Source organism: Scyliorhinus torazame, chromosome 8 (genome assembly GCF_047496885.1).
Source record: "Scyliorhinus torazame isolate Kashiwa2021f chromosome 8, sScyTor2.1, whole genome shotgun sequence".
In the NCBI taxonomy this organism is placed as follows: domain Eukaryota; kingdom Metazoa; phylum Chordata; class Chondrichthyes; order Carcharhiniformes; family Scyliorhinidae; genus Scyliorhinus; species Scyliorhinus torazame.
In genome coordinates this window covers 118,429,574-118,573,752 of record NC_092714.1, presented here as the reverse complement: position 1 = coordinate 118,573,752, position 144,179 = coordinate 118,429,574, and the positions used below count along the sequence as shown (strand labels likewise).

Below are 144,179 nucleotides of genomic sequence, written 5' to 3'. Positions count from 1 at the left end.
CGTGGACACTGCCATCTTGTTCCTCCCAGGACCAACGGTCGCCGCCATCGTGCTTTCCCCATGACATGTGCGGCCCGTGGGCTCCACCATCTTACCCATGCCCGTTGTCACCTCATCCGGCCGCTCATCGCCTGCAACGGCCAACGACCAGCCGTGTCTCGCCTCGGTCACGATTGACCAGTCTCGACCACTCAACCTTGCGACTGCTTCAGCTAAAGTGAAGGTCAACGGGCACGGGATCTCCTGCCTGCTGGACTCCGGGAGCACTGAGAGCTTCATTCATCCCGATACGGTAAGGCGCTGCTCCCTCGCGGTACACCCCGCTAACCAGAGAATATCCCTGGCCTCTGGGTCCCACTCCGTGGAAATCCGGGGGTACTGCATCGCCACTCTCACTGTCCAGGGCATGGAGTTCAGCGGCTTCCACCTCTACGTCCTCCCCAACCTCTGCGCTGTCTTGCTACTCGGCCTGGACTTCCAGTGCAACCTTCAGAGCCTAACCCTGAAATTCGGTGGGCCCCTGCCACCCCTGACTGTGTGCGGCCTCACAGCCCTTAAGGTCGACCCACCTTCCCTTTTTGCAAACCTAACCCCGGATTGCAAACCCGTCGCCACCAGGAGCAGACGGTACAGCGCCCAGGACAGGATCTTCATCAGGTCTGAAGTCCAGCGGCTGCTTCGGGAAGGCATCATCAAGGTCAGCAACAGCCCGTGGCGAGTCCACGTGGTAGTGGTCAAAACTGCGGAGAAAAACAGGATGGTCGTTGACTACAGTCAGACCATCAATCGGCACACGCAGCTCGACGCGTCCCCCTCCCAAGCTTATCTGATATGGTCAATCAGATTGCACAGTACCTGGTCTTCGCGACAGTAGACCTGAAATCTGCCAACCACCAGTTTCCCATCCGCAAGGCGGACCGCCCATACACTGCCTTCGAGGCAGACAGCCGTCTTTACCACTTTCTTAGGGTTCCCTTCGGCATCACCAACGGGGTCTCGGTCTTCCAACGGGAGATGGACCGAATGGTTGACCGGTACGGGCTGCGGGCCACTTTCCCGTACCTGGACAATGTCACCATCTGCGGCCTCAATCAGCAGGACCATGACGCCAACCTTGCCAAATTTCTCCACACCGCCACTCTCCTCAACCTCACGTATAACAAGGAGAAGTGCGTGTTCAGCACAAACCGCTTAGCCATCCTCGGCTATGTGGTCCTGAACGGAGTTCTGGGGCCTGACCCCGATGGCATGCGCCCCCTCATGGAACTCCCCCTCCCCCACTGCCCCAAGGCCCTCAAACGTTGCCTGGGATTCTTTTCGTATTACGTCCAGTGGGTCCCAAACTATGCGGACAAGGCCCGCCCACTCATTCAATCCACTGTTTTTCCTCTGATGGCCGAGGCTCACCAGGCCTTTAACCATATCAAGGCCGACATTGCCAAGGCCGCGATGCACGCGGTCATCGAGACGCTCCCCTTCCAAGTCGAGAGCAATGCATCAGCCGTCGCTCTGGCCGCCACCCTCAACCAGGCAGGCAGGCCCATGGCATTCTTTTCCCGCACCCTCCATGCCTCCGAAATTCGGCACTCCTCCTCCCAAAAAGAGGCCCATGCCATTGTTGAAGCTGTGCGGCATTGGAGGCATTACCTGGCCGGCAGGAGATTCACTCTCCTCACTGACCAACGGTCAGTTGCCTTCATGTTCAATAACACACAGCGGGGCAAGATCAAAAACGATAAATCTTGAGGTGGAGGATCGAGCTCTCCACCTACAATTACGAGATTTTGTATCGCCCCGGTAAGCTCAATGAGCCCCTCGATGCCCTATCCCGAGGTACATGCGCCACCGCACAAGTGGACCGACTCCGGACTCTGCACGATGACCTCTGTCACCCAGGGGTCACACGTTTTTACCATTTCGTCAAGGCCCGCAACCTGCCCTACTCCATCGAGGAAGTCAGGGAGATCACCAGAGACTGCCAGGTCTGCGCAGAGTGTAAACCGCACTTCTACCGGCCAGACTGTGCGCGACTGGTGAAGGCCTCCCGCCCCTTTCAGCGCCTCAGTGTGGACTTCAAAGGGCCTCTCCCCTCCACCGACGCAACACGTACTTTCTCAGTGCGGTCGATGAATATTCCCGATTCCCCTTTGCCGTCCCATGCCCCGACATGACGTCTGCCACCGTCATCAAAGCCCTCAACACCATCTTCGCTCTGTTCGGCTTCCCTGCTTACGTCCACAGCGACCGGGGATCCTCATTTATGAGCGATGAGCTGCGCCAGTACCTGCTCAACAGGGGCATTGCCTCGAGCAGGATGACCAGCTCCAACCCCAGGGGAAACGCGCAGGTGAAGAGGGAAGATGGGACGGTCTGGAGGGCCGTCCAGCTGGCCCTATGGTCCGGAAATTTCCCGGCCTCCCGCTGGCAGTAGGTCCTCCCCGACGCACTTCACTCCATTTGGTCGCTCCTGTGCACCGCGACTAATGAAACCCCCATGAACGTCTCTTTGCCTTCCCCAGGAAGTCCACCTCTGGGGTTTCGCATCCGACATGGCTGGCAGCTCCAGGACCCGTTCTACTCCGTAGACACGTTTGACTCCACAAGGCGGACCCGTTGGTTGAGAGTTTACAGCTACTTCACGCTAACCTGCAGTACGCCTACGTAGCACCCCCGACGGCCGCCAAGACACAGTCTCCCTCAGGGACCTGGCACTAGCTGGTTCCCCCTCCAACCCGCACCCCCCCCCCTCCAACCCGCCCCCCCCCCCCCCCCCCACCCCCGGCGCACCCCGCCACAGCCCCCGCTCCGGGACAATCCGTCCTCTCCTTGGTCACACCCGGGGATGAAGAGGATTTCGACACGCTCCCGGAGTCACCGAAGACCAAGCCGCCGCCGGAGTCGCCACCAGCACTGCGGCGCTCTCAACGGCAGATCAAGGCACCGGACCGCCTGAATTTGTAATATTATCTGTACTTTTAAAACACAATTTTCTGTATATAGTTCTCCACCATCCCCGCCGGACTCATTTTTTTTAAAGGGGGTGAATGTGGTAGTCACTACTGATGTATATTTTGTCTATATAGGATGTTGATATAGGTGCTTTACGGTAAAGCCCCTGTACTACAGGTACGGGGGTAGATCCCTGCCTGCTGGCTCCGCCCAGTAGACGGAGTATAAATATGTGTGCTCCCAGTACAGCAGCCATTTTGTCAGCTGCTGTAGGAGGCCACACATCTCAGTGTAATAAAGCCTCGATTACATCCGACTCTTGTCTTTGTGTGATTGATCGTGCATCATGGTGCAGATCCAATGGTTCGATTGGCCTCCTCCTGCACTGTAGGGATATGATGGACTCCATTTTGTGCCCCATTTTGCAGCCTTCTAGGAGACGGCTTATTAACTAATAAACAGACACCTGGGCGGAATTCTCCCCTACCCAGCGGGGCGGGGGGTTCCGGCGTAGTGGAGTGGCGGGAACCACTCCGGCGTCGGGCTGCCCCAAAGGTACGGAAGTCTCCGCACCTTTCGGGGCCAAGCCCTCACCTTGAGGGGCTAGACCCACGCCGGAGTGGTTTGCGCTCCACCGGCTGGCGGGAAAGGCCTTTGGCGCCATGCCAGCTGGGCCCGAAAGGTCTTCGCCGGGCGACGCGGATCGGCGCATGCGCGGGAGCGTCAGCGGCTGCTGGTGTCATCCCCGCGCATGCGCAGTGGAGGGGGTCTCCTCCGCCTCTGACATAGTGAAGACCATGGCGAAGGCGGAAGAAAAAGAGTGCCCCCACGGCACAGGCCCGCCCGCGGATCGGTGGGCCCCGATTGCGGGCCAGGCCACCGTGGGGGCACCCCCCCCCCGGGGCCAGATCGCCCCGCGACCCCCCCCAGGACCCCGGAGTCTGCCCGCGCCGCCTTGTCCCGCCGTTCAAAAGGTGGTTTAATCCACGCTGGCGGGTCAGGCATTCCAGCAGCGGGACTTCGGCCCATCGCGGACCGGAGAATCGGGGGGGGGGGGGGGCGCCGACCGGCACGGTGCGATTCCCGCCCCCAGCCGACCGGCGCGGCGCGATTCCCGCCCCCGCTGAATCTCTGGTGGCGGAAACTTCGGGACACGGTGGGGGTGGGATTCACGCCAGCCCCCGGCGATTCTCCGACCCGGCGTGAGGCCGGAGAATCCCGCCCCTGGTACTCCGATTTAAACCCCTCAACTCTCCAACAGAAGGAATATTTCCTGTTAGCAGACAGCTCAAATAATAACTTATCATTTGTGTTTCTCAAGGAACAAAATTTTATGGAAGCAAGTACAAATCACTCTGCCTCACAACTGTTCCAAAATGTCCAGGTTGCAAAATTTGGATGAGTAGGTCTGCGCGGGAGAGAGGAAAGATTGTCAGTGATTGTGTACCACTGTGTTTGGATGTACCTGCCATTGTTGAACTGCTGCAGATATGTGGAGGCAGGGAGAGTTGGGTGGGAGGCTGGCAACAGTGGTAGGTGCATAAGGGTGAGTTGGATTATCTAGATGTTATGTACAAGTCCTGCATTCCAGGGTCTGACGCTGGCTGACTGATGTGTGGTGCATTGCGCAGTGTAAGATGTTGGCCGTATAGTGGATAGGAGATTTTGAAGATGCATTCATTTACATTGACCACTCGTGTGAGGCCATTAGACATCTTGTAGCATTGCTGCTATATCCTCGGTTACAGATTCTGGCAGTTGCCCTCCCTAGATACCTGTCCGCAGTTCCTTATGAAGATGGTACTTATGGGTCTTCTGGCCCCCGTGGAGCTATGTCTCTCTTTCTGCCCATCTCACAACTAATGCCTCCAGCACCAAATCTGTGACTCAGGAGCAAAAACACAAGATACTGAACACGCTCAGCAGGTCTGACAGCATCTGTGGAGGGAGAAGGGAGCTAATGTTTCAAACCAAAGAGAAAATGACGGATAATCTCAGTAGAGATTGTCAATCTGGGTCATCTGGACTCGAAACATTAGCTCTGTTCTCTCCCTACAGATGCTGCCAGACCTGCTGAGATTATCCTGCATTTTCTCTTTGGTTCCAGATTCCAGCATCCGCAGTAATTTGCTTTTAGCTAAAGTTTCGAGTCTGGATGACTCTTTGTCAAAGCTGGAGAGAACTGGAAATAGGGTCAGATTTATACTGTTGTGGGGGGGGGGGGGGGGGGTGTGTGGAACAATGGGACTGATAGAGGGGCAGGGATAGGTGGAGACTGACAAATATGTCATGGACGGAAAGACAAAGGGAATATAAATGGGAATGATGAAGGCTAAGAAGGGTGCTGATCGTGGCACATAAAGAGATTAGAATGTGTAAATGGCATAACAAAGGTAAGCAGTGTGTCAAAGGACAACTAGGAACAGGCACCAGGTGGCCCACATATGGTGGGGAGGGGGCACAATGGTGAGGCAAAAACAGTTTGATGGAAGAAATGAAAATAAATTGATAGAAATAAAAATGGGGTGAAGGTGGAGGAGAGAGTTCACAGTCTGAAGTTGTAGAACTCAATGTTAAGTCTAGAAGGCTATAACGTGCCTAATTGGAAGATGAGGTGCTGATCCTTCAGTTTGCACTGGACTTCACTGGAACATTGCAGCAGGCCAAGATTGGAGAGCTGGACATGAGAGCACAGCGAGTTGAAATGGCAAACAACAGGCAGGTCTGGGCCTGCTGACGGATGGACCGAAGATGTTCTGCAAAGTGGTCACCCAGTCTCCAATGCAGTCTCTCCAATGTCGAGGACTATGGAGCCCTTCCTCTGTCTTGGTGCTTCATCTTCCTTCTTTAGAATTGCAAAAATAGTATTAACAGCAACATGCTGTATCTTAGTGCAGTTTCCCCTTAAGAAGGACGGATTGTTTTAAAGAACAGAAGGCTGACTGCATCATAGGCTGCCAGCACATTGCTGCTCAGATCCATGCTGAGCATTCCTGCAATCAGCAATGGGTAGAGACCATCCAACAGTGCAGGAGATTGACCCAAAGTTACGATCAAGTAAATTACATGTCAGCACCAAAATTGTCTGCTGCCTACCTCCATGGGAACTAGTGTGGACAGACCATGAATTGTATCATCTGCGCTTGAAAGATAGGCCAAACCCAATGTATAGCCTTTAATATTTTACTGTTTTCTTCTGTAATTTTGGACAATGCGCCAGTGATGAAAGGCTTTTTCGGATCAATAAACTCTGCGGAGTGTGCACGTTCTCCTCGTGTCTGCGTGTGTTTCCTCCGGGTGCTCCGATTTCCTCCCACAGTCCAAAGATGTGCAGGTTAGGTGGATTGGCCGTGCTAAATTTCCCTTTGTGTCCAAAAATGTTGGGTGGGGTTACTGGGTTACGGGGTTAGGGTGGAGGTGTAGGCTGAGGTAGGGTGCACACTCAATGGGCTGAATGGCCTACTTCTGCACTGTAAATTCTATGAAACATCTATGAAACTCCACAGAATATAGGTGTGGCACAGTGGCACAGTGGTTAGCACTGCTTTCTCACAGTGTCAGGGACCCGGGTTCATATTTCGGCCTTGGGTCACTGTCTGTGTGGAGTTTATACATTCTCCAGTGTCTGTGTTAGTTTCCTCCGGGTGCTCCGGCTCCCTCCCACAGTCCAAAGATGTGCAGGTTAGGTGGATTGGCCATGATCAATTGCTCCATAGTGTCCAGGGATGTGTAGGATAGGTTATGGGGTTACGGGGATAGGGTGGGGTGGACGGGGGAGTGAACATTGGGTGGAGTGCTCAGGCACAGAGTCGGCGCAGACTCGATGAGCTGAATAGGCTCCTTCTGCACTGTAAGGATTCCATGAATATGTAGCCCTGCAGCAAAATAAGAAAGCTTATGTTTCTTCTTTTTCTTGTCCCATGCCAACTAATAAAAGAAAATAAATTTCCTGTCAGATTAATCAAATCTATTTCAGTTTAAATTATTTCAGAGACATCTCTTTTCATCAAGTGGGGAATTTTCAAAAGCCTCAATGTCTGACTCTTAAACTTTCTGTTCACATTTTCATCCCATTGAGAACAAAACAAACTTGCCTCGACAGTTGAAAATCTTTACCTGGTGGGACAGATAGTACATTTTCAAAGATTATCCATTAAAAGGAAAGAGTACAATTCTTAAGGGCTCTCAACATGAATGTGCTTGATGAAAAATTCTTATTAATTCTATGCTTAGAAACTGCAAACTCCAACTTTCTAAAGTTAGAAACTTTCGCTTCCTGATTGCCTACGTCACCTCAATAGAAAATGAAGTTTAACACATGATGCAATTCAATTTTCCTCATACAAAACAATGTTTAAAAGATAGAATAGTTTTTAATTATATTCAAAGCAATCACAAGCTTCTTTACAATTAGCCTTGCAATATTTCATGTGTAATAGCCGATAAGTGAAGGCAATATTAATTAACAGAAAAAGAGGGCAGTCATCTTCCTTTTAAATGTTCATATCATCGTATAGCCCAATTGAAAATCCACTACTTCAGATTGACTAATAAGTTATTGCAGTCCCTATTGCACCCAATTGCTCCCTACAGCCCCTATTTCTCCCAATGTGGATCAAAATACATATTTTCATTATGCTTACTTACAGAAATGATCGAAGAAAAGAAAATGTTTTGCTCACCAAAAGGCTTCCACTGTGTCATTCAGGAGCAATCCTTTTGAGCAGATGACTGTTAGCGTGGGATTGGAGAAGTGTACTCAAGCCACAGAGGAACAAGGCAAATGAGATCAGCACACTGCGGCAATAAAATATCTTATCTGTGAATTTTACTAAAGAAGCAGGATGTTGTGAAATATGTTGGCACACCTAAAATTAGCCAAAATGCGACTGCAGGCACATGTGGCAAGCAGTGTCATAAGAAGTGATCTTAATAAAAACACAAAGTCATCAGCATTACTGGGAAGCAGAAGTAAAAAAAATCAAATTTGGACCAAGGTGTTCAACACAGCGACAACATTGACAACTGACAATGTGGAAAATTACCAAGGGATGTCGGCATGGGGCAGCATGGTGCACAGTGGTTAGCACTTCTGTCTGACAGCGCCAGGGACCCAGGTCCAAATCCGGCCTTGGGTGACTGTCTGTATGGAGTTTCCACTTTCTCCCTGCGTCTCGGTGGATTGTGCAGGCTAGGTGGATTGGCCATAATAAAATTGCCTCATAGTGTATAGGGATGTGATTAGGTGGGGTTACGGGGATAGGGTGGGGGAGTGGGCCAAGCTAGGGTACTCTTTCAGAGGGTCAGTGCAGACTCGATGGGCCAAATGGCCTCCCTCTGCACTGTAGGCATTCTGTGGTTCTATGGTTCTATATCGTGTCCCGAAATTGCAGGGAAAATAAAATCTGGTCAGTTACTGACCTTTCAGTCCACTCTTAGTCATCAACAGAGTAATGGTAGGTGTCATTAATATTGTATCAAGGTGCACCTATTCACCAATAAACTGCCCAGTTTAGATTTTGCCACGAACACTCAGTTCCATACCTCAGTGGAGCTTAATCCAACATCTCAGAAAGCAAGAAGAGTATTTTGCCCATGAAGTCGAGCCTACCAACTTTTCTAATAGGAATTCTTTCAAAGTAATAACTGCTCTTTTCACAGTCACTTTTATCTGGTATGACCATAAAATCATCTTATTCAGTAAATCAAAAAGATTAATCTTACAAGTGAGTTAAGAGTGACTGCCCTTGAAATGCAAGCAGTATTTGGCTGAATTTGGCCTCGAGGATCCCCAGTAATATTGAAATCCATTGAAGTAGGGAGGGTAAGTTCCCCATTGGCTGGAGTCATCCGGCCTAGAACAAAGGATGTGGTGTTGGAGACCGATCACTTCTGTCCAAGTACATTGCTGCAGAAGCTCCTCAGAGTAATGTCCTAGGTTCAACTTTCTTCAGCTGCTTCAATGACCCACCTCCATCATAAGGTCAGAACTGGGATCTTCACCGATGATTCCACATTGTTCTGTTTCATTCACAACTAGCAGGTACTCAAGTTGTCCATGCCTGCATGCAACAAGACCTGGACAATACAGGCTTTGGCTGGTAAGCAGCAGGTTACATTCACTTCACACACTACCATGCAATGGTCAACTGCAATAGAAGAGAACCCAATCAGCTCGACTTGACATTCAATGGCATTACCATCACTGAATTCCCCATCATCAATATTCTGGGGATCACGATTGACCAGAAACTTAATTGAACCAGCCATATAAATAAGAAGCAGGTCAGAGGCTGGGAATTCTGCGAAGAGTAACTTACTTCCTACACCCCAATGCTCATCCACATCTACTAGCACAAGTCAAGAGTGTGATGGAATATCCTCCACTTGCCTGAATCAGTACAACTCCAACAACATCCAAGAAGTTTGATATTATCCAGGACAAATCTTCCCCTTAGATTAACATCCCATCTGTTGTATTATGCTGCTTTGGACAACACAGGCTGCTACTTGATGCAGTCTTAACTAAAGGATGCTCCAGATTCTGAAATGAGTTCAACGTGTTTACTGAACTATTAACACAGTTCTCAAATGAGTTCGACTCTCTGCTAATCTAACTGTAGTAACTCAGTCTAACTGTACCAGCTTGCTCTAAGCCACGTGCTGGGATGTGATGCTGCTGATCAACCCTGTCTAACTCTCTAGATGTCTGTCTGTGAAAATAGGTAGGGTGTGAGTGCCTCATCCCTTTTATAGTGTTTATGTCATGCCCCCTTGTGGTGATGCCACCTCTGAGTGTCCTGACTGCCCATTGGTTGTGTCCTATTCTGAATGTTCATTGGTTGCATGTTTGCATATCATGACATCTCCCCCCCTTTTTTTTAGATGTATATACATGTAGGCCCTATATACATATAGGGCTGGTTTAGCACAGTGGGCTAAACAGCTGGCTTGTAATGCAGAACAAGGCAGCTGCGCGGGTTCAATTCCCGTACCGGCCTCCCCGAACAGGTGCCGGAATGTGGCGACTAGGCACTTTTCACAGTAACTTCATTGAAGCCTACTTGTGACAATAAGCGATTATTATTATTACATGTGAATGTTTCTGTCTAATGTGACTGACTGAGGAATACAGAACAGAGCAAACAAAACAAATGCTCATAAGTCCAGTCTCTGAGGCTTGCGTCTGATCCTCGTCGACTGCCGGAGAGGTGGTGGAGGGGATGACGGTGTCTTGACAGGCGAGTGGGAGACACGACTGGTGGCCTCATGGTTCGAGGTGTCTGGAGGTGGCAATTCGACATGTGGAAATGGAGAAGAAAGTGGTTGTGGGCAAGCCAAGCAACCTTTCGCAGTACCCTTCGATTCCTTTGCACAGTGGAGCCATCAGCCATACGTATGACATAGGATCTGGGTGTGGCCTGTCGAACAACGACAGCCGGAGCAGACCATCCACCATCCGGATCTTGATCCTGACCGTGTCTGCCGGGGATAGCACGTCCAGATCTGTGGCATGTGCCTCATAGCCCTGCTTCTGGCTGTCGCAAAGCTGCTGCATCTTCTGCAGCACCGGGAGGTGATCAAGGTTGGGCAAGTGTATGGCTGGAAGCATCGTCCGCAGGTCCCTGTTCGTCAGCAGTTGAGCTGACGACATGACAGTGGACAAGGGAGTCGCTCGGTACGCAAGTAGTGCAAGGTGTATGTCGGAAGCCGAGTCCGAGGCCTTGCGGATGAGCTGCTTAACGATGTGCACCCCTTTTTTCGACTTTGCCATTGGGCTGTGGATAGTGCGGACTGGAGGTGACATGGCAGAAATTGTAGCTCTTGGCAAACGTGGATCATTCTCGACTGTGGAAGCACGGGCCATTGTCGCTCATGACGGTGTACGGGATGCCATGCCGTGAGAATGTCTCTTTACATGCTTTGATGACGGTCTGTGAGGTGAGGTCTGGCAGCTTCAGCACCCCAGAATGGTTCGAAAAGTAATCAATGATTAAGATATAGTCGCGACCATTGGCGTGGAATAGGTCAATGCCAACCTTGGACCACGGAGAGGTCTCTAGGTCATGTGGTTGGAGCGTCTCCTTGCTCTGCGCTGGTTGGAACCTCTGACAGGTTTCGCAGTTCAGGACCATGTCGGTGATGTCCTGGTTGATGCCTGGCCAGTAGACAGCTTGCCGGGCCCTGCGTCTGCACCTTTCTACGCCCAGGTGTCCCTCATGAATCTGCCTCAGCACCATGCTCTGGAGACGAAGCGGGATGACTATCCTGTCCAGCTTGAGCAGGATGCCATCGATCCGCGTCAGGTCGTCCTTGATGTTGTAGAATTGAGGGCTTTGCCCTTTCTGCCAGCCATTGCTGAGGTTGTGGATGACTCGCTGCAACAGGGGGTCTTTGGCCATCTCTTCTTGGATGAGAACAATCTTCTCATCTGTTGCCGGGAGAGTGCTTGCACACAATTGTACCTGCAATTCAATGTGCTGGATGATCTCCAGTGGTTCACTGGGTGAGTTTATTGAGCGGGACAATGCATCGGTGATGATGAGCTCCTTGCCAGGTGTGTACACCAAATTGAAATCATACCTCCGGAGTTTGAACAGAATTCTCTGCAAACGAGGCGTCGTGTCGTTCCGGTCCTTTTGGATGATGTGGACCAGAGGCCTATGATCCGTCTCAACAGTAAATGTTGGCAAGCCATAGACATAATCATGAAATTTGAGGATGCCGGTGAGAAGATCCAGGATGACGTGTCGTCTCTTTAAAGCAACACCGCCCCAATGCCATCCTGACTCGCATCTGTGGATATCTTGGTCTCTCGGTCTGGGTCAAAGAATGCAAGAACGGGTGCAGTGGTGAGCTTGGCTTTCAGCTCCAGCCACTCTGTTCGGTGCTCCGCCTTCCATTCAAAGGCGGTTGGGTTTTTCACCAGGTTGCGTAGGGCCGTGGTGTGTGTGGCCAAATTTGGGATGAACTTTCCAAGGAAATTGACCATTCCCAGGAAGCGCAGTACTGCCTTCTTGTCCTTGGGGACTTTCATTGTCTCGATGGCTTTAATTTTGTCTGTGTCCGGGCGCACACCGTGTTGCAAAATCTGATCACCCAGGAACTTCAGCGTGGATGTCCCAAAACAGCACTTGGACCTGTTTAGCTTGAGGCCATGTTCAGGTGTGCATCGGAATACTTTCTTGAGTCACGACACATGTTCCTCTGGGGTTGTGAACCAGATTATGATATCGTCAACGTAGCCACGAACCTCTTCTATTCCCTCCATCATCTGTTCCATGATGCAATGGAAAATCTCTGATGCCGAGATGATGCCAAATGGCATTCGGTTGTAGCAGAATCTTCCAAAAGGCATGTTGAAGGTGCAGAGCCTTCTGCTGGATTCTTCAAGTTGGATTTGGCAAAATCCTTGGGATGTGTCCAATTTTGTGAAGAAGCGCGCGTGTGCCATCTCACTCATGATTTTTTCCCTCTTCGGGATGGGGTAATGTTCCTGCATAATGTTTTGGTTTAGATCCTTGGGGTCAATGCGGATGTGTAGGTGCCCCGAAGGCTTCTTTACGCACACCATCAAGCTGACCCAGTCGGTTGGTTCAGTGACCTTGGAGATGATGCCTTTTTGTTGTAGACTCGTGAGCTCTGCCTTCAGGCACTCTCTCAGTGGAGCAGGGACACGTCGTGGTGCGTGGACCACTGGCTTGGCATCAGGCCGCAGAAGAATCTTGTACTCATACGGCAGCGTGCCCATCCCGCTAAATACATCTGGGTGCTGCGTTAGGATGTCCTCGATGCTGGCCTGAAGATCCGAATGGGACAGCGTGGTGGTGTAGACCCTTTGAATGAGGTTCAGTTGCTTGCAGGCGTGCGCAGCTAGCAGGGACGCCCTGTCTGGTTTAACAATCTCGGAGCGTAAGCTTGCTTGTGTGTGTTGGCTCGACACCTGCAGATGGCAGGACCCCAGTGCTTCAATTGCGTTTCCATTGTAGTCCAGGAGTTTGCAGGCAGCTGGAAGGATTGTGGGGGGGCGTCTTGATTCTCTTGAAGTCCACCGACGAAATCAGGTTGGCGGAGGCACCTGTGTCCAGTTTGAACTGGATGGGGCAGTGGTTGACCTTCATCACTGCATGCCATTCATCCTCGGAATCCATGGCCAGAATTGATTGGACTCGTGATGTGTCCGGTGTGGCGTATTTGCACTTTGTAATAATGCCCACTCGGTAAGTGTTGACCAGGTATTCATCATCTAGATCCGTCGCACTGCCTGGATCAGAGTCATGCATTCGGTGTTGCAACTTCTGATGCGCCGCTGTCGGAATTGGGAGCGCTTGATCCTGACTGGTGGTGCAGATCTGCACAGGGCTGCATAGTGGTTTGGTTTCCCACAGTTTAAACAGTGTTTGCCTCTTGCAGGGCAGTTTTGTTTAAAATGGGAGGTGCCGCAGTTCGCACACATCATGACGTCGGCGCCATGACGCTCAGTGCGTCATTGCGCATGCGCGGTGCGGTTCTCAGACATCTGCACCTGCGCTGTGCGGTTTTCGGACACTTCATGTTCCCGACCACATTGCGCATGCATCGGGCCCTGGGAAGAGTGAACGAAATGGCTGCTTTCATCAATGTGGAGGCATGCATCCGGGAGATGGCCTGACCACTCTCCACCTCATGGGAGGCTTGTTTTTCACTTTCTGCCATTTTGTACTGTGAATAGCAATTTTTAGAGTGTTCATGCACAGTACACGTTTCAATCGCAACTGGCAGGGTCATGTGCTTGATTTTCACAAGTTGCTCTCGCAGAGGATCAGAGTGGACTCCACAAACGATTTGGTCTCTGATCATGCAGTCAGTGATATCACCGAAGTTGCAGGATTGCGCTAGCTAGATTAGTTAGATAGGAGTTGAAGGATTCGTCTTTACCTTGCATCCTCTGCTTGAAGATGCAGTGCTCGAAGATTTTGTTGGTGTCCACCTCGCAGCGGCTGTCAAATTTGTCCAGGATGGTTTGGTACTTTGTTTTGTCCTGTCCTTCAGAAAAGTGAAAGGAGCTGAAGATCTCTATCGCATGGTCACCCGCAGTGGTGAGTAGAAGAGCTATCTTCCGAGCATCGGTCGCGCCATTGAGGTTGGATGCTTCCACGTATAGGTGAAATTTCTGCTTGAATGATAGCCAGTTGGCACTAAGATTGCTGGTGGTCCTGAGCTGAGGAGGAGCCTGAATCTTGTCCATTGTGCCTGTATTCAGTAACTGGTTGTCACGGATCTTGCTGAGTTGAACTAAATAGATTGAACAGTCACTCCTGGTATCATGCTGTGTTGTGCTGCTTTGGATAACACAGGCTGCTACTTGATGCAGTCTTAACTAAAGTATGCTCCAGAGTCTGAAATGAGTTCAACGTGTTTATTGAACTATTAACACAGTTCTCAAATGAGTTTGACTCTCTGCTAATCTAATTGTAGTAACTCAGTCTAACTGTACCAGCTTGCTCTAAGTCACGTGCTGGGGTGTGATGCTGCTGATCAACTCTCTAGATGTCTGTCTGTGGAAAGAGGCAGGGTGAGAGTGCCTCATCCCTTTTATAGTGTTTATGTCATGCCCCCTTGTGGTGATGCCACCTCTGAGTGTCCTGACTGCCCATTGGTTGGGTCCTATTCTGAGTGTTCATTGGTTGCATGTTTGCATATCATGACACCATCCACCACCTTAAATCTTTACTTCCTCCACGACCTGGCACACTGTGGCAGCAGTGTACCATCTACAAAATGAATTGCAAGAACTCCCCAAGGTTCCTTCGACAACACCTTCTAAATTCAATTGGCCCCTACTACAGGACAGCATGGGAACACCATCATCTGCAAGTTCCTGTCCAGGCCACACACCATTCTGACTTGGAAATATATTGCCATTCCTTCACTGCTGCTGGGTCAATATCTGGAGCATCACCCCTCTCAACACTGTGGGTGTACCTACACCGTATGGACTGCAGTGGTTCTCACAGCAATTAGGGCTTGCCAGCAACAACCAAATCTCATGAATGATGAAAAGCAAATGACAGAATATAAGTAATGACTGATAATGTGAAGTCCTCGAACAGGTCATCATGCTAAAAGTTTTAAATAATGAAGGAAAATGGCTACGAAAACTTTACAAGAGAAATAATTCAAAATAATTCAAACTAATTTCTCAAGTAGGCCACCTGGCCCTTCAAGCCTACTCCGCCATTCAATGAGATCATGGCTGATCTTTTGTGGACTCGGCTCAACTTTCCCGCCTGAACAACATATTGCAAGAGGGCAAATTCTTTGCACAATGCTTCAAATAGTCAGACTCAGAGGGCATCAACATCCTGATTTTAGGCTTGTGCTGCAGTTAATGGCCCCACAAGAAAGTGAGGAACACACTTAACTTCACCTTCCTCCTAAAACCAGCAAATCTCTTCCTCATTTGCAGCCAGCCATGAAGGAGCTACATGAATGTGTGACAGTCAGTGCCCTCCCTCCATGCAATTTGTAGCTGTGTTAATTCTGAGAAGTGGCATTCAGCCCCCAGCAGCTTATGATGAGTGGCATGGTAGCACAGTGGTTAGCACTGTTGCTTCACAGCTCCAGGGTCCCAGTTTCGATTCCTGGCTTGGGTCACTGTCTGTGCGGAGTCTGCACGTTCTCCGCGCGTCTGCGTGGGTTTCCTCCAGGTTTCTCCGGTTTCCACCCACAAGTCCCAAAAGACGTACTGTTAGGTGAATTGGACATTCTGAATTCTCCTTCAGTGTACCCGAACAGGCGACGTAATGTGGCAACTAGGGGATTTTCACAGTAATTTCATTGCAGTGTTAATGTAAGCCTACTTGTGATGCTAATAAAGGTTATTATTATTGTAATTGAAAGCAAAAATCAGCATATTTTCCTTGCATCTTCAGCATACAATGATCTCATAGAATACCTTGCCTTAAAAATTCTCACTGGAACTGAAATCCAGTCTGTCCTTTTCTAATTAATAAACACGTGCCCAAAGAAGTGTTTGGAAGAGAAATGTTAAATAGCAAATGCCTCTCAAGAAAAAAAAAATTGTAAGCAGCGATCAATAAAATGGGCACGCAGAAAATAGTTTCTTCTGTAAACTCCAAAGAAAAATTTAGATATGAATAACATTAGAGATAAATAAAGTATTATTATCATAGTTTTGATTTAAAAGCATAAAATGATTAGGGAACCTAGAATGAATTTATTTACCTCGCCTATTACTTCTTTTATTTATGGTACTTATAAACTGAAGGGTAATTCTTGAGTATAGCGTTTTTGTTCTCCCTTTCTCTGTATTCCTCTTTCTCCCTCTGTGATGAATAGCACTTTTGCCGCAGAATTTGGTTTAAAATAAGGCATTAATACAAACAGCTTTTTAATTCAATGTGGAATAAAATGACTTCAGCTAAAGGTCAGGTAGAGGTTACCACCTGATGGAAGAAACTTGAAGCTGGTTTCAAAGGCTCATTAATGCAAACAAATACAAAGGCTGTTCTATGACAGACCATAAAATTCTTTGGATCACTCCCTGCACCTAATCGTATTCAAAACATAAGGACAGGGAATTCTCCAGATAAATAAATACACAAATCTTTCCCGAACTATACCTCTTGATACTTAGAATAACACCCTCACAAAATGTGTCTGTTTTGGTATCTAAAGAATATGACAACACTGAAAAAAGACAGGCCTCTATACGAGTCCCCTTTGCCAATATATCTTAAGACACCTGACATTTACACAGACACTTCGATCGTTAAAAGATGTATTAATGATAATACATCCAATTAGCCATTTGGCTGTAGGTAATTAACCAACAATAAGTGACAAGATAACAGATGCCATCCTTGACCGATAAGAGAATTTTATGTACATAAAAAGAGGAGCATTTTAGCAGAGAATTTCCTCTTCTCACTCCCCTGCAGGAGTTTTGGTCAAAGCTCTGTTCTTCAAGCTTGCCTCATCAGACAAAACCTCAGGTTTTGTAAGTATGTTTTTGTTTAACTTCTTAGAAATGTATTAAGAAATTGATAGGAGATACTTCAGGATTTTCCATGTTTCAGATATTCCATTCTATTGAGGGAGGTTAGTGTGTTAGCAGATAACATAGGACTGTTAACGATTTTATATTATTAACAGATAACTAAAGACTGTTAATCAATTTATATTTTTAATTCTGCAATTCTGTATGTATCTATTGGGAGTATTTTTACAATAAAAATACTTTGATTAAAATTATACTGTGTAAGAATTACTCTCAAAGTTTAAACTCCTAGACACTCTCTTAGGAAGCCTTAAATGGCGAGGACCCACGACGATAGAGGTAGCGATTTAGTTATGAGTGACGCACCTGAACTTTCCCCATAAAAAGTAACTGAAATCCTGTTTAACTGCCTGAGATCTGGAAAAGCATTCTCCCTTCGTGAGATCTCTTCTGAGTCTTGGCAGGAAAACAGGTTTCCCTCTTTTGGTGGGTTAACCTAGAGCCTAGGTTATTAATAAAGTATTATCAGGTCCGGAATAACCTAAATCCTTCACACCTCTCCACTCTGGTGAAGGTTGTAAATTCATTGTGTTTTGTATGATTATGGATAACATGATCCATTTCATCATATCATGAAAAATAAAACTGTGTCTATTTGTGGCTGACAGGGATTGTTAGGGTCCATTTGGGTCTGGCAGGTTTGTTGGAGTTTGTTAAATTCTGTTGGGTTTTGAATGGGTCTATTAGGGTCTGTTTCAGTCTGCCCTGATTTTCAGGGTCTGATGGCATCTAATAGGGTCTGTCAGTGGCAGTTCAGAGCACTGAAGGATTATTTGGGTCTGTTAGGATCTATCAGGGTCTGTTTTGGTCTGTTTGACCCTGTTAGAATCTGTTAATGTCTGTTGGGGTCTGTTTAGGTCTGCTACATTCTGCTTGGTCCTATTTTAGTATATGAGGCCGGGATTTTCATGCCCCCATCAGTGTTGGAACAGAGGTGGAAAGGCTTTGAAAATAGAGGGTGGATCCAACTCCAGGATTCCCACTCTCCCACTCTCGTCTCCGGCAATTTGTGGGATAAGGGTGTGGGTAGTTTTATTTATTCTTCTAACAGAATTCAGGTCATACTACTGGCTAGGCCAACATTTTCAGTGCCCATCCCTAATTAACCTTGCGAAGGTGGTGGCGAGCCACTTTCTTAAACCGCTGCAGTCCATGTGGTGTGGGTACACTTCCAGTGCTGTTTGGGAGGGTGGTCCAGGAATTTGACCCAGCGACAGTTTACAAACTGGTAGTGGGTGCCTCCAGGCTTGCTGGCTCCAATGCATGGTTGAGTATTTCCAACCACTGCAATTTTAATGGCGGAGAGCCAGCTTTTGCAGGAGATGTGGCTCACAGTTCCTCAGAGGAGCCAGAACCTTATGATAGATAAGTTTGAAATGTTTTTAGTTGTTGTTTGATAATGTGCTATTTCGGTAACAGTGACCACAATTCAGTAAGTTTTAAAGTACTGGTGGACAAGGATAAGAGTGGTCCTAGGATGAATGTGCTAAATTGGGGGAAGGCTAATTATAACAATATTAGGCGGGAACTGAAGAACCGAGATTGGGGGCGGATGTTTGAGGGTAAATCAACATCTGACATGTGGGAGGCTTTCAAGTGGCAGTTGAAAGGAATTCAGGACCGGCATGTTCCTGTGAGGAAGAAGGATAAATACGGCAATTTTCGGGAACCTTGGATGACGAGAGATATTGTAGGCCTTGTCAAAAAGAAAAAGGAGGCATTTGTCAGGGCTAAAAGGCTGGGAACAGACGAAGCCTGCGTGGAATATAAGGAAAGTAGGAAGGAACTTAAGCAGGAAGTCAGGAGGGCTAGAAGGGGTCACCAAAAGTCATTGGCAAATAGGGTTAAGGAACATCCCAAGGCTTTTTACACGTACATAAAAAGCAAGAGGGTAGCCAGGGAAAGGGTTGGCCCACTGAAGGATAGGCAAGGGAATCTATGTGTGGAGCCAGAGGAAATGGGCGAGGTACTAAATGAATACTTTGCATCAGTATTCACCAAAGAGAAGGAATTGGTAGATGTTGAGTCTGGAGAAGGGGGTGTAGATAGCCTGGGTCACATTGAGATCCAAAAAGACGAGGTGTTGGGTGTCTTAAAAAATATTAAGGTAGATAAGTCCCCAGGGCCTGATGGGATCTACCCCAGAATACTGAAGGAGGCTGGAGAGGAAATTGCTGAGGCCTTGACAGAAATCTTTGGATCCTCGGTGTCTTCAGGGGATGTCCCGGAGGACTGGAGAATAGCCAATGTTGTTCCTCTGTTTAAGAAGGGTAGCAAGGATAATCCCGGGAACTACAGGCCGGTGAGCCTTACTTCAGTGGTAGGGAAATTACTGGAGAGAATTCCTTGAGACAGGATCTACTCCCATTTGGAAGAAAATGGACGTATTAGTGAGAGGCAGCACGGTTTTGTGAAGGGAAGGTCGTGTCTCACTAACTTGATAGAGTTTTTCGAGGAGGTCACTAAGATGATTGATGCAGGTAGGGCAGTGGATGTTGTCTATATGGACTTCAGTAAGGCCTTTGACAAGGTCCCTCATGGTAGACTAGTACAAAAGGTGAAGTCACACGGGATCAGGGGTGAGCTGGCAAGGTGGATACAGAACTGGCTAGGTCATAGAAGGCAGAGAGTAGCAATGGAAGGATGCTTTTCTAATTGGAGGACTGTGACCAGTGGTGTTCCACTGGGATCAGTGCTGGGACCTTTGCTCTTTGTAGTATATATAAATGATTTGGAGGAAAATGTAACTGGTCTGATTAGTAAGTTTGCAGACGACACAAAGGTTGGTGGAATTGCGGATAGCGATGAGGACTGTCGGAGGATACAGCAGGATTTAGATTGTTTGGAGACTTGGGCGGAGAGATGGCAGATGGAGTTTAATCCGGACAAATGTGAGGTAATGCATTTTGGAAGGTCTAATGCAGGTAGGGAATATACAGTAGAACCCTCAAGAGTATTGAAAGTCAAAGAGATCTAGGAGTACAGGTCCACAGGTCATTGAAAGGGGCAACACAGGTGGAGAAGGTAGTCAAGAAGGCATATGGCATGCTTGCCTTCATTGGCCGGGGCATTGAGTATAAGAATTGGCAAGTCATGTTGCAGCTGTATAGAATCTTAGTTAGGCCACACTTGGAGTATAGTGTTCAATTCTGGTCGCCACACTACCAGAAGAATGTGGAGGCTTTAGAGAGGGTGCAGAAGAGATTTACCAGAATGTTGCCTGGTATGGAGGGCATTAGCTATGAGGAGCGGTTGAATAAACTCGGTTTGTTCTCACTGGAACGAAGGAGGTTGAGGGGAGACCTGATAGAGGTATACAAAATTATGAGGGGCATAGACAGAGTGGATAGTCAGAGGCTTTTCCCCAGGGTAGAGGGGTCAATTACTAGGGGGCATAGGTTTAAGGTGAGAGGGGCAAGGTTTAGAGTAGATGTACGAGGCAAGTTTTTTACGCAGAGGGTAGTGGGTGCCTGGAACTCGCTACCGGAGGAGGTGGTGGAAGCAGGGACAATAGTGACATTTAAGGGGCATCTTGACAAATACATGAATAGGATGGGAATAGAGGGATACGGACCCAGGAAGTGTAGAAGATTGTAGTTTAGTCGGGCAGCATGGTTGGCACGGGCTTGGAGGACCAAAGGGCCTGTTCCTGTGCTGTACATTTCTTTGTTCTTTGTTCTTTATTTGTTTTTAGTTGTTGTTTGATAATATGCTATTTATGAAAGAATTTAAGTATGTCCTTAAGCATTTATATGGCTCAAAGTATGCTTTCAATGCATTGATTGATCATGGGCTCTGCCTTTAAGAGGTAAAAACAATTAAGTTGCTGCTGTGTTAGGGTTCAGATTTAGTAGAATCCAATGAATAAAGTCCTCTTCTGCATTCTACAGCACTGAAAATCAGATGTGAAGGTATATAGAAGACACTTTAGCTTTATTTTCAAATTGATTCAATGACCTGACATCTGCTGAGTCTTTGGAGCATTCTTCCAGTATCCACCAGGTGCAGCCTCAATGAACTGTATCATAACACTGGCAAGTATTTGAAAGGCCGATGAAACAAAAAAAAACAGGCATTCAACATTTCCTTTGAAGAAATACCCCTTTACAGTCTCAATAAACTGCTAATCAAACAGGGCCATTGAAAGTCCCATTTAATCCACTTCACACTTCTTTATCCAGTTTAAATAAACATGTAAACATTGGAAAACCACTTCAAGGAAAGATAATTACAATCTCATAAAACTGTCAATCAAACAAAGCTAGCAATTCTTGTTTCGATTATGTAAGCAACCACTGACAAATGGCAACCTGTTCCGCCTGCTTCTGTGGACACAATTTTTAAATTGTCTCATTCCTGTTGTGGGTGCATATTGCAATGCTTTGTTTAATCAACAGTTTTATGACATTATAATAACTTTAATCTGTCTCCGGCACTTAAAAGCATTTCTCACATTAAAAGTTTACAAATTCTGACAGGTGGGGCTGACAGTATACATATTCCCGTGTTTCGAATAAAAAATAATTAGTGATAAATATTAAGTAAAAATAACGGGTTAAGACTCCAATTAACTACTGCTGCAGTCCACATAAGTACACCCAAAGTGCTGTTTGGAAGGGAGCTCTACAATTTTAACCCAGTGGCAGTTAAGGAATAGTGATATCGGGTGGAATCTTACCAAAAAGCGTCAGTTCCAGTGAGAAAAATGGTGCAAACCGGCAGGATATCTCACAGAATTTTAAAAAAAAACTTTTCATTGGATTCATGATTATTTACAATAATATATGTTGTGTATAATGCACAGTAGTGCTAATATAGATATACAGCTAAACAGAAAAGAGAAAAGATGGATGAAAAAAACGGCCTACAAACTTAGTGGATGGGATTCTCCGTTGGCCGACACCAAAATCAGGAAACACGATTCGGCAGAAAATCGGTCTTGACGCTGCAATCGTGGTCGGCGCCTGGTTCAGCCAAATCACAATTTCCCGGTGCCTCGACAGCAGCGTCAATGCGCTTCAGTCCGCACGCACAGTAAATGCCGTTTGCATATCATTAGCGGGCCTGACAGGTATTCTCCAGGGCCTCCATGGTTCTCCGCCTCTGTCGGGGGGAATTTCCGACAGCGAGGTTAACTTGTACTTTTAAAAATCAGGAAGCAGGCGCTGTGGCTAATGAGGTAGAGAGAGGAGGTGGAACATGCAGAGGCGTGAATGTGGACTGCCGGTCCTGGCTGTGGAGGGGGAGGGGGGCCTGTAAGGATCGGGGGTAGCAGAGGGTGACAGGACGGGTCGTGAAGCCAGGGTAACCCCCCATGGAACCGAGGTGTCCAGGCACGAATTGTACTGCCACGGCCTGCAAGGCAGCCACCTTTCCGCACAATCCACTGATCACCCACCTTGGCTCTGCAGAGTGAAACCAGCCGTAGGAGTACCCCACCCCCCACCCCGTACCCCATCCCCATCCTCACCCCAGCCCTCACTATCCACCCCACCACCCCCGCATTCCACCCACCACCCTGCACCACACCCTCCGCTATACCACCTCCCCTAAATGGCCGGCACCCACCCCAGCGCATCACGTGACCCACCCAAGGGCAACAACCACAGTAGCCCCTAATGGTGTGCGCGGACGGGAACCGCGGAGCGTGCCACTGGCAAGGACAGCGACAGCCGATGGTACACCTGGCAGCAGGGATGGGCATTCAAGTTCAGAGGCCCCCGCGGTGCCGGGCACGGACACAGACACAGCCAGGGGTGCAGAAATGGGGGAGGGAGACATTCAGGGGCAGGGTTCGCAGTGCCAACTGGGGCCACCCTGTAGCCTGTTGGACCTGGTTGGGCATGGGGGTACGCACCATGCTAACATGTCAGCCTTGGCCTTCCTCCTAATTGCTGCAGCCCTGGGGGATGCACTGAGGCTATACGAGCTAGAGCTGTTTGAGGAAGATGCATTTGTGGTTCTTGCAGGTGGGGGGGCGTGATGGACATTGCATTCAGTTCAGTGTGGCAGTTGTTTCCACCTTCTCAATGTGGCCACCACCACTGGGCGTCTTGAGTATCTGGCTGGGAGAGTGGGAGTGGGGTCACGGCCAGTGCTCAGAGAGATGTTTCTGTGCAGGAATTCTCCTTCATTTTGACCCACTCTGCTCCCGGCTCCTTTACCCATCCCGTACTCTATTTGCGATAGCTGCCCAGTGGTAGAGTAGGAGGTTCAGGAGGGTCAGACCCCCGATATTCCTCCTTCTTTGCAGCACATTATTTCTGCTCCTCAGGTTCTTGCACCCCCGCCCCCACCCCCATCCGTCCTCAGACAAACGGCACGATTGATTTCTCAACTTTGGTGAAGAAGGCCTTGGGAATGAAGATTGGGAGGGACCTGAACAGGAAAAGAAACTTGGGCAGCACATTCATCTTGGTCACCTGCACTCCCCCTGCCAGGGAGAGCTGGAGAGACCCCCATCTCTGTAGGTTCCTTTTGACCTCCTATACCAGACTCGTCAATTTCCATTTGTGGATCTGTGTCCAGTCGTGGGCTAATAGGTTCCCAAGGTATCGGAATTGAGTTTGGGCCAACTTGAATGGCAACTTCCCCAAGTCCCTCCTCCCCCGCCCCCCCCAAAACCATTCAGCACTTCTATGAGGTACCTCCACTCAACCATTTCGAAGGCCTTCTCTACATCCAGGGAGATGATAATTTCTGGTGTCTCTTCCTCGGGTGGGTCATGATAACATTCAGTAGGCGTCTGATGTTCGCTGTTAGTTGTCTGCCCTTGACAAAGCCTGTCTGATCCTTCGTGACTACCTCCAGCACACAACTCTTCAGTTACCTCACTAGGGCCTTCCATAGGACTTTAGCGTCCATGTTTAGCAATGAGATGGGTCTGTATGACCCGCACTCTGTCGGGTCTTTCTCTTTTTTAGGGATCAGTAACATCGAGGCCTGTGGCAACATTGGCGGTAGATTCCTTCCAGACAACAAATGATTGAACATCCCCCGCAGATGTGGGGCCAGTGCTGACGCAAATATTTTACAGATGTCCACCAGGAATCTGTCTGGACCCGACACCTTCCCCGACTGCATGAAGTTAATACTCTCCATGACAACCTCAGTTTTAATGGTGCTTCCGGCCTTTGCCTCTTTTCCTCCTCCATGACTGGTATGTCCAGCCTCTCGAGGGACTGTTCCATCTTCCAGTCCTTCTCTGGGGACTTGGAGTTGTACAGCTCTTGGTAGAGAGTCACGAATGCCTCATTAATCTTATCTGACACTGTGGCTAGCTTGCCGTTCCTCTCTTTCGTCTGCGGCATTTCCCTCGTAGTTGCCTGCTTTCTCAGCTGGTGTGCCACCAGGCGGCTGACCTTGTCTCCATGTTCTTAAACCCGTGTCTGGCAGAGTTGATTCACTGCTTTCCCGGTAGAGAGCAGGTCAAATTCCATTGGTATTACTTTCCTCTCCACCACTAATTCCATGGTCGGGCCATGGAGTAGCGCTGATCCACCTCCAGTATGGAGTTGACCAACTGCTGCCTAGCCGCCCTCTCCTTCCTGGCTCTGCATGCTATTATTTCCGCCCTTCTATCCGTCTTCAGTGCCTCCCAGAATATTGAGGGCGAGACCTCCCCATTCTGGTTCCAGGATACGTACCCATCGATGGCTTGTGACATTTTCTCATAGAACATCTTGTCGGAGAGGGGGTTGGGTCTGGCCCATCTCCAACTTCACATCCACATAGTGTGGAGCGTGGTCAGAGGTTACTATCATGTAGTACTCTGCTCCGACCACCCCTGGAAGCAGCGATTTCCCCATTACAATGCAGTCACATCTGGTGTAGACCTTGTGGACCTGGGAGAAGGTCCACATTCCTTCTCCTCAGGTGTGTGAACTTCCATGAGTCCACCGCCCCCCCCAATCTGCTCCATAAAGGTGCTCAGTTCTCTTGCCATGGTCGATTGTTTCCCCAATTTGGGGCTGGATTTGGCTGTCCATGAGTCTTGTACGCAGTTGAAGTGGGTCGGTGAGAGTCTAGGTCGGGGATTTCTGCAAAGGTCTGTTTTATAAAGTCTGCGGCGTCCCAGTTGGGGGTGTACACATTTACAAGCACCACTGATGCCCCTACCAGGACACCGCTTACCATGGCATACTGTCCCCCCAGTGTCAGTCACCATCTTTGATGCTGTGAATGTCGTCCTTTTGCTGAATAGTATGGCCACCCCTTATCCTGTAGCATATTTGTTAGGTCTGTCCTATCCAATTCTTTCTCACCCTCAGTCGGTCTTTATCCCTCAGGTATGTCTCTTGGAGAAACATTATGTCGACCCTCAGGCTTTTCAGATGGGAGAAGACTTTCGATCTTTTCACTGGGCCGTTCCAGGTGATTATCCTGACGGGGGGTTTCTGTCCCCTCACTCCTGCGTGGTCAACCATACTTACCAGATGCCTGTGCCCTTGCCTCCAGGGATTCCCCTTGTTTGGGGGCCATTCAAGATGGCCATCGTTGATTCCTTTGTTCCAGCCATCGCCATGTGCAACCTGTTGTGATCAACTTTCAACCCCCCCCCTTCCTATTGCCTGATTCCCCTCCAGGCCCGTGTACTCCTCCTGTCCCCCCTTCCACATGCCCCTGTGGGTTTCCCCCCTATCTCAACCCCCCCACTGTTGTCATCCGCCCAACCTGGTGTTGTGCCCCGCACTTCTGCCAGGTGCTCCCTCCATTGTAGGGAGCTGCGCCGCGGCCCCCCTCTCCAGGTACCTCCCTGTACCAGCATGTTCTCCAGGCTGGTGGCTCCTCCCCTATTTCTCTACTCCCAGCTCCCTTCCTGGTTTGGTGCATTTGCGAGAAAATGAAGAAACATTGTTCTGAACGGTGGTCCACATGTGTCCTTTGCTCTTGTTGCTTTCTCAGCCCGTCCCTACAGATAAATTCCTACGTTTCTCCTGACGTGGTGAAATAATGTTCTTTGTTCTGATAGATTACCCACAGTTTGGGTGTGTATAGCACCCTGAATTGCACCTTGCTCTTAAATAGAGCTACTTTGGCCCCGATCGCCAGCTGAGCAGGAGTCTTCGGCGGTCGATAAGGGAGGCAATTGGCCAAGTCAGCCCCAATTGAACACGCGGCTACAGGGATGGTGCAGGAGGGAGGGTTTCAGATTTCTGGATAATTGGGGCTCATTCTGGGGTCGGTGGGACCTCTACAAACGGGATGGTCTACTCCTGGACCAGAGGGGTACCAATATCCTGGGGGGGGGAAATTTGCTAATGCTCTTCGGGAGGGTTTAAACTAGTTCAACATGGGCTTGGGAACCTGAATTGTAGCTCCAGTATACAGGAGGTTGAGAGTAGTGAGGTCATGAGTAAGGTTTCAAAGTTGCAGGAGTGTACCAGCAGGCAGGAAGGTGGTTTAAAGTGTGTCTTCTTCAATGCCAGGAGCATCCGGAATAAGGTGGGTGAACTTGCGGCATGGGTTGGTACCTGGGACTTCGATGTTGTGGCCATTTCGGAGACATGGATAGAGCAGGGACAGGAATGGTTGTTGCAGGTGCCGGTTTTAGATATTTCAGTAAACTCAGGGAAGGTGGTAAAAGAGGGGGAGGGGTGGCATTGTTAGTCAAGGATAGTATTACGGTGGCAGAAAGGACGTTTGATGAGGACTCGTCTACTGAGGTAGTATGGGCTGAGGTTAGAAACAGGAAGGGAGAGGTCACCCTGTTAGGGGTTTTCTATAGGCCTCCGAAAAGTTCCAGAGATGTCGAGGAAAGGATTGCAAAGATGATTCTGGATAGGAGCGAAAGCAACAGGGTAGTTGTTATGGGGGACTTTAACTTTCCAAATATTGACTGGAAACACTATAGTTCGAGTACTTTAGATGGGTCTGTTTTTGTCCAATGTGTGCAGGAGGGTTTCCTGACACAGTATGTAGATAGGCCAACGAGAGACGAGGCCATATTGGATTTGATACTGGGTAATGAACCAGGACAGGTGTTAGATTTGGAGGTAGGTGAGCACTTTGGTGATAGTGACCACAATTCCATTACGTTTACTTTAGTGATGGAAAGGGATAGGTGTATACCGCAGGGCAAGAGTTATATCTGGGGGAAAGGCAATTATGATGCAATGAGGCAAGACTTAGGATGCATCGGATGGAGAGGAAAACTGCAGGGGATGGGCACAATGGAAATGTGGAGCTTGTTCAAGGAACAGCTACTGCGTGTCCTTGATAAGTATGTACCTGTCAGGCAGGGAGGAAGTGGTCGAGCAAGGGAACCGTGGTTTACTAAAGCAGTCGAAACACTTGTCAAGAAGAAGAAGGAGGCTTAAGTAAAGATGAGACATGAAGGTTCAGTTAGGGCGCTTGAGAGTTGCAAGTTAGCTAGGAAGGACCTAAAGAGAGAGCTAAGAAGAGCCAGGAGGGGGCATGAGAAGTCTTTGGCAGGTAGGATCAAGGATAACCCTAAAGCTTTCTATAGATATGTCAGGAATAAACGAATGACTAGGGTAAGAGTAGGGCCAGTCAAGGACAGTAGTGGGAAGTTGTGCTTGGAGTCCGAGGAGATAGGAGAGGTGCTAAATGAATATTTTTCGTCAGTATTCACACAGGAAAAAGACAATGTTGTTGAGGAGAATACTGAGATTCAGGCTACTAGACTAGAAGGGCTTGAGGTTCATAATGAGGAGGTGTTAGCAATTCTGGAAAGTGTGAAAATAGATAAGTCCCCTGGGCCGGATGGGATTTATCTTAGGATTCTCTGGGAAGCTAGTAGGAGATTGCTGAGCCTTTGGCTTTGATCTTTAAGTCATCTTTGTCTGCAGGAATAGTGCCAGAAGACTGGAGGATAGCAAATGTTATCCCCTTGTTCAAGAAGGGGAATAGAGACAACTATAGACTAGTGAGCCTTACTTCTGTTGTGGGCAAAACCTTGGAAAGGTTTATAAGAGATAGGATGTATAATCATCCGGAAAGGAATAACTTGATTAGAGATAGTCAACATGGTTTTGTGAAGGGTAGGTCGTGCCTCACAAACCTTATTGAGTTCTTTGAGAAGGTGACCAAACAGGTGGATGAGGGTAAAGCAGTTTATATGGATTTCAGTAAAGCGTTTGTTAAGGTTCCCCACGGTAGGCTACTGCAGAAAATACGGAGGCATGGGATTCAGGGTGATTTAGCAGTTTAGATCAGAAATTGGCCAGCTGGAAGAAGACAAAGAGTGGTGGTTGATGGGAAATGTTCAGACTGGTGTCCAATTACTAGTGGTGTACAACAAGGATCTGTTTTGGGGCCACTGCTGTTTGTCATTTTTATAAATGACCTGGAGGAGGGCGTAGAAGGATGGGTGAGTAAATTTGCAGATAACATTAAAGTCGGTGGAGTTGTGGACAGTGCGGAAGGATGTTACAAGTTACTGAGGGACATAGGTAAGCTGCAACGCTGGGCTGAGAGGTGGCAAATGGAGTTTAATGCAGAAAAGTGTGAGGTGATTCATTTTGGAAGGAATAACAGGAAGACAGACAGGCTAATGGTAAGATTCTTGGCAGTGTGGATGAGTAGAGAGATCTCGGTGTCCATGTACATAGATCCCTGAAAGTTGCCACCCAGGTTGAGAGGGTTGTTAAGAAGGCGTACGGTGTGTTAGTTTTTATTGGTAGAGGGAATGAGTTTCTGAGCCATGAGGTCATGTTGCAGCTGTACAAAACTCTGGTGCGGCCGCATTTGGAGTATTGTGTGCAATTCTGGTCGCCGCATTATTGGAAGGATGTGGAAGCATTGGAAATGGTGCAGAGGAGATTTACCAGAACGTTGCCTGGTATGGAGGGAAGATCTTATGAGGAAAGGCTGAGGGATTTGAGGCTATTTTTGTTAGAGCGAAGAAGGTTAAGAGGTGACTTAATTGAGGCACACAAGATGATCAGAGGATTGGATAGGGTGGACAGTGAGAGCCTTTTTCCTCGGATGGTGATGTCTAGCACGAGGAGACATAGCTTTAAATTGAGGGGAGATAGATATAAGACAGATGTCAGAGGTAGGTTCTTTACTCAGAGAGTAGTAAGGGCGTGGAATGCCCTGCCTGCAACAGTAGTGGACTCGCCAACACTAAGGGCATTCAAATGGTCAAATGGTGGTTTCACAGGTTGGCGCAACATCGAGGGCCGAAGGGCCTGTACTGCGCTGTTATGTTCTATATTCTATGTTCAATGTCCTGGTACATGTGGTTTGTGGGCCCTTCCCAAATGTGTATTTCGTGCCAATTCAAGATCCGCTCCTTGTCCTGGAACCGGTGGAACTTGCGGATGATGGCCGGCAGTCGTCCCTGCCTTGGGCCTCTGCCGGAGTGACCTGTGGGCCCTGTCCGCCTCTGCGGGATTGGGGAAGCCTTTGCCCCTGACCAGCTTACCCAGCATCTGTGCCATGTACTCTGTCGGGTTCCTGCCCTCGGAAACCTCCGGCAGCCCCAAGATCCTCAGGTTCTGGTAGCGGGACCTGCTTTCCTGGTCCTCCACCCTCCCCTTGAGCGCCCCAGGGCCACCACCAACCTTGCCACCTGCAGTCAGGTGACCCGGTCGATCTGGTCAGTGGAGGCCAACTCCAGATCTCGCTTTTGCGCCCCCAGCTGCCTTTCGTGAAGAAGAGCAGGGTGTCTGCCACCGCTGACTTCACTGTCATCAGCAGGTCCTCCTTGATGGCGTCTCTGTGTTTCTAGAGTTATTTGGTAAGGATCTCCATCCATTGCCTTATCGGCAGGTGGGCCGATGTTTGTGTCGGTGACTCCGCTCGCTCCACCATGTCTTGCTCAGTCTTGTTCCTCGTGTTCACCACATGGGGCCTTCCTTTCCCGGCTTTTGCTGCCCTTATTCTTTTTTCTGCACCTTTGCTGGTTGGGGGAATTTCCTCAGGTGTTGGGTGGTTTCAGCTCCATAGTAATGCCTCCCCAGCACTCCCCAGCACTTGTTTGAGTTCCATTGGAGGTGATATAGCAGCCAGGAAACCGGCTCCAAAATTCTCTGTGTGAGCCCTGATGAGACTTTTGAATGCGTCCAGCAGAGGTGGGGCGTTCTGTACCCGCACTCCAGGAAGCATCCCACCAGCAAGGTAACCACCCCAGCCTGAGAGAGTATTGCAGCATTAATGAATGCTAGCTCCCTCTGGAAAAGGATGGGCTTGCAGTGCTGGAACAAAATGAATGACGTCCTTTGTGCGGACAAGTAAGTTTGCCACTGCCAGTCACTCACTGCCAGTCATTCACTGCCAGTCACTCACTGCTTCCCCTCACTCACCCCTCAAACCTCCAAGATGATCTCTCACTCAGACACCTTGCTGGTTGTCCACCTGTCCACCCAGCATTCAAAAAGATGCCACACCCAGGACTCTGTTGAGCCCCAGGCCGGTGACATGCCCCTGAGTTTGGTTGTCCCAGAGCTGCTGGACCTACAAAGGCGAAGTCTTGAGCATCAGGAAGGGATGACAGCATCCCTCCTTGGGCTACAAGGCCAACTGGAGGAATCCTATCACCTTCTGTCTGAGGAGACGCAACAAGGCCAACACTGCAAGGGTGGCATCTGCAGGAGAGAACCTGTTGCAGAAAATGCACTCCATGGCAGGGGCTGTCCGCTCCATGGTTCAGCTCTTACCTCCATTGCTGAGGGGGTGAGTTTCATGGTGCATATTTTCAACTGCATGAATGGGAATCCACGTGTGTCTGCGCCAGAGGACTGCAGGGCCTCTGAATGTCACTCCAGATGCCCCTTAACCCATTAAGGAGCACAGGGGCCGCAGACAACCCAAGGGAAGATGATCGACAGGAGCGCAGCCCAGGCCCGCCATCTGCTCCCTGTGAGCGATAAACCTCTAGCCCTGCATACCATGGAAGATAAGACTACAAACACCTATGCTATCTGAATGTAGGCCCAGATCTTCAAGTTGCAGGCCCCCTGGGGTGCCAACCAAAGTAATCTCAGGCAACACAAGGAAGCAAACCAGCTCAACCTCAGCTGTGGATCCTGGGTTACACATAGGAACAGTGGGAGGGTGAGGCAGTGTAAGAAACCATAGGCACCTGGTGGACAAGGGTGAGCAGAGGCACCAGATAGGTTACTTATATAGCACTTATAAATAAACATCACTGATCACCAGCAGATCCTCCGTGGTGTCATTTCATGGCGCCGTGCTCTGCAAACCCGCATGCACACTCAGCGCTTCACCACTGTACAGCGTGAGAGTGGCAGTGCTATGTCTATCCCACCTCCCTCAATGACAATTCAGTAATGATGTGCTCCCGCTGCAGGATGCCCCAGCACCCCCCCCCCCCCCCCCACAGATACCCCCCCACCCCTGACCTTGAAGGGGGCCGTTGCAGATGAGAGCTCATCCCACCTCTCTGAAACCCATGATAAGCCCATTCATTGGTCGGATACATTCAGCTTTCAGTCAGGGAGGAGTCAGACACATCATTGAGGAAGAGAGGAGCATCGCTCGGTCCTCAATACAAATAACCATCATTCTCCTGCAAAGTCCGGCGAATGGCTTTAGCGCCCTGCCCATGGAATCTAGCACAATCACAAAACCGAGAAACAATGGGGGTATTCGTTGCCCATTGGCCCATGGGAGCACTGGCCATGGGCAAAGATCCTTCCTTTTCCTCCTCCTGGGTAGTGCCTCGCTTTCCTTCTTGACCTCTTCCTCATCCGAGGAATTGTGGCCCTCCTCCATCTCCTCCAGGTCCAGGTGGTCTTCCCTCTGCAGCGTTGAGGTGTGCAGAGTGCAGCAGACCACAATGATCTGTCCTGGGGGATGTATTGCAAGGCAACCCATGACCCATCCAGGATCCAGAAGCAAATCTTAAACAGTCCCATCGCCTGCTCGACCAGCGTGCGCGTTGATACATGAGACTCGTTATAGTGAGTCTCCGAATCAGTTTGCGACCTCCGCACTAGTGTCATTGGCCACCTCTTGAGTGGGTACCCTGTGTCCCAGCGGGGTCATCTCTCCAGCTGCTGCTCTCCCTCAAAAAACATCAGGGGTCACCCCAAGATGTAACGTGCTCCCTGGGAAACAGGCACACACCTGTATTATGCTTGTTGAGTGATCGCAAATGACCTGGATGCTCAGGGAGCGGAATCCCTTGTGGTTCATTAATGTTGCCCCATGATTCCATGGGGATCACAAGGCCACCTGAGTGCAGTCTACCACACCCTGCATCTGGGGCATGCCTGTTAAGCAGGAAAAGCCCATGACTCTGGCATTTTGGTTCTCCTGGTCTTGGTCCAAGTTGATGTACATGTGAACTCATGTATAAAGGGCACCTGTAACCGCCCAAATGAATTTTGGTGTGGCTGACTGGGAGGTGCCACACTGATCACCGGTGCTGCCCTGCAACGGCCCGCTCGCATAGACATTCAGAGCAATAGTGACTTTAAGGGCCATGTGGTGCCAGCTCTTACAGAACGTGGCAAAGGTGGTCCACTGTTCCCTGGGACAGGCGCTGTCTGCTCCGGCACTCTGACTCCTACATCCACAGATAGGATGTCCAATGTCATAAAACCCTTTGCCGGTTGTGTCTCCTGTGAGTCTCCACCATATATGGTGCTGCTCCCGGAACAGCTATGGGCCCAACTTCCACCTCCTCTCCTAAGCGCTGGTCTTGGCCGCGTGCAGTGGCACATCACTGTCACTGCTGCTGCTCCATCGCTATGAGTAGAAAAGCCAACTTGACAGGCTCCATGATCCTCCAGGAGCATGCACTGAAAATGGAAGAACACCAAAGTTTGCGAAATGATTCCTGACACAGTCCTGTCCAAGGCCCTCCACTCCACCCATGCGCTTCCCACTTAATGAGGGCCTCTCCACTGAGCCTCACACACTCCCCTCTCATACTATCTCAATCCACTCCCCCCCCTCTCAACTCCACCCGGATAAGGCACCTGGACATTTCCCTGTACCCACCAATCCTTGCATGGTAATTAAGTGGAAGCATGGGACCCAGGACTGCTTCCTCATGGGGCACCTCAAAGAAGCCCCCCTGCCATGGCCTATAACGGGATGAGTGATGATAGACTTTACCATGAAGCCTTGCATTGAGGAACACCGTGTATTCTGAGTCATGGTAACTCTTGGATAAACATTGGGGTCCAATGCCTGGGATGCCAACTTTCTTGTGCAAACCAATTAAACTAAATCAAACAAACTGTGAGACAAAGCAAAAGGGACGCTCCTTAAAAGAATACTAAAACCAAAACAAATCACAAATGAAACTTAAAACATCAAACTAAAATATGATTTGAGGGGTTGATAAGGCACCCCAGACCCTGTGCTGCCCAACGAGCATGGAAGGCCTTGATGGTACCGTATGCTCCCTCTCCAGGGACACCCGGCCATGAATGTGGCTGTCGTAGAGGGCAGACAATCATGTTGGACAATCTCCTCGGACATCTGCTGCCTGGGCCTGTTGATGGCAAGTTTGGCCAGGCCGAGGCACAGGTTCATGAGGAGATCCTCCTCCTTCCTCGCTCCTCTCCGCACCAGATGCATATAAATCAGGAGCATAGGGCTGAAGTGCAAACAAAATTGTAACAACAGGTCTAGAACAACTTATATACACATGGTCCATCATCTTCACAAGGCCGCAAGAAGGACAGGCATCTTGGGAGTCGTGAACCAATACAGGTTTCATGGGACTTCTGCATTCAATGCCCTCCACCCCAGGTTACCGATGTTAAGAGGGTCAACTCCCCATAGAGGGACCTCCACAGGGACCTCTGCCGCCGGACAGCAACAACCCTTGCCAAGGCGTGTCTGGTGACTGGCGAGGGCAAAGAAGTGAAGGGTGTGTATCAGTAGCCCAGACAGGAAACTGCTCTGTGTAGTGCGAAAGGGCACGGGAGACATCGCCACGAGGCGGCTAAGATTCTGGAGCTTCAGCTCCGGAAGGGGGATTCAGGGCTTGGGGTCAATGTGAAATTCCGGCACAGCAGGGATGTGCACGGATGGGAGTCCACTGCACACCTGCACATCCTCGAAATCAGGAGTGCCATTGGGTCTGAGCATGACCGTTTTGAGGTCACGGATGGCATTGGCTGCAAGCTGTACACCCACTGCCACATGATACGCCAACTCGTGGAGTGTCATCCAGCCCAATCCTCCGCCACCCTGCACAGCCCCAATCCTGGTCACCCTGGCAGCCACAGTCCGACCCTCCGCCAACCACCTGAAATGATATTGGTGGCAGAGCGGATGCCTGAGCAGCGGCTCCCTGATGATAGCCACTACTGCAGGCGGGGGAGAGCTGCGGCGCAAGGCAATCATGTTCCCGACTTAGTAAAAGATGGGTAAAACCTGAAAGGCGTTAAGACCCCTCAGGTCTATGAATAGGAGCTGCACATCATAGTTCAGGCTGTGAATCTGGCGGCAAAATACGTCGCCAAGGCACGCCATCTAGGAGGTAGTTCAACGTAGAGGTATCGCTGCACGGTCTGAAAGCAAAACATTACCACTTTGGTGTGAAGACACCCAACGCCTATCCACCCACCCTAAGCGGGAGATTCAGAAGCTCAGCAGCGGCCCAGGCAGCCTCTTGTCCGAAAAGAACTGTATGAGCATTCTCTGGATGTTTGTGACAAAATCACAGGGACGGGTCAAAGTGTCCAGCCGGTACCACAACCTGGAAGCAATCAGCTGGTTTATGGCCAGAACTCGGCCGCTGTAAAACAGTACTCAGAGCAGTCCTGTCCAGCGTCTCAGATGAGCAGTGACCTTGGTCTCCAGCTCCTGCCAATTTGCCAGCCTTTCTTACTGGGCAAAGACTCCCAAATAGAGGAGACTGGTCCTACTCTAGGTGAAAGGTCTAAGCTCCTCCGAGAGGGGGCTATCTGCCACAGACCGACCAGGAGCCTGGAACACTTGGCCCAATTGGTCCTCCAGAGGACGCAGTGGAGCACGCAGCCTGGCATTCGCGCATCCTCCGCAGGTTCCGTGAACATGAGAAGCTCGTTATTAGCGAAGGCCAAAAGGATCACCCTGATGTTCGCTCGCACAGAACCAATCCCGACAACTTCCCCCGCAAGAGGCATAAAAAAGGTTCCACACAAATCGGGCACAGTTGGCCAGACAAGGGGCAGCTCAGCTCTGACGCACTCCTCTCCCAAAGTGAAGGGGTGCCGTCAGGGACCCGTTAACTTTAATGAGACACTCTGCAACAGAAGTCATAGTGCGAGTGCGACCCGAATATTTGCAGAGTTCCAAATAAGTATTCATGATCCATCCTGTTGAACAGCTTCTCCTGGTCGACAGACAGGGAAACGCTCAACAGACCAGCCCTCTGGGAATGGTGGATCAGGGCCCTGGCCAGGTGGATGCTATCATGGCCCAGGACCATGTAGGACTGGTCAGGGTGGATCATGTGATCCAGCATGGAGTCAAGGCGGGAAGACATTGCCTTGGAAAAGATTTTGTATTCCGTGCTGAGGAGGGAGACCGGGTGCCAGTTTTTTAGCAGATGGAGATCCCGTTTTTGGACAGCAGATCAATAACAGCCCTGCGCCACAAAAGGGACATCTCCCCGGTTGCGGTACTCTCCCCCAGGACACCCCACGTAGTCACTCCCCAGGACATCCCAGAGTGACCTGAAGAATACCACGGTCTGTCCAGTCCGGGGCTCAACCCTGGGGGGGTCATTGAGGGAGAAGGTCAACTCCCCCATGGGAGCTAATGGGGGAACCAAGCTCTCTGGCTCCTTCTGGCCAACCTACGGCAGGTCCTCCCACAAGACTCTGCAAGCATCCTCACTGGATGGATCCGGAGATAAAAGGGCAATGGAGAAATTCCAGGCACGGGCCCCAATGCCCTTCGGATCCGAAATGGGGAACCCATCGTCAGCCGACGCAGCTGATGGCCCTCGTGTCTTTTTCCAGCAAGTTGAAGAAGGGGGAAGGGCATGCTCCAGGTCCTTAAGGAGCCAGATCTGTGACCTCACGTACGTGCCATGAGACCCGACGAGTTGTAGGTCCCTCAGCACGTCCTTCTCCTTTTCATACACCAGCCGCAGGACCGGATCATCGTGGACATACCAAGCCGTGACTCCAGGTCGAGCACCTCCTCCTCCAACTCCTATACCCTGGATTTCTCCCTTTTTGCCGACCCCCTCGCATACTCCTGACAGAAGACATGGCATGAGTCTAACCCAAATCCCATCATAGCCTCAGGTAAGGAAGCCTCTCCGCTTCCTTTTCCAGCCAGCCTGGAAGCAACAAAACGGGTGCCAGTTTTCTCATCCTTCAGCAACAGGTTATTTAATTGCCAGTACGCGAGCCTCGTCCGAGCACAGAATGGAACTAGTGCCGACCATACCAGACTGGGGCACGAGCACGGCTCCCGCTGCACAGAAGCTGACGGAATACAGCGGGGGGGGGGGGGGGGGGGGTGAAAGGGAGGCACAGGAGGGAGGGTGAACAGGGCGCACAAGAGGGAGGGTGAACAGGGGCACACAGGAGGGAGGCGAGCAAGGGGCACAGGAGGGAGGGTAAGCAAGGGGCACAGGAGGGAGGGTGAACAGGGGGCACAGGGAGGGTGAGAAGGGGTACAGGAGGGAGGGTGAGCAGGGGCACAGGAGGGAGGGTGAGCAGGTGGCATAGGATGGGCACATGCCCCATGTCAGGTGGAGGGGAGGGTGGTTGACTGGTTGAGTTCTTCCTTCAGGGGGGTGGGTTGTGAGGGGAAGATTCCTCAGCCCAGGAGGGACCTGGCTTAAGTCCAAACTGAAGGCTTGTCTTCACCTTCCCCCCCTGCCCCCCATCTCAATTTAGTCAACCAGTTGGAAAAGCAAGCCTCTCCTCTTCAACACGGAGCACTAGCCTCAGGATGTTACAGTTATGTAGGTTTGTCTTTCCAAACTGTGCATGCCTCAAGCTGTGGCTCTTGTATTCCTTATATGCCTGTTGGAGGCTTAGGCCTCAGGCTGTCAACACCCCCGGGAAAAGAGGCTGCTCCAGCAGGAGCAGTACCGGCCCCTTGCTGCAACTGAAGCAGACCACAAACAGTCACTCTCGAGCCGTGGATGTTCCTTCACTCTCCACAACAAAAACAGCCCCAGCCAAAACAACAGTTGCAGCAGCCGGTGCTTCCAATTATTTTGATTAAACTGGGAGACAAATTAAAAGGGGCAGCCCTCAAAGGGATACTGTCTTAAACAAAAGCAAATTACCAATAAAACTTAAAACTAAAACATGATTAAAAGGGTCAAAAAGGTCAGTTACGCTAGGGCACCAGGTGCTCCCAAATCTGAGGCTTCCAACAGTGTTCACAATTGGGACTCCAATCAATGGCAGTGACGTTTAGCTCTTCAGATATCATTGGCACCATTGGTTAGTCAATAAAGGTGAGGTTGCATATCAGGAAAATGACTGCTTCCTGTGACAGACAATGCACAGCTGATTAGAGTGAAATCTGCAATTAGCAATACGAGCACATACCTAGAGGGTAGCATGCACTAATGTTTGTGGTGTTGGGTGCTCTGGTGCACAGATGAGCCAACACAGTTGTATGTGGTACAACTCTATTTTATTATAACTCTTATAATACAGTTCGTTCTGGATACTCTGCACGTGCTGTCTCCCTGAGTGTGTTTGGCAATAGATGTGTCCTGGTTCTCCTCTGCAGCTAATACTGACCACCGGGGGTCGTGTCTGTGCTTTTATATCTTTCTGTCATTGGTTGTGGTGTTGTGTGTTCTGATTTGTCTGTTGGTGTGTCTATCATGATGTGTGTGTTTGAATATCATGACATCCCCCCTTTTTACAAAGATATGTGCCTACGTGGTTATAAATATAATTGTGTCGTGAGTGCATCGAAGAGTGTGTGTGTGTGTTATGTACAGCGTGTGTATATGACGTAACTATTTACATGGGGCGATGTCGGGTGCGTCACACTAACAAGGTTGTACCATAACAAAACTTGGATGCGAGAGAAAAAAAAAAAACTTGAACATTGGTCTGGTCAGACGATATCTGGAACAATAAACAACAACAGGTTATAATACAGAAGTGTTTGACTTTTTGAACGTATGAACAGCGTTATAAGTCCAGTCTAATGGGTGACCGCCTCAAGAATGGGCTGGTCCTCAAGCCGGTTCAGCTGTGGAGATTTGGTTCTGGTGGCGATGGAAGGGGCATGATCCGTGGCATCTCCACGAAGTCATCCTTGGGAACCAGTGGAGGATCCGGCGTGTGCGTACGGTTCAGTTGCGAGCGTGGAAGGCGGCGCAAAGCTCGCTGATTGCGCCTACGCACCAATCCATCCGCCCTGCATGCCAGGAACAAGGTGGAGTCTTTTTCTTTTTATGTTTGTGGTGGACGGCATCTTGTAGCCGATGGGTCGTTGCCATCGAAGTAGCACCATCACTAATATCATGCAAGGCGATGACTGTGCCAGATGTGGAAGTTGGCCGAGACCGTGTACGCTGGTTCCGGCCACCTGCTGTGCCGGAAGGGCGACTCCGCAGAGAAACGTCGAAGCATGTCGCCTTGGAGAGAGAATTGTTGCTCGCATCAACGTCTGGCGATGGCGCGAATTGGTGTGTCCATCTTGGACCGCCGGTGCTGGTTGCCACTGCCGACCCAGTGGGACTGCCACGCGATCCATTCCCTGTCGCCGTGGCATCCGCCGTCACCCTGAGCGTGCCATCACCGAGGCCGCGACACCGCCCGTCCGGAGCAAGGTCTGGCGTGCGCAAATCAGAGTCGGCGCTTGGCTGCTCCCCATCTGGAGTCCGGTCTGCCTTCCGTCGATGCCCCCCGTCCGGAGTCCCAACAGGTTCACTGGAGGCAGCCGAGATTCCCTGAAGCTGCACTTCTGGAGTCGGAACATGCAGGAATGCACCAACCAGTGGAGAGGGTCGAGCCATCGAGGGTGGAAGCGGTGCGCTGCCACCGCAGTCGTCAGTGGTCCCACCGTGATCGTCGAGTGCCTCGGTACGCACGAGGCGAGGTCTGTCACCTTGCACCTTTTGCATGGGAAGTGGGATGCTGTCGTCACTCGTCTCACATCCCGTGGATGGATCCTCATTAGCAGCTTGCTGTTCACTAGGGTTGGGTAAATTGTCAGAGTTTTCATCTGGTGGTGCACACCATGTCGGTGGACTGTCATTGTCTTGCCGTTGTCCTTCATTTGGGCTTTTCTTCTTTGGAATTTTAAATCTTCCCCCAGACATTGCAGAACCTTGTTTATTACCCCCAAATTCTCCCATAGGTATGGTCTCGAATATAGGATCCAATGTTTCTATCGACATTGTACTATTTTCCAAAGAACATTCCGTTTCACTTTTCTTCTCAGGTGCCTCATGTGTATCTTTGTCTAATGTACATGCCTTCATGGTCTCTGGGTCTGATTTTGCTGGGACTGGCATGGTCACAGTCTCTCTTTTACTGTTCTCAATTGCCCACCTTATACTCCCCATACATAACTGCTTAATCACTGGGGTTAGTGTGGTACAATGGATAATCGGGTCGACCTTATCTGCATCTTCACCATTAGTGGAAAGCACACTTGGTTCACTTGACACTGCTGTGGGTTTTAAATTCGTTATCTGGCTACTCGATGTCGGTGTCCTCAGGATTCTTGCTCCAATGTTCTGCTCAATAATCAGTGGAGCGTGTATAGGTTCAATGCAATTAATGTTCCCCTCAAGGTTTGAAGAGTCATTACTGACTAACTGCTGGTCTCCGAAGTTGGGATTTTGCGGTGTTGTGTTGAAGGGAGACATTTGTCCCTGCTGTAGATATGATTCAGGTTGTGTTATTTCCATTACCTGAGGATCAATGTCTTGTCCATTTTTTCGATCCGTACTAAAACACTGGCAATTCTCAGTCTGCTCCTTGCAAGTTAAACATTCAATTAATTTCGTTAGCAAATCCTCAGCATCCTTCTGTGGCCGTGCAGCATTATTAATCTCTGTTCGGCTATAATGATCCTGAAGGTCAGCGCATAAACCTTTTTTCTTCGGGCTTGGACGAGGCGATTCCTTTGGCTTGTCTTCAGTTGGGCTTGAGCAGTCTTCAGCGCTGTGCCCTTCATTGTAGCATGAGAGACCGTCATGGTCATGCTGCTGTGTAGTGGAGCATGGTAGGCTGTTATAGCCTTCTTGCTGTTCACGTGAGCATGGCAGACTTGCATCGTCTGCCGCTGGTTGGTCAGGAGAGGTTGCTAGACCCTCATGGTCTTGTTCCTGCAAGGACTGCGCTTTGGAGTCTTGCGTTCCTTCCATCGTGGAGTCCGTCCACGAGCTCTCTGTGGAGGCTTGTGACACTGGAGTCACTTCTTGTTCGTGCAAGGACTGCGCTCTGGAGTCTTGCGTTGCTTCTATCGTGGAGGCTGTCCACGAGCTCTCTGTGGAGGCTTGTGACACTGGAGTCACTTCTTGTTCGTGCAAGGACTGCGGTCTGGAGTCTTGCGTTGCTTCTATCGTGGAGGCTGTCCACGAGCTCTCTGTGGAGGCTTGTGACACTGGAGTCACTTCTTGTTCGTGCAAGGACTGCGCTCTGGAGTCTTGCATTTCTGCAATTGTGGAGTCTGTCCACGAGCTTGCTGTGGAAGCTTGTGACACTGGAGTCACTTCTGGTTCATGCGAGGACTGCACTCTGGAGTCTTGCATGTCTTCTTTCATAGAGTCGGGAACGAGCGGGACGTGGACCACGCTCTGTGTGGCAGCAGGGCACTCTCCGTGTGCTTGCACCGCTCCCTGTCTGTTAATGTCAGGCTGCAGCATCATCCGGTACTGATAAGTTGGAACGTCATATCTGCTGGATTGAAGATCCTCAAATCCGAAAAATGAATCCGCATCTGCGTCGGATTCAATGTGGGGGCCGCCAATGTGCAACACGAAAGGTTCGTCCGAGTCAAAGTCAAATAGGACCACGGAGCTATCATTGGGCTCGCGAGGTCCGGAAACACTGTAAAAATCGTCATCGAAGTATTCAAGGTCGGAATCATCGGCTTGTGCGTAGGTAACTGCTTGTCGGAGGGTTCTTCGGAGGTCAAATTCATCTCCTGGGTCAATTTGCGGCACTGTGCTGTCATTCCAGGTGAGGGAAGGTTGTTTTACAGCTTTAACAGATTTTTGTTTTTTTGATTTGGGACATTTCCCTTTTAAATTGGTGCAGTCTGGGGCCTCTGACATCCTGACGCTCGGTATGTAGCACGCAGGAAGCGACTGCGCATGCTCAGATCGCTGTTCCTTTACCGATGGCCGTTTTATTGACTGCGCATGCGCAGCATCTCGCGCATGCGCAAACGAAACTTCCGGTTCTGCGCACTTCTCGCGCAACTGTGCTAGCGTTATACCTTTAGCAAGATGGCCGCCGACCTCGACCCAGCCTTTTCTCAGGCCCGGGATTTCGGGCTCCGGGATCCCAGCCACGAGGTGAGTACTGCAGCTTTTCTTACCTTTAAGTGCCCATTGGATTGCGTATTCTTCACAGTACTTGGAGAATTTGCCCAGGACTGCCTGGTAATCGTACCTTTGCTGCCTCCTGAAGAACCTGAACCTTCTGAATATTTCTCTTGCCCTTGCACCGGCGACGGTGAGGAGAAATTCAATTTTTTCCCTATCATCCAGGTCTTTGAGTTCAGCTGCCACCAGGAACAATTCGAAATTTTGCCGGAATCGCCGCCAGTTTTCGTGGAGGTCGCCGTGGCACTGGAGCGCCTGCGGAACCGGGAGCTCGTACATCATGCCTGGGCACTGCTGGTTGTCTGTGTACACTGAGGTATGCCGGCAGGTATCGATCCACTCCTGTACCATGTGGTGTTGGGTGCTCTGGTGCACAGATGAGCCAACACAGTTGTATGTGGTACAACTCTATTTTATTATAACTCTTATAATACAGTTCGTTCTGGATACTCTGCACGTGCTGTCTCCCTGAGTGTGTTTGGCAATAGATGTGTCCTGGTTCTCCTCTGCAGCTAATACTGACCACCGGGGGTCGTGTCTGTGCTTTTATATCTTTCTGTCATTGGTTGTGGTGTTGTGTGTTCTGATTTGTCTGTTGGTGTGTCTATCATGATGTGTGTGTTTGAATATCATGACAATGTTCAACACATACTTTCCCGTACATGCATTGGGCGCCCTTCCACCAATGTAGATCTCTGCGGCGGGGGAGAGGAGCACTGCCTCGGCAACTGTTGACATTGCTCCTTTATTTTTTTGAAACGCTCTGTACTTGGTTTATAATGTGTCAGAGCTAATCTGGGCTGAATTGTGCCCTCTTGGGAGGGGTGGAATGTTTTTCCGCTGATGTAGGTCGGCGGGGGGCGGGAGGTGGTGAGTGTGTTCCGGTTGCCAAGTGTTTGGTGTCCTCATTGTACTGTCTTCTGTATTTTGATACTGTCAATAAACTAAAATATACCTGGAGGGTACCATCCTCCTCCCATTTCACATCCTAACACATGGGTTCCTGACAATCAAGCTTCCCAGACAAATTGAATTGAAATTCCATCAAGCCCCTTGTCCTCACAGTGCTATCTGATTGTGAGGCTCTATTCACACTGCTGTTGGGTTTCCCCAAGTGAGAGAGTCATCATTCCTCATGAGGTAGGGATGCAACCTGTTCTTGAGTCCCCCACTCTGTCCTTGCAGCCTGATCTTTCATGTTACCCCACCAGGAACCTCACATTGACCCCTAGTGCTGAACCTCTGTATTCACCTCCTCCCACCCACTTTCCAGCTCACACTAAGGACGGGCATTCCCTCAGCAGGGATTAGAGCCTAGCCCAGAAAGGCGGAGACAGGAAGTGATACCTGCACACCAGCTTCCAGTATCCCTTAAAACATGAGGCTCCCAAAGTCAATGGAAAGTAAGGCCCGCTACTAAACCCTCCCCGATACTGAGAGACTGGACCCCTGCCCCGGCCCCAAGATGAACCTCTCCGGTGCACTGTGAGAAGTGAAGAGCCTGGAGAATCATGGCTGCCTGCGCGTTCACCTCCGATATCCCCCTCGAAAGTGAGGCCACAGGTTCACGTTTATGTAGAGCTGTTGGAAATGATGCGGACGTGATGCCTTGCTGACACCAGTTGAATATTCCATTGAGGGGTGAAGGTCTGGAGTGAGTGCTTGCTAATGACATGCTAATGTATTAAAATGAGGCTCCTGTGGCACGATTCACACTACTCCACCGGCGAGGGGTGGGGGGGTCACGCTGGAGAAATTTAATTCTCTCCGGATCTTGAGCTTGTGTCGCCTTTCTCACTGACGGAAAGTGTGGGCTCAAAATCATCCCCGGAGTTTCAGTTCAGATTGGTGTGTGACTTGGAGGGGAACTTTCAGATGATGGTGATCCCAAGCATCCACTGCCCTGTCCTTCTGGGTGGTAGAGGTCCCGGGTTTGGAAGGTGCTGTCAAATAAAGCATTGTGAGTTGCTGCAGTGCATTTAAAAAAACATTCATTTACAGGATGTGGGAGTCGCTGGCTAGGCCACCATTTATTTCCTATCCCTATTTGCCCTTCAGAAGCTGATGGTGAGTTGCCTTCTGAACCGCTGCATTCCTTGAAGTGTAGGGACACCCACTGTGCTGTCAGGGAGGGAGTTCCAGGATGTTGCTCTGAACAAACAAGTGGCTTGACAACCACATCAGCACTGTGAGCAATCGTAATGAAGTATGAGGTGGGCCTTTATATTTGGATCCAACCCCACCTCCCCCAATGGAAATATAATGGGTGGGTGCCTCTGCAATGGAAATGGGATCACAGAGTCACAACTCCAGCTTTCCACCTCCTTGACAATTATTTGGGACTGTTTGGATCTGTTCGGATGAACTTAGAGCTTGGATTAGTACTTGGAACTATGATGTTGTTGCCATTACAGAGGCCTGGTTGAGGAAAGGACAGGATTGACAGCTAAACGTTCCAAGATTTAGATGTTTCAGGCGGGATAGATGGGGATGTAAAAGGGGTGGAGGAGTTGCGCTACTGGTTCGGGAGAATATCACTGCTGTACTGCGGGAGGACACCTCAGAGAACAGCGAAGCTATATGGGTAGAGATCAGGAATAAGAAGGGTGCAATCACAATGTTGGGGGTTTACTACAGGACTCCCAACAGCCAGCGGGAGAGAGAGGAACAGACAGGTAGACAGATTTTGGAAAGGAGTAAAAGCAACAGGGTTGTTGTGATGGGAGACTTTAACTTCCCCAATATTGACTGGGACTCACTTAGTGCTAGGGGCTTTGACTGGGCAGAGTTTGTAAGGAGCATCCAAGAGGGCTTCTTAAAACAATATGTAGATAGTCCAACTAGGGATGGGGCTGTACTGGACCTGGTATTGGGAAATGAGCCCGGTCAGGTGGTAGGGGAGTTTCAGTAGGGGAACATTTCGGGAACAGTGACCACAATTCAATAAGTTTTAAAGTGCTGGTGGACAAGGATAAGAGTGGTCCTAGGGTGAATGTGCTAAATTAGGGGAAGGCTAATTATAACCATATTAGGCAGGAACTGAAGAACCTAGATTGGGGGCGGATGTTTGAGGGTAAATCAACATCTGACATGTGGGAGGCTTTCAAATGATGTTGAAAGTGTTATGGAAGAGGTGTTTTCAGAACCCCAAAATGTATCATGGAGTTCACCCAACTCCCACCTTTAATGGATTGTTGCTTTTGAAGCACACGGCTTGTTCCCCAGGTGTGGTATTGCAATTATGGACACGTGGGTTTTTTAACAAAACAATGTTTATTCTATGAACTCAATTTAACCTTTAAAAAACAAACATTGAATATCTTAACACCCATTACTTGAAAGATAACCCAAAAGACTACAACACTAAATAATCCTTCAAACTGTTCTTTTAAACATCCAAAAGACATCACCTTCAAAAACAGACATGAGGTTACATTCAATATCATAGATGATTATCATAGAATTTACAGTGCAGAAGGAGGCCATTCGGCCCATCGAGTCTGCATCGGCTCTTGGAAAGAGCACCCTACCCAAGGTCAACACCTCCACCCTATCCCCATACCCCAGTCCCACCCGACACTAAGGGCAATTTTGGACACTAAGGGCAATTTATCATGGCAATCCACCTAACCTGCACATCTTTGGACTGTGGGAGGAAACCAGAGCACCCGGAGGAAACCCACGCACACACGGGAAGGATGTGCAAACTCCGCACAGACAGTGACCCAAGCCAGAATCGAAACTGGGACCCTGGAGCTGTGAAGCAATTGTGCTATCCACAATGTTACCGTGCTGCATAAATATATAAAAATATATTTATAGTCTTTGGGTTTGCAGACATCAGCAGACCAGTTCTTAGTTTTCTTCCTGCAGCTCTCAGCAAAACACACAGACACTCCCAGCTGCTCTCTCAAACTGAAATTTAAAAACTTCAAAATGGCCGAGCTGAAGCCCAGCTCTACCCACACTCTGACATCACTGCATTTCTTAAAGGTATGTCTTACATGACACCTCCCCCCAAGAAAAAAAAAACCATCAACTTCAAGATGGTTTCATTTTTAACCTTGCACCACCAATTAAGAAATGCACACAGTAAAAATACTTTTTTGTTTTGTCATGTGAGAGTGCCTTTAAGAAATGGATGTTTAAGCAATGTACCTTTAAGAAATGCAGTGATGTCAGAGTGTGGGTGGAGTTGGGCTTTTAGCATAGCCATTCTGAAGTTTCAGTTTGAGAGAGCAGCTGAAAAGTGCCTGGCTGGTTTGCTGAGAGCTGCAGGAAGGAAAAGAGCTGGATCTGCTGTGATCTCTGCCACGAAAGACTATCTCTGGATCATTTGGGTGATTTAAACTCATAATAGTAAAGCCTTTAACCTGATGTGTTTCTGTTTAAAGGTGTTAAGTCGCTTGGATGTTGAAAGGAATAATTGAAGGATTATTTAGTGTTGTAATATTTTCGGGGTTATCTTTGAAGTAAGGGGTGTTAAGATATTCATGTTTGTTTTTAAAAAGGTAAGTTGAGTTCATGGAATAAAACGTTTAAAAACCCACGTGTCCATACTTGTAATCCCACACCTGGAGAACAAGCCGTGTGCTCGGAAAAGCAACAAATACATTAAAGGGGGAGGTGGTTGAACTGCATGATACATTTTGGGGTTCTGAAAACCCTCTCCCATAACAGTTTCAAAAAAAACAACACACACAAACAGGTATAATAATATAGTCCATTTTTCTTTGATCTTCTTCCTCCAACCGAAATCCTTCTCGATTGACAGTCTCTTTGAACAAGAATGTCTCTGCATGATCCATCCATTCCTCTACTCCTCGGCATTTCTTTTTAGAATCAGATACTTTAGTTCAATCTGACCACAGAGCGCCTTGCAATTCTCCAATACAGGAGCATTGGTTACCACAGCTGTCGGGCAGCCAAATGCCTGTTGAAAGTCCGCTGTCCATTGACATTTTTGACGTTTCTTTAGCAGGTCCATCAGTGGAGCAACCACGCTACAATCACACCACAAAACTTTTGCACAAATGTTCGATCAAATCCACTCATGCTAAGAAATCGCATTATTTCCCTTTGTCTTGAGGGTATCGGAAACTCCTCAAGGAAAGTGATTCGGGCTTCTCCAAATTCACTTTCGGCTAGGTTCATCACCAAACCCACCACCTGAAGTCGATTGAAGAACTCCATATGATGTTTTAAATATTCTTTCTATGTCTGGAAGTTGGAAATAAAAGCAGATTGTCACATTTTCTCAATGCAATCCTTCAAACGTCAATAGGATAAGTGTCCGTTCTTGTAACCGCATTCACCTTTCGATAGTCCACACACAACTGTTGGGTACCGTCTGGTTTAGGTACCATCTTTATGGGTGAGCTCCATTGGCTGCAGCCCACTTCAATTATGCTATTTTTAAGCATACTCTCAATCTCTTTGTTAACCTGTGCCAATTTTAAAGGGTTAAGTCTATATGGATGTTGTTTGATCGGAACAGCATTTCCCACATCTACATCATGTATAGCCATTTTAGTACTTCCCAATTTATCTCTACAAACTTGCCCATGTGATATCAATAATTCTTTCAGGTCAGTTTGTTTTTCCTCTGGAAGGTAATTTAACAATTCATCCCAATTTTTAAGAACATCCTCATTTTCCAATTTAATTTGAGGTATGTCTAATTCATAGTCATCTTGAATTAGTTCGTCACTTTGAGTTAGAATCATTAAAACCTCCTTTTTCTCTCCTTTCAAAGTACCTTTTAAGCATATTCACATGACACACTCGGTGAGTCTTCCTTCTATCTGGTGTTTTTACCACATAATTCACCTCACTTAATTTCCTTTCAACCTGATACTGTCCACAAAATCTAGCTTTTAAAGGCTCACCTACCACTGGTAACAACACGAAAACTTTATCCCCACTTGCAAAACTACGAACTTTGGATTTCTTGCCCGCTACCCGTTTCATCACATTTTGTGCAATTTTCAAATGTTGTCTAGCCAATTCATCTGCTCTATTTAATCGTTCCCTAAAATTTGACACGTAATCCAATAGTATAATTTCCGATTTCTCACCCACCAATTTTTCCTTCATCAATTTAAGTGGTCCTCTTACCTCATGACCAAAAATTAGTTCAAAGGGACTAAATTTGGTAGACTCATTAGGTGCATCCCTAATTGCAAACAATACGAATGGGATTCCTTTATCCCAATGCTCTGGATAATCTTGACAATACGCCCTCAACATAGTCTTTAATGTCTGATGCCACCTTTCTAACGCTCCCTGCGATTCTGGATAGTACGCAGTTGATTTAAATTGTTTTAACCCTAAGCTATCCATAACTTCTTTGAATAACTTTGAAGTAAAATTCGATCCTTGTTCCGATTAAATTTCTGTGGGTAGTCCATATCTAGTAAAGAATTTAAGTAACTCCTCCACAATCCTTTTAGCTGTAATATTACGTGCTGGAATGGCCTCTGGAAACCTAGTAGACACATCCATTACAGTCAAAAAATATTGATTCCCACTTTTGGTTTTAGGAAGTGGACATACACAATCAATTAGGACCCTTGTAAAAGGTTCCTCAAATGCTGGAATGGGTATTAAGGGTGCTGGTTTTATCACTGCTTGAAGTTTCCCTATCACTTGACATGTGCAACATGATTGACAAAATTTAACTACATCTTTATGTAGTCCAGGCCAATAAAAATGTTTCTGGATTTTAGCTTGAGTTTTCCTTATTCACAAATGACCTCCCACTGCTCCTTTCTATACCCTACTGGCAATACTACTTGATGAACTTCTGCCCACTTTTCATCCGCCTGCATGTGTACAGGTCTCCATTTTCTCATCAAGACATCACTTTTACTGGGAAGGCTGATGTGGTAATAACACTCAGATTCCTCTTCCGTATATGCTTTCTGATATATCCATTTTATTTCTACATATTTCTGTTGTAACTCCGCTGATTTTCCTGAACTAAAAATATCCGCCTCATCCTTTACCTGTTCTTATTCTTTTTCAAGCATCTGATCAAAAATCGTTTCTGATAATTGCACTTCAACTTCATCTTCACTCTTTGATTTCTCCTCTTGTCTTAACCTGTGACTTTGCGAGCTTGTTGCTACACAATCCGGAAAAATCTCAGGATATTTGTCCTTCAACACTTCAGTTGTCTGATTTTCCACTGGCTTATCAACCACAGTAGGCATCACTCCCACCTGCGATCCAGCTATATCATTACCCAAGATAAACTGTATTCCTGGACAAGATAGTTTATCTATTACTCCTACTACCACTTCACCACTCTTCACTGGACTTTCCAACCTTACCTTATATAATGGGACGCTACTCCTCTCATCCTGAATTCCACATATCACCACCTTTTCTGGCAACATTCTTCCCAAACTACATAATTCCTCATCTCTTCCCATTAAATATTGACTAGCCCCCGTATCTCTTAAAATTGTGACTTCTTTACCTGCTCTTCCTGATACACATGAGTAAACTTACCACATACAAGTAAATTCTTTCAAGACATCTGGTACCTTCTTAACAATTACTTCTTGAACAGGCTGGACAATCGTTTGCACCTCCTTCGTTTCTCTCGGGCTTTCCTTTACCACGCTAACAAATCCCACTGTCTTATGCTGTTTTACCACATCAGCCTTCCCAGTGCTTTTCTTCAATCACCAACACTGTGACTTTACATGGCCTAGTTTATTACAGTGAAAACATTTGAAACTTTTCATTTCTTTTCCACCCTGCTGGATTTCTTTTTTAATCTGAGGTACACTCTCTTTATTGTCTCCCATCAGATCACCTTTACCTTTACCACTTGAGTATTTCTCATGTCCCCAGTTTCTATCCCTCACCGGCTGAAACTGATGTCAGAAACCAATCTTTGATTTATGAACTAATTCATAATCATCTGTCATTTCTGCTGCTAATCTCACAGTTTTAACCCTCTGTTCTTCCACATGAGTTCTCACTACATCAGGAATTGAATTTTTTAACTCCTCCAAAAGTATAATTTCTCTGAGCGCTTCATACGTTTGGTCTATTTTCAAAACCCTTATCCACCTATCAAAATTACTCTGTTTGAGCCTTTCAAACTCCATGTATGTTTGACCAAATTCTTTCCTTAAATTTCTAAACCTTTGTCTGTAAGCTTCAGGCACTAGCTCATATGCACTTAAGATGGATTTCTTCACCTCCTCGTATGTTCCAGATACCTCCTCCGGTAGTGATGCAAACACTTCACTAGCTCTACCTACCAGCTTTGTTTTAATTAGTAACACCCACATGTCCTGTGGCCATTTCATTTGTTTAGTTACCTTCTCAACTGACATGAAAAAGGCTTTCACTTCCTTCTCGTCAAACCTTGGCAATGCTTGGACATATTTAAATAGATTCCCACCAAGCCTTTGACTATGATGCTTTTTCTCACTATCCTCATCACTATCATCCAACTGTATGTTTCCCTTTACGTCTGCCAATTTTAACTGACTGTCATGTTTCATGGCCATTTTCTGAAGTTCAAACTCCCTCTCTTTATCTTTTTCCCTGATCTGTATCTCCCTTTCTTTTCTTTTTGTTCTGCTAGGGCTATTCTTTCTTTTCTCCTTTCTTCTCTCTCCTTTTCTTTTTCCTCTCTCTCTGTCTTTTTCCTCTCTCTCTCTCTTTCATATTCAAGCCGTTTTAATTCTTTCTCATGTTCCATTTGTTTAATTTGCAACTGAATTTTTTCCATTTCCAATGAGTCAAACAGTATCTCAGGAAACTTTAAATGCTTAACCACCGCTATAATTACCTCATCTTTTCGTATTTTGTCAGGTAATGTTAACTGCAATGTGTTTGCCAAATCTAACAGTCTGCTTTTAGTCTCTGACCGTAAGGTACTGCGTGTGACAGTCTCCACCCCCAAAAACTTCTGAGCCTCTGAAAGAGCCATTATCCACAACACACTCCCCACTTAAACTAAAATACCACAGCGGAAAAGCAACAATTTTTCACTGTCTTTCAGTTCACAAAAGCCAATCCAATAGACAGACTTTTATCCCCCTCGAGCTCCCAATTGTTATGGGAGAGATGTTTTCAGAACCCCAAAATGTATCATGGAGTTCACCCAACTCCCACCTTTAATGGATTGTTGCTTTTGAAGCACACGGCTTGTTCCCCAGGTGTGGTATTGCAATTATGGACACGTGGGTTTTTTAACAAAACAATGTTTATTCTATGAACTCAATTTAACCTTTAAAAAACAAACATTGAGTATCTTAACACCATTACTTCAAAGATAACCCCAAAAGGCTACAGCACTAAATAATCCTTCAAACTGTTCTTTTAAACATCCAAAAGACTTCACCTTCAAAAACAGACATGAGGTTACATAAAATATATTTATAGTCTTTGGATTTGCAGACATTAACAGACCAATTCTGTGTTTTCTCCCTGCAACTCTCAGCAAAACACACAGACACTCCCAGCTGCCCACTCAAACTGAAACTAAAAAACTTTAACATGGCCGAGCTGAAGCCCAGTTCCACCCACACTCTGACATCACTGCATTTCTTAAAGGTACATTGCTTAAACATCCATTTCTTAAAGTTACTCTCACATGACAAAAGGAATACAGGACTGGCATGTTCCTGTGAGGAAGAAGAATAAATATGGCAAATTTCAGGAACCTTGGATAACGAGAGATATTGGAGGCCTCGTCAAAAAGGAAAAGGAGGCATTTGTCAGGGCTAGAAGGCTGGGAACAGGTGAAGCCTGCATGGAATATAAAGAAAGTAGGAATTAACTTAAGCAAGGAGTCAGGAGGGCTAAACGGGGTCACGAAAAGTCATTGGCAAATAGGGTTAAGGAAAATCCCAAGGCTTTTTACATGTACATAAAAAGCAAGAGGGTAGCCAGGGAAAGGATTGGCCACTGAAGGACAGGGGAGGGAATCTATGTGTGGAGCCAGAGGAAATGGGCGAGGTACTAAATGAACACTTTGCATCAGTATTCACCAAAGAGAAGGAATTGGTGGATGTTGAGTCTGGAGAAGGGTGTGTAGATAGCCTGGGTCACATTGAGATCCAAAAAGACGAGGTGTTGGGCGTCTTGAATAACATATGTTCCCAGGTCCTGATGAGATCTACCCCAGAATACTGAAGGAGGCAAGAGAGGAAATTGCTGAGGCCTTGACAGAAATCTTTTGGATCCTCACTGTCTTCAAGTGATGTCCCGGAGGACTGGAGAATAGCCAATGTTGTTCCTTTGTTTAAGAAGGGTAGCAAGGATAATCCAGGGAACTACAGGCTGGTAAGCCTTACGTCAGTGGGAGGGAAATTACTGGAGAGAATTCTTTGACGCAGGATCTACTCCCATTTGGAAGCAAGTGGACGTATTAGCGAAAGGCAGCACTGTTTTGTGAAGGGGAGCTTGTGTTTCACTAACTTGATAGAGTTTTTCGAGGAGGTCATAAAGATGATTGATGCAGGTAGGGCAGTGCATGTTCTCTATCTGAACTTCAGTAAGACCTTTGACAAGGTCTCTCATGGCAGACTGGTACAAAAGGTGAAGTCACACGAGATCAGAGCAAGATGGATACAGAACTGGCCAGGTCACAGAAGGCAGGGAGTAGCAATGGAAGGGTGCTTTTCTACTTGGAGGGCTGTGACTAGTGGTGTTCCGCAGGGTTCAGTGCTGGGACCTTTGCTGTTCGTAGTATATATAAATGATTTGGAGGAAATTGTAACTGGTCTGATTAGAAAGTTTGCGGACGACACAAAGGTTGGTGGAATTGCGGATAGCGATGAGGGCTGTCAGAGGATACAGCAGGATTTAGATCGTTTGGAGACTTGGGCGGAGAGATGGCAGATGAAGTTTAATCCCGACAAATGTGAGGTAATGCATTTTGGAAGGTCTAATACAGGTAGGGAATGTACAGTGAATGGTAGAACCCTCAAGAGTATTGACAGTCAGAGAGATCTAGGAGTACAGGTCCACAGGTCACTGAAAGGGGCCACACAGGTGGAGAAGGTAGTCAAGAAGGCATACGGCATGCTTGCCTTCATTGGCCGGGGCACTGAGTATAAAAATTGGCAAGTCATGTTGCAACTGTATAGAACCTTAGTTAGGCCACACTTGGAGTATAGTGTTCAATTCTGGTCGCCACACTACCAGAAGGATGTGGAGGCTTTAGAGAGGGTGCAGAAGAGATTCACCAGGATGTTGCCTGGTATGGAGGGTGTTAGCTATGAGGAAAGGTTGAATAAATTTGGTTTGTTCTCACTGGAATGAAGGAGGTTGAGGGGCGACCTGATAGAGGTCTACAAAATTATGAGGGGCATAAACAGAGTGGATAGTCAGAGACTTTTTCCCAGGGTAGAGGGGTCAATTATTAGGGGGCATAGGTTTAAGGTGTGAGGGGCAAGGTTTAGAGGAGGTGTACGAGGCAAGTTTTTTTACACAGAGGGTAGTGGGTGCCTGGATCTCGCTGCCGGAGGAGCTGGTGGAAGCAGGGACGATAGTGACGTTTAAGGGGCATCTTGACAAATAGGATGGGAACAGAGGGATATGGACACCGGAAGTGTAGAAGATTTTAGTTTAGACGGGTAACATGAGCGGCGCAGGCTTGGAGGGCCGAAGGGTCTGTTCCTGTGCTGTACTTTTCTTTGTTCTTTGCTCTTTGGATCGTTTAGCTGCAGACAGGGACCACTAGGGCTTACTTTTTGTCAGTTGGAAACTGTCAGCATCTGTTTGGCTCTGTTATGTTCTGTCAGAGTGCATTGGTCTTTGATAGGGCTGTTCGGTTTTGTTTGGGTTTAAGAGGGCCTGACAGTGTTTTCTTGTGTCTTTTTGCTTCTGTTATGATGTGTTTGGATCTGTTTCGGTCTGGAGGATTTTTAAAAAAATTATTTTTTTACTGTTTCCAATTAACGGGCAAATTAATGTGGCCAACCCACCTACCCTGCACATCTTTGGGTTGTGGGGGTGAGACCCACACAGATACTGGGAGAATGTGCAAACTCCACAGGGACAGTGACCCGGAGCCAGGATAGAACCCAGGTTCATTGTTGGAGGATCTCTTAGAAGGACAGAGTGAGACCAGCAGGGAGCATAACAAAAAGCAACAAAATGCAGAAGAGAGTCAGGTCAGTGGAGAGTTAAAGATTGGGAACTGCAGCGAGTCGCAGAACCGTGTGAGGAGAGCAGCAGCAATCGCAAGAGCTGGAACAGAGTGCGGCCAATGGAAAGATAAAAGAACGGCGGCAATATCTAGAGCAGAAAGAAGTGAGAGCAGCTCGGAGATAAGAGTGGCAGCAGCAGCAAAGAGTGTGAAAGCAGTGAGGAGGTGTATAAAATTTCAAAGACTTAATGTCAGAGAGAGAAGTCAGTAAATGATTGGCTGCTGGGTATTATTGCTCCTCAGTCTAAACTCTAAGCTGAGAAATGAAAAATGCCAATCAGGTAACAATAACAGGAAGTCTATGAATACAAATAAACAGAGCAGGTCTAAAGGCATTAATTTACTAGGGCAGATGCTTTATCTGGCATGGGGAGATATAAATATATATTACATTTATAGTTTAACTTGTTAAATGACATGACATAGGATGGGGAAAGAGGTTTTGATCAGGGAGTGTGAGCAACTAGGGACTAAATTAAAAGCAGACCACAAAGGCTATTATCTCTGGATTACTACCTGAGCCTCAAGCAAATTGGTATTGGCTAAATAAGAATCATAACGTTCAATAAGTGGCTCAAAGATTGGTGTGAGAAAAGTGGGTTTTGATTCTTGATGCACAGGTAGCTGTACTAGGGAAAGAGAGAGCTTTATGTTTGGGTCTATTAGGTCCTGTTATTGTTGTTTAGGTCTGTTTCGGTTCTCTATGGGTCTGTTAGGGTTTATTTGAGTCTGTTAGCTTCTGTTTGGAATTATTTATGGCTGTTGGCTGTGACAGGATCTGTTATGGTCTGCTTGGTTGTATTTGGGCTGTGTAGTTTCCACAGAATCTGTTGGTGTCTGGCAGGCATGTTAGCATTTGTTAGGGTGTAGTTGGGGCTGTTTAGGTCTGTTAGGATCTCATAGGTTTATTTGGGTCTGTTTGGGTTTATTAGGGGCCTCTGGAGTCTGTTAGGATCTGTGAAACTCTGTTTGGGTTTGTTACGCTCACCTATGGTCTGTTAGGTTCCGTTTGGAGTTGGAGTTGGTTCGGGTATGTTTGGGTCTATCAGGGTCTGTTTGATTGTAAGCTCTGTTTGCATCTGAGAGGGTCTGTTCTGATTTGTTTGTGACTGTTCGGGTTTGTTTGAGTATGGTCGAGTCACTGTGATTCATTTTTTGACAGAATGCTGTGCATACGTATCCAACAATGCACAGAATGCATAATCTACTGCCTTTTCACATTATGTAAAAGCGAAGGGCCAAGTTTCACAGAGTTGTGCATAACCAAGATTAGAAAGACCAGGAAAGAAGATTAAGAAAATGATTAATTGATGCCAGAATTGGACTGCAAATGTCTCTATATTGTAGAAGAACAGAATATTGAGGCTGTTAAGGATCTTGACAGTTTTGAATGCTTTGCAAAGTGCCCTCAATTTTTTATCTCGTCTCCTCATGATTATATGTTGCCAGGGGCGGCACAGTGGCTAGCACAGCTGCCTCAAAGTGCCATTATTTGGGTTTGATTCCGAACTTGGGTGACTGTGCGGAGCTTGCATATTCTCCCCGTGTCTGCGTGGGTTTCTTGGGGGAGTTCTGGTTTCCTCCCACAGTCCAAAGATGTGCAGGTTAGGTGGATTGGCCATGCTAAATTGTCCCTTCGCGGCCAAAGGTTAGATGGTGTTACGGGGACACGGCAGTGCTGTGGGCCTAGGTAGGGTGCTCTTTCAGGATGGTCGGTGCAGACTTGATTGGGTGAATGGCATTCTTCTGCTCTTTAGAAATTCTATGGTTTGGAAATTCTGTAAAAATCCATTTTAGTTAAACAGTAATAATGCATTTCAGCAATGAATGCAATGTGTCAGCACATACACCCTGTGAAAAGTTACTTAGTGCCCTCTGGTGTACAATATTCACCTTATTCTCAAATCTGTCAATATTGATTGGCAATTGTCAATTGCATTAATACATACTTTTTAAGGAGTCTGCACGTTCTCCCCGTGTCTGCGTGGGTTTCCTCCAGATGCTCCAGTTTCCTCCCACAAGTCCCGAAAGACGTGCTGTTAGGTAATTTGTGCATTACAAAATTCTCGCTAAGTGTACCCGAACAGGCGCCGGAGTGTGGCGACTAGGGAGGTTCACAGTAACTTCATTGCAGTGTTAATGTAAGCCTACTTGTGACAATAATAAAGATTATTATTAAATCACTAATTTATGACTGAGTCTGACTACCTGTTTGGGTAGCCATTTAAAAGATCCTGTGATAAAAATCAAAGCCTTCAAACATGCATACATGAGCCAAAACAACCTGGGCTGGATTCGCCGTTCCTGAGGCTAAGTGCCGGCACAAATGGAGAATCCACGGGAGATTCACAACAGGAAAATCGGCACGAAGCCCTCGCCGATTCCATTACTGGTAAGGGGCTAGCACCGGTGCTGCGTGAAACGCGATCGCAGAGAGAACAGCCGGCAAGTCGTCGGGTCCCGGGCCGTGCATGCGCAGGCCTGCACTGGTCGCTCCGGAAAACATGGTGCCGGCCGTGCTCGAACCCTAACTCACCAACCGTGACCCCACAGCCCACCCCCTGGCCTACCCCCAGCAGTCCTCCCAACCCTAGCAGAAGCCACACCGGCCAGCGGCATGGGTCACGGATGAGTGTGGCATCGCTGGACATGTCTGCAGCCGGCATGCTGGGTTCTCAACCATTGGGACCATATGTGGCCCATGCATCGGGAACTCGGTCTATCGGGGCTGAAGCATCGCGGATGGGCTGGCCAATGACACACCAATGGCATTGCAACGACGCATGGCGCACATCCCAATGATACCGGTTTAGAGAGGGTGGAGCAGGGCAGAACATGGTGGACTGGCGTCAAACCAGTGCCGGTCCTGATTCCGGCATAGGAATCCATTCTCCACCCGATCGCCGATCCTGATTTCGGCCTCGGGCTACAGAGAATCCAGCCCATGTTATTCATCTCACTGTTTACAATAATGTCCCTCAAACAGCAATGTGGTTGCTGCAATCATCTGCATAACAATGTAAGAAGTCTTTCAACACCAGGTTAAAGTCCAACGGGTTAATTTGGAATTACGAGTTTTCGGAGCGTAGCTCCTTCATCAGGTGAGTGTAACAATGTTGACTGCATTTCAAAGTAATTCAATGCACATAATGTGCTTTATTCCCAAAAAAACTACACAAATCTAAATGAATATTTCATATATTCTACATTTTAATCAAAAACTGAGCTTGCACAATTAGGCCACCAATGTTCAATTTACACCGATCCTGTACAAGTGTGAAAGCCCACGTATGATTTTTACTTTTTAAAAAATGAACACTTTTTTAATAACGATGGTTGTTAAAGAGTTGCCAGTTTTCCTGTTTCAATTTACAATGTTCAGTTCCTTGAAAAAAGAAATTTAGGGAAAAAAAGAAATCTTAAAATAATGTCACACAATTTGTTATGCTTCCCAAAAGTAAGGAGATGGTTTGGATATTAAAACAAAATTATATTAACAACAGCAACTTGATTTTACAATGCTTTAACATCGAAAAATATCCACAGATGCATCATAATAGTGTACAGTAATTGATAATAAATTGGTGCCAAGCCAAAGGCGACAGTAGGACATGCTTCCACAAGCTTGGTCAAAGAGGTAGATTCTAAAGGAGAACGAGCTGGAGAGACAAAGGGATTCAGGCAATCATTTCCAGTGCTTGGGCCTAGACATTAGCTAAAGGGATGGCAACCCAATGGTGGAGAAAGGAAGCCGGGGATGGCCAAAAGGCATATCTTATCCAGGTCGTCTTGTGAATTCTGAACTGCATCTCCTGATTCCACTGTGCCTTCAAGTTTAGGGTCACCTGTAATTTTGAATAACTGAGTATCAGAATCCAAGTCATTGATATTAAAGTGAGTGATTCCAACAATGATTCCTTGGGCACCCAATTCAGTGAGAACTTCCCTCATCCAAACATTATCCCTCGAAGGAGTGTGCATGGTTTTCCACCCTTCAGCCATTTTTTAGCCATTCCTAGAGTTCACCATGCCCACAGCTTTAATCCCAATTGGTTGGTGTGAAATGTGGCCAAGTACCTCGAAGTCCAGGTGCACCACATTGAAGGGCTTCACAGTCCACTTATATTTCTGTTTCCTCAAAGAAGTTTGGAAAGTTGGTCAGACCGTATCTTCCCTTCTAATTCACACTGATTGTTGTTTACTAGGTTATTATTATACAGATTAGCCTCACTTTATTTCTGATAATCAATTTTATATTTTGCACAAGCCAAATGGATATTTTAATTAGGCTTTCTGAATTTAGGTATGCTAGCTTGTTTCTAATCTATAGAGCTGCTGTCTCACCATTGTCCAAGAACTCTCACAATAGCTGTCCACACCTCGCACAAATTTCCCCACTAATTTCTCTCGAAGAAGGTAGCAGAATTAATAGTAAGCTGGCTTCAAAACAATAACTCAAGTGTAGGGTTTGAAGATAATTTGGCACATTGGTTAAAGCCGTGTTCCACAAGAGGAGTGGGAGAATGGCTGTCCACTATTTTTGATTAACATGGGTTGTAGTTAATGCAGTGGAATGCTGTAACGAAGAACAGAAAGACATTCATAAGCTTGCAAAATGGGCATTGCAATTGGCAATTGAATTACGATGTAGAAAGTGGCCGGAAGAATGAGGAAGCCACATTCTGCTGGTAAAATAAAAGGCTAAATTGCGACGAGGAGAAAGGAATCTCGAGATTTGACATTAATCACGAAAATTAGTGACACAGAATGGATAGGCCGGATAAGAGAAAACAAAACGTTGAGGTTCATTTCTAAGGGATTGAATTGAAAAACAGGGAAGCTATGTTGAAATTGTTTTGAAACTTGTTTAGACCACTGGCTGTGCGCAGTTCTAGTCTCCATATTATGAAAAGTAAATTGAGGCACTGGAGAAGGTGCAAGAGAGGTTTACAAGGATGAGACTAGAGGTTATCACCATCCAGAAAGATTGAACAGACTGAGATTGTATTCTTTAGAAATTGGAAGACTGAAGAGGGATCTGATTCTTTAAGATTCGGAAAAGGATAGGCATAGAGAAGATGTTTCTATTGGAGCAGGACAAAACTAAGATTCAGAAATATAAGGCCATAATGTATAAACCCAGTAGGGAACTCAGGAGGAATTTCCCTAGCCAGAGAATTTACATAGATTTACATAGAATTTACAGTGCAGAAGGAGGCCATTCGGTCCATCGAGTCTGCACCAGCTCTTGGAAAGAGTACCCTACCCAAGGTCAACACCTCCACCCTATCCCCACAACCCAGCAACCCCACCCAACACTAAGGGCAATTTTGGACACTAAGGGCAATTTATCACGGCCAATCCACCTAACCTGCACATCTTTGGACTGTGGGAGGAAACCGGAGCACCCGGAGGAAACCCACGCACACATGGGGAGGACGTGCAGACTCCGCACAGACAGTGACCCAAGCCGGAATCGAACCTGGGACCCTGGAGCTGTGAAGCAATTGTGCTATCCACAATGCTACTGTGCTGCCCCTAAAGGTTTGAAATGTGGAACATGCTACAGGAGGGAGCAATAATAATCTTTATTATTGTCACAAATAGACTTACATTAACACTGCAATATGGTTACTGTGAAAAGCCCCTAGTCGCCACACTCCGGCGCCTGTTCGGGTAGACTGCGGGAAAATTCACAATGTCCAATTCACCTAACAAACACAACTTTCGGGACTTGTGGGAGGAAACACAAGTGTCCGGAGGAAATCCACACAGACACAGGAGTAGCAAGTCAGGAATCAAAGCTGGGACTCTAGCTCTGTGAAGCAACAGTGCTAACCACTGTGCTACTGTACCGCCCATAGTTAAGGTGAATAGCATAGATGTAACTAGGGGAGAACTGGATCAACACAAGAGGGAGAAAGGAATAACATTTATGATGAACAGACATGGGGGTGGGGTGGGGGGGGGGGGGGGGGGGGCTGCAACTTGTGAGAAACATTATCACCATCAGTGTCCAATTTGATCTAATGTCCTATTTCTGTGCTGCACCTTTATGTAATTCTATGTAGGTCAAGTTTTTGTGAAGTTTAACTTGGTCAGTCAGAAAATATGGTCTTTGTCTTAATTGCCTCTACTGTCTTTGTGTCACTGTTTTTCTCTCGGTATCTTCCCCTCTTGTTCTGTTTCTCTTCTACTTCTATTTCCTTAACTCTTCTTCTTTATCCCCTAGTCTTCTCTGCTTTCATTTCAGGGGGAAGTAGTGAATGTTGTTATGGTAAGGGAAACAGACACTAGTTGTCACTTTCTATCCCTATGTTCAGGTGACAAGGGTCTCAACCAGTTGTTCTAGCTATTAATCCTGTTTCATTCAAACAGGTTTTTTTTTACGAATGAAATTAATACTTTCCCAAAAAGTTAAATTAGGATGAGGAAAGAAACAATCTGCTTGCCTTTCAGTTTCGTTGATTTATAAATGTTAGAAATTGGGACCTCTTTCTTATGGGGGTAAGCCATTAACATTGGTAGTTAGCTTGAATTATTTTCAATTGAAGAAAGGCATGGCCTTTCCTTCCTTTGTCTCTCCCACCCCCTTTTCTCCTATTGCAAGTCTCTTCCTTAAAGTTTATGAACCACAAAAAAAGTTAATGTGTAATCAGAACACTGTCATTCCCCCTGACTCCCTCACAGCTTAAAAAAACACGCACACAAAATGAATCAATTGATAAATAGAATTATGTTATTTTAATATTTTGGTTCAACACTTAATTTGGGCATTGGAAATTAGCGTTACTGGCAATTGAAAATCATTTTCAGAAACCATTGATAGAATAGCAGGAACACAGCAGCCAGTCTGTATAATCAGAGTCATCACTACAGTTTATACAGTTTTCTATCTAAATATGGACACAAAAAATTGTTTGGCAAAATGACAACAGGAAGTCAAATGGCATTGACAGAAAATGTGAAAGCTAATGACTTTCAATATATTAGAAATACAGGCATATACATGATCCAATGCTAGTACACTCCTCTCAGAATGAGAAAGTTTTAGAGTTCTAATGCCAACACCAGAACCGGGACATAGTCTATGCTGGAACATCAGTGTGGCAATGAGGATTGCTGTCTTGAAGAACTTGTTGCTTTCAGATGATATTGTCATGCGAGAGTGCCTTTAAGAACTGGATGTTTAAGCAATGTACCTTTAAGAAAACAGTGATGTCATAGAGTGGGTGGAGCTCAGCTCAGGTCAGCCATTTTGCAGGTTTTAGTTTCAGTTTTAAAAAGTGCCTGGCTGGTTTTGCTGAGAGCAGTTTAAAAGTGCCTGGCTGTTTTGCTGTGAGCAGTTTAAAAGTAGAATGCCAGTTTGAGACAGCAGCTTGAGAAGTTCTGGTTTGCTGTGAGTGCTTGAAGGGAGAAAGCCAGGTTTGAGAAAGCATCTTGGGGTGTGTCTGTGTGTTTGCAGGAAGAAAGCAAGGTGCTGGAGCTGAAGTCACCCAAGCTAATATATCTCTGCCATTCTACAGTAAAAATATATATCCTTTAACCTGATGTGACACTGTTTAAAGGTGTTAAGTCTCTTGGAAGTTTGAAGGAACATTTTAAAGAATTATTTACTGTTGCAATATTTTCTGAGTTATCTTTGAAGTAAGGGGTGTTAAGAGATCCAATGTTTATTTAAGATGTTAACTTGAATTCATGGAATAAACAGTGTTTTGTGTTTAAAAACCCACGTGTCCATAATTGTAATCCCACACCTAGGGAAAAAGCCGTGTGCTCGGAAAAGCAACAAATACATTAAATGGTGAGGTTGGTTGAACTCCATGATACAATTTGGGGTTCTGAAAACACCTCGCCCATAACAATATGTTAAATGGAGACTTCATCTTCTTGTTCAGGTGCAAGATCTGATGGCATTTATTTTGAAAGTTATCAGCAAGGTCTTCCTGTTCCCTGGCTAAATTCATCCCTTAATCAACATTCCCCAAAACAGACCAACTGGTAATTGATATCATTAGTGTTTATGGGAACTTGCTTTGCATGAATTATATGCCTTGGTTTTCGAACAATAAACAACAGTGACACGTCAAATGTAATTAATTAAGTGTGATGCACTTCAGGATACACTGAAGAAATGAAAGGTACTGTATAAATGCAAGTTCTTTGTCATATTTTCTGCTTGCTAGTTTTCTATCTGCCCCCTGTAATGCCTTGGTATAAAAGCAAAATACTGCGGAAGCTGGAAATTTGAAATAAAAACAGAAAATGCTGGCGAATCTCAGCAAATCTGGCAGCATCAGTGGAGAGGGAAACATTTCTTCCAATGTAAAGTGAGGGAAAATTTGACCGGTGGGAGCTCAGGGAAGATTTGAAGGAGAGAAGGCACTTCTGGACTTAGCATTGAGTTCAGCAACTTCAGACAATGAACTCTCTCCTTCATTTTGACTTCCTTTAATTCTTTTTTTTGTTCCCAACCTCTTCCTGTCACCCGCCCCCCTGTGCTCCCCAGGACTATCTGTCACTTTTTCTGAAGTTTTGCTTTCAGAGCGCTAACCCTTATTCTACTATTAACACTTTCTGCTATCTTGCCTTTATGCCACTATCAACACCTTCTTTAGTCTTTAACACTACTATTAACACTCCCTTTGTCTTGCGCCTATGACATATTTGTGAAATCTTCCTGAGCCCCCATCTATCCCTGAACCTCTATTTTGCTCCACCCACTCTTAAACTGTATCAAATCCATCACACTTCTCCCTCTCTTTAGCTCTGAAGATGTGATATGGACTCAAAACATTAACTTTGTCTCTCTCACTAAAAATGCTGCCAGAACTGTTGCGTTTTCCCACCATTTTCTGTTTTTACTCCTGTAGTGCCTTGCCTGGTTAATGAATCATATTAATATTACAGGCATCTAATCAGTTACATTGAATATACATAAGGGCAGCATAGTGGTTAGCACTGCTGCCTCACGGCGCCAAGGACTTGGGTTCGATTATGACCTTGGGTGACTGTGGAGTTTGCATGTCCTCCCTGTGCCTGCGTGGGTTTCCTCCCACAATTCAAAGATGTGCAGGTTAGGTCGATTGGCCATGCTAAATTGCCCTTAGTGTCCAAAGGTGAGGTGGGTATGGGGTTACGGGGATTGGGGGGGAAGTGGACCTACGTAGGATGCTCTTTTGGGGTGTCGGTGCAGGTGGGCTGAATAGTGTCCTTATGCACTGTAGAGATTCTATTGTATTCTATTCTACAACAAAACTAAACTCAAACTCAAAAGTTTGATCATATACCTTGGGGCATGAGTTTATTACAAGTGCTGTGCTGAAACTACCCATTCAAATCTCACGAGTTCAAGGTCTCAAGTGAGACAGTAGCTGGAATGAAATTAATTATATTTTTCAAAAATGAATCAGTTGCAAGATAATTAATTGCTGCTGGAAGACTCAATTAAGAAGTACGCAAAGGTTTCACTTGTGTTAATACAACTGTGTCTTAGAAAGCTGTATTAATTGCTTAATTTAGCAATGTACTTAGATCTAAACATTTTGTCTTTAAGTAATCCAAGATGAGATCTCTTCAGTCTGACTCTGTGTACGTTGAATACTGGCAACAGTGTAGTCCAAAACATTGTAACCAGAGTAACTTTGTCTGAATGAGGTATCTGTAGTCCCAAATCTAATAATATTGGGGGTCACATATGCTATGGTTATTAATGGGTCAGAATTAGCAGTGATATTTAAGATAGTAAATAACTGGATGCTGTATTGCTCACCATAGCATTCCATTAATCACATATCAAATAAGTTTATTTACTAATATAGCACAAAGTGTGATGCAATATTCATTCAATGGTATCATTCTACAAGGACTCAAGGCAGCTGTGAATATTTTGTTACTGGGGCGTTACAATTCCTGCGATTTAAAAAAATTCAAGTTGAATATAAACAGGGGGTTGTTAGCAATGATGATATAAACCTGATACCGTTTGGCTTATATCGTTGAACATTTTAGTCATCACCACAGTGGGTTGGTATACTATGAATCGCTGTTCCACAGTGAGAATTGAACTATAAACATTAGTGGCAATTAATGTGTACAAACTAGCTGATAACTAGGCTAGGTGATGCAAAACCACCACCTTCCATGTATTTACACTGTGGGTTATAGGTGGATGGTCATTTGGTGAGAGTTTATCAAGTGGAACTTTGGACATTTTAGGTTTTGTTGAAAATCTTTTGATGGATGATGACTTGGCATTAATGGAAAGTAGACAGTATCTGGCACATCTCCACACACACACACACCCTCTCCCCCTCCTCAATTGCAGCCAGCTATATAATTTCGTTGAAGAGTTTCCCTTGTGACATGTGATTGTCAGTGTCCAGTGCATTTCTCAGACGCTGCCAGAAAAGGGGCTGAGCCCGGGGATTACAGGGCCACTCGAGGACCGAGCCCCTGCACAGTCTCTTTTTCAGCCGGAGGTACTTGGAGCGCTGCCACACCTTCTCCAGCAGAATGAGCACGATCACGTCCAGCTTCTCGTCCAGCAGCCGCTGGTAGGCCATGTAGAAAGCAGTCCGGAATGTGCCCGTGGCCACGTACAGCTCAGTGAGAACGAACACCGTCTTCCTGCTCTGGTGGATGCTCTGCGAGAGGTTGTCCATCACCAGCTGGCCGGGCAGCCAGTCCCTCTCCTCTAGGCACAGGAGGAAGCGTCTCTCGCCCCTCTGCTCCAGGTTGGTGAGCAGCTCCTTCAGCACCCACTCGGCCACCGCTGAGTCCTTGGTGTCGTAGGCCACGAAGGCCCCGTAGGTGCAGCCATGGGCGGGCAGCGGCCGGTAGCCCCTGAGCTTGGCCAGGCAGAAGTGGTAGCCGTAGCGGAGGTCCCAGGAGAAGAAGTGGCGGCCAGTGGAGAGCAGCAACAGGGCCAGAATGAGGCTGGAGGTGGCGGTGTACAGGCCCACGCCCAGCCAGTCCAGCTCACAGGAGGCCAGGTCCAGCAGGATGACACTCTGGCCGCGTTGGGCCGGCGGCGAGGCGCACGTCAGGTCGGTGGCCAGCCGTGGGATGTGGATCGAGGTGCGGTTCACCCACCAGACGAACCAGACGGCGTCGCAGGTGCAGAGGAAGCGGTTGCCGGCCAACAGCAGCTGCTGCAGGCGGCCCAGGGCCTCCTCCGGGAAGCTGGAGGCCTGGATGGTCCTCAGGCGGTTGTAGCTGAGGTCCAGGTAGCGCAGGAAGGTGGCCCCCCTCAGGAAGTGCGGGCTGAGCTGTGACAGCCGGTTCTTGGTCAGGATGAGGGTGTGCAGGGTGCGTGTGCAGTTGGACAGCTCCCGGGGCACGGTGGCCAGCTGGTTCCCGCTCAGGTCCAGCAGCTCCAGGGCGGCCAGCAGGTGAAGCCTGCCCCAGTTGAAGGTGTACAGCTGGTTGCCGGCCAGCAGCAGCTCCTTCAGGCCGGGCGGGAGGTGCTCGTAGACCTCGGGCAGGATGAAGGTCAGGCGGTTGTCAGACAGGTCGAGGCGGGTCAGGTTGTCCAGCTCCTTGAAGAAGTGGATGTATTTCTCATTGCCGTCCCGCCACATGTAGTCCAGGCGGTTCCCCCGGAACTCCAGCACGTTGAGGGACTTGCTCCTCAGCACCAGGTCCGCCGAGGAGTGGATGTCGTTCTCGTTCATCCTCAGCTTGGACAGGGCGGTGAGGTTCTGGATGAACTCCAGCCTGTGGGTCAGGCCTTCCATCTGGAAGTAGTGGTTGTTGTTGCTGAGGTCGAGGACCCGCAGCTGCCTCAGCTCGCGGAAGGCAGACTGGAAGAGCAGGTCGATGCGGTTGTTGGACAGGTCCAGGTAGAGGAGGTCGGGGAGGGCCTGGAACTCAGTGCCCCGCAGGCTCTGGCTCAGGGCATTGCCGGACAGGTTGAGGCAGCGCAGGAAGGAGAGGTTACTGAACTGCGCGGGGCTGATGAAGAAGATGTTGTTCCTGCTCAGGTCCAAGGTGGAGCCGTAGCGGCTGCACTCTGTTTGGCGGGCAGGCACCAAGGGGGAGTACTCCCTCACCGCGGACTTGCAGCTCCGGCCAAAGTCGTCGTAGCGGAAGTAGTGGATCTGCTCCGCAGAGCCGTAGAAGGCAGTGTCGCCTCGTTGGCGGTGGGAGCTGCCCCCACACCAGGCACCCAGCGACTCGGAGCTGGAGCTGGAGCTGGGTGAGATCTTGTTCTCCGAGAGGTTGATCACCTCCAGAGCCTGGAACTTGGTGAAAATCTGCAGGTCGGCCACTTTGATGAAGTTGGTGCCCAGGTCCAGGAGCCGCAGGTTCCTCAGCTCCAGCAGCGGGTCCAGGTTCCGCATCTCCAGATCCTTAAACACATAACCCCGCAATCTCAAACTCTGCAGAGACTCCAGCTTGGAAAAAGTCTTGGACAGATTCAGATACTTGGCGTACAATTTGAGTTCATAGTTGAAGGAGAGGTCTATTTCCACCAGCTTGGTCAAGTAGGTTAAGAAAGGGGCGGTGGCTATTTCTTTGAGTAAGAAATTCTGGGACAGGTCCAGTATTTTCAGGCCAGGGGTGTTCTTGAACCAGGAGCTGGGCACTTCTTGCAGCGAGTTGCTGTGGAGGCGCAGGACCTTTAAGTTGTTGAGTGCCCGGAAGGCGTGGGGATGGATCTGGATGTGCCCCGGAGAAGGGCAGGGCTGGCAAGGGTAAGGGGCGTTGTAACAGCGGGGGCAATTGCCACTCAGGTCAAGGATTTCCAAGCCGGCCAGCTCAGCCAGGTCCCCCTCGCCGATCCGCTCAATCACGTTATTGTAGAGGTAAAGCTGCCTGAGGCTGCCCGGTAGTTTGCCGGGGACGTGAGTCAGGTTGTTATCTTTGAGGGATAGGATGGAGAGACGCTCCAGGCTGTAGAAGGCGTCCTGCTCGATCTGGTAAGAGGCGTTGCACGGGTTGCGATAGTAGCAGTTCTGACCCAGGTAGATGGCCTCCAGGGTGGTGAGCTCTGACAGGTTGGCCTTGGCCAAGACCCAGATGCTGTTGGCCTCCAGGCTGAGCACGGTGAGAGTGCTGGGCAGACCTTGCGGGATCTCCCGGAGCTGGTTCCCGTCCAGGTAGAGCGACCTCAGGGCGGGCAGGGCGGCGAAGGCTCCTGGGTGGATCCGGGGGGGCCTGGTGCACACTTTGTCCTTTGGACCCAGCCTGACGGGCATGCAGTTACACCGCAGGTCAACCTCCGTGAGGTTACTGAGGCCCGGGAAGGAGTGGCTGTGCACCTCCAGGATGTGGTTGATGGTCAGGCTGATGTTGGTGGCATTGGCAGGGAAGCCACTGGGCACCTGGACCAGTCCTCGCTCGCTGCAGTCCACAAGCACTGCACTCTTATTTTTAGTCACATCACACGGGAGACTTCTTGGAAACCATCTGCTTGCAGCCGATGCGGAAACTGAGGTCAATAGAAAGAGGAGGTGGGCAGATTCACACTTCAGGTAGACCTAGAATAGAAAGAATACGGTAATTTTAGCAACTTTCCCATTTGTTGTAAGATTTCAGGGTAAGGGATAGGATGGTTTTATCGAATATATAGAGTCTCTACAGTGCTCGTCCCATCAAGTCTGCCCAGAGCCTCCGAAAGAGCACCCTGTCTAAGCCCACACCCTGCCGGATCCCTGTAACCCTGGACACTAAGGAGCAAATAAGCATGGCCAATACATCTAACTTGCACATCTTTGGACTGTGGGTGGAAACCGGAGCACCCAGAGGAAACCCACGCAGACATGGGGAGAACGTACAAACTCCACGCAGTCACCCTAGACCGGAATTGAAGACAGGTCCGTGGAGCTGTGAGGCAGCAGTGCTAACCACTGTAACACTGACTATGTGAACTGTTGTAAACTTGCCCCCCCCATTTCCCCCCCTCCACCAGAATCACAGAATTGTTACAGTGCAGTCGGAGGGCATTCAGCCCATCGTGTCGGTACCAGGGGCGAAATTCTCCCCCAACGGCGCGATGTCCGCTGACTGGCGCCAAAAACGGCGCCAATCAGACGGGCATCGCGCCGGCCCAAAGATGCGGAATGCTCCGCATCTTTGGGGGCCGAGCCCCAACATTGAGGGGCTAGGCCGACGCCGGAGGGATTTCCGCCCCGCCAGCTGGCGGAAATGGCGTTTGTTGCCCTGCCAGCTGGCGGAAATGGCGTTTGTTGCCCCACCAGCTGGCGCGGAAATGCGGCGCATGCGTGGGAGCATCAGCGGCCGCCGACAGTTTCCCGCGCATGCGCAGTGTGGAGAGTCTCTTCCGCCTCCGCCATGGTGGAGGCCGTGGCGGAGGCGGAAGGGAAAGAGTGCCCCCATGGCACAGGCCCGCCCGCGGATCGGTGGGCCCCGATCGCGGGCCAGGCCACCGTGGGGGCACCCCCCGGGGTCAGATTGCCCCGCGCCCCCCCCAGGACCCCGGAGCCCGCCCACGCCGCCTGGTCCCGCCGGTAAATACCAGCTTTGATTTACGCCGGCGGGACAGGCAATTTCTGGGTGGGACTTCGGCCCATCCGGGCCGGAGAATTGAGCGGGGGGTCCCGCCAACCGGCGCAGCCCGATTCCCGCCCCCGCCCAATCTCCGGTACCGGGAACTTCGACGGGGGCGGGGGCGGGATTCACGGCGCCCAACGGCCATTCTCCGACCCGGCGGGGGGGCGGAGAATGACGCCCCAGATCTCCAATCAAGCAATTTCATTTGTGCCACTCCCCTCCTGAAAATTCTCTTCTTTTTTCAAATAACAATCCAATTCCCTTTTGCATGTCTGGACTGAATTTGCCTCCGCCACACACTCCTGATACCCCCAAACACACACCTGCGTGGAAAAAGGTTTCTTGTTTTCCTGATGTGGCTTTTATTTATTTTGCCAATCACTTCAAACCTGTGCCCTCTGCATCTGGATCCTTTTGTGAGTGGAACATTTTTTATTTTCCCGAATTTGCTCTGTCGGACCAGTCCAGTCTCACAAATAAGAATCAGCCAAACGGATGTACTGCAGGGGTAGGTAACTGTAAAAGAGGTGTCACCTATTGGAATGATGAGTTTGTTTCCTAACTTTTACCATATAGCATCCATTTGAGCAGCTTTATTCTGTGTGCCAAAACAGTATATGAGGAACCAAGAATGCTACATTAAATAACTCACCCCACCACTTCAAATCATTGGACCCACACATGGGTAACTTTAAATGACAAAATACTATCATAAATTTAGATTGGAGTCTTCTTTTGGAGATTATTTAAAATTGTTCCACGATATATGACAATTTCTGATGTGCAGTCCCAGGAGCTGTAATGGTTCGCTGACCTTGTATCATTTTATTTAAATAGCAGTGAGACATATTGAGATACAGAAAATAGGAGCAGCAGTAGTCCATTCAGCCCATCAGGCCTGCTCCACCATTCAATAAGATCATAGCTGATCTTCGCCATACTCCCAAACTCTGCCTATGCCGCTTGATAGAGTCTCGTAATCTATCTATTTCCTTCTTAAATATATTCGGTGATTGGCCTCCACAGCCCTCGTGTTGTAGGGAATTCCTCAGGTTCATCACTGAGTCAAGAGGTTACTCCTCATCTCAGTCCTATATGGCCTACCCCGTATCCTGAGACTGTGACCCCTTGTTCTCAACCCCCCAGTCAGAGGAAATAACATCCATGCATCCAGACTGTTCCTCACTGTCAGAATTTTATACATTTCAGTGAGATTCTCTCTCATTCTTCTAAATTCCAGTGAATCCAGGCCTAGTTGATCCCATTCCTCCTCATATGACAATCCTACCCAGGGATCAATCTGGTGAAATCGCTGCAATCTCTCTATGGCAAGCATATCCATTCTTAGGTAAGGAGACCAAAACTGCACGTGGTGGCCTCAGCATAACTCTGTACAGCTGCAGTAAGGTATGCTTGCTCCTGTACACTGAAGTCCTCTTGCAATGCAAGCCAACATACCATTTGCCTTCCTCACTGCTTGCTGTATCCACAAGCTTGCTTCCAGTGACTGGTGTACAAGGACACCCAGGTCTCTTTGTACATCAACATTTCCCAATTTATCCCCATTTAAATAATACTCTCAATCTGTTTATGTATTTGCCCACTCACTCAATTTGTCTAAATTATTCTGAAGCCTCTTAACATCCTTCCCACTCACATCCCCACGAAGGTTTGTATCATCAGTAAACTTGAAAATATTACATTTGGTTCCGGGTCCCTCATCCAAGAGATTGATATCTATTGTGAATAGCTGGGGCCATAGCACTTATTCTTATGGGACCCCACTAGTCGCCGCCTTCCATTTTGAAAAATACCCGTTTTTTGCTTCTCTCTGCTTCCTGTCTGCCAACCAGTTCTGAATTCATGCCTATATATTACCCCCAATTGCATACACTTTCATTTTGCACACTTTCTGAAAGCTTTCTGAAAATCCAAATATACCACATCCACTGGTTCTCTGAGACATTATTGACACTGGATACCAACTTTCAATATCTGTACTGGAGTGCTGTTAGGAGCAATTGGAAGACATCCTCAATGTCTTAAAATATCACTGATGAGACTTCCGGTGGCGTGGGCAAGCAGGGCGGCCGCAATAACAAGATCTCCCGCCGGTGGCCGCGATTCGCGGCGATTTCGGGGAAATCCACAAGTCCTCACGCACTCCCCGACTATCGTCGGCCATTGGGGCCACCACAAGCAGCCAGCGGAGCCGGTTTAAAAAACGGCGAAGAACCCCGCGCGGGTGTCGGGCGGCGGGGGCTGAGGCGCTGGACCCGGCGCGGCAGGTTAGAGCAGTGGGGGCGGAGCTACGAAAAGGCCGAGGCGGCAGGCCCGAGGCCAGGGCACCATGTAGGGAGGGTGTTCCACGTCGGATGGCTCCCACCTAGGAAGAAGAAAGAAGGTTGAAGCCTGGTCCCAGGTGAATGTAGAGGAGAAAGAAAGAAGATTTAAGGAAGTTTGGTGAACGTTTTTTTTTTCAAAAAAGAAGAATGTCAGATTGATGAAGGGCAGGAGGGTGAAGGAGAGAGGAAAAAGGAAAGAAGATAAAAAACAATAAGCCGCTAAAGGATGCGAAAAGCAGCGTCGAAGAAAGGAGGAAACGCGGGTTCGCCGCCGAAGGAATAGACGAGCAAAAGCAAAAGTGTTGACAGGATGGCGGAAGCCGAACTGCAAGGCGGGGCCGTACTACTTACGGTGGAGAAGATGACCAAGGTGATGGTGGTGGAGCTGGAAAAACGTTTGGTGAGGCACATGGAGGTCCTGAAGAAAGAGATGGTGGTCGTGTTGAGGTCATTGTTGGAGGAGGCAATCGGCCCGATGAGGGTGGAGGTGGCAAAGGCATTGGCCGAGGTGAGAGAGCAGGGCGAGAAGATGAAGGAGGTCGAGGAGGCCGTGACACGACACAGCGATCAGGTCACCTCCATGGGGGACGAGCTGCGGAGGGTGGTGGAGGTTAACAGAGGACTCCGAGCAAAGCTGGAAGACTTGGAAAACCGCTCAAGGCGGCACAATTTGAGAATTGTGGGCTTGCCCGAAGGGACAGAGGGCCCAACGCCAATGCAATACTTCGCTAAGAAGTTGGCGGAGCTGATGAGGGAGGGTGAGAGCCCCACCCTGTACGAGCTAGACCGAGCTCATCGGTCATTAAGGCCGAAGCCCAAAGTGAACGAGCCACCAAGGCCAGTAATTATCTGCTTCCATAAGTTTTGCATGAAGGAGAAAGTATTAAGCTGGGTGAAGCAGGAGCGTGAGGTGCTGTTGGGATGGTACTGCGGTTCGGCTCTACCAGGACTGGACGGTGGAGTTGGCAAAAAGACGAGCGGCGTTTGGGCGAGTGAAGGCGGCTTTGTGCAAGAAGGGGGTGCGATTTGGTGTGGTGTGCTCGGCGAAGTTGAGAGTAACATATGACGCCAAATACTTTTATTTTGAGACAGCGGAGGCGGCTGAGGGGTTCATGAGGGCAGAAGGCTTGGGATAGACGTGAAGAGCGGAACTGGAAGAGAGACTGTGGACTGTGTTTGAGCGGCTGGAAAATGTACAAATGTTACAACTTTTTACTGATTTGTATTGAAATTTACTTCTCTTTGCATTGTTACAGAGTTCAAGTTAATGGCGTTCTGTGTTGCGACGGTTAAATGTTATGTTAGTGAATTGTAGGGGTTGGATTGTTGGGTTTGTTTTGGTGTTTCTTTCTCTGGGACTGGGTGGAAGGGGGCGAGAGGTTTTGGCGGGGGGAGCCACCCGCGCTAGCTAACTAAAGTCAGTTAGTGAACGGGGGTGAGGTGAGAGGAGGACTGCGGACGTTGGAGCCTGGATAGCAGGCTTCAATGGGCCTACGAGGCGAGCAAGAGCAGGTGGAGGGATGGATGCTGGGGGATGTTTTTGTAGGGGGGGTTCTTGGGAGGGGGGAAGGGGTTCAATGTTAACAATGGACAGGGGCGGGACAGGCTTATAGGGCAGGGCCCGGTGGTATGGTGATGGTGGATAAGAAAGGTGGGGGGGGTGAGAGACCCCCAGTAAGGATAATCACGTGGAACATGACAGGGCTAGGAGGTCCGGTCAAGGGTGCTTGCACATCTTAAAAGTTTGAAAGCCGATGTAGCAATGCTGCAGGAGATTCACTTGAGGGTGAAGGACAAGGTGAGACTTAAAAAGGGCTGGGTTAGCCAAGTGTTTCACTCCGGGTTTGATGGAAGGGCTCGAGGGGTAGCGGTGCTGGTCAGCAAAAGGGTACGCTCCTAGATGGAGAAGGTGGTGGCAGATCAGGGGGGTAGATATGTGATTGTGACAGGGGCACTGGAGGGGAGATTATTGGCGCTGTTAAGTGAATACGGTCCCAATTGGGACGATGTGGGATTCGCGAGGAAGGTGTTTGGGGCTATTCCCGACTTGGACACGCATAAGCTGATTGTGGGGGGGGGGACTGGAACTTGGTGCAGGAGCCAAGGTTGGACAGATCACAGCTGCGCTCGCTGGTCCCATCAGGGGGGGGCGAAGGCACTGGCTGGGCTAATGGTGGAAATGGGAAGGGTGGACCCTTGGAGGTTCCTGCACCCAAGGGAAAGGGAGTATTCGTTTTTCTCAGCGGTCCATAAGGTATACTCGCGGATCGACTTTTTTGTGGTGGGGAAGGCTTTGCTGGCTGGAGTCAAGGGGTCGGAATACTCTGCAATTGCAGTGTCAGATCACGCTCCACATTGGGTGGATATGGTGTTAGAGAAGGGGCAGCGCAGAGACCGGGGTGGAAACTGGATGTGGGGCTTTTGGGGAACCAAGTATTCTGTGAGAAAATTGAAAAGGTAATTAAGGAATATGTAGGTTTCAATTGTACAGGTGAGGTGTCGAAGGCTGTCGCCTGGGAGGCTCTAAAGGCGGTGGTGAGAGGTGAGGTAATTTTGTTTAAGGCCCGGGTGGATAAAGAGGAGAGGTTGGAGCGGCAGAGGGTAATAGATGAGATGTTGGAGGTAGATAGGAGGTATGCAGAGGATGGGGACCCGGCGAAGCTGGAAAAGAGGAAGGAACTACAGGCGAGCTTCGCCCGACTGTCCACCAGGAAGGCGGTGTGCCAACTGAGACGAGCAAGGGGTGCAGTTTATGAACATGGAGATAAGGCGCAGGAGATATGCTCGCAGGTCAGCTCCGGAGGGAGGCAGCGGCAAGGGAAATTCTTCAGGTGAAGGATAGGGCAGGGAAGTTGGTGGTGGCCCCAGTGCTGATTAATAAGGTATTTGAGGAGTTTTATGAGAGGTTGTACAAGTCAGAGCCACTCGGGGGAGACCGTGAGATGCAGGAATTTCTAGATGGGCTGGAGTACCCGAGGCTAGGGGAGGGGGACAGGGCTACATTAGAAGGAGCAATAGTGGAGCAGGAGATAAAGGATGCAATTGGGAGGATGCAGTCGGGGAAGGTGGCGGGGCCGGATGGGTTTCCGGTGGAATATTATAAAAAATTTAAGGATAGGTTGGCACCCCTGATGGTGGGGATGTTTGAGGTGGCGATAGGGAAGGGGGTGTTGCCGCAAACCTTGGGGCAGGCATCGATTTCCCTGTTACTAAAAAAAAGATAAGGATCCGTCGGAGTGTGGGTCGTATCGGCCCATATCACTTCTGAATATGGATGTAAAAGTGTTGGCGAAGGTACTGACGGGTAGGCTGGAGGAGTGCCTTCCGAAGGTGATAGGGGAGGATCAAACGGGGTTCGTGAAAGGGAGGCAGCTGTTTTCGAACATTAGGAGGGTTTTGAACGTTGTTATGGCACTGGCGGAAAGAAAGGAAACAGAGGTAGTTGTAGCATTGGACGCCGAGAAGGCGTTTGATCGGGTAGAATGGGGGTACCTGATGGCAGTGCTGGAGCGGTTTGGGATTGGACCAAGGTTTGTGAACTGGGTAAAGCTATTATATAAGGAACCGAAGGCGAGTGTCCGCACAAATAATATCAGTTCGAGATACTTTTCTCTCCACCGTGGGACGAGACAGGGATGTCCTATGTCCCCCCTGCTGTTTGCACGTGCGATTGATCCGTTGGCCATCGCATTGAGAAGTTCGGGAGCATGGAAAGGAATAGTGCGGGGGGGGATAGAGCATAGGGTGTCCTTATATGCCGACGACTTGCTGCGCTATGTGTCAGAGCCGAGTGCGTCAATAGGAGGAATATTGGAGCTACTGCGGATATTTGGGTCTTTCTCGGGGTACAAGTTGAACCTGGACAAGAGTGATTGCTTTGTGGTGTCTCGCCCGGGGGTGGGGGCAGGGGTGGGGGGGGGGGGGGGGGGGGCTGCCATTCCGTAGAGCAGGGACTCATTTTAGGTATCTGGGGGTGCAGGTTGCCCGGGAGTGGGGGAGGCTTCGCAGGTACAACATCACTAGTTTGGTGGGGAGAGTGAAAGCCGATCTGGCAAGGTGGGATGGCCTTCCTCTGTCACTGGCGGGTCGGGTACAGATGGTTAAAATGAATGTGATGCCACGATTCCTGTTTATTTTTCAATGCCTACCGATTTTCCTGCCAAAGTCTTTTTTCAGGGAGATTGAGGGAAGGATTACCTCATTCATATGGGGAAGGAAGGTGGCCAGAGTAAGAAAGGTGCTGCTACAGAGGGGAAGGCAGGCAGGAGGTTTGGGTCTCCCGAACCTGTTGTACTACTACTGGGCGGCGAATGTGGAGAAAGTGCGGAGCTGGGTCAGAGGAGTGGATTCTCAGTGGGTCAGAATGGAGGTGAGTTTGTGCAGGGGATCGGGGCTGAAGGCACTTGCAACAGCGCCGCTCCCGATAGCTCCGGGGAAATATTCAGGGAGTCCGGTAATAATAGCTCCATTGAAAATCTGGAGGCAGTTTCGGCAACACTTCGCATTGGGTTTAGGGTCAAGGGAAATGCCGATTCGGGGGAACCACAGATTTGAGCTTGGGAGGTGGGATGGAAGTTTTCGGAAATGGGAAGAGATGGGGATTAAGACGCTAAAAGATTTGTTTCTTCGGGGTCGGTTTGCAGGATTGAGGGAGCTGGAAGCGAAGTATGGACTAGAGCAGGGAGAAGTGTTTAGGCACATGCAGCTTTGGGATTCTGCCAGGAAGGAGATACAGAGCTTCCCAGAGGAACCGGCCTCCACATTGCTGGAGGAGGTGTTGACGACAAGGGGACTGGAGAAGGGGGCAGTGTCAGTGATGAACGGAGCTATTTTGGAAGAGGATAAGGCACCACTGGAAGGGATCAAAGCAAAGTGGGTGGAAGAGCTGGGAGAGGTTACAGAGGAGGGGGTCTGGTGTGAGGTGCTCCGGAGAGTGAATGCCTCCACCTCATGTGCGAGGTTGGGGCTGATACAACTGGAGGTGGTATATAGAGCGCACCTCACGGGGGCGAGGATGAGCCGATTTTTTGAAGGAGTAGAGGATGTGTGTGAGCGTTGTGGGCGGGGGGGGGGCGCGGTGCGAATCACGTTCATATGTTTTGGTCCTGTCCAAAGCTAGGGGAGTACTGGAAGGAGGTGTTTAGGGTAATTTCCAAGGTGGTGCGTGTGAAACTGGACCCGGGTCCCCAGGAGGCCATATTCGGGGTGTCGGTCCAGCCAGGGTTGGAAACGGGAGCAGAGGCAGATATCATAGCCTTCGCCTCGTTGATCGCCCGAAGGCGGATCCTGCTGGGATGGAGAGCAGCCTCTCCACCCAGTGCCCTGGCGTGGTGGCGGGGCCTGTTGGAATACTTGACCCTTGAGAAGGTTAAGTTCGAACTGAGGGAAAGCTCGGAGCGGTTCTACAAGTCATGGGCACTATTTATTATGCACTTTCAAGAACTGGATAACATCCAGTTGGGGGGATGGGGGGGAGGGGGCTGTGTAGATTAAGGGTGACTACGGGTAATCCCAGATTTCTTTTTGTCATTTGTTTATGTAAACATGCGGGCTGATGTTTGGGGGTTGGTGGGCAGATGGGATCGTTGTTATTATGGGGATTGACATATCTTGCTGATTATTGTTTATTGTTGATGGGTGTAAATGTGGGAGAAAATGTGAAAAAGGAGAATAAAAATATTTTAAAAAATATATATATATCACTGATGAGTAGTCAAAGTTTGAAGATGTCAAAAGAAAATGCTGCAATGGAATTGTGGACTAGATTGCCAGCAAGCCTGGTGGAAAGCTATATCACAGAAGATTCATTTTAAAAAAGACCGAATAAATTTATATTACAAAATGGCCTGCAAAATATAATCGTTTCAGGATCTAGTAAGATCATAAGACCACAAGGAATAGGAATAAGCTTTGACAAAGAGTCATCCAGACTCGAAACGTTAGCTCCCTTCTCTCTCCACAGATGCTGTCAGACCTGCTAAGATTGTCCGGCATTTTCTGTTTTTGTTTAAGATTTCAGCATCCGCTTTTATCTTATGAAAGACGTAATCGCTTTGCAGTAGATGTTTTGAAATTGCAATGCAGCAAAGCATTTCTGGATGAAGAGAGAACATTTCAGTTCGTTCTTCCAGAATATACCTTCATTTTTCTCATAAAGACAGTTCCTGATCTCTTCGCATCTTCCAACTATCAGTCTTACCATCATTCTCTAGATAAAGAAATTCTTCCTGACGTCTGTCACAACTTTGAACTGGACCCCTTTTGTCCAGCTGTCAGATAAATCTGGCAGTATTGTTTCAGATTTACTTCTGCAACATCCCTTCAGATCCCTCACTATCCCTGCCCTCCTCCACCCCCACCTGGATGGGGTGGGGGGAGGGGCACCAATGCCTCCGCCTCTAATCTAATGACACTGTGTTGTAGGGTTGGTAGCATTATGGTAATGTTACTGCATTCCTAATCCAGAGAGTTCAGATCCCACCATGGCAACTGGAAGTCTAAATTTAATTAAATAATAAATCTGGAATAAAATGCCTCTCTTATTAATAAAGACCGCATTGTTCTAAAAGCCCATCTGCTTTACTAATGCCCTCCAGGAAAGAAAATCTGCCCTCTGAAATTGAAATAGTTGTGTTGTGACGGCAGAAGTGAGCAATGCATTGTTCTTGTGACAAAGTCCCATCTTCACACCGAGAACACGCTTTATAGTGTTGTGTGACACTACCATCATGCTACATGGTACAGATCCAGAACAGATCTAGCAGCTCAAAGCTGGGCATCCATGTGGTATTTTGGGTCAACAACAATAGCACCGTTTTATTCAAACCCTAGGGTGCAATTCTCCGGCATCGTTACCCGCTCAAGCAAAACGAGGCCAGTGAAGTGGGAGAGGCCAAAAACGAGAACCGCACTAGTTGGCAAACAGTTATGATGCACCAACCCGCTCCCGTAGGCGAAATCGGGATCTCGCCATTGCGTGGCGAGAAACCAATTACCACGACTTAAGCCCAATTTCCATACAATTAACGGGAGCCATCCCTTATCCAACGGCTTCCCTGTCATTCAGCGGCCTTCCCAGCAAGTTGTCACGCTGGCGCCTCATCAAAGGGGAGGAACTCGGGGGAGCTAGTGGCCACCGTCGCCAATCCATAGGATGGGTCCAAGTTGGCACTCAGCGTCCCCTCCTCCCGCCCGGTCAGTCCCCACAGTGCCCTGAGGTTCACCATGGAATGGAGGAATGTTGGTTCTAGCCCCGTCTCCCCTGTATCATCTGGCTCTCTCCCCATAGTCCACACCATCATATCGATGCCCTCAGCTTTGCTCCTTGGTAACTGGGACATGCTCTGCAGCAGCTCGGCAATGCCCACCTGCCACTGGGATAAGGTCCGCAGTGCCTCGGCCATGCCCATCTGAGAGTGGTACATGTTCGCAGAACCTCAGCAAGGTCGGCCTGGTACTGCGTGACATTACTCCAGCGAGTCGGACATTCTGCCAAGAACCTCAGCCATGGCTGTCACCTACTGCGCAACGCTTTGGAAACCTTCACTCATGGTGCCGACGTCGTGCACCAGGCTTTCCACTGAGGTCGCCACCTTAGAAGTGCCACGCATTGCCGGTGCCATCTCCTGCACCTGTAGCCTCTGGGACTGCTCCAACTGGCTATGGATTTGTTGGAGTGTCACTGACATCTCCCTCTGAATGTTCCAGCTGCTCCGTACCATCTCCATCAGTTCCGAGTACCCCTGCACCACTGGCTCAGCATCAGGCTGGGACCCAGCTGGGCCTGAGATCCAGCAGACCTCCGACTCTGTCTTGCCTGGGGGTTCCTGCCTCCACCTTATGTGCATCGTCAGCAGTGTGGTGCTCAGCAGATTGTGCCCCAGAAGTCTGTCCACTAATATGTCCCACCGAGGTATGTGTATTTGTGCTGGTGGAGGGTAGTGATGACGGTTGTGTCGTGACGATAATGGTTGCAGAGCTCCGAGAAGCTCTCCTCGGAGTCAGGAGAGGGTGCTGCCCTGGATGGGCTGACGCCGTCGGCTGGAGGACCTGCGGGAGAATGCACATGTGATTAGTGGGAGGGATGTGTCAGTCAGTAAGGCAATAACAACTCACGTTTGACAGGTCCTCTGTGTGGAGCCTGGTGGTTCCTCACCTCTGCGGCATCCACCAGCCTCGCGTGGGTGATTGATCTGCCCTCAGCTACCCCAATAACCTCCGGGACCCTCTCCTCGAAGGAGGTGAGGATTCTTACGTCTGACACCTTTCCGTCAGTCAGAGCCCTCTCCCGATGATTATGGTAGAGCTTTGCCTGAGGAGATAGAGGGGCATCGTTAGCCACATGCCACAGTGGTGGGAAGGGATGGTGTGGAGGGAGGGTTGAAGGGGGAGGGGTGGATGGAGGGTGGGGGGTCGCACTGGGAGGTGGGAGCGTTGGTGTCTACTCACTCGTGCTGCCCTGTGTAGGCCGCTGACCTTCCCGCACTGAAGACCAGCCCTCTTGGCCACACTCCCCGAACTCACAGCTGCCGCCACCTCATCACAGGCAGCACTGGATGCCTTGTTGCTGATGCTCCGGGACCCTCGGGGGAACAGGACATCCCTCCTGGCCTCCACAGTGTCTAGCAGCCACCCCATGTCAGTATCCCCGAATCTTGTGGCCGGTCTCCTCGGTGCCATTGTTGCGAGCTGGCTAGGGTTGGCTGAGCAAGTGCAGCTAATGTGCTGCTCAACCCTGTTACCGGGGCTGGCGAGCGCGGTGCCGGTGAATGAGTTGGCGAGCCTTCATTTGTAGCGAGAGGCCCATGAGGCCTTGTTAAGTGGACCAATTAATGTTGATTGGGTTGCCAGCCTTGCTGGTCAGAGCGGAGGGAAGCTCTTGGCAATTCCCACTCGCTGCCAATCTTAGAAATTTTTCCGGAGAATTGCGCCCCTAATCTATAACTTCATGGCCTGGCATATCCCCTAATATCATTAAGCCAGGGACAATTTTGGTTCAATAAAGAGTATAGAGACCACGCCAAAGAATGCACCAGACATACCAAAAAATGAGGTGCTAAGCCAGTGAAGCTACAACACAGTTCAGTATGTACGATAAACAATTAAAGAATCATACTTTGTGGACAAGAGCTAAATGATCCTGCAAGCATTATGTCTTCTTGTATACCCATCCTACAATGTAGTAACAATTTGGGGCCTATAAAGTGCACAGGCAAGTGACCTCCTACCGCTACTTTTTCTTATCTCTACCCAAGCTGATTCCACACCTTGATCTTTAGAAATAAGATAATCTCTTTCTATTATCCTTAATTAACAGAGCTACGCCTTCACCTTTTGAGAGCTCCCTGTCCTTCTGAAACTTTATGTACTGTTCAATATTTAGTTCCCAGACATTGTCATCTTGCAGCCATGTCTCTGTAATGACTATGAGATCATTCAAGTTCTGTACTACCAAATAATAATTCTGTCAAATCTTCTGGCCTGTCATTAATCTTTGCGGAATTGTGTGCTCTTATTATCTTTAACTTCCTTATTGTTGCATCCTTCCCGAGAGTTTTTCTTTCTCACTGGAACATATTTTTCCTGAATGTTATGAAATAACTCCTTAAATTCAAACCAGGCAGATTGATTCTGATTGGTAAAGTCATTGTTATGGGGAATGAACCAGGGAATGGCTGCCCTCAAGTGTTTATTTGTTATAAATTGTTGTTCCCTTTAGAATTGGTATTCTTGTGAATCTGTCCTGATGAGTGCAAGATGAAAAACTTCAACAGCATATCTTTTTTTTTAGCGTTACTTGACAAAATATAAAAAAACAGCAAATAATGACTAAAATAATAATACGGGGATAGAAATTAGAGTACAAGAGAAAGCTAGCTAGAAAGATCAAATCAGTATACTTCTTTCATTGTTTAGCATACATTCTATCTTGTATTGTAGCTTCACCATTTTTAGGTCTGTCTAGTAAAATAAAATCAGGAATTGAAAAAGGGAAGGGATGACTAAAATGAGCATTGGTCCTCTCGAGAGTGAGTCCAGGGAATTAATAATGGAAAATAAGGAAATGGCGGGTGAATTGAACAGATATTTTGTACCTGTCTTTACTGCGTAGAGGATACAAATAAGCATGTCAGAATATATGTGAATCAGGAGGTGAAAGGGAAGCAGGAACTTAAAACAATTACAATCACCAGTGAAAGGGTACTGAAAAACCTATTAGAAGTAAAAGCTAACAAGTCTCTAGGTGCTGTTGGACATTATTCTAGGATCTTAATCGAGGTGTCTACGGAGATAGTGGATGTATTGGTTTTGATTTTACAGCATTCCTTAGTTTATGGAAAGGTACAATCTGTTTGGAAAATAACAAATGTAACTCCTCTTTCAAGAAAAGAGGGAGACAGAAAGCTGGAAACTGCCAGACATTAACATTGGTTACTTGGGGACTGCTGGAATCCACTATTAAGAAGGCGAAAGCAGGTCACTCGGAAAATCTCAATGCAATCCAGAACAGTCAACATAGTTTTGTAAAACGGAAATCATGTTTGACCATTTATTAGAGTTCTTTGAGGAAGTAACAAGCACTCTGGAGAAAGGGGAACCTGTGGTGTGGCATATTTAGCTTTCCAGAAGGCATCTGACAAGATGCCACATCAAAGGTTACTACACAAAATGTGAGCTCAAGGTACAGAGGGTAACATATTAGCATGGATACATGATTGATTAGCTAACAGTAAACTGAGAGTCGGCATAAATAGCCCTATCGCCGTAACTAAGGAGCAATTTAGCATGGCCTATCCATCTAACCTGCACATCTTAGGACTGTGGGAGAAAACCGGAGCACCCGGAGGAAACCCATGCAGACACTGGGAGAATGTACAAATTTCACCAAGGCCAGAATCAAACCCTGGTCCCTGACGCTGTGAGGCAGCAATGCTAACCACGGTGCCACCCCCGATGTATAGTTACTAAAGTTGCTGCTAACGCATAGGTTGGAATGTAAGTTGTGAAAAGGACATAAGGAGTATGTTAAGGGAAACAGATAGGTTAAGTGAGGGGATGAAAATTTGGCACTTGGAGTAAAATGTGGGAAAATGTGAACTTTTCCACTTTGGCAGGAAGAATAGAAAAGTAGCATATTATCTAAATAGAAAGAGGTTACATAATTTGGAGGCACAGAGGGATTTGGGTGTCCAGGTACATGAATTGCAACAAGTTAGTATGTCGAAGAAGCAAGTGATTAGGAAGGCAAATTGAATGTCATTAATTGCAAGGGAATGGAATATAAAATTAGTGATGTTTTGCTACAACTGTATAGGAAATGGTGAGACCACATAATAATAATAATCACATATTGTCACAAGTACGCTTCAATGACGTTACTGTGAAAAGCCCCAAGTCGCCACATTCCGGCACCTGTTCGGGGACTGTATACAGTTGTGGTCTACTTATTTAAGAAAGGTTATAATTGCATCAGAAGCAGTTCAAAGAAGGTTCATGTGACTGATTCCTAGGTTGAGAGGGCTGTCTTAAGAAAAGCGATTGAACAGGTTGGGCCTCTATCCATTGGAGATTAGAGGAATGAGAGGTGATTTTATTGAAACATCCAAGACATACAAGTCCCTAGGGAACTTGACAGGGTGAATGCTAAGAGGAGATTTCTCCCTGTGGGAGAGACCAGAACTAGGGGGCAGTTTATAAATAAGGGGTTTCCCATTTACGGTGGAGATGAGAAGAATTATTTTCTCTCAGAGGGTTATGAGTCTGTGGAAATCTCTTCCCCAGAGAGTAATAGACGCTGGATCAATGAATATTTTGAGGTAGATAGATTCTTGATTAACAAGCGAGTCAAAGGGTATTGGGGGTAGGCAGGAAAGTGGCATTGAGGACAGCATCAGATTAGCCATGTTCTTAAAGAATGGCGGAGCAGGTTTGAGAGGCCGAATGGCCTCGTCCTGCTCCTAATTTGTATGTTTGTTGTACTGAAGATTTCTGCTAGTCATGCCAGTAATCAAGCTGCTCCAGTACAGTCTCAACACTGGCATCTACCCAACAAGTGGGTAAAATGCCCATGTATGTCCTGTCCACAAGAAAGCAGGACAAATTGAATCTGGCCAATTACTGCCCCACCAGTCTACTCTTGGATCATCAACAATGTGTTGGAAGGTGTCATCGACACTACCATCCATTGGCACTTGCTCAACAATGATCTGCTCACGATGCTCAGTTGGGTTTTGCCCGGGCAGCCCAGCTCTAGTTTATTACACCCTTGGTCCAAACTAGAACAAAAGGTGAAGTGAGAGTGACTGCTAAGGCACCATGTGACTTTGTGGCATCAAGTCAAGTTGAGTCAATGGAAAAGGGGTAAAACGTCTCCACTGGTTGGAGTCAAACCTAGTATAAAGAAAGATGATTGTGGTTGTTGGTGGTCAGTTATTTATATTTTAAAAAATATGTTTAGGAAAATGTTTCATATTAAACAAAAGCATCCAAAACAATTAATCACATTTACACAATAGAAGAAAGAGACAAGCAAGCAAAAACACTTATTAACTTTAACCAAAAAACTAAACTAAATCCCCGAACAACTGACAGCTCCTTAAAAAAGGAAATAAATGGTTACCATCTTGGGTGGAACCCCTCCATTGATCCTCTAATGGTGTTCCTAACTGTCCCCAAATGTAGAAAGACATATGGTCACCCAACCAAGCCAAGGATCGAGGGGGAGTAGGAGGCCTCATCCAAGCACAATTTGTCTCTGGGCTATCAACTAGGCGAAGGCGAGGACAGTTGCCTTCACCCCTGACTGAAGCACAGGTGCGAGACTGATGCCCCAATACGGCCACCAGCAGACATGGATCCAAATCAACATTGAGTATCTCCGATATGGTGTTGAAGCAAGAAGCCCAGAAGCCTACCAACTTGGGACAAGACCAGAATATATAAGTGTGGTTGTTCAGCCCCTGATAGCAGCGCTCATATTGTCCTCCACCACAGAGAATAATCTGCTCATCCTCATTTTAGTCAGATGTGCTCTGTTCACCACCTTGAATTGAAACAAACTTAGACAAGCATATGAAGATGTGTAATTGGCCCCGTGAAGGGTTTCATTCCACACTTCGCCATCCAAAACAGGACCCAATTCACCCTCGCATTTCGTCCTCCGCTCACTCAATAGAGTGGAGTCTGCTGAGACAATATAGCCGTATATGCCCTAACTAGTCCCTTGCATCAGACCGGGCCAAAGACAAAATTCTCTTCAACAGGGAAGAGGGTGCTGCCAAAAGAAAGGAGGGGAAAGCCTTGCGCGAAATATCGCAAATCTGAAAGTACCTGAAAAGACTGGAAACAGACAGTTAGAATTTCTTCACCAACTCCTTAAAACTGGCAAACAGCTGGGCCCTCCTCCTGGGGGTGTTGACCGGGAAGCATTCACTCTTGTCCAAGTTCAACTTGTAACCAGAGAAAGAGACAAAAATCTGAAGCAGATTCATTATCTCGTCCAACGGGGGTACGGGGTCCGTAATATAGAGAGGTCGGTCATCCGCGTAAAGGGTCACCCGATGCTCCACCCCTCTCCAATTTATCCCACTCCATTAATAAAGGACCTCAGTGCTGTAGCGAGCGGTTCTATTGCCAAAGCAAACAGGAGCGGAGACATTGGACTTCCCTGTCTCATGTTCCTATTCAACACGAGGTAACCAGAGTTCAGGGCGTTTGTACGAACACTAGCGGTGGAGGTTCTATATAGTTGAATGGAGGAAATAAAATTGTGCTCAAATCCAATCCTCAAACAGATATTCCCAATCCACTCTATCAACTGCCTTTTTGGCATCCAGGGAAACAATCACCTCCCGAGGAGGGGAGAAGGACAACATTTAGCAGGCGACGGAGATTGGTCGACAATTGTCGACACTTAACAAAGCCTGCTTGATCCTCCAAGATAGCTCAAATTCAGTTTACAGCTTTTTCCTACTTCCAATAACCTTGGGGTAGGGGCAAGTGAGTACTAGTGGTCCACCTCAAGAATGGACTCCACCAGCCTCTGCTGCTCCACCCTCGCTGTCTTTACCATGTGCACTTTATAAGAGATAATCTACCCCCTGAGGACCCTCGGCGTGGAAGGTGAGATTAATTGACTCACGTTTATTAAATTTTATGTAGTCCCCAATGGCAGTGAACCTCAATGGCAGTCAACATGCGTTCACAAAATTTATTTTCCACTAATAATGAAGTGTCCAACCTCCATGAGAGACGCTGGGAGAGACCTGACTCGAGTGCCAAATCAACAGACTGCTGGGCATGGTCCAAAATCACAATCGCTGAGTACTTAGCAGCCACCACAGAAGGGAGGAGAGACTTACCTAACCCCCCCAAAAAAATTGATCCGCGAGTATACCTGATGCACATGCGAGAAAAATTAAAGATCTTTATTAACTGGGTGCAAAAAGCGCCAAGAATCTACCCCTCCCCTCCCCCTCCTGATCTGCTCCATGAAAAATAACAAACCTCTGGCTGTCCCTGATGGAGTCAGAGATTTGGGCTTGGACTGATCTAGACTAAAGTTCAGAACGCAGTTTAGATCCCCACCCAGAATACGCTGATGCAAATCTAAATCGGGGAGGGAGGCCAGCAGATTATTAATAAAATTCATATTGTCCCAGTTTGATGCATAGATATTAACCAGAACCAACAGAGTTTCTCACCAGAGAGCCAGGGATAATAAAATGTCTGCCATTAGGGTTGGCCAAGGCATTAGAGGCAGAAAATTAACCCTTTTATTAATTAATATTGTGGCATCCCTGGTCCTCCCATTGAAACTAGGAGATTTATCCTACCCATCCCATCCGCAGCCGTGTCTGGTCACTGACCCGAAAATTAGTCTCTTGCAATAACACCACATTGGAGTTGAAACTGTTATGGTGAGAAAATATTCTCAACCTTTCCACTGGGCCATTCAGAGTTCCAAGTATATAAAATGAATTGGGGGTCTCCCACATCCCCTCAATCTGGAGTCAGCCATTTCCACCAAGAGAGATTATCCAAAAGATACATAAAAGGTATGACAACCAGGCCCACCCAAGATGGCCGCCAAACCAACTCACAAGACGAAACAAAGAAAAATCTGCAGGTAACATCAGCAAACTACCCCCACCCTCCACCAGCCCCCTCGCCATCATCCTTGAATACTACTACACTCAAATACACATACAAACAAAGGCAAGGCAAATACAAACAACTAAAATCTGCTTCTGACAAACCTAAGCAAAACAAGAACTCATTCTCATTGTCTAAAAAACTACTAAAAGAAAAATGGTTACAAACCACAAAATACTAAAACCCCATAAGCCATTGCCCTCCTTCAGGGAGCTATATATATATACATCACAAACACAACAGAATCCCACATGAAACTGAACCACAAACCTAAGCCCAAACTGTGAAATTTCTACCCCAACAAGAACAGGAAAATGCAAGAATAAACATGGAGCCTCAACAATTCAACTTGCCTGTCCCCAACACCCCAAAAACTCAATCAACTGCGCCCAGCCCATGTTTCTTAACAAAGAAGTCTGCCTCTCCCAGTGCATCAAATAAATAGCCCTTTCCATTGTAATTCGTTCTAATCCAAGCCGTGTACCCCACACCGAACCGGACTCCACTTTGATACAGGGCGACAATGGCTTTGTTGAACATAGCCCTCTTCTTTGCCAGCTCTGCTCTCATGTCTTGTTAAAACCTGATGGCGTGGCCTTCCCATTTGAAGCCTTGATGCTCCTTCGCTCATCTCAGAACCCGCTCTTTCTCTTTGAAGCTATGGAACATCACTATTACTGCATGTGGTGGATCCTCAGGATGAGGCGTCTACTGGAGTGTATGGTGGGCTCGGTCCAACTCAGGGGATGTGAAGCCACCCTCCCCCATCTTCTTACCCAACATCTCTGCACAATACTCCGTGGGCATTGGGCCTTCTATCCCCTTTGTCAGCCCCACATTTAGAATGTTTTGCCTCCTGGACTGATTCTCTAGATTATTTACCTTGGCCTTCAATGATTTATTTACTTCAGCCACCAAAGACATCTCCACTTTCAGTGAGTCAATTAGATAACTGTGTCTCGAAAGTGCCACTTCCATATTTTTTATCGTTGCTCCAAAGGCTTTCACAATTTCATTGGTCTTCTCAAGAGCCGATCGGATGGGGGTCAAAGCCTCCTCCTTTGATTTTCGGAGGTCCTCTGAAACAACCTGTCAGTGTTTATCAAATTCCTTCAGCAAGGTACTCAAAAGCACCTTGGCTGTTAGTGGAATGGCTGGAGCCCCAGAGGCTGCCTCTGCCATTTTGTAGACCGATGACCTCTGAGAGGCCTCCGATTCTGTTGACGAACCTCTGCTGTTCACCTTGGTTCCCCTGACTTGTCTGGGCATTTCAATCATATAGGATTAATCCCATTAATTATGTGGGTTTTCAAAAATATATACCCCTTGAAACTGAGATAAAAGGGCAAAACGTGCAGTAATCTAGTGGGAGCCACCTCGTTCGTACACGTCCCCCCCCCCCCCCCCCCCCCCCCATGTTACGTCGCAGGAGATCCAGTAGTCAGTTATTTCAACCCCAAGACATTATTGCAGGAGTTCCTCAGGGCAGTGACCTAGACCTAGCCATTTACAGCTTCATTAATGGTCTTCCCAGCATAATAAGTCAGAAATTGAGTTCTTTGCTAATGATTGCGATATTCAGTATCATTTGCAACTCCTCAGATATTGAATCAGGCCATGCCAGCATGCAGCAAGATCTGGATAATGTTCAAGCTGGAGCTGATAAATGGCAAGTAATATTTGTGCCAAACTTCCAACAAGAAACAATTTAACCGTCTTCCTTTGACATTTAATGACCTTACCATCGCTGAATTCCCCACCATCAACTTCCTGGGGGTTACCATTGACTAGAAAATGAGTTGGACCAACATATAAATACTGTGGCTATCAGAGCAGGTCAGAGGCTAGGAATCCTACAACGAGTAACTCACCTGACTCCCCAAAATCTGTCCACCATCAACAAGGTATAAGTCAGGAGTGTGATGAGATATTCTTCACTTGCCTGGATGAATGCAGCTCCAACAATATGCAAGAAGCTTGTCTTCACTTGTCACCCACTTGATTGGCACCCCATCCACTACCTTAAACATTTGTTCCTCCATCATCGATGCACAGTGGCAGCAGTGTGTATTATTTGCAAGAGACACTGCAGGAACTCGCTAAACCTCCTTTGAGTGCACCTTCGAAACACATGACCCCTACCACCTAGATGGGAAAGGATGTATTTAAAGCTTGATAGACATATTTTTGGTTGAAGCCCAAGTCAAATATGATCATGTTGATTAGCAACAGGCCCTATTTTTTATGTTCGTATATGCTGTGAAAAGAGACTTGGTGAGTTGCTGTTGCATCTTGTACGTGGTACACAGGACCACCACCATGCAAGGTTGGGGAATGCTCAAGGTAGATTGGGTACCAATCAAGCTGGTTGCTTTGTCCTGGATGGTGTCAAGTTCCTTGAGTGTTGTCGGAGCTGCACTCATCCAGGTAAATGGAGAGTATTCCATCACATTCCTGACTTGCGTTGTGTAGATGATGGACAGGCTTTGGGGAGTCAGGAGGGTGAGCTACTCACTACAAAATTCCCCATCATAGACCTGCCCTTGTAGCCAGAGAATTTATATGGCTGGTCCCATTAGGTTTCTAGTAAATGTTAATGCCCAGGTTGTTGATGATCAGGGAATTCAGCAATAATACCATTAAAAGCCAAGGATAGTTGGTTAGATTCACTCTTGGTGGTTTTGGTTATTGTCTGGCACTTGTGTGGCACAAATGTGCCATTGTGGATAGCACAATTGCGTCACAGCTCCAGGGTCCCAGGTTCGATTCCGGCTTGGGCCACTGTCTGTGCAGAGTCTGCACATCCTCCCCGTGTGTGCCCTCCGGGTGCTCCGGTTTCCTCCCACAGTCCAAAGATGTGCAGGTTAGGTGGATTGGCCATGATAAATTGCCCTTAGTGTCCAGAATTGCCCTTAGTGATGGGTGGGGTTACTCGGTTATGAGCATAGGGTGGAGGTGTTGACCTTGGGTGGGGTGCTCTTTCCGGGGGCCGGTGCAGGCTCGATGGGCCGAATGGCCTCCTTCTGCACTATAAATTCTATGATAATCTATGATGTTACTTGCCACTTATCAGCTCAACGTTCAATGTTGTCCAGGTCTTTCTGCATGTGAGGACAGGCAGCTTCAATGTCTGAGTGGTTGCAATACTATGAAATGAAATGAAAATCACTTATTGTCACAAGTAGGCTTCAAATGAAGTTACTGTGAAAAGCCCCTAGTCACCACATTCCGGCACCTGTTCGGGGAGGCTGTTACGGGAATTGAACCGTGCTACTGTCCTGCCTGGGTCTGCTTTCAAAGCCAGCGATTTCGCCCTGTGCTAAGTGAAATGATCAGCAACCAACCTCACTTCTAACCTTATATTGGAGGGAAGGTCATTGATGAAACAACTGCAGATGCTTGGGCCTAGGACACAACCCTGAGGAGCTCCTGCAGTGATGTCCTGGGGCTGAGATGATTAGTTTTGAGCAACTACAAACATTGAATCCTTTCATTTCTAATTTATATTTTCTGAAAGTGAAGTAAGTAACAATGATAGGATTAGGATAGAAGCTGAAACAATAATTAACAAACTTAAGAAAAAGAAAAAAGATATATTTTTAAAAATTAAATATAGGTAATTCTTTACTCTGGTGAACTTTGATATTTGAAGTCCCAACATTCCACCAATGTAAAATTAGATTTTCAAAGCCAGTGAGAGTATGATTCACAGTAATTATGCTGTTAAAAGAAAGATACACCACATTCAAAACAAGGGTTTCTACAACATGATTAATAAATAGCATTAGCCTGGAAGTTCTTATCAATTTGATTGACAGATCGAACTGCCTAGTATGGCAGGGGGGTGGGAACCAAAGCAGTAGGTCAGCGGGAGAAATAACTAAGGTCTGTAAGATTAAGAGGAAGAGCAGGCAGGGAGTGGTTGTTCAATGCAGCGGGGCTGGTGGGCTGAAGTGCATTAGTTTCAATGCTAGGAGTATTTCAGGTAAAACAGATGAACTTAGAGCTTGGATTAGTACATGGAATTATGATATTGCTATTACAGAAACGTGGTTGAAAGAGGGACAGGTTTGGCAACTAAACATTCCAGGATTTAGATGCTTCAGGCAGGATAGAGCACATTGCAAAAGGAGTAGGGGAGTTTCATTATTGGTCAAGGAGAATATCAGAGCTGTGCTGAGGGAGGACACCTTGGAAGGTTCAAGCAGTGAGGCAATATGTGTAGAGCTCAGGAATAGGAAGGGTGCTGTCACACTGTTGAGGGTACTACACACTGCCTAACAGCCAGTGGGAGATAGAGGAGCAGATATACGGACAGATCCTGGAAAGATGCATAAACAATAGGGTTGTTGTGGTGGGTGATTTTACCTTTCCCTATATTGACTGGGACACGCTTATTGCTAGAGGCATGGATGGAACAGAATTTGTAAGGAGCGTCCAGGAGGGTTTCTTGAAACAATATGCAAATAGCCCAACTCGGGAAAGGGCGATATTGGACCTGGTGCTGGGAATGGAGCCCAGCCAGGTGATCAAAGTTTTAGCAGGAGAACATTTCGGGAACAGTGATCATAATTCTGTAAGTTTTAAGCTGCTTATGGATAAGGACAAGAGTGGTCCTCAGGTGAAGGTGTTAGACTGGGGGAAGGCTAATTACAACAGCATTAGGCAGGATCTGGAGAGTGTTGACTGGGCGAGGCTGTTTGAGGGAAAATCAACATCCTGCATGTGGGAGGCTTTCATATGTCAGTTGATTAGAATTCAGGACCAGCATATACCTGTGAGGACGAAAGATTTTTTCAAAAATAAATTTAGAGCAGGCATTGCAAAGTTGGGGGCCGACCCACGGGTGGATCGTGGGCAGGTGTCGGGAGGGCCGCAGAGCCGTCCGCCGCGGCGCTCCCGATCGCGCAAATCCACGTGCAACAGCTGCAGCAGCCGGCTTTTAATAGTAAGGGTTGCAAGCGGCCTTCAAAATGGCCACAAACATATTTTAAAAATACGGCCGCACTGCGCACGTGTACCCGCTCATCGGTGCGCATGCGTTGTGCATGCGCACCGATGAGCGGGCACACATGCGCAGTGCGGTCGCATTTTTTAAAAATCTGGTCACAGCCTTTTTGAAGGTCGTCCGCAGCCAGCATTGTTAAAATTCCAAAACAAAGTGCCTGCAGGTCGTATTTGGAAGCTTTATCAATTAATTGATTTTTAAGCGTCTTTTATTTTTTTACATTTTTAATTGTAATGTTTAGGTGAAATGTGGTGAACCTCCAATTTCTAGAGGATGAAAACATTTTCAGTTTCTGCATTTTTTTCCTGTTAAACTTTATCAAGTAAAACCCCCCCCCCCCCCCTGAACTTGTAAAAAAAAGCTGGCTGTTGCCCACGAATTTGCGCAATCGGCGTCGCAGGAGATTTTTAAAAAATCTATGTAATCTTCCTGCCTGAAGGGAGGCAGAGAGCAGGTCACGCCTCCCCCAAACATTGACATCACGTGCTTTGGGCGCAATTGTGATTCCTCCATTTTGTCAGCAGCAAACCAGAGAAGAGAAAATGGTGGGTCGCGAAGGTCAGCTGGCGTGGCCGCGAAGGTCGGCCAGCGTGGGTTGCAAAGGTTGGCTGGCGTGGGCCGCGAAGGTCAGCTGGCGTGGATCGCGAAGATCGGCTGGCGTGGATCACGAAGATCGGCCGGCGTGGATCGCAAAGGTCGGCCGGCATGGGTCGCGAAGGTCGGCCGGCGTGGATCATGTAGATCGGCCGGGTTGGGTCCCGGAAATAAAGTTTGAAAAACACTGATTTAGAGTACCCAATTCATTTTTTCCAATTAAGGGGCAATTTAGCGTGGCCAATCCACCTATCCTGCACATCTTTGGGTTGTGGGGGCGAAACCCACGCAAACACGGGGAGAATGTGCAAACTCCACACGGACAGTGACCCAGAGCCGGGTTCGGACCTGGGACCTTGGCGCCGTGAGGCAGCAATGCTAACCATTGCACCACCGTGCCGCCGTGAGGACGAAAGATAAGGGCGGCAAGTATAGGGAACCCTGGATAGCGAGGGATATTATAAACCTTGTCAAAAAGAAAAAGGAAGCATTCGTAAAGTCTAAAAGGCTTAGGACAGATGAAGCCCTTGAAGAATATAAAGAAAGTAGGAAGGAACTTAAGGTAGGAGTTAGGAAGGCTAAAAGGGGTCATGAAATATCATTGGCAAACTGGATTAAGGAAAATTCTAATGCGTTATATGTAAAGAGCAAGAGGGTAGCCAGGACCCTGGGCTGGATTCTCTGCTCCCCGACGCCAAAATCGCGTTTGGCGACGGGGCAGAGAATCGTTTTGACAGCAATATCGGGAGCGACGCCCCTGAAAAGCGGTGTACCCCGTGATTATCCATGGCCTCAGGCCATTGCCTGAGGCCCGCGATGCTGCGTCCCTGACCGGCCAAGTTCTCGATGGCATGGGTTACGTCTGCTCATACCGTCCAGGAACCTCGCGTGGTGGCTGCAGACTCAGTCCAGTGCTGCCACAGTCGGGGGAGGGTTGATCTGCGAGCGGGGGGGCTTCATTCGGGGCTGGGGACCATGTGGGCGAGTGGTCCGGGGCGCGCAAGCAGCCGAAGCGGGCACTACTTTTGCGGTCCGGCTCAGTGGGTTGAGTCCGCTATGAAGCATGGCGCGGCCGCTGCAAGCCACCTCCGTGTACATGCACGGCCACGGAACCGGAAATTTTCAGGGCCGTATCGGCAGCGAGAGATGCAAACAATACGCTGCCTCCCTGCTAGCCCCAGTAAAATGGGGAAATCGGTGGAAGTTTTGCGCCTGTTTTCCTGGCGTGAAAGACCACCGTTTTCACACCGGCGTGGGGACTTAGTCTCCAAAACGGAGAGTCCAGCCCAGGATAGGTCTATTCAAGGATATTGGAGGGAATCTATGTATGGAACCAGAGGAAATGGGAGAGATACTAAATGAATACTTTGCCTCAGTATTCACCAAAGAGAAGGACTTGGTGGATGAGGAGTATCGGGTAGAGTGTATAGATATTCTGAGTCATGTAAAGAGGAGTTGTTGGGCATTTTAAAAAGCATTAAAGTAGTTAAGTCCCCAGGTCTGACGGGATCTACGCCCAGAATACTGAGGGAGGCAGGGGAGGAAATTGCTGTGGCGTTGACAGTAATCTTTGTACCCTCATTGGCTACAGGTGAAGTTTCAGAGGACTGGAGAGTAGCCAGTTTAAGAACGGTAGCAGGGATAATCCAGGAAATTATAGGCCTTTGAGCCTTACATTAGTAGTAGGGAATTTATTGGAAAAGATTCTTAGAGACAGGATTTACTCACATTTGGAAACAAATGGACTTATTAATGATGGACAGCATAGTTTTGTGAAGGGGAGGTCATGCCTCACCAATTTGATTGAGTTTTTCGAGGAAGTGACAAAGATGATAGATGAGGGAAAGGCAGTAGATGTTGTATACTTGGACTTCAGTAAAGCCTTTGACAAGTACAAGGTACCTCATGGTAGACTGGTACAAAAGGTGAAGTCACATGGGATCAGAGGAGAGCTGGCAAGTTGGATACAGAACTGGCTTTGGCACAGAAGACAGAGGGTAGCAATGGAAGGGTGCTTTTCTGAATGGAAGGCTGTGACTAGCGGCATTCTACAGGGATCAGTTCTGGGACCTTTGTTGTTCGTAGTATATATAAATGAGTTGGAAGAAAATGTAGCTGGTCTGATTAGTAAGTTTTCAGATGTCACAAAAATTGGTGGAGTTGCGGATAGTGAAGAGGATTGTCAGAGGATACAGCAGGATATAAACTGGTTGGAGAAATGGCAGATGGAGTTTAATCCGGACAAGTGTGAGGTAATGCACTTTGGAAGGTCCAATGCATGTAGAGAATTACACAGTAAATGGTAGAACTCTTCTGAATATTGACAGGCAGAGAGTTCTGGGCGTGCATGTCCACCGGACACTGAAAGTGGCAACGTATGTGGATAAGGTGGTCAAGAAGGCACACAGCATGGTGGCCTTCATCGGTCGGGGCATTGAATATAAAAATTGGCAAGTCATGTTGCAGCTGTACATATCTTTAGTTGGCCTCATTTGGAATATTGTGTACAATTCTGGTCACCACACTACCAGAAGGATGTGGATGCTTTGGAGAGGGTACAAAAGTGGTTTACTAGGATGTTGCCTGGTATGGAGGGCATTAGCTATGAGGAGAGGTTAGATAAACTTGGTCTGTTTTCACTGGAACGACAGAGGTTTGGAGGCGACCCCAGGTCTACAAGATTATGAGTGGCATGGACAGAGTGGATAATCAGATGCTCTTTCCTAGGGTAGGAGAGTCAAGTACTAGAGGACATCGATTTAAAGTGCGTGGGGAAAATTTTAGAACACATGTGCGAGGCACGTTTTATTATGCAGAGGGTGGTAAATATATGGAACACGCTGCCTGATGAGGTGGTGGGAGCAGGTATGATAACGGCATTTAAGGGGCATCTAGACAAATATATGAATAGGGTGGGAATGGAAGGATATGGACTCCATAAGTGCACATGGTTTTAGTTTAAGCAGATACCATCGTCGGCACAGGCTTGGAGGGCCAAAGGACCTACTCCTGTGCTGTATTGTTCTTTGTTCTTTGTAATTCATGATTGTAATGGAGATAGCAGTCTGTGGGAACCTTTGCCACGCATTGTACAGAGAAATGTAAACTCACTGACAGCAACATTTCAATTTCCTGTGCATGTGTGGACTTCCAAAATTGCTACCATTTTCAGTTTCTCCAACATTGCTGGGCCAATGTCCTTTTCATTACCGTTCCATTCACTACTAAAGCTTATCTCACAGATACGTCTCTATCAGTCTGGAATGATTCTCATCTTTCATCACAACTCAAACCATCGATGCTAAGGATCAGCTTCATTGCTTTCCTTTGCATCTCTTAGAATGTCTATTCTTTGCTTCCCGACGAGCAGGTTTGGAAACAGTAATCGCAGCGCTTGAGGGCTTGTGGTGCAGTGGACCAGAAGGGCTGAAAGCTCTGGGTTCGAGTCCCGTTCCGGTCTTGATGACCATGGGAGGTACATTCATAACCTGGCTAAACAGGTTGATTATTAGCCTGTAATTCCTCCCTGATAGCGGGCGGTAAGCGTGGGAGAGTTTCTGGGTCAGCCATACTGCAGAAGGCAAGGGCAAACTACTGCAGTACTTTGCTGAGGATAATCGTGGACCAATCCAATGGAAGTTCATAGTTGCCAGGGCATGGTACCTGAAGGAGGAGGAGGAATCATGGTGTAATGGGATTAGAACACCTCAGTTTGATTGCAACTTTTATTCTATGATTTTGGCTACACTATAGACTTTGTTGCTTGCTGCTTTGTAGTTACTGAATATGTTGAGTGTTAAGTCGATGAATATTTCTTGGTCCCTTTCAACATTTCCCTCAAAACCGTTCATGGGAATAAGTGTTGTGCATTTTCCATTCCTGTGAGCAGTACTTTATACTTGTCTGCATTTTATTTGTCGTTACAAACAATTGGAGATGCCGTGGTTCTGACATTGAATCATAGAACTTATAGCACAGGAATGATCTATTTGTCCCATCAAGCCTTCAATGGTATTTCTGTCCATATGGGCCACCAAATCTAAACCCACAATCTGCTCTCCATAACTAGAATATACTTCTAATCCAAGCAAGTATCTATTTCCTTGTTTGTGGCAGCAAATTTAACATTCGAAGTATATACTACTTAGTTATTTTAACTTCCCCTTTGATTCCTTGTGATTATCTTAAATTTGTGCCCTGTTTTACAACCTCACGAATTAGTGGAAGCAACCCAAAATTTACCTGATCATAGCTATTTGTAACTTTCAAGACCTTGACCTCACCTTAAACCTTTCAACCCAAGGACTATATCTAATGGCTATCAGTGTATAGTTGTACTGTCTAATCCACTCAACCACTTGAATCACAGTTATTTGAATGTATTGGGCCTGGTCCACTCAGATTAAAGGTATTTCAAGGTGCTGCTGCAGTAGGTGGATGATCGGAAATAAAAACAGGAAGTGCTGAGAGAGAGAAACAGAGTTAACATTTGAGTTCAGTAATATGACTCTTCTCAACCCCGAAGAAGACCTGGTGACTTTTTCCAACACATTCTGTTTTTATTTTAGGGGCAGGATTCTCCTTTTCCCCCGCCACGTGTTTCTTTGCTGCATTTGTAGGTGACGGGATTTCCCATTGAAGCCACCCCACACCAGCATCCACAGTATTTGCTCTTATATTAGGTTGACAATGTGGCCCTTCATAGAATATCATAGAATCCCTGCAGTGCAGATTGAGGCTATTCCATCCATTGAGACTGCACCAATCCTCTGAAAGAGCACCCTACCGCTACTCATGACCCCACCCTAACCTCATAATCCCACCGAACCTTTTACAACTAAGGGGCTATTTAGCATGGCCAATCCACATAACCTGCACAACTTTGGACTTTGGGAAGACGCCAGAGTACCCGGAGGAAACCCACGCAGACACGGGGAGCATGTCAAACTCCACACAGTCACCCAAGGCCGGAGTCGAACCTGGGTCCCTGGCACTGTGAGGCAGCAGTGCCAACCACAGTGCCTCCGTGCCCCTTCATCCTCATGATTGGGTTTCAAAACTGACCCAGTCTGATGGGACAATAGTCTGTTTCTGTGAAAAGGATGTTCCACGCGTGATTCCTAGTGGACAGCAGCCCAGAATGAACAAAACTGCCAGCAGATGGGCAATCTGATTCAGAAATGCTGTTGCTGGATATTGGAAATTGTTCTATTTTCCAGTGGCAACATCCCTCAACTTTAGCAGAAAATAATCAATATATGTTGCATAACAATTACAAACATTACCTCTATATCCATGAAAGATTAATTTCAGAACCTATTACAGCAAATGGTTCCAATCCCTGTTTCACCTCCAAAATAAGTCTGTACTAAATGGACCCATACAAAGACGATCTGAATTTGGGACATATGTTTAATTTTACACAGGTGTACAAATTGTACCAACTTGGAACTCCACTGGGCCGTGTGCATCCATTCTTCTTCTTCATAAAATGTGAATACAATGTTATTCTTTTGTAGAATAGGGGTAACTTTTTTCTCAATTGATCCTTTTGTAGCTGTACTGTGGCATAATATACCTCTTCCCATTATACATTGGAATTGGAAATAATGGTGTCTGATATTTTATTGACACAAGTAGGCTTCAAATGAAGTTACTGTGAAAAGCCCCTAGTCGCCACATTCTGGCACCTGTTCGGGGAGGCTGGTACGGGTATTGAACCGTGCTGCTGGCCTGCCTTGGTCTGCTTTAAAAAAGCCAGCGATTTAGCCCAGTGTGCTAAACCAGCCCCTGTAGCAGCAGCTGTAGTAGAAAATGCAGCAACTATATATACCTATAATGAACAATTCTTAGAGAATGTGACAGGTTCGTGGGACTGTATGAACAACAGGATTGGCTGTTAACAATATTCAAGCTGATCAGTAAAAGTCAGAGTGAGACAGAGATTAAGTGAGTAGTGAATTAAGTTCATGTGGTAGGTTTTGCCAAGTCCTTTTCAGGTTTATTCAGGTTAAGAATCAAGAGCTGAAATTGTACTAATCTTCAAGTAAATTAAGATCTCTTGTTAAGTGGAGAACAGCCAAGAGTGACAGTTACCTGTCAATCACATGAAAGCAGTTCGTTCAAATGCTGTCAATTACTGCAGCAGGAAGTTAAACTCATTAGTACCTCATTAGAGGGTCAAGAAAAAGACAAACCACACATATTTAATTTTTTGAGTACCCAATTTTTCTTTTCCAATTAAGGGGCAATTTAGCGTGGCCAATCCACCTAACCTGCACATCTTTGGGTTTTGGGGGTGAAACCCACGCAGACATGGGGAGAATATGCAAACGCCACACGGACAGTGACCCAGGGCTGGGATTTGAACCCGGGTCCTCAGCGCCGCAGTCCCAGTGCTAACCACTGTGCCACACGCTACAGGGTTGCTGGGAGAGGTGAGTGCATATTTAAAAGAGACTTCAGTTCCTGGAGCAGGCCACAGGCTGCAGGGTTGCTGGGAGAGGTGAGTGCATATTTAAAAGAGACTTCAGTTCCTGGAGCAGGCCACAGACTGCAGGGTTGCTGGGAGAGATGAGTGCATATTTAAAAGAAACTTCAGTTCCTGGAGCAGGCAACAGGCTGCAGGGTTGCTGGGAGAGATGAGTGCATATTTAAAAGAGACTTCAGTTCCTGGAGCAGGCCACAGGCTGCAGGGTTGCTGGGAGAGGTGAGTGCATATTTAAAAGAGACTTCATTTCCTGGAGCAGGCCACAGGCTGCAGGGTTGCTGGGAGAGGTGAGTGCATATTTAAAAGAGACTTCAGTTCCTGGAGCAGGCCACAGGCTGCATGGTTGCTGGGAGAGGTGAGTGCATATTTAAAAGAGACTTCAGTTCCTGGAGCAGGCCACAGGCTGCAGGGTTGCTGGGAGAGGTGAGTGCATATTTAAAAGAGACTTCAGTTCCTGGAGCAGGCCACAGACTGCAGGGTTGCTGGGAGAGATGAGTGCATATTTAAAAGAAACTTCAGTTCCTGGAGCAGGCAACAGGCTGCAGGGTTGCTGGGAGAGATGAGTGCATATTTAAAAGAGACTTCAGTTCCTGGAGCAGGCCACAGGCTGCAGGGTTGCTGGGAGAGGTGAGTGCATATTTAAAAGAGACTTCATTTCCTGGAGCAGGCCACAGGCTGCAGGGTTGCTGGGAGAGGTGAGTGCATATTTAAAAGAGACTTCAGTTCCTGGAGCAGGCCACAGGCTGCATGGTTGCTGGGAGAGGTGAGTGCATATTTAAAAGAGACTTCAGTACCTGGAGCAGGCCATAGGCTGCAGGGTTGCTGGGAGTGGTGAGTGCATATTTAAAAGAGCTTAGTTTACAGGTCGAGTGGCAGTTGGAGACTTCACTTCCTGGAGCGGGCCTATTGGCTCATTGGAAATCAGGCAGGGTACAAAAGGTGTGGCAGGAGTGCCTTTAGACATGGGAGTGCTGATTGGAACAGAGTGCATCTGAGTTTAGGTGAGTGACTGAGTTCGGGTGAGTGGCGAGAGAGGGCTGTGATTTTGTTGGTGTTCGGGTTTATCCTTGAGGTTCTATAAAAAAAATAAAAAATTATTTAAATTAATTAACTAGTTGAATATGCCTGGACAGGTGATGTGCTGTTGATGTATGATGGTGGAACTGGTGGATCCCATTGAGACCGTCAGTGACCACATCTGCAGCAAGTGTTGGCTGCTCGAGGAACTTCGGCTCAGAATTGATGAGCTGGAGACCGAGCTGCACACACTGCGGCACATCAGGGAGGGGGAAAATTACCTGGACGCTTTGTTTCAGGAGGCAGTCACACACGGTAGAATAAGTACTGTTAATTCAGTCAGTGGTCAGGGACAGAGTGGTGCGACTGCAAGGGAGGCAGGTAGGGGGATCCTGAGATGAGGAGCCTCAGCCCTTGACCTTGTCCAACAGGTATGAGGTACTTGCTCCCTGTGTGGATGAGGAAGAGGGCTCTAGGGGGGGTGCGTTGACTGACCACTGCACCGTGGTACAGGAAGCCATTCAAGAGGGGGGGAGCAAAAAGACAAGTGGTAGTTGTAGGGGATTCTATAATTAGGGGGATTGATGGCATCCTTTGTAAGCCAGATCGTGAGTCCCGCATGGTATGTTGCCTGCCTGGTGCCAGGGTGAGGGACATCTCTGATCGGCTTGAAAGGATTTTGGAGAGGGAGGGGGAGGATCCAGTTGTTGTGGTCCACGTTGGGACTAACAACATAGGCAAGACTAGGAAAGAGGACCTGTTTGGGGATTATCAAACACTAGGGACTAAATTAAAGAACAGGTCCTCCAGGGTTATAATCTCTGGATTACTACCCGAGCCACGTGCCAATTGGCATAGGGTTGAGAAAATTAGGGAAGTTAACACGTGGCTAAAGGAGTGGTGCGGGAAAGAGGGATTCCATTTCATGGGGCATTGGCATCAGTACTGGGGCAGGAGGGACCTGTACCGTTGGGACAATCTTCACCTGAACCATTCTGGGACCAGTGTTCTAGCGAATAGGATAAATAGGTTAGTCACAAGGACTTTAAACTAGCAAGTTGGGGGGAAGGAAAGGGTAAAGCTATGGACAGTATAATGGTTAATGGAGAGCAAGGCAGCAGGTCACCTGACAGATTATTATGTAGAGATATGGGTTCAAAGACAAGGAAAATTAGGAGAAAGGGTAAGAGGAAAAATAATTTGCGAAAAGTTACTGATCAAGGTGTTAGGATTCATAACAAGACATAAAAAACAGCATAAGTGTACTTTACCTGAATGCTCGTAGTATACGAAATAAGGTGAATGAGTTGATGGCGCAAATCATCGTGAATGACTATGATTTAGTGGCCATTACTGAAACATGGTTAAAAGATGGTCACGACTGGGAGTTAAATATCCAAGGGTATCAGACTATACGAAAGGATAGAATGGACGGTAAGGGCGGTGGTGTAGCTTTGTTGTTTAAGGATGGCATCCGGGCAATAGTAAGGGATGATATTGGTGCAATGGAGGACAAGGTTGAATCAATTTGGGTGGAAATCAGGAATAGTAAGGCGAAAAGGTCACTGATAGGAGTAGTCTATAGGCCACCAAATAGTAACAGGATGGTAGTGCAGGCAATAAGCAAAGAAATAACGGATGCATGTAGAAATGGTACAGCGGTTATCATGGGAGATTTTAATCTGCATGTCGATTGGTTTAACCAGGTTGGTAAAGGCAGCCTTGAGGAGGAGTTTATAGAATGTGCCCGGGATAATTTCCTGGAACAGTATGTAATGGAACCTACAAGGGAACAAGCGGTCCTAGATCTGGTCCTGTGTAATGAGGCAGGATTGATTAATGATCTCATTGTTCGGGATCCTCTTGGAAGGAGCGACCACAATATGGTGGAATTTAAATTACAGTTGGAGGATGACAAGGTAAAATCAAACACTTGTGTTTTGTGCTTAAACAAAGGCGATTACAATGGGATGAAAGAAGAACTAGCTAAGGTAGACTGGGAGCAAATACTTCATGGTGAAGCAGTTGAGGAACAGTGGAGAACCTTTCGAGCGATCTTTCACAGTGTTCAGGAAAGGTTCATACCGACAAAAAAGAAAGACGGTAGAAAGGGGAAAAATCGACCGTGGCTATCTAAGGAGGTGAGGGAGAGTATCAAATTGAAGGAAAAAACATACAAAGTGGCAAAAATTAGTGGGAGACTAGAGGACAGGGAAGTCTTTAGGGGACAACAGAAAGCTACTAAAAAAGCTATAAAGAAGAGTAAGGTAGACTATGAAAGTAAACTTGCTCAGAACATGAAAGCAGATAGTAAAAGCTTCTACAAATATATAAGACAAAAAAGAGTGGATAAGGTAAATATTGGTCCTTTGGAAGATGAGAAGGGAGATTTAATAATAGGAGACTGGGAAATGGCTGAGGAGCTGAACAGGTTTTTTGGGTCAGCCTTCACAGTAGAAGACACAAATAACATGCCAGTGACTGATGGAAATAAAGATATGATAGGTGAGGACCTTGAGATGATTGTAATCACTGAGGAGGCAGTATTGGGCAAGCTAATGGGGTTCAAGGTAGACAAGTCTCCTGGCCCTGATGGGATGCATCCCAGAGTGTTAAAAGAGATGGCTAGGGAAATTGTAAACGCACTAGTGATAATTTATCAAAATTCACTAGACCTCTGGGGTGGTCCCAGAGGATTGGAAAGTAGCAAACGTGACACCACTGTTTAAAAAAGGAGATCGGCAGAAAGCGGGTAATTATAGGCCGGTAAGCTTAACTTCGGTTGTAGGGAAAATGCTGGAAACTATCATTAAGGAGGAAATAGCGGGGCACCTGGAGGGAAATTGTCCCATTGGGCAGACGCAGCATGGGTTCATAAAGGGTAGGTCGTGTCTGACTAATTTGGTAGAATTTTTTGAGGATGTTACCAGTGCAGTAGATAACGGGGAGCCAATGGATGTGGTATATCTGGATTTCCAGAAAGTTTTTGACAAGGTGCCACACAAAAGGTTGCTGCATAAACTAAAGATGCATGGTATTGAGGGTAAAGTGGTAGCATGGGTAGAGGATTGGTTAACTAACAGAAAGCAGAGAGTGGGGATAAATGAGTGTTTCTCTGGTTGGCAACCTGTAACTAGTGGGGTCCCTCAAGGATCAGTGTTGGGCCCGCAGTTGTTCACAATTTACATAGATGATTTGGAGTTGGGGACCAAGTGCAATGTGGCAAAGTTTGCAGACGACACTAAGATGCGTGGTAAAGCAAAAAGTGCAGAGGATACCGGAAGTCTGCAGAAGGATTTGGATAGGTTAGGTGAATGGGCTAGGATCTGGCAGATGAAATTCAATGTTGCCAAGTGTGAGGCTACACCCCCGCCAACGCTGCCCAGCCCGCGCTGCCCTTTGTAAGGCTTGCAGCAAGAAGAAGCACTTTGCCGCGGTGTGCCAGGCCCGTGCAGTCGCCGCTATCGCCCCCACCCCCCTCGTTTACGGTCAATGGGCGCCGCCATCTTCAACTCCCTGGACCATGCGCAGCCAGTGGGCGCCGCCAATCGTCTCCGCCTCAGACCATGCGCGGTCCGTGGGCACCGCCATTTCCCCTCTGAGCAACACATGCGGCCCATGGGCGCCGCCATCTTGTTCAACCCCCGCCACGTGCGGCCCATGGGCGCCGCCATTTTGTCCTCCTCAAGGTCTTCAAACGCCGCCATCTTGACTCCCCCATGGCACATGGGCACCGCCAGCGTTCCAGGACCTGTGCCCCCCGCGCTCCCCATCATCCGAAACCAGCGACGACCGACCACGACTCGCCTCAGTGACCATCGACCAGTCTCGACCGCAAAACCTGGCTACCGCATCGACCAGCGTTAAAATCAACGCTCACGTGACCTCTTGCCTGCTGGACTCCGGGAGCACCGAAAGCTTCATCCACCTATATACGGTAAGGTGCTGCTCCCTCGCGGTACACCCCGCCAACCAAAGAATTTCTCTGTCTCCGGATCACACTCACGGTCCAGGGCGTAGAATTCAGTGGCTTCCGCCTCTACGTTCTCCCTAACCTCTGCGCTGCCCTACTACTCAGCCTGTGGGGCTGTTTAGCACAGGGCTAAATCGCTGGCTTTGAAAGCAGACCAGGGCAGGCCAGCAGTGCAGTTCAATTCCCGTACCAGCCTCCCCGAACAGGCGCCGGAATGTGGCGACTAGGGGCTTTTCACAGTAACTTCATTTGAAGCCTACTTGTGACAATAAGCGATTTTCATTTTTCATTCAGTGCAACCTCCAGAGCCTTTTATTGAAAATATGGATAGATGTGTAATTTGAAACATGGAAGTCTGGCAATATCTGGTCTGAGAGAAACATGAGAGGATACAGGGAAAGATCTCACAAAGGGTTAACAGCAGCTGCCAGAGCAGGATTGTAAAATGCAGATATCCTTGGTCAAGCAGGCTTAGCAAACAAGACAAACAGGATTTTGAATGAAGCCAAAAACAATGGCTCACACCTTCATTGAAAGTAACTATCTTAGTAAGCAGCTGAAAAGGAAAGGATGAGGTTCAGTTGAATTTTATGACAATTCTAGGTGTGAAATTTTGCTAATACCAGGTAAATTAAAGAAAACTGGAGACTATTAGTCTACGAGAAACATAATTCAAAGCCAAAATCGAAGTCAAAATTATGAGCTGAGGACACAATTGGAAAATAAAACTATAGAAATGACAGGAATTAAAAGCAACACCTCTTGAAGTCAAAGCATTTTTGAACATCACAAAGGAAACAATGTAATCAGAGACCGGAAATACTTAGTGGGGTTAGAATGTTTAGGTCAAAGATACTTTTTACAATCAAAGAAAATCAAGAATTACTTTACAATAAAGTCATAAAAACGTAACTGTTAGAAAGAGCATATAAACCGAGAGACCAGAGCAGGAACTTCACAGAACCAGAACTCGGAGGGAGAGAGGCGGAGAAGCAGAGAAGGAACAAGCAGCTCCGAGTCAGATTACAGTCACTCGGCCATGGGAAAGGGACAGAGCAAAGCAGCCGAGCTAAAACAGCTAATACATCTAAAGAAGACCAGAATTTAAAGAGGTTGCAGAGTCAGCTCAGAGTCAGCTCAGAGATAGCCAGCTCTCACAGCTCGGTACATGGGAAAGATAGGACATAGCAACCGAGCTCATCAGCGAATACATCTAAAGAAGACTAGGGACGAAATTCTCCCCCAACGGTGCGATGTCCGCCGACTGGCACCAAAAACGGCGCCAATCAGACGGGCATCGCGCCGGCCCAAAGGTGCGGAATGCTCCGCATCTTTGGGGGCCGAGCCCCAACATTGAGGGGCTAGGCCGGCGCCGGAGGGATTTCCGCCCCGCCAGCTGGCGGAAACGGCATTTGTTGCCCCGCCAGCTGGCGGAAATGGCGTTTGGAGCCCCGCCAGCTGGCGCGGAAATGCGGCGCATGCACGGGAGCGTCAGCGGCCGCCGACAGTTTCCCGCGCATGCGCAGTGGGGAGAGTCTCTTCCGCCTCCGCTATGGTGGAGGCTGTGGCGGAAGGGAAAGAGTGCCCCCACGGCACAGGCCCGCCCGCGGTTCGGTGGGCCCCGATCGCGGGCCAGGCCACCGTGGGGGTACCCCCTGGGGCCAGATCGCCCCGCGCCCCCCCCAGGACCCCGGAGTCCGCCCACGCCGCCTTGTCCCGCCGGTAAATACCAGCTTTGATTTACACCGGCGGGACAGGCAATTTCTGGGCGGGACTTCGGCCCATCCGGGCCGGAGAATTGAGCGGGGGGTCCCGCCAACCGGCGCGGCCCGATTTCCGCCCCCGCCCAATCTCTGGTACCGGAGACTTCGGCGGGGGCGTGGGCGGGATTCACGGCGGCCAACGGCCATTCTCCGACCCGGCGGGGGGTCGGAGAATGACGCCCCTGATTTTAAAAAGAAGATTGATTGTCAAGTTGGGCCTGAAGGTCCCTTCAACCAACCAGAAGCATCCAGAAGCAAGATCTTTTTCCTTTCTGTAAAGACAGTAATTGCAGCTTTTAAAAGAAAAAATATAATAATAAAATAACTTAATTTAACCTGAAATAGTGGTTATTCCAAAGTCTACTTTACTTACTTAGCAATGCGGGACTCAGGATCGATGCTACTAAGTGGTAAGTAGATGAAATCTTCGGTGAAGGTATGGGTTATACCGGGGGATAACTTGAAAACATAGTTTGACCTGAATAGCACCCACTGAAGCCTGCATCGGTGTTGCGGAGTGACAATCCCTGTTCACCATTTAGAATGTCGGCCCTTTTTGGTATAAGGGGACTTCTAAGAATAGTGGTGAGTTTTCAACAACAAGCCTAACCCTGAAATTCGGCGGGCCCCTCCCACCCCTCACTGTGTGCGGCCTTGCGACCCTAAAGGTTAATCCGCCTTCCCTCTTCGCAAATCTAACCTCGGATTGCAAACCCGTCGCCACCAGGAGCAGACTGTACAGCACCCAGGACAGGACCATCATCAGGCCCGAAGTCCAGCGGCTGCTTCGGGGAGGCATCATCAAGGCCAGCAACAGCCCCTGGAGAGCCCAAGTGGTAGTAGTGGGGAGAAACACAGAATGGTCGTGGACTACAGCCAGACTATCAATCGGTACACGCAGCTCGAAGCGTACCCCCTCCCACGCATATCTGATATGGTCAATCAGATTGCACAGTACCGGGTCTTCTCAACGGTAGACCTCAAATCCGCTTACCACCAGCTCCCCATTCGTAATTCGGACCGTCCATACACTGCCTTCGAGGCAGACAGCCGCCTCTATCACTTCCTCAGGGTTCCCTTCGGCATCACCAACGGGGTCTTGGTCTTCCAAAGGGAGATGGACCGAATGGTCGACCGCTACGGTTAGCGGGCCACCTTTCCATACCTAGATGGTCACCATCTGCGACCATGATTAGCAGGACCACGACGCTAACCTTGCCAAATTTCTCCACACCGCCACTCTCCTAAATCTCACCTACAACAAGGAGAAGTGCGTGTTTAGCACGACCCACTTAGCTATCCTCGGCTATGTGGTCCAGAACGGAGTTCTGGGGCCCGATCCTGACCACATGCGCCCCCTCATGGAGCTCCCCCTCCCCCACTGCCCCAAGGTCCTCAAACGCTGCCTGGGGTTCTTTTCGTACTACGCTAAGTGGGTCGCAAACTATGCGGACAAGGCCCGCCCACTCATACAGTCAACCCATTTTCCCCTAACGGCCGAGGCAGAACAGGCCTTCGCCCGTATCAGAGCCGATATCGCCAAGGTCGGAATGCACGCAGTAGACGAGTCACTGCCCTTTCAAGTAGAGAGCGACGCATCAGACGTCGCCCTAGCCACCACCCTCAATCAGGCAGGCAGACCCATGGCATTCTTTTCCTGCACCGTTCATGCCTCAGAAATTCGGTACTCATCCATCGAAAAAGAGGCCCAAGCTATCGTTGAAGCTGTGCAGCATTGGAGGCATTACCTGGCCGGCAGGAGATTCACTCTCCTCACTGACCAACGGTCGGTAGCCTTCATGTTCAATAACACACAGCGGGGCAAGACCAAGAATGATAAGATCTTGAGGTGGAGGATCGAGCTCTCCACCTACAATTACGAGATTATGTATCGCCCCGGCAAGCTCAACGTGCCCCCAGATGCCCTATCCCGAGATACATGTGCCAGTGCACAGGTGGACCGACTCCGGACTCTGCACGACAGCGTTTGTCACCCGGGAGTCACACGGTTGTACCACTTCATAAAGGCCCGCTATCTGCCCTATTCCGTCAAGGAAGTACGGACAATCACCAGGGACTGCCATGTCTGTGCGGAGTGCAAGCCGCACTTCTACCAGCCGGTCCATGCGCGCCTGGTGAAGGCCTCCCGCCCCTTTGAGCACCTCAGCGTGGATTTCAAAGGGCTCTCCCCTCCACCGACCGCAACACGTATTTTCTCAGTGTGGTCGATGAGTACTCCAGATTCCCCATCGCCATCCCATGCCCCGATATGACGTCTGCCACTGTCATCAAAGCCCTCAACACAATCTTCGCTCTGTTCGGTTTCCCCGCCTACATCCACAGTGACAGGGGATCCTCATTCATGAGTGATGAGCTGCGTCAGTTCCTGCTCAGCAGGGGTAGCGCCTCCAGCAGAACGACAAGCTACAACCCCCAGGGAAACGGACAGGTAGAGAGGGAGAACGGGACGGTGTGGAGGGCCGTCTAACTGGCCCTACGGTCCAGAAACCTCCCGGCCTCCCGCTGGCAGGAGGTCCTCCCTGATGCACTACACTCCATTCGGTTACTACTATGCACCACCACTAACAACACACCCCATGAACGTCTTTTTGCCTTCCCCAGGAAGTCCACATCCGGAGTGTCGCTCCCGACTTGGCTCGCAGCTCCAGGACCTGTTCTACTCCGTACGCATGTCCGACTCCACAAGGTGGACCCGTTGGTGGAAAGGGTGCAATTGCTCCATGAAAACTCCCAGTATGCCTACGTGGCATACCCCGACGGCCGCCAGGATACTGTCTCCCTCAGGGACCTGGCACCAGCAGGTTCCACACACACACACACACACCCATGGCCCGGCACCACCCTCCCCTCCCCCGGCGCTCCCAGCAGCAACCCCCCCGGGACTATCCGTCCTCACCCTGCCCATGCCCGAGGATGAAGAGGATTTTGGCACGCTCCCGGAGGCACCGGACATTTGAGCAGCATCGGCATCACCGCCACCACTACGTCGCGCCCAGCGGCACAGCAAGGCCCCGGACCGGTTAAACCTCTAACTGGTCCACTGGATTTCAAAAGACATTTTTTCTCTCTCAAATATTGTAAATGTAAATGTAAAAAAAAACATTTGTTGTCTATAGTTCTCCACCACCCCCGCCGGACTCAATTTTAACAGGGGGTGAATGTGGTAAACCACTGTTGCACCTCTATTAGGTGATGTATGATAGGACCTGTACTACAGGTACGTTGGTAGTCCCTGCCTGCTGGCTCCGCCCAGTAGGCGGAGTATAAATCTGTGTGTCCTGCTTGCTGCAGCCATTTCGCCAACTGCTGTGGGAGGCCACAAATCTTAGAGCAATAAAGCCTCAGTTGTACCCAACTCAAGTCTTCGTGCAATTGAACGTGCCTCAAGGGTCAACTCCACCTCCACGTGCACAAGACTCAGCCTGAAGCAACTAAAAGTGGTACATAGAGCCCACTTAACAAGACCATAATGAGTAGGTTCTCGATCGTGGGGATAACGCCCAACGGCAGCTGCCACCATTTAAATCGAGAATGGCGGCCATTGTCAGCTTTTAAATGAGAACACATTAGGCTGTGTGCAGTCTTTCGATCGTAATCCAGCAGCAGTGAGCCGGTCATGTGCTCTGCACGTACACTTGACGTCAAGGGCCCTGTAAGTACAAGCTTATGGTACAAAATCATGAAGGAGAGCTTCTTCCATTTTCTAGCTGCTAGCGAGCAAAGCAAGAGCACTGTGAAGATAAATTATTTTCTTCCAAGAAAGAAAGAAAGAGACGGCCAGCAGCACAGATAGGCAGAGTACCTACTGGCCAGGATCTCACATCTGAATATGCTGGAGAGAGCCTTCAGGAGAATGCAGGGCAGGACAAAGCAGTGCCAGTGTTAACTCTTTTCAGAGCTTCAGGGCCTCTTGTTAACAGCCTAAAAAAAAGAAACTTAACTCGGGAACAAATAAGTTTAAAGAAGATTTCTTGAGGTACGGTTTTGTCAACTGCGCCAATGTAAATAAAGATGAAAATCCCTTGAGTGCTATATGCAGGGAAGTACTGGCAAATGAGAGGAGAAGTTTCAGATTTTGAAAGAGACGAGTTGGATGAAAAATTCCTTTTGAGGTTGAGACCCCAGAGTACGTTATTAACTTACAGCTGATTACAAATGAAAAGACAGCATATTAAAAACACGGCAAAAGCTTATGAGGCTTCAACATTGTGGAGTAGCATCTCCCAGCAGTATCCAGTGCTGAGTAAAATAAGCATTTTGTCGCTATTGCCCTTCATGATGACCCACGCGTGAGAGGTTGGATTTTCCATTTTCGCAAAGATGAAGACGGCACATCGGAACTCTGCACCTGATACGCGCATTGCCCTATCCTCCTGTGAACCTGATTGGAGTTAGATCATGAGGACCAAGCAGGATCCCCTTTCACATTAAAGTTGAGTGAACATGGCATGTGTCGCGAAGGTCGGCTGGCGTGGGTCATGAAGTTCGGCCGGTTTGCAAAAGTGATCCTTGGAAAACAAAGTTTGAAAAACACTCCACTAACGGCTGTAAATCAAGGAGTGAGGGGGAGAGAAGAACTTGATGAAATTACAATCATAGGGAAACAGTAGTGAGCAAATTGCTGGAACTGTGGACTGACAAGTCTCCAGGTCCTGATGGACTTCATCCTCGGGTCTTAAAAGTGGTGTCTAGTGAGGTAGTAGATTATTGGTGTTAATTTTCCAAAATTCACTAGGTTCAGGATAGGTTCCATCAGACTGGAAAATAGCACATAAAACCCTTCTATTCAAGAAGGGAGGGAGGCAGAAAACAAGAAATTAAAGTTATCTTAACGTCTGTTGTGGGAAAGGTGTTAGAGTTGATCATTAAGGAGGTTGTAGCTAGGCTTAGAAAAACTCAAGACAATCGGGCAGAGTGAGCATGGTTTTGTGAAATGGAAATCATGTTTAACTATTTGTTCTTTAAAGGAGTAATAATAAGTAGGCTTACATTAACACTGCAATGAAGTTACTGTGAAAGGTCCCTAGTCGTCATATTCCTGCGCCTGTTCGGGTACACAGAGGGAGAATTCAGAATGTCCAAATTACCTAACAGCACGTCTTTTGGGAGTTGTAACATGCACTTTGGATAAAGGGAAGGCTGCAGATGTGTTATATTGGATTTCCGGAAAGCATTTAATAAGGTGCCACATCAAAGGTTATTGGGGACAAAAGCTCATGGTGTAGTGAGCACCGTGTTAGCGTGGATAGCAAATTGGATGGCTGGCAGAAAACAGTGTATGCATAAACAGGTATTTTTCTGATCGACAGAATGTGAATACTGGAGTCCCACAGGGGTTTGTTGGGGCTGGGGCCTCAACCTTTTACTATTTATATTAATGACTTAAATGAGGAGAGCAAAGGTATGGTAGTCAAATTTGCAGATGACACAAAGATAGGAAGGAAAGTATGTTGTGAAGAGGGCACAAGGAGGTTGCAGAGGGATATAGATAGGTTGAATGAGTGGGCACAAGTCTGGCAGATGGAGTATAATGTGGGAAAATGTGAAGTTGTTCACTTTGGCAAGAAGAATAAAAATAGCAGAATTTTATGACTGCAGAATTCCAAGGTGCAGAGGGATCTAGGTGTTCTAGTGCATGAGTCATAAAAAGCCAGTTTGCAGGTGCAGCAAATAATTAAGAAGGCTAATGGGATGCCATTCCTTATTCAGAGAGCGATTGAACATAAAATGCAGATGTTGTGCTTCAGTTATACAGGACATTGGTGAGACTGCATTTTGAATATTGTGAGCAGTTTTGTTCTCCCTATTTAAGGAAAGATGTAAATACATTGGAGGCGGTTCACAGAAGGTTTACTAGATTGATACCTGAGATGAGCGGGTTGTCTTATGAGGATAGGTACGAAAGACTGGGCATTTTTTCACTGGATTTTAGAAGAGTGAGGGGTAACTTGACTGAAGTATGCAACATCCTGAATGGTCTTGACAAGTTGGATGTGGAAAGGATGTTTCCTTTTGTGGGGGAGTCCAGAATAAGTGGGCACTGTTTAAAATTATGGGTCACCCTTGTCAGACAGTGCTGAGAATAAATATCTTCTCTGAGGGTTTTGCGACTTTGGAACTCTGCCTCAGAAGGAAGTGTAGGCGGGGCCATTGAATATTTAAAGGCAGAGTTAGATAGATTCTTGTTAAGCAAGGGAATCAAATATTATTGAGGACAGATGGGAACGTGGAATTCAAAATACAAATAGATCATTCATGATCCTATTGAAAGATGGAACAGGCTTGTGTGGCCAAATGGCTTATTTTGTATGTTAGTATGTATTCTGGTAACCTATTCTTCCCCTTATTCATTCTGTATAGTATAAACCAGCCCCGAGGAAGATTTCATTTAGCGTGTGATATTCCCACTGCGTCGTGCCCGGTGCCGGGTGAATCGCAAGAGAGCCCCAAATCGGGCACCCGACTCGCTGTGCCCAGCTGCGAACTGGATAATGGCATCACTGGATGTGATCTAGATAATGATATTTAAATTAGCCTCATGGCTCATTTAAATATCTGGTCGCCACATTCACCCGGCGCCCGGAAGTCAATGGCTACACCTGGAGGTCTTAGCTGGCCGTTGTTTACCACTGGTTTCCACAATCATGGACCAGGCGTGATGGCACCTCAAGGGGTCACGCAGGCGATTAGAACTACCAGGTATTTGGGAATAGAGCAGTGCAGTACCCTGGCATTTCCCCGGCACCTGGGTTCCTTGGCACGGCCAACCCGGTTACAGCCAGGATGCCTGGTTAGCGCTGCCAAGGTGCCTGGGTGCCAGATTGGCATTTCCAAGGATCTGGGCCATATGCATGTAGGGTGGTTTGAGGGGGCCAAAGAGGTTGGGGTGGAGGGGAAGGGGGTGGGTTCCTGAAAGGGGGGTGTAGAAATTGGGGCAGCCTTTCAAAATGGCACCCCATCTGTGTGGAGCCATTCCTGCTGGCGAGCTCAGCTCCCTATTGCAGGAAATCTTTCCAAGTGTGGCTTCGACGGGGAGAAATTTTCCAAGGCCCAACAAAACAGCTAAGTGCTGTTGAATAGCGGTTTCGACCCTGGCACTGCAGCTGCCGAGAAACATCCTGCCAAACGCGCACAAAACCAGACCGAGAATATTTTCCGGTGAATCGCGGCCTTTCTTTATCTCTGGCAGAACTACAAATATATTTTGATTTTGTTAGAAATAGCAAACATGGCAGGTTTTCCCATTAGGTTTACAATGCCTTTAACACACAAAGATCAGAGAAATTATTCTCCTGATAGCATGAATCCTTAACTGTTGCTAATATTTGATAAACTTACAGCGACCTCTTCACAGTAGGGGAAGATTTCCTCTATGCACCATGCCTAACAAATATTAAAGCCATTTAGAAAGAGGGAGTTTATAATTTAATGACATTATGGACAGTGATGTTTTCTCTTCAGATTTCATGGGCGAGATTCTCTGACCCCCGCCGGGTCGGAGAATCGCCGGGGGCTGGCGTGAATCCCGTCCCCGCCGGTTGCTGAATTCTCCACCACCGGATATTCGGCGGGGGCGGGAACCGCGCCGCGCCGGTTGGTGAGCCCCTCCCCGCGATTCTCCGGCCCGGATAGCCCCAAGTCCCGCCGCTAAAATGCCTGTCCCGCCGGCGTAGATTAAACCACCTACCTTGCCGGCGGGACAAGGCAGCGCCGTTGAGGCGACAGTGGAGCCGCGACGGCCCCCATGAGGGAGGCAATGGACAATGTGAAGCGGAGGCTAGAGGTCCAAAAAATACGACATTGGATCTCAGAAAAGCTGCTAAGGGCCAAGAGGACCGGATCGTGACACTCGAGGCTGAGGTGGCGAGCCTGGTCAAGACTCAGAAGGGGTTGAAGGATAAAGTCGACGACCAAGAGAACCGATCACGTCGGCAAAACCTCAGAATCGCAGGGCTACCGGAGGGAACGGAGGAAAGAAACCCCACAGAATACACAGCAGCGATGCTTAGGAAGATGGTGGCGAGGAGGGCTTTGCCAAGCCTCCGGAGGTAGATCATACCCACAGGTCACTTCGGCAGCGGCCCGGGCTGGGGAACCATTGCAGGCAACAATCGTGAGGCTGTACAAGTACCAAGACAAAGAGCGGATCTTTGTTTTAAATTCGCTCATGGGACGTGGGGGGGTCACAGGCTCTGCCAGCATTTATTGCCCGTCTCTAATTGCCCTTGAGAGGGCAGTTAAGCATCAACCACACTGCTGTGGCTGGAGTCACATGTAGGCCGGACCAGGTAAGGATGACAGAGTTCCTTCCCTAAAGGACATTAGTGAACCAGATGGGTTTTTACGACAATCGACAATGCTTTCAAGGTCATCATTAGACTTTTAATTCCAGATTTTTATTATTGACCCTGAGGTGGACGAGGTGCACAAGAGGGTGCAAGTGGGAAGGACATTCCATGTGTCAAGATATTGGCGCTGACCTGGCCAAGCGCCGGGCAAAATTCATTTTTCTCTTAATTTTGAGTGCCAAATTCTTTTTTTTTCCAATTAAGGGGCAACTTAGCTTGGCCAATCCACCTAACCAGCACATCATTTGGGTTGTGGAGGTGAAACCCACGCAGACACATGGAGAATGTGCAAACCCCACACAGACAATGACCCGAGGCCGGAATTAAACCCAGGTCCTCAGTGCCGTGAGGCAGCAATGCTAACCACTGCGTCATTGTGCAGAAGTCAATGGTGTCAAATCAGTGCTGTCCAAAAGTGGGGTACGAACCCTGCCAAGGTATGGGTCACGTACCAGGGTAAAGAACACTACTTTGATGCCCTGGAGGAGGCCAAAACATTTGTAGGGAAGTACAGCGAAGGAGGAGGGCACAGCATGCATCCCGGGAGTGAGGGAGCACCTGGCGGAGGGGAAGGGAAAAACAAAACCTCAGAGGAAACAAAGGGCGAAAAGGCAGAGGACAGGGGAGGTAGAAGAGGCTAAAGCTGATGCACGATCAATTACACAAAGACGAGAGTTGGATGCAATCGAGGCTTTATTACACTAAGATGTGTGCCCTCCTACAGCAGCTGGCGAAATGGCTGCTGTACAGGGAGCACACATATTTATACCCCGCCTACTGGGCGGAGCCAGCAGGCAGGGAGCTACCCCCATACCTGTAGTACAGGGCCTCACCGTAAAGCACCTACACCGACACCCTCTATATACAATACCACATTCACCCCCTGTTAAAATTGAGTCCGGCGGGGGTGGTGGAGGACTATATACAGAGGGATGATGTTTTAAAAGTCCAGGTCATGTTACAGGTTCAGTCGGTCCGGAGCCTTGATCTGCCGTTGGGAGCGCTGCAGTGCCGGCGGTGATTTCGATGTCGGTTTGGTCTTCAGTGACTCCAGGAGCGTATCAAAATCCTCTTCATCCCCAGGTGTGGGCAGGGGGAGGATGGATTGTCCTGGGGCGGGGGCTGCAGCGGGGTCCGCCGGGGGAGGGGAGGGTGGCGCCGGGCCGGACAAGTGTGTGTGTGTGGAACCAGCTGGTGCCAGGTCCCTGAGGGAGACTGCATCTTGGCGGCCGCCAGGGTACACTACATAGGCGGACTGCGGGTTGGCATGAAGTAGCTGCACCCTCTCAACCAACGGGTCCGCCTTGTGGAGTCGTTCGTTTTATGGAGGAGTACGGGTCCTGGAACTGCAAGTCAAGTCAGGAGCGACACCCTGGAGGTGGACTTCCCAGGGAAGGCAAAGAGACGTTCATGGGTGTTTCATTGGTCGCAGTGCACAGGAGCGACCAAATTGAGTGCAGGGCGTCGGGGAGGAACGTAGGGCCAGCTGGACGGCCTTCCAGACCGTCCCATTCTCCCGCTCCACCTGCCCATTTCCCCGGGGGTTGTAGCTGGTCGTCCTGCTGGAGGCGCTACCCCTGCTGAGCAGGAACTGACGCAGCTCATCGCTCATGAATGAGGATCCCCTGTCGCTGTGGGCGTAGGCGGGGAAACCGAACAGAGTGAAGATTGTGTTGTGGGCTTTGATGACGGTGGCAGACGCCATGTCGGGGCATGGGATGGCGAAGGGGAATCTGGAATATTCATCGACCACACTGAGGAAGTACATGTTGCAGTCGGTGGAGGGGAGGGCCCTTTGAAGTCCACCCTCTGGGTCTGTTTTACATCATTCAGTGACTGTGCCATCTCCCTATGGGACTGGGCCACCTCCCTCTGTGTCTGTGCAGCGCTAGCCAGCGCCTGGGAAATGCTGCCGATATTCTCAGCCATGGCCTCCGGGGTGTCCTGAGTCTCGGGCGGGGGGCTGGTGTTCGGGCTGCTCTCCCCGTCAGTGCTCGGCTGTCTGGGGGGCGGGGGGGGGGGGGGGGGGGGGGGGCTCTGGCACTGGCTGTTGGTGGGGACCACCAGATGGACCGGCCCCAACTCTGATAGGTCCTGCAAGGCACAGTATGATTAGACAACGGGCCGGAGGCTGCATGAGGAAGGGGTTGGTGGTGGAGGGTGAGCGTGGTGTGGCGGTGAGGCTGGTGTGGGGGTCTCAACACAAGTGTATGGGGAATCACAACTCAGCGGGGTCTCACTTCCTCGCTCGTGGCCACCTCGGCACCTCCCTTTCCTCTGGGCTGCCGGCACATGGCCAGGGCCCTCTGGTGGTCCCCCTCCAGTCTTCTCCCGTTGCCGGGGGTTGTCTTCTCCTGGGGGATACACACACACATACAACAACACTTTTAGACGGTCCGACACATGTAGCCCAGGGGGTGGGTAGCTGGAGGCCTCAGTGTCCTGGACACCTGGCCATGGCGGCTGGTATGGGTGCTGGCAGGGGATCCGGCTTTCCTCCTGGGGGGGTGTTTAGTCTCAGGAGCACAGCGCTGCCAACTCGACATGGCCGCCCTGAGGAGTCGTGCAGTTTTTTTCCTGCACTGCATGCCGGTCCATATGACGTTGCCCACGACGCTGACTGCCTCTGACACCTGCGCCCAGGGGCGGGGTACAGGTTAATCCGCCTCTCCTCCACTGCATCCAGGAGGGTCTCCAGCTCGCTATCGGTGAAGCATGGTGCTGCTCTCCTTCCAGCCATCTTGTTGGCTGGGACGGTGTGTGTGGGGAGAGAGTTGTTTATCTGTGGCTTGTCAGCCTCCTGAGTGTCAATCACAAACCCAGCGAATCCGGCACCGTTTCTAGTAAAATTGGTTGTGTTCCAAATTGCGCTAGTGCTAGCCCACTGGTGGTATCGGAATCGGTGCAGGTGTGGCATCGATTTTTCTGTCGCTGGCGTCAACACTGGATTCTCCGATTTTGAGGCTATGGCCGGAGGAATTGTCTAGTTTTACGATGAAAAAGTCGGTGGCGCCCCCACACCGATGCTCCGCCCGGTGGGGGCTAGCAGCCACTCCACGTAAAACCCCCGGTGTTCCGGACAGAAACAGCCATAGAATTGCCGGGTCCATGGCTGCGCATGCGCACAGCGACGACTTGCAGCGGTCGCGCCGTATAACATGGCGCCGGCCGCGTGCGGACCCGGCCTGCCAGGTAGTGCCCCCCGTAACCCCCCCCCTCCCCACCCCCCGGACCACCTCCCTCCAGTCCCCCCAACCTCGCCAAAGCGCCCCCGGCCAGCGGGACGGCTCTCCCTCTCCCTCCCACCCCGACTGTTGGACACAGTCCGCAGCCGCCACATGACGAAAACTCAGAGCACATGTGTCCCATGCCACCGGGAAGCCGGCCCATCGTCCCAGGTGACGTCCTGAGATCGTCCCAACGGTGTGCGGCGTACCCACCGATGATGCCGTTTTGGAGGGGGCGGAGCCTCAAAAAACAGGAGCCGCCCCCGATTTCAGCATCGAAAGGGATTCTCCGCCCCGTCGCCGAATGCAATTTCACTGTCGGCAAGCGGATAATCCCGCCCCAAGTCTCAGAAACGGAGAAACCAGTCCACATTCTTTCAGCACTTTGTTGGAGTGATAATTCTTCACGCGAGTCTAGGTAATGGCTTGTCAATCCTGAGGGCATTGCAGCAAAACCTTAACCTGCCTTCACCTCTCCTCCACACACACATTTTCCAGCCGAGGTCACTGACAATATTCAGGATGGAGAACTTTCGCTGACCTTCCTCTCTCTATCTCAGGAGACATGGACTCTAAATATAGCAAAGTCCTGCCCCATGCAATGCAGCAGTAAGAAATGAGATAACTATTTAAACCACTTATTCTTCACAGCAGACATTCAGCATACATTCATTTAACACAAGTTCTCTGTGCGAAAGAGAAGTGCCCATCATTTCAGAAGACCCCTGTTTATTGTGCTTCTGTTCACCAATGAACAACTTGCATTCTCTTAGACAAAAAGAAACAAGCTCTGTTAAAGTGCCATACTGAGAAAACATACAACACAAGGAATATTTATTGCTGAAAGGCTACTTCTGAAATTAAATTTAACATTGCCCAAAACAGCGGTAAAAAACATCACCTGCAAGCCCAACACTTATATTTTTAAAATGTAAAATACACTAGATTACTTAAAAGCTCCGAAAGAATAACACATGGTAAAAAAAGTGGAAGTGATACACCTACCATTTTTTCTGTTCTTGCGAAGATGTTCCACGTTTGTCTCAGTAAATTTCCATCTCCTTTCAAAAGAAACTGATCGAATATTCTTTGAATAACAACAATGTCTTGAATGTTACCTCCTCCTATTTGCAAGTAAAGAACGTTTTTGTCGCGTGCCTGTGGAGTATTACCTATTGTCGATCTAGGAGCAGTGATATCCAGGGGTAAGCATGCACTTCATGTCAGATAAAGTTTCGTTTGTATCAGAAGAATGAAATTGAAACTCAATAGCTAGTTCCACCTCTCCAAAGATAGCAGAAAATAGAACGTTTTGCTTGGTTGATAAACTGTAGCTATGATTCTAAGGGCTGTTTATAATGCACACACTAAGTTTCCAAACTCCTGATTGTTGATTTTTCTCATATCTTAAACGAATTGGGAAAATGTTGAATTGCATTGTTGATACTGACTTTGTGCTTAATATTATTTGTAGTCTAAAGAAACTGAACTACCTTTATTTGCTGATTCAATATTCTACAGAGAGCTGCGGAAACATGACACACAGGGCATGATTTTTGCTGCGGAGAAGGAAAACAGAAATTAGGATGATTCCTGGGTGCCGAACTCACCCCCCGTGGGGAAGCGGTAATCATCTCTGAGTTTCTCGATTGCACTCGCTTGACTGACATTGAGACAGGTTTGGCATTCAGTTAGTGGCTGTGGGATTACTCAGATGTGGGCTTGATTTAAACAGACCATGGCAGCAACGACTGCACTGCTGTTTGAGTGCTGCAGCTTCAGTTTAGAAGGCATGAGATTGAAAGCAACTTGGAATTGTCATAATATCCACTCATGTATATAATGAGATGCAGACAGGCAGTGATTAACACACAGAATAACCAATGAACACACACGACACAGAACAACCAATCACCAGACAGGACACTACTACTATAAAACATACAAGGCATTAAGACTCTCCCTCTTCTCACAGGATACAGCTACAAAGATAATTAGAGTGCACAAGGCCGTGAGCACCGTCTCCATGTGACAGAGAGCTGGTCTGGTCAAGCCAGTCAGAGGTTATCAGTTTAGATTAATAGAGTGTCAACCCACAGCAGATTATGTACAGCAATCAGCAGGTTCAATAAAACAGTGTTGGACCATCTCCTGTGTCGGAAGCCTGTTTCTAACATTGCAGTCAATGTTAAACCAACTCAGATAACATATCAGGAATGTCTCAGGAGAGCCAGGGGCCCGCAACCCAGAGCAGGGAAGTACCTGTGGACCTAGAGGCACTACTCAAGGCCATAAGAAATCCACTCCTTAGGAGAGGCATAGGAGGAAACCACCCACCAAGACTAAGGAGTGCAGAGATACCACAGCCAGTGAATGAAGTGTAGGCCGAGAAGTTGACTCCAGTTTCGGAAGAACCTCAATGATCTGATACATTCTCCCAACCCTCTGGGTAGGTGGCATACCAGCTGAGGAGCTTTGGGCTGCATGCTGCTCCTGAATGTGAGAGCAGGGGTGCTCAGGGTGCTTATTGACCCCCTCAAAATGGCTCAGTTCCATTTGTGCCCTGAAATCTTTTTTTTAAATAAATTTAGAGTACCCAATTCATTTTTTTCAAAAAAGGGGCAATTGTGCGTGGCCAATCCGCCTAGCCTGCACATCTTTGGGTTGTGGGGGAGAATGTGCAAACTGCACACGGACTGTGACTCAGAGCCGGGATCGAACCTGGGACCTCGGCGCCGTGAGACTGCAGTGCTACCACTGCGCCACCGTGCTGCCCCTATGCCCTGAAATGTAGTGTTTGGTTGGATTAGGTAAGGGTGGTGATGCGCAATCAATGACACTCAAGATGAAGTGATTCCATAACTGAAGGCTTTAATCTGCTAGAACCTTTTCCCCAGCAGCTTCGATACAGAAAGTGAAGGCTGCTGGGATGGCACCATCTCTTATACCCCGCTTTCAGGGCGGAGCTACGCAATACAGCCAATGGTAGACTCCAGGGTCTAACCAATGGTCATCAGCCTCTCAGGTACCGCAATACCTGGTACTACCACAGGTGGCATAAAGGGTTGTGATACCATGGACTGGCAGAGGGTGAAGACATCATGGCAACTATCTGGAAAGCGAGCACACAAATGGAGGAAGCTCTTGTTATGGTCACAGACCAGCTGAAAGTGGAAGTCATTTCTGTTGAGGAATGTGACTAGGTGCTGCCTTGTTGATCACATGAGTGACATTGATGATGCCCTGCACCCAGATGAATCATGTACTGGCAGCGAAACCCACCGTCCTCTGTGCCTGGGAGCCGGATCTGTGTGGAATTAAGTGTATCATGCAGCATCCTCTTGCGTTTTGGCCCAATGGCTTTACAAATTCAAAGATATGGCAGCAAAGCATCAAAGGCAGGCCTAATTTAATCTGGACCAATGCTACCAGGGATCTACCAGTACTAAGTTCAAATAACTTGAGCGGGATTCTCTGTTTGAGAGACAAGGGGCTGGATTCTCCCAAAATGGGGCTATGTCCCCACGCGAACGTAAAAAAAACGCTGGCGTTGCACTCCCGAGTTTCCTCAAAAAAATGGCAGTCGATTCACTCACCTGCAGGGGCCTAGCAGGGACCCGGAGTCCTTCACGCAGCTTTAGCTGCGGATACGGGCCCCCGAACCTCCGGTTTCGAGTCCGCGCATGCGCACGGCGGCGGCCTCCAGTGGCGGACTTGGACCATGGAGGCAGCTGGAAGATGTAGGCCCCCGATCGGCCGCGCACCCGAAGGTCCGACCGCACACAAGCACTCCCCAGCCACCCATAAGTCTCCCCTCGGAGCCCAATTTCCCCACCCTCCACCAGGGCGGTCGCGGACTGAGTCCGCAGCCGCTACGTGAGAATCCCGACCGGCAATACCATGTTAGTTCCACGCCAAAAGAACAAAGAACAAAGAAAAGTACAGCACAGGAACAGGCCCTTCGGCCCTCCAAGCCCGTGCTGACCATGCTGCCCGACTAAACTGCAATCTTCTACACTTCCTGGGTCCATATCCCTCTTTTCCCATCCTATTCATGTATTTGTCAAGATGCCCCTTAAATGTCACTATCGTCCCTGCTTCCACCACCTCCTCCGTCAGCGAGTTCCAGACACACACTACCCTCTGTGTAAAAAACTTGCCTCGTACATCTCCTCTAAACCTTGCCCCTCTCACCTTAAACCTATGCCCCCTAGTAATTGACCCCTCTACCCTGGGGAAAAGCCTCTGACTATCCACTCTGTCTATGCCCCTCATAATTTTGTAGACCTCTATCAGGTCTCCCCTCAACCTCCTTCGTTCCAGTGAGAACAAACCGAGTTTATTCAACCTCTCCTCATAGCTAATGCCCTCCATACTAGGCAACATTCTGGTAAATCTCTTCTGCACCCTCTCTAAAGCCTCCACATCCTTCTGGTAGTGTGGCGACCAGAATTGAACACGCCGTCGAGAACTCGGCCGGTCGGGAGCGGAGGATTGCTGGACGGGCCTCTGGCAATGGCCCCCCAGCCGTGCGGAGTATTACGCGAACACGCCGATTTTTGGGGCCCGGAGAATCGCCGGACCGACGCCAGGTTCAATTTCGTTGTGAAAGTCGATTCTCTGCCCCCGTGCCAAACACGATTTCAGTGCGGGGCTGCGGAAAATCCAGCCGTAAATGCTGGCATCAGACTGAATCGGTGGAGTTCTACAACCCCAAAAGCGGCACCAGCCTTGGAGCAATGCAGGATCCGTTAATGGGCCAGAACCGGCGCCACGTGGAAGTACTTCACTTCCAATGCATAACAGCGTCCGATTCAGGAGGTCAGGATTGGCACTGGAGAGGCTGATAAGCCGCAGCCGCATGTAAGCACTCCACTCCCCACACACACTCATTCCAGCCAAGAAGACGGCCACCCAAAGAGCACACACCATTTTGCCGATATGAAACTTGAGACCCTGCTGGATGCCATGGAGGAGAGGCGGGCACCCTGTTCTCCAAGGTGGGAAATAGGCTGCCGTACACCAGACCGTACACTCGATTCCATACACCGGACCTGGGCGCAGGTGGCAGAGGCCATGGCATCCGCAGTGGAGGCCTTGGGTGCGAAAGTATCGCCCGTGGGTCAAGATGTCCAAGGCCTGGGAGACTCTGTGTGAGAGGTGACTGAGGCACATGACAGGGCGGCCCTATCCCATGCAGCCATGTACCAGGGCCACTGTACATTGCAACAGCTCTCCAGAGCTTGGCTCAGTCACAACACGTCATGGCTGCGGACGTCAATGGCGTTGGCCGGGCACTGGCTGACCTGAGCCAGTCACAGAGGGAAGTGGCACAGTTCCAGAGGGAGGTGACCCAAAACCTGTGCTCCATGGCACAAGCATTGAGATGAGAGTGGGCCTCCAGGACTGGCAGCACCAGGTGGCAGGGAAGCCCTCGGAGGTTGTTCCAGCTGCAATCCCATCCCAAGGAGTAGCCTGGGGGGCATCGGGGCCCAGAGAGAGAAGGAGGTGATGGGAGCCCGTGCCGGTGACTCCTGCAGGGGAGGAACCAGAACACCACAGTGCCTCAGACTCCCCCCTCCTTTCCCTGGCGCATCCAATGGGCAGCGAGCAGCACAGGTTGGCACCACGCCACGTGGGGCACCCAAGAGCTTGCGGGGCCCATCAAGGCCCGGTTGCACCGCAGGACGGCCGCCAGAGGGGCAAAGGCCATGGTCAAAGGGCGGAACTCGCAACAGGTCACCTCGACTCCAAATGTACCACCTGGCGAAACACCTAGATGGAGCCTTAGAGCCCGTAAAGCCAGAAAGTTAGACACCAGTTAAGTTGGCACAGGTGCAGCACATAGGACAACATTAGGGGCTAGGGCACAAACCTGTAGAAACATGTTTACCTGTTCACAATGAACACCTGTTCACAAACGTTCCAACCTATCTTGGTGCTCTGTCAAAAGGGCGTGAGGGGTGGGCTTGGGTTGGTTTCAGAGGGGGTGCTGGGGGTGGGGAGGGTGGATGGGCAGCCATTGGAGATGGGCACGAGCCAGGGCCCCCAGGTCAGCCACTACACATCACCCCGATACCTGGTCCAGCCCCTCCCTCTCCACCTCCGAACCCCACCCTGGTTCAGGCCCCCTAGTCGGTGAACCTAGAGGCGATTAGAGTGTTCCATGTGTGGTGGCCCAGGTGCACACATTGTGAGGCCTCCTGTGGCTGCCTGGGCCTCATGCCCTGCCCATCCTGACATTCCTTCGCATCCTTCTCTACGGATAAGGCCTGGAGTTCATCCCCCTCCTCCAGCAAGTAACCCCTCTGTCACATGATGTTGTGGAGGATGCAGTAGGCCACCACGATGTGGGAGTCTCTCTTAGTGCTATGGAGGGCCCCACCAGAGTGGTCCAGGCACCTGAACCGCTCAATCACGCTCCTGATCATGGCATGGGCATTGTTGTAGCAGGTCTCCGCGTCGGTCTGTGGCCTCCAGATAGGCGTCATCAGCCACGGCCACAGCGGATAACCCCTGTCGGCCTAAAGCCAACCCCTCTCCCGGGGGTGCTCCTCCAAGGTGTCGGGAATCTTCGAGTGTGCCAGGAAAAAGGCGTTGTGCATGCTGCCTGGGCATCGGGCTAGGTGGTCCATGATGAGCATCTCGTGATCACACAAGCTGCATGTCCATGGAGTGGAACTGGCCCCCCAATCGCCAGTGCTCGTTGGTGGACATGTGTCCCGTTGATCACCCCCTGGACCTGCAGCATTCCGGCTGTGGTGGCGAACCCCGCTCTCCGGGTATTCTGGTGAGCTCGGTCCATATTCAGACTGATATATTGTGCTGAACAGGCATATAAGCCCTCTGTGTTGGCAAGGATGAACCTATGCGCCGATGTCTGCGAGGTTCCAGACAAGTTCCCACTCGCAGCCTGCAGGACCCTGTGGGGAAAAGTTTCAGGGTGACTGTCACCTTGTCGGCCACTGGAAGCGTGAGTCTTCCCCATATCCCCGCGGTCCGAGGTGCGCCATGATCTGGCAGATGTGCCGTACAGTCCCCTTGCTCGGCCGGAGTCTTCGGCGACATGGCCAGCCTTGCAGGTCCTCCACTGATGGGCACTGCCGGTATGCACTTAGTCTAATGCAGCGCCTCCTTCCCACCTCCTCTTTAGCCTGTTGGGCGGCCTGCTCTCCATCCTCATCGACTGGCTCCTGTTGCACTGGGGCAGGCTTCGCTGCTGCAAGGTGCTCCCCGAGCATCTCCTGTGTGTACAGCCCCAGTGTATCCGCAGAGCTGCGGCGGCAAGGCATATGCCAACCATTTCTGGTTGGATACCGAAATCCATTATCTGCAGGGGTGAAGGCAGACATATTAGCATGTTGCGTAACCCCGTGCCCAACCAGGTCTAACAGGCTGCATGGTGGCCCCAGCCTGCACTGCAGTCACACTGACCATATGGCTGCCCCCACATGTCCCCTTTACCCCTCTCCTATCCCCACACCCACCCTCGGCCATTCCCCTCGGCACTCTGCCCTCCACACCGCACATCTGGCCCCGTCGGTGGGGGACTCTGGCTCCGGCACCCGTCTCTGCTGGCAGGGGTATGGTGGCTGGTGCTAACCATGACAGCGATATGCACTGCGGCCCCCATCCAGTGCCTTCCTGTAGTTTCTACTGTTGGCGTTTCCCTCCGGCAGCAGGGTGGCACTCTGTTGTGGGTGGGCGAGGGCAGCCATATGGTCAGTGTCGCTGAGTGGGGACGGTGCTAGGCGCATGCTCCCTAGGGTCGGAGGGTGGTGGTCAGGGTGACGGATGAGCTTGGTGCCCTGGGACCAGTGCCCGGTGGTGGTTGTTGATCTTCTTACGGCACTGGGTGCCTGTCCTCCTGGTGACACTCCCCGAGCTGACGGCCGCTGCCACTTCCTCCCAGGTGGCACTGGCTGCCTTGTGGCTGCGAGATGCTCAGGGATCAGGCATCCCATCTGGTCTCGGCTGCATCCCAACAGTCTGGCCAGGTCGGCATCCCCGAATCGTTGGGCTGGTCTCCTCGGTGGCATGGCTGCAAGCTGTGCAGGATCGGTTTAAGTGCTGCCCTCCCTTGGCAACGGGGGGCTGGCGAGCGTGGTCCCGGCGAATCAGCCAACAGCACCACCATTTGCGACGTGAAACCTGTGGGGCCTCGTTAAATGGACCAATTAACGTTTTATACCAGTGATGGCCTCCCCAGTCGGAGCATTGGGAAACTTGCAGTAGTTCCTGCTTGCTGCTATATTTAGAAACTTTTCCATTAAATCGCGCCCCAGGTGTTTTTCTAACAGGATCCTACAAGTGGCATAAAGTCTTCCCAGATATACTTTCAGCTGCATTTCCTTTCTTCAATTGATCAGTAGTTCCTCAATACACTGATGACCGATGTAACTTATTGAATTAATTTTAAAAACAATTAACCTTCTGTAAAGCAGAATATAGTTCCTAAGTCGTTGCCATAGTCCCAGGTGACCAGAGGCTGCTTTCCCCTTTGTGGGGGAGGGCTGACTGGTGGTGATTTAACCTGAGGATCACCACACCTCAGGCGAGGGGTAAGGTTGAGAATGCGGGGTCTTGGTGAATAACCTCAGCCAGTATGGGAATTGAACACACGCTGCTGGCCTTGTTCTGCATCACGAACCAGCTATCCAGTCAACTCAGCTAAACCAATGTTCCAATGCAAAGGCCTTTTCATTGTAGACAATGCACTCACAGGTCCTTTTTGAAACACTGCATTAAAATATTAGAGAGAATTTTCTTTTGTTTCTTTATTTTTCTGGCAACCCACAGCACCTCAAATGTGACAATCTTCTATTTGGGTTCCTGTCAGCTTCAAAATCCGTGTTTACACAGTGATCCTGTTTTCAACTAACAAATGTCAGGAGCGCCTGAAAAGGAATCTTGATCTATTATTTTTTTTAAAATCTGTAACTTTTAGACAAATTCCTCGGCAATTTTCAGTTCTTCACCTTTATAATTAGTATTCTCCTCAGTTAGCATGCTGAGCTTTGTTTAGCTCGAGCAATGCCTGTGAAAGTGGTTTGTGTTGATACCTGCATTCCCAGTTTAAAACATGGGCAAACATTTTGCAGCCAGCACAGATTTTTGACTTAGAAATTTCTCCGGTTAAAACCATTGTGAGCCAGGACTGGGGATATGGCACAAGGAATCAGCGAGGGTCATTCAAATGTTTTCCTACCAGCCACCAGGAGAATATTCTGAAATGTCTTTCAATACTGCAGCCATGCTGTCAAATTGGACAAGGGAGTAGTGCCAGAGGACTGACAGACAGCTGATGTGATCTCTAGAGATACACACATGGAGACAGAACAAGTCCAGGGAAATATTGACAAATTAGTGCACCTGTGGGAGGAAAGTTAATAGAATTCTTACTCAAAATTATAAATGAAAAACATCTAGAAAAAGTACAATAAAAAAATAGTCACCATGGATTCCAAAAGGGAAAATCATGCTTAAGCAATCTCAGGGAATTCTTTGAAGTATTATAGTAGACGGAACACATTTGGATTTCCAAAACCCTTCAATAGAGTCGTGCTCAGTAGACAAATGACTTGTCAAGCTATGTGGAATCAGGGGGCAGGCAGAAGCAGATTGGAAAGCAAGCTGGCTACGAAACAGAAAACAGAGTAGGAGTCACCCGTCCCAGCCTCCCCGAACAGGCGCCGGAATGTGGCGACGAGGGGCTTTTCACAGTAACTTCATTTGAAGCCTACTTGTGACAATAAGTGATTTTCATTTCAAAGATAATTCCTCATATTGACAAATGGTGGGAAGTGAGGTTCCACAAGGATTCATGCTGTGTCCACTGTTGTTTATTATATACAGAAATGATGTGTTGGGTGTTCTGGATCACAAACAGGTCACCAACACTGGAAGTGGTGCAACTCTATTTTATTATAAGGTTAACAGTATTAACATACTTGAACTGTGGGTAAATGCAATACCAGCTTTAACTGTTGACCCTTGCCTAGTCCTAACCAGGTGATGCACTCAGCACATGGTGAATGTCTGTGTTGCAGGCTGAGCTCTGTGCTCCGAGCTGGCTGCTACTTGAATGAGCGGGAACTCTCTTGTCCCCTGTCTTTATAGTGCGTGTGCTCTCACTGGTGATTGGCTGCGGTGTTGTGTATGCTGATTGGTCCCACTGCATGTCCATCAGTGTGTGTGTGTGTGTCTGCACCATAATATACTGGTGTATATTATGACATCCCCCCTTTTATATAAAGAACATGTGCCTGCGTGACAATAAATATTGTGTAGTGAATGTACCTGACCATGTGTGTGCGTGTTATTTACATGACTATGTACATGAGGCTAATCTATTTACACGGGAAGGTGCCTAGTGCAGAGAAATAGGGTGTCACACCAACAACGAAATGAACATTATATACAAACTACTGGAACGATGAAGCAGGATAACAGAACAGATCAAAGAGTCCAACATTATAAAACTAAAAAGTCAAGTCTCTGAGGTGGGCGACGAATTCTGGTTGACCGTCAGGGTGGCACACCACTCGTCGTCTCGATCAATGCTGTGCACCGACAGCGGCTGGTGGCTTTGATTCGGGGACAGCCTGTTCTTTGTTATAACAGCGACTCGAAAAGGCTCCCTCAGGTCCTCGGTGTCACTGATCTGCGGGAAGTTGGAATCGGACTCCGTGAACGTGGGTTGAATTGCCTGAATGTTCCTGCGAGTCTGGCTGAAGAGATGCGAATTGGCAGGCTGATCTGCTTGACAGCAGGCCAGCATAGTGGCCAAGACTGCCACATCGTAGGCTTTGTCGCAATTTTTGCAGGACATTGCAGCTTTAAATGGTCGGAGCCACAGTTGCCGCATGTCGTGATGTCAGTACCCTCGTTGCGCCACCACGCATGCGCGGTGTGGTGCTGCGTGGTGCGCGCCTGCGCATCACGTTCCTCCACGTCACCGTCCCCTCGTTTGGCGCATACAAGCACGGGAGGCCGTGAAAAGCGCGCGAAATTACCGCCCTCATCCAGGCTGCAGCCTTGGAGGTGTTCAATTGTTTGGACCCGTTCCGCCTCGTGGGGACCTTGCCGCGTTGTTTCAGCCGCCTGTATGTGGGAGTACCGGCTGATGGCATTTTCATGCAGGACACAGGTCTCGATGGCAGTCGCTAGGGTGAGTTGCTTAATTTTGAGGAGCTGCTGACACAGGGTGTCCGACAGAACACCAAATACCATCTGGTCGCGTATCATGGAGTCGGAGGTGGGCCCATAGCCGCAGGACTGCGCAAGGATGCGGAGGTGTGTTAAAAAGGATTGGAAAGGCTCATCCTTACCCTGCAAGTGCTGCTGGAACAGGTATCTTTCGAAGCTGTCATTGACCTCTATGCTGAAGTGGGTATCGAATTTGAGGAGAACCGTCTTGTACTTTGTCTTGTCCTCGTCGTCTGCGAATGTGAGGGAGTTGAAGATGTGGATGGCGTGTTGCCCGGCCGTGGAGAGGAGCAGAGCAATCTTCCTGGTGTCCGAGGCGTTCTCCCCCTCCGTGGCTTTGAGGAAGAGCTGGAAGTGCTGTTTAGAAATCTTCCAATTGACCCTGAGATTGCCGGCGATGCGGAGCGACGGCGGCGGGTTGATGTTCTCCATACTTCAGGATGCCGGAATGCTGATTAGTTGCAGGTAGGTCTCAGAAGTGCTAGTATGCAACCACTCCTTGTACCATGATGTGTTGGGTGTTCTGGATCACAAACAGGTCACCAACACTGGAAGTGGTGCAACTCTATTTTATTATAAGGTTAACTATATTAACATACTTGAACTGTGGGTAAATGCAATACCAGCTTTTGACTCCAAATGGGGTCTGACCAGAGCCTTATACAGCCAACTACATCCCTGGTCTTGCATTCTAACCCTCTTGACATGAATGCTGACATTGCATTTGCCTTCTTAACTACCGACTAAACCTGCACATTAACCTTAAGAGAATCATGAATAAGGACTCCCAAGTCCCTTGGTGCTTCTGATTTCCTAAGTATTTCCCCATTTAGAAAATAGTCTATGCCTAAATTCCTCCTTCCAAAGTGCATAACTTCACACTTTTGCACATTGTATTTCATTTGCCACTTTATTGCCCACTCTCCCAACCTGTCCATATCCTTCTGCAGCCCCCTTGCTTCCTCAATACTACCTGTCCCTCAAGAGATCTTTGTATCATCTGCAAACTTAGCAACAGTGCCTTCAGTTCCATCTTCCAGATCATTAATGTATTGTTATGGGCCAGGGTTTAGAGAACCCCAAAGTGTATCATGGAGCTCACCTGACCCACAACTTTTAATAGATTGAGGTATGGGGAGCACACGGCCCACTCTACAGGTGTGGTACAGCAGAAATGGAAAGGTATTTTTTTAAAGCAAAACAATGTTTATTCGATGAACTCAAGTTAACCTTTTTTAAAACATACAGTGAACATCTCAGCAACCATCAATTCAAATACAACCCCCAAAGAATACAACACTAAGTAATCCTTAATAACTTCCCAAACAACATCCAGAAGAAGATACACCTTTTAACATAAGCACATTAGGTATACATTCACTACTGAGAACATTTATAATTCTGAATTCACCAAATGATCAAGAGATAGTCTTTTCATGGCAGAGAGATCAACAGTACACCTGCTTGGTCTGGCTTCAGCTCCAACACTGAAAACGAAACTAAAACACACCCTACAGCAAACAGCCTAAAACGAAAGTAAAAAGCTGACAGACAGCCCAGCTCCACCCACTCTCTGACATCACTGCAGTAGTAAACACCCATTTCTTCAAGGTACTTTCACTACAGATATTTATATACACACCCATTTATGAACACCCATTTCTTAAAGGTACTCTCACATGACACCTCCCCCCAAGAAAAACAAACAAACCATCAACTTCAAGATGGTTTCATTTTTCACCTTTTCACTATCCTTTAAGAAATGCACGCAGTAAATATAATTTTTCGTTTCAAAAAACAACACACACAAACAGCTATAATAATATCGTCCATTTTTCTTTCGTCTTCTTCCTCCAACTGAAATCCGTCTCGATTGACAGTCTCTTTGAACAAGAAGGTCTCCGCACGATCCATCCATTTCTCTATGCCTCAGCATTTCTCTTTAAAGTCAGATACTTTAGTTCAATCTGATCACAGAGTCCCTTATAATTCTCCAACACTAGAGCATTGGTTATCACAGCTTTCAGGCAGTCAAATGCCTGTTGAAACTCTGCTCGACACTGGAATTTTTGATGTTTCTTCAGCAAGTCCATCAGTGGAGCAACCACGCTCCAAAACGTTTGTACAAATGTTCGAACAAATCCACTCATACCAATAAATCACATTATTTCCCTTTGTCTTGAGGGTATCGGAAACCCGTCAAGGAAAGTGACTTGGGCTTTTCCAAAATCACTTCTGGCTAGGTTTATCACCAAACCCGCCTCCTGAAGTCGATCGAATAATTCCATCAGATGTTTTAAATGTTCTGTCCATGTCTGGCTGAAAATTACCAGATCGTCGACACCACACAATTGGGTAATCCTGAAACAACTTCATTAGCTAACCGTTGAAATGTGGCTGCGGCTTTTTCATGCCAAATGGCATAACTTAGAATTGGTATATACCATCTGGAGTCACAAAAGCTGAAATCTCCTTTGCCCTTTTGGATAAAGGTACCTGTCAATAACCTTTAAGTAAATCCAGTTTGGAAATAAAAACTGATTGTCCCACTTTCTCAATGCAATCCTCCAAACGTGGGATAGGATAAGAGCCCGTTTTTGTAACTGCATTAACCTGTCTATAGTCCACACACAACCGTTGGGTACCGTTTGATTTTGGTACCATTACTATGGGTGAGCTCCATTGGCTGCAACCCACTTCAATTATGCCATTTTAAAGCATACTTTCAATCTCTTTGTTAACCTGTGCCAATTTTAAAGGGTTAAGTCTATATGGATGTTGTTTGATTGGAACAGCATTTCCCACATCTACATCATGTAGTGCCATTTTAGTACTTCCCAATTTATCTCTTCAAACTTGCCCACGTGATATCAATAACTCTTTCAGGTCAGTTCGTTTTTCCTCTGGAAGGTAACTCAACAATTCTCCCAATTTTTAAGAACATCCTCATTTTCCAATTTAATTTGAGGTATGTCAAATTTACAGTCATCTGGATTTGGTTCATCACTTTGAGTTAGAATAATTAAACCTCCTTTTTCTCTCCTCTTTCAAAGTACCTATTAAGCATATTCACATGACACACTCAGTGAGTCTTCCTTCTATCTGGTGTTTTTACCACATAATTCACCTCACTTAATACCTTTCAATCTGATAAGGTCCACAAATCCTTGCTTTCAAAGGCTCACCTACCACTGGTAACAATACTAAAACTTTATCTCCACTGGCAAAAACTACGAACTTTGGATTTGTTGTCCGTTACCCGTTTCATCACATTTTGTGCAACTTTCAAATGTTGTCTAGCCAATTCACCTGCTCTATTTAATTGTTCCCTAAAATTTGACTCGTAATCCAATAATGTAATTTCCGATTTCTCACTCACCAATTTTTCCTTAATCAATTTAAGTGGTCCTCTTACCTCATGACCAAAGATTAATTCAAAAGGACTGAATTTGGTTGACTCATTTGGTGCATCCCTAATTGCAAACAATACAAATGGAATTTGTTTATCCCAATACTCTGGATAATCGTGACAATAAGCCCTCAACATTGTCTTTAATGTCTGATGCCACCTTTCTAACTCTCCCTGTGATTCTGGATGGTATGCAGTTGATTTAAATTGTTTTATTCCTCAGCTATCCATAACTTATTTGAATAACATTGAGGTAAAATTCGATCCTTGATCCGATTGTATTTCTGTGATACACATGAGTAAACTTTACCCACACAAGTAAATTCTTTAAAGAGATCTGGCACCTTCTTATCAATCACCTCTTGCTCAGGCTGGACAATCTTTTGCAACTCCTTCGCTTCACTTGGGCTTTCCTTTACCACTTTAACAAACCCTACTGTCTTATCCTGTTTTACCACATCAGCCTTCCCAGTGCTTTTCTTCAACCACCAACACTGTGACTTTACATGGCATAGTTTATTGCAGTGAAAACATTTGAAACTTTTAATTTCTCTTCCACCCTCCTGGATTTCTTTTTTAATCTAAGGTATACTCTCTTTATTATCTCCCATCAGATTGTAGCCATCTGGGATGGCCACTTCCAGAATACAAAATGGACGCTCGCAAAGAATGTAGGGAACTGTGGACAATGTTAGGAAAACAAGCAGGCACAGAGCCTGTATGCATATTGGAGAGACAGCTCCCAGCCGGAATTGAAACTATAGGTCAATTAACATATTGGTGGCCCATCTCCGGGAACAAAGGAAAGACACTCAAGCACCGATACTATTACAGACATCCCGGCGTGAGTTCCCCAACCGAAAGCACAAACAAAGCAAGGCCAACGGCCACCAAAGACACGCCCAGCCATCAGGGCACCCACCCCTTTATTGGTCAAGATCAATACCAGTGATTGAGAAGCGGCCCACTTAATTGGGGTCAAGTTTAAGGCCCGCCAAAAAGCGCACGAAGCCCCTACGGGTATAAGAAAGAACCCCCCACGAGAGAATCGCTCTCTTGGATTTGGCTCTCAAAGCGGAGAGACCCATCCACCAGCTGCACCAGAAGCAAATAAGTCCAAGGTCAACGCTCGCTACCAGACGGACGACCTTAGCTGTTCTCCTGTACCACTTCGAACCCAACAACCTCAGATCCGAACAACGACCATTGTTCCTTTGACTGAGTGGGCACCCGAAGCTAAATATAGGCGTTAGCATTAGAGATAGTTTAGTTTGTAGTACTTTGTGCATGAGCAGATATTACTGTGTGTGTAAATAAATAGTATTGACTTTGAACAAACTAACTGGTGTATTGGCTCTTTGATCAGTATTCGGGTTTGAACCTTGTGGCGGCATCGAGAGATACCTGGCGACTCTAAAGCAAACATAATTAGGATTAAGGAAGGCGACCATATTGACCGCCATATTCATAACCAAAGAAACAGAGCTACATTACTGGTGACATCTGACGGGACTCGATCTAGAAGTGGCTTTGTCACTCCGAGAGAACCCAAATTTGAATTAGAATGCAATTGGAAACAGGAAAAACCACAAGAGTAAGACCAATACTGATCAAAGTGTGTTATTTGCATATGTACTAACAGGGATATAAGGTAAACCTGAGAGATTTTGTTGTGTAAAACTGTCGGGAGTTTTGTAGGTCGGAAATTAGCGTAAGCCGTACCCGTGTTTACATCACCACTTTATCACCCCCTGTTCCAAATTTGGTAGAGACCCCAGAGATAGCGATAGAAATGGCAATGAAGGCAATGGAACGCCTTCTGATCCCCCAAGAATTCGAGGTCGCAGCGACCAGTAGAGTAGGACGGTGTCCCGTATGGGAAGAGGAAATCAGAAAATATCTCAAAAGGGAAAGGATGACCCCTTTGGAGTGAATTTTGTGCGAACGATGAAACAGGTCCCGGAAGTATAGGGTATACTTGGTGGGAGAACCTGACAGAGATCCATAAAAAGAGCTTAGGGAATGCTTGTAAGCCAATGGCAATCGTGTCCTGCTTGGCACAATTGCGAGGCACAGAGGAGGTTGTGAGGACGCTCCGCAGAGAGATTGAAGAGAGAGATAAGAATAGTGAAGGAGACGTGAGTGAGTACGAGAAAGAAAACAGGGAACTGAGAAAGCAGTTAGCGGCAAAGGACAAAGAGATGGCTGATGTCAAACGGACACACCAATCTTGTCTCGCCCATTTAAGCAGCTTTCAGTCGCAATACGATAAGGCCTACCAAGACACGCAACGCGTGGTGTTGATAAGAGAGGAAACGGAACACCAAGTTGAGCAGTTACAGAAGCAATGTAACGATTTAAAAGCAGCCCTACGAGCACTCCACACTTCCACGATGGAACAAAGGCAGAGCTTGGTAGATCACGCAAAATGCCGGAAGCAAATTGCAGAACTGCAATCTCTGCTTTCTGTCCAAAATGGTTCCAAGACACGTTTGGATCCCAATTAAACCAAGAAAATGGGCCCGACTGGCAGGAGTTAAATGAGACTGCCCACAGATATGTACATGGAACATGTACTCAGGACAAACCACAAAAACGAAAAGCACCCCCACCCCCAACTGCACAGGCAGAGCACAATCCTATGAACCCTTTCACCACACAGCGCAGGGCCACAGCAGAGAGAGACCCAGATTTTCAATACACCACCCCATTAGCCGTCACTCAATTAAGGGACGCGTGCGACAAGATTACACCGTTCCTACTCGCATCGGACCCCCACCATTACTTTGCAAGAGTAAAATAACAGGCAACCATGTACGGCCTGGATCAAAAGGAGCAAGTGAAGCTCACAGTTCTGAGCCTCGACCTCTCAGTCGTGGCAGCCCTTCCCGACCCACAAAATGTAGGAGGAGGCACCCTCCAAGAAATGCATACAGCGATCCTCGATGCAACAAAGGAGACTCTGCAGAAGGCCTAAACAAATGTAGAAAGAAAAAGACAGAGCACCCCACAGCGTTTGCTGGACGCTTGTGGATTCATTTTACAGCGGTGTTTGGAGAGTTAGCTCGCGCCCATTTGACCCCAGACAATATGGCCAAATGGACCCGCATCCTAGTCTCTCATGCAACAGAGGCAGGACAGAGAGCTTGCGCAAATTACTACCCCTCAGATGACGCCCACAACGAGAAATGGGTTTTAAAGTGATTGTCCCGCACTTGGGAACAGTCCGTTCAAGGTAAATCAGCTTATGGTAGAGCAGAGGAAGAGCAGCCAGATGCGAACATGCATCCAGTTAGGACGCACCAGAACCGCACATGGGTAATCAAGGGAAGAATCAGCCCACAGCAAACTAAATCCCCGGAGTGTTATAATTGCGGCCAATTAAGACACTACGCACGAGAGTGCAATGCGCCCCAGAAGCAGCAGCGAAACCAGCAGACAGGCACCCTGAATAAGAATAGGGCCAAGCCAATTCACAGTGTTAGCGCCCGTTCCGGTAACGCAGATATGAACGGTGTTCGGACTCCCCAACTTGGGTCTGCAACACCCTTTGGGACAAATCCGGAAGACCGGTAGTGGCAGGCACAGTCCGGGGACACCCCGTAGAATTTCTTTGGGACACAGGAGGGTCCCGCACCACGCTAAACTCCTCCACAATGTTTCAGCGAGACACGTGGCCCACTACCGACACCATTAATCTCCGCGGTCTTACAGGGCATTTACAGCAAGGACACATCACAGCCCCTGTAGCGATTCAGACAGGGAACATTAAGACTAAACACCCCGTAGTTCGAGTCGACCTACTCCAGACAGCCAAACACATTTTAGGTATTGACTTTATGAGCTCCCACAATCTATCATTCGACGCAGTAAGCAAATGTGTGAGGAGAATGGCAAAGGCAGCACGAGCCCCCGCCACGCTCACAGTTGGAGACTATGAAAATAGAATTAGCGCAGTAGGAGACTTCTGGTTCGACCCCCGAACCATTAGTCAGAATAAAGAAGTTAGGGAAGTCCTGCAGCGACACAAAGCAGCATTTGCACAGCACAAACACGACTGTGGCAAGATCGCTGGCTTGGTGAACATTACAAGTCCCGACCCCAAACCCCAAAAGCAGTACGGTTTTCCCCAAGAAGCAGAGGGAGAAATCTTAAAATTTATTCAGAGTTTGCCTGACCAAGGCGTTCTCCGTTCAGTAGCCTCAACGAATAATGCACCAGTTTGGCCCGTCAGGAAACCCAATGGATCATGGCGACTGACCATCGATTATCGGGAACTAAACAAAGTAACCCCAGTAGCAGCGCCCCCCCCCTCCGTAGCCACGAGTCCCGAGACAATGCTCAAACAGGGACTACAGTCAAAATGTTTTTCAGTTTTGGACATTAGCAACGGCTTTTGGTCCATTCCATTGGATAAAACGTGCCAATATAAATTTGCTTTCACCTTCCAGGGACAGCAATATACGTGGACGTGCTTTCCTGAAAGCTTCCACAACTCCCCGTCCATTTTCCACCGACAGCTGGCAAATGGATTAGCCAAATTTTCCCGACACGATTGTCTGGTCCAATATGTAGATGATTTGCTTTTACAGATGAACACAAAGGGAGAGCACATTTCGCTTCTCTCCGAACTATTAGGACTTCTTCAACAAATTGGCTGTAAAGTGAACCCCAAAAAGGCCCAGATTTTACAGGAAAAGTGATTTACTTAGGATCAGCGATCACACACGGCAAACGCGAGATCGAGCAGAAACAAATCGACTCGATTGTCAAATTACACCTGCCCCATAATGTCACAGCTCTCCGGTCATTTCTAGGACTGGTTAGCTAATGTAGGAATCACATTGAAGGTTTTGCCACAAAGGCAGCCCCCCTGTCCGACCTTCTCAAGAAGCAAGCACCATGGGAATGGCTTCCACAGCACACGGATGCCGTGGATGCATTAAAACGAGCCCTCAGAACAGCCCCCGCATTAAAGGTCCCAGATCCACTTTCCCCATACGCAATTGAAGTTGCAACCACCGACCGAACCCTTTCGGCCGTGCTCCTCCAGGAAAGTCATGATCGTTTAGGCCCCGTCGCATACGCCTCACGAGTACTTGATCCAGTTAAGCAAGGATTTTCTGCCTGAGAAAGGCACCTGCTCGCAGTTTTTTGGGCGGTACAATACTTCGCCGACATTACAGGACTCTACCCCATTACCATTTTAACTGAACACACTCCAACACAACTCCTACTTGATGGTAGACTTGAGGATGGCACAGTTAACCCAATTCGCGCAGCCCGATGGACCCTCCTCTTACAGGGATGGGACATTACAGTGAAGAGGACAAAAACCCACACTTTCCTCGCCGATAATTTACACTATGCAGGCACCCCACATGAGTGTGAAATAATAACCACAAAACACAACACAGGCCCCTTTATTCCAAAGTCAGCTCCCCCGAAACCAGGAACGACACGCCAGAGACCCCAGCCCACAGACATAGGCGCACCCCTTAGGATTTATGTGGATGGCCCCTCCACAATTCTAAACGGAAAAAGGATTACCGGTTGCGGTATATATGTAGAGGATGCGTATGGACGCGCCCTAGAAGAAATATCATTAAAATTAGGATATTTAGGCTCACAGGCAGCAGAACTAGCAGCCGTAGCGTATATTGTAAAGCACCCCGACTCGTTCCCAACCCCAGCCGACATATATTCCGACAGTTTATATGTCTGTAACAGTTTGACCGAATTCCTACCCCTGTGGAAATCTAGAGGATTTGTTTCCACAGATGGAAAACCCCGACCCTCAGCCCCATTACTCCAGCATATCCTAAAGACAGCAAGAGATAGGAAATATGGTATTATTAAAGTTCATAGCCACCATCGTTCTTCCCCCCCATGTAACGTTAAGGCAGACGCCCTAGCAAAGGCAGGTTCCAGACAAAGTCACTTTTGGAAACCCCCCAAGAGCGCCCCAGTACACATGGTGCAGGTCTCACAGACCAACATTCAGGATTTAGCAAAGGCCCAAAAAGAAGATGCACAGCTCAGGGAAGTTTTAAAAGGCAACTTCCCAACCCCCTATGATAAATACAAGAACACGTTGACAACACATGATGGTGTTATTTTAAAAGATGGCATTTATGTAGTCCCCAGCCAGGACAGGAATCAGATTATTTGCCAATTCCATGACAACCATGAACATCAAGGCATAGAAGCTACCCTAGCCCACCTCAGACCTCTCTGCTGGTGGCCCGATTTAAAAGCCAATGTAACGCACTACATTGAGAACTGTTTAATCTGCTCGCAGAACAACCCGGACCGATACGCAAGAAAAGGTCAGCTTAGCCACACCCACCCTGTTAATGGCCCCTGGACGAACTTGCAAATTGATTGCATAGGACCCCTACACCCCTGCAGGAATGGTTTCAAGTATATGTTTGTGGTCATCGGCACCTTCACAAAAACGGCTAAAGCGACAGCCAAGATCCTCACTCAGCACATCTTTACAAGATGGGGACTTCCACGCAGCATAGAGTCTGACCAAGTCTCCCATTTTACAGGACGAGTGATGAAAAACGTCCTTACAATTTTCGGAATCAAACAAAAATTCCACATTGCATATCACCCCCAGTCAAGTGGCACAGTAGAAAGAATTAACAGAACTTTAAAAGCAACCCTCAGAAAAATGGTGCAACAACACAATAGCACCTGGGACACAGTTCTCCCCTTTGCACTGATGTTCATAAGAAACATGGTATCCAGGTCGACAGGATACACCCCCACACCCTCATGACCGGACGACCCATGAAAGGGACAGAATATTTGTTAGGACTGGATTTGGCCAGCCCCACAGTCACTGCCCTCACTCATGAGAAAGCAGTTCAGCAGATTTTAAAGAATGTAAAAGCAGCCCAGCTTGCAGCAGCTGTTAGACTTGGGACACGCAAGAAGCAAAGCAAAGTTTGCTTTGAGAAGACAGTACACGCCATAGAGTTTGTAGTAGGGCAGCAAGTCATGCTATCCCTATACAACCCCAGTTCATTCCTTTCCCCCAAATTTGCAGGACCATACTCCATCTCGGATAAAGTCAGCCCCTCTGTATACAAAATCACCTATCCTATTGGCAAGTCTGCGTGGTTCCACATAAACCAGCTTAAGGCTTATGGCTCGCAGAACAACCATTCACACCACATCTCACTTGCAGCAGCAGATGAATACGCCCCGCCCACGAACGACCTATCCCTACCCTCCCCCAACCAGTCCACCTCATCCTCAGACACTACTTCAACTCCACCCCCAGAGGCATGACTCCGCCTCTCCCTTCCTCCAACCAGCAGTGACAGCGATAGCGACGGCCCCAGCACACCACGCCACGATTACACCCCTGCACCAGGCCCTACTCCCAGCGACTCCGAACACGATTCCAGTGACCGCTTTGAGATCACGTACATTAAAGCCCCTGATCCAGACCCACCGCACGACGATTATGGATTGCCCCCTAGCAGCTCCAACCTCGACACAAAACACTGGCACCGAGACAATTCATTCAGACTCATCCGGAATGATGAGATGGACCCCAATTCGCCCCAAGCAGCTTTGGCACAACTACTCCAGTCACGAGTATGGAAACTGGGAGAAGATGATGACCTAGAGTCTGACTCCCACCAAACGAACCCCTTTGCGACTCTGTTCGCTATTGAGCAGTGAGGTGTCCAGATGATGGTAAAAAGGAACCGATGGAGAGTTACGGTGTCCTTTCTGATGGAACCTGCATGATTTTTGTTATGTTTGTGTGTTATTGTGAATGGTAGATGTTGTTTGTGCACTTGACGGTTATTCATGGCCCCACGCCACCACACTTTTAACGCCCACCGGCAGTTAAAAGAACTAGTTTGTCTGCAGACTACCGATCATAGCTACTCTTCTGTTTTGAAGGTAGCCACAAAAGTCAACCCCCACGACGATCACAAATTCTTACCGTTCTTGCCTGGTCACTCAGGCAATGGTGTAACGGCACTAATCCCCACCCTGCCTGAGGACCCCCATCTGGTCAGCTACACTCGGGTAGAGCACATACGGCACTGGTCACCATCCTACCCAGAGATTCCACCCATTCTTGCCCTGCCGCAGCCCATACACACCCCATTTGGAACTTTTAGTTCAAAACTCTTTTGTTTGTTTTACGGCGACCCTTAGGTTGCTTTCCATATGCTATTTACATCCTCAAACACCAGGATGGTACATTCACCACATCGCCCACAAAGGCTGCGAGACTGCTCGCACTGTATCAGTATTTTCTTCGCGGATGTCTTGTCCAAATATATTTGGTTTAAAAAAAAGATGAGGGAGTCACAGATGGTAACCAATTATAATGGGTAATTGGCAATAAAAGGACAGACAGACAGACAGACATACGAGATCTTAAACAAGATAATAACTGGTATTATGCTTGTGTTCACAGAAATCCAGAACCACAGAAGCCTCAGCAAGACTACGGAAGAAAGAAGAGAACATGAAGACAGCCATCATGGTCTACATTTGGATCTTCGTGGGATCCCTACAGTTGCGCGTGGACGCAACCTCCCTGACCCCTAGCACACAGGCCGTAAATGTTTCCCATCCCTGCCATACACTGTACCCAGAGATAGCAACCGATACACCAACCTGGTGTGACAAGTTCATTACTTGGAATTCCCTGTCCTACGTTGTAGAATAGAATAGAAGCACTATTAGTAATTGCAGTACTCTGCAGTGTTGTTCAGACACTAAGGCTTAGGAAATGGCAGAGGAAAGCCTCCCGCACTCCGGTATACATATGAAGTCCTATTTTCAGACTTCAACAAACCCCCCACTCTCTTTAAGTGAATTAAAGTGCATCGACCGTTTTTTTTGTTTGTTTACTTGTTCTAATAAAAATGTAAAACTCTATGCTTGACTGCCAAGCCACAGAAACATGTGTTGCTGCTACTGTACATGCTTTTCATTGATTAAGGATAGCTTAGATAAGAATAGTTAGAGGTTCCCGTGTTTTTTATTTTGTAATGCATGCCTGAATGTCATAGCGCCCCGTAGAATTTTATAATGATGAGTGTACATAAAGCAATTTAGGTACAAGTTCCAATTCATAGGACAGAGTAGCATAGAGCCTGTCCTTGCTTATGGGTGCCCGACTCAGGAGGCAAACAAAGACGATGCAGTAATATGATCCTTCACATTTCGCGTTGAGGATCACAAGGAGGGTGTGTAGCCATCTGGGATGGCCACTTCCAGAATGCAAAATGGACGCTCGCAAAGAATGTAGGGAACTGTGGACAATGTTAGGATAACAAGCAAGCACAGAGCCTGTATGCATATTGGAGAGACAGCTCCCAGACGGAATTGAAACTATAGGTCAATTAACACATTGATGGCCCATCTCCGGGAACAAAGGAAAGACACTCAAGCAACCGATACTGTTTCAGACATCCCGGCATCAGTTCCCCAACCGAAAGCACAAACAAAGCAAGGCCAACGGCCACCTAAGACACGCCCAGCCATCAGGGCACCCACCCCTTTATTGGTCAAGGTCAATACCAGTGATCGAGAAGCGGCCCAATTAATTGGCGCCCAGTTTAAGGCCCACCTAAAAGTGCGCGAAGCCCCTCTGGGTATAAGAAGGAACCCCCACGAGAGAATCGCTCTCTTGGATTTGGCTCTCAAAGCGGACAGATCCATCCACCAGCTGTACCAGAAGCAAGTAAGTCCAAGGTCAACGCTCACTACCAGACGGACGACCTTAGCTGTTCTCCTGTACCACTTCAAACCCAAAAACCTCAGATCTGAACAACGGCCATTGTTCCTCTAACTGAGTGGGCACCCAAAGCTATGTATAGGCATTAGCATTAGAGATAGTTCAGTTTGTAGTACTTTGTGCATGAGTAGATATTACTGTGTGTGTAAATAAATAGTATTGACTTTGAACTAACTAACTGGTGTATTGGCTCTTTGATCAGTATTCGGGTTTGAAACTTGTGGCGGTATCGAGAGATACCTGGCAACTCTAAAGCAAACATAATTAGGATTAAGGAAGGTGACCATATTGACCGCCATATTCATAACCAGAGAAACAGAGCAACAAGATCACCTTTACGTTTACCACTTGAGTATATCTCATGTCCCCAGTTTCTATGCCTCACACGATGAAACTGATGTCGGAAACCAAGCTTTGATTTATGAACTAATTCATAATCATCTGCCATTTCTGCTGCTAATCTTGCAGTTTTAACCCTCTGCGCTTCCACATGAGTTCTCACTACATCAGGAATTGAATTTTTAAACTCCTCCAAAAGTATAATTTCTATGAGAGTTTCATACGTTTGATCTATTTTCAAAGCCCTTATCCACCTATCAAAATTACTCTGTTTGATCCTTTCACACTCCATGTATGTTTGACCAAATTCTTTCCTTAAATTTCTAAACCTTTGTCTGTAGGCTTCAGGCACTATTCATATGCACCTAAGATGGATTTTTTTCACCTCCTCATACGTCGCAGATACCTCCTCCGGTAGTGATGCAAGCACTTACTAGCCCTACCTACCAGCTTTGTTTGAATCAGTAATGCCCACATGTCCTGTGGCCATTTAATTTGTTTAGCTACCTTCTCAAATGAAAGGAAAAAGGTTTCTACCTCCTTCTCGTCAAACCTTGGCAATGCGTGGACATATTTAAATAGATCCCCACCATGCCTTCGACTATGACGTTCTTTCTCACTGTCCTCATCACTATTAACCAACTGTACGTTTCCCTTTACATCTGCCAATTTTAACTGACTGTTATGTTTCATAGCCATTTTCTGAAGTTCAAACTCTCTCTCTTTTTCCCTTTCCTCTCTATCGCTTTCCTTTTCCTCTCTATCTCTTTCTTTGTTTCTCTCTCCTTTTCCTTTCCCTGATCTGTAGCTCCCTTTCTCTTTCTTTTTCTCTCATTGCATATTCAAGCTGCTTTTAGTCTTTTTCATGTTCAAGTTGCTTAATCTGCAACTGGATCTTTGCCATTTCTAATGAGTCAAACTGTATCTCAGGCAACTTTAAATGCTTAGCCACCGCCATTATTACCTCATCTTTTCGTATTTTGTCAGGTAATATTAACTGCAATGTTTTTGCCAAATCTAAAAGTCTGCTTTTAGTCTCTGTCTGTAAGGTACCGCGTGTGACCGTCTCCACCTCCAAAAACTTCAGAGCCTCTGAAAGAGCCATTGTCCACAACACACTCCCTACTTAAACTAAAATACCACACCTGAAAAGCAACCATAATATGCTCACCCCTCACTGTCTTTAAGTTCACTAAGCCAATCCAATAGATAGACTTTTATCCCGGACGAGCCCCTAATTTGTTATGGGCCAGGGTTTAGAGAACCCCAAAGTGTGTCATGGAGGTCACCTGACCCACAACTTTTAATAGATTGTGGTATGGGGAGCACACGGCCCACTCTACAGGTGTGGTACAGCAGAAATGGAAAAGTTTTTTTTTTAAAGCAAAACAATGTTTATTCTATGAACTCAAGTTAACCTTTTTTAAAACATACAGTGAACATCTTAGCAACCATCAATTCAAATACAACCCCCAAAGAATACAACACTAAATAATCCTTAATAACTTCCCAAACAACATTCAGAAGAAGACACACCTTTTAACATAAGCACATTAGGTTTACATTCAGCTAAATAGGGGCTGTTTAGCACAGGGCTAAATCGCTGGCTTTGAAAGCAGACCAAGGCAGGCCAGCAGCACGGTTCAATTCCCGTAACAGCCTCCCCGAACAGGTGCCGGAATGTGGCAACTAGGGGCTTTTCACAGTAACTTCATTCGAAGCCTACTTGTTACAATAAGCGATTTTCATTTTTCATTACTGAGAACATTTATAATTCTGAATTCGCCAAATGATCAAGAGATAGTCTTTTCATGGCAGAGAGATCAACAGTACACCTGCTTGGTCTGGCTTCAGCTCCAACACTGAAAACAAAACTAAAACACACCCTGCAGCAAACAGCCTAAAACGCTCAACCCACTCTCTGACATCACTACAGTAGTAAACACCCATTTCTTAAAGGTACTCTCACTACAGATATTTATATACACACCCATTTATAAACACTCATTTCTTAAAGTACTCTCACATGACAGTATATTGTGAAAAGTTGTGGTCCCAGCACAGACCCCTGAGGCACACCACTAGTCACCAGCTGCCATCCTGAAAAAGACCCCTTTATCCCCACTCTCTGCCTTCTGCCAGTGAGCCAATCCTCTCTCCATGCCAGGATCTTACCCTTAACACCATGGGCTTTTAACTTATTTAACAGTCTCCTATGCGGCACCTTGTCAAAGGCCTTCTGGAAATCTAAATGTGTCACTTCGACTGGTTCTCCTTTGTCTAACTTCCTTGTTACCTCCTCAAAGAACTCTAACAGATTTGTCAGACACGACCTCCCTTTGACAAAGCCATGCCGACTCAGTCCTATTTTACCATACACTTCCAAATACTTCACGATCTCTTCTTTAATAACAGACTCTAAAATCTTACCAATGACCAAAGTCGGGCTAACCGGCCTATAATTTCCCATCTTCTGCATCCCTCCCTTCTTAAACACTCGTGTTACATTAGCCATTTTCCAGTCCTCTGGGTCCCTTCCTGCCTCCTGTGATTCCTGAAAGATCATCAGCAATGCCTCCACAATTTCCTCAGCTATCTCTTTTACGACCCTGGGGTGTAGTCCATCTGGTCCAGGTGACTTATCCACTTTCAGACCATTCAATTTCCCCAGAACCTTCTCCTTAGTAATGGTCACTGCACGCACCTCTGCCCCCTGGTTCTCCTGGAGCTCTGGCATCCCACTGGTGTCTTCCACCATGAAGACTGATGCAAAGTAACTATTCAGTTCATCTGCCATTTCTTTGTTTCGTATTATTATTTCTCCAGCCACATTTTCCAGTGGTCCATTGTCTATTTTTGCCTCTCTCTTACCTTTTATATATTGAAAAAACTCTTCCTATCTTCCTTAATATTACTAGCTAGCTTGCACTCATACTTCATCTTCTTCCCCCTTATTGCTTTTTCAGTTGCCTCTGCTCGTTTTTAAAGGCTTCCCAATCCTCTGGCTTCCCACTAATCCTCACCACTTTGTATGCTTTTTCTTTAGCTGTTATGCTGTCCTTGACATCCCTTGTCAGCCATGGATGCCTTGTCCTCCCCTTAGCATGTTTCCCCCTCCTTGGGATGAGTTTCTGTTGTGCCTCCCTAATAACCCCCCAAAACCCCTGCCATTGCTGTTCCAAAGTCTTCCCTGCTAGGCTCCTTTTCCAATCAACTCTGGCCAGCTCCTCCCTCATGTCTTTGGAGTTACCCTTATTTAATTGTAATACCGTTACATCTGATTGTAGCTTCTCCCTCTCAAGCTGCAGGGTAAATTCTATCATATTGTGGCCACTGCTCCCTAAGGGTTCCATCACCT

The 144,179-nt window shown here is 48.0% G+C and overlaps 2 protein-coding genes across 2 annotated transcripts in view; both read right to left on the bottom strand.

Moving 5' to 3' along the window:
* Window positions 1–7,703, bottom strand: part of LOC140428074 (toll-like receptor 8) — a 33,367-nt gene extending 25,664 nt beyond the window's left edge. Inside the window, exon 1 of the mRNA XM_072514090.1 lies at window positions 7,632–7,703. The gene's annotated coding sequence lies outside the window, so the exon portion shown is untranslated. The remainder of the gene's footprint in view (window positions 1–7,631) is intronic.
* A 52,630-nt stretch (window positions 7,704–60,333) lies between these two features.
* On the bottom strand, window positions 60,334–123,433 carry tlr7 (toll-like receptor 7). Its single transcript, XM_072515523.1, has 3 exons — window positions 123,224–123,433; window positions 86,523–86,729; window positions 60,334–67,109 (listed from the first exon to the last, which is right to left on the bottom strand). The coding sequence occupies exons 1-3, from the start codon at window positions 123,431–123,433 to the stop codon at window positions 63,957–63,959; spliced, it is 3,570 nt and encodes a 1,189-aa protein (XP_072371624.1). The 3' UTR covers window positions 60,334–63,956.
* Window positions 123,434–144,179: the final 20,746 nt, after the last annotated feature.

Bases quoted from the DNA above. Each gene is read 5' to 3' on its own strand.
- tlr7 (XM_072515523.1), bottom strand. From the start codon at position 123,433: ATGTCTGCCTTCACCCCTGCAGATAATGGATTTCGGTATCCAACCAGA. The intron at 86,730-123,223 runs GTGGGAAGGAGG...AAACACTGACAG, and splicing joins CCCAACAGGCTAAAGAGGAG to GTTGTTTCAGAGGACCTCCG. The intron at 67,110-86,522 runs GTAAATAATCTA...TTTCTATTCTAG, and splicing joins ATAAATCATTGAAGGCCAAG to GTCTACCTGAAGTGTGAATC.